Source organism: Argopecten irradians, chromosome 12, assembly GCF_041381155.1.
Source record: "Argopecten irradians isolate NY chromosome 12, Ai_NY, whole genome shotgun sequence".
NCBI classification, from domain to species: Eukaryota; Metazoa; Mollusca; class Bivalvia; order Pectinida; family Pectinidae; genus Argopecten; species Argopecten irradians.
Window position 1 is genome coordinate 36,606,219 of NC_091145.1, and position 144,085 is coordinate 36,750,303.

General features: G+C 35.4%; 8 protein-coding genes across 10 annotated transcripts; 5 read left to right on the top strand and 3 right to left on the bottom strand.

Annotated features, from left to right (window-relative positions):
* Nucleotides 1-6,334: 6,334 nt before the first annotated feature.
* LOC138304846 (isoleucine--tRNA ligase, cytoplasmic-like) lies at nucleotides 6,335-48,522 on the bottom strand. The gene is given in 32 exon segments (XM_069245173.1): nucleotides 6,335-7,399; nucleotides 7,720-7,983; nucleotides 10,725-10,967; nucleotides 15,083-15,250; nucleotides 16,545-16,640; nucleotides 22,517-22,807; nucleotides 23,410-23,493; nucleotides 24,009-24,111; nucleotides 24,941-25,062; nucleotides 26,386-26,463; nucleotides 26,971-27,062; nucleotides 27,351-27,471; nucleotides 28,842-28,986; nucleotides 29,934-30,017; nucleotides 30,367-30,453; nucleotides 30,936-31,130; nucleotides 33,040-33,113; nucleotides 33,302-33,428; nucleotides 39,129-39,227; nucleotides 39,645-39,736; nucleotides 40,468-40,590; nucleotides 41,223-41,321; nucleotides 41,771-41,831; nucleotides 42,059-42,146; nucleotides 42,456-42,584; nucleotides 42,913-42,997; nucleotides 43,689-43,823; nucleotides 44,272-44,391; nucleotides 44,938-45,054; nucleotides 45,056-45,095; nucleotides 45,834-46,031; nucleotides 48,368-48,522. Coding segments are annotated over 31 exon segments (3,831 nt in total). The 5' UTR covers nucleotides 45,965-46,031; nucleotides 48,368-48,522; the 3' UTR covers nucleotides 6,335-7,261.
* A 19,124-nt stretch (nucleotides 48,523-67,646) lies between these two features.
* On the top strand, nucleotides 67,647-71,149 carry LOC138304848 (protein kish-B-like). Its single transcript, XM_069245176.1, has 3 exons — nucleotides 67,647-67,707; nucleotides 68,924-69,055; nucleotides 69,394-71,149. The coding sequence occupies exons 1-3, from the start codon at nucleotides 67,698-67,700 to the stop codon at nucleotides 69,474-69,476; spliced, it is 225 nt and encodes a 74-aa protein (XP_069101277.1). The 5' UTR covers nucleotides 67,647-67,697; the 3' UTR covers nucleotides 69,477-71,149.
* Nucleotides 71,150-75,854: 4,705 nt separating this feature from the next.
* Nucleotides 75,855-95,444, bottom strand: LOC138304849 (MAP kinase-activated protein kinase 2-like). Its single transcript, XM_069245177.1, has 10 exons — nucleotides 95,205-95,444; nucleotides 93,367-93,506; nucleotides 86,840-86,904; nucleotides 86,243-86,322; nucleotides 84,581-84,710; nucleotides 83,640-83,715; nucleotides 82,579-82,703; nucleotides 81,594-81,679; nucleotides 81,395-81,475; nucleotides 75,855-80,697 (listed from the first exon to the last, which is right to left on the bottom strand). The coding sequence occupies exons 1-10, from the start codon at nucleotides 95,355-95,357 to the stop codon at nucleotides 80,557-80,559; spliced, it is 1,077 nt and encodes a 358-aa protein (XP_069101278.1). The 5' UTR covers nucleotides 95,358-95,444; the 3' UTR covers nucleotides 75,855-80,556.
* Nucleotides 95,445-96,066: 622 nt separating this feature from the next.
* On the top strand, nucleotides 96,067-101,071 carry LOC138304850 (RNA-binding protein spenito-like). Its single transcript, XM_069245178.1, has 2 exons — nucleotides 96,067-99,608; nucleotides 99,889-101,071. Exon 1 carries the CDS (start codon nucleotides 96,159-96,161, stop codon nucleotides 98,427-98,429), a length of 2,271 nt encoding a protein of 756 aa, XP_069101279.1. The 5' UTR covers nucleotides 96,067-96,158; the 3' UTR covers nucleotides 98,430-99,608; nucleotides 99,889-101,071.
* Nucleotides 101,072-111,099: 10,028 nt separating this feature from the next.
* On the top strand, nucleotides 111,100-116,310 carry LOC138304851 (F-box only protein 25-like). Its single transcript, XM_069245179.1, has 8 exons — nucleotides 111,100-111,428; nucleotides 112,409-112,517; nucleotides 112,907-112,999; nucleotides 113,762-113,855; nucleotides 114,139-114,302; nucleotides 114,831-115,087; nucleotides 115,456-115,534; nucleotides 115,996-116,310. The coding sequence occupies exons 1-8, from the start codon at nucleotides 111,268-111,270 to the stop codon at nucleotides 116,083-116,085; spliced, it is 1,047 nt and encodes a 348-aa protein (XP_069101280.1). The 5' UTR covers nucleotides 111,100-111,267; the 3' UTR covers nucleotides 116,086-116,310.
* Nucleotides 116,311-116,452: 142 nt separating this feature from the next.
* Nucleotides 116,453-123,852, bottom strand: LOC138304852 (uncharacterized). Its single transcript, XM_069245180.1, has 2 exons — nucleotides 123,110-123,852; nucleotides 116,453-117,477 (listed from the first exon to the last, which is right to left on the bottom strand). The coding sequence occupies exons 1-2, from the start codon at nucleotides 123,669-123,671 to the stop codon at nucleotides 117,245-117,247; spliced, it is 795 nt and encodes a 264-aa protein (XP_069101281.1). The 5' UTR covers nucleotides 123,672-123,852; the 3' UTR covers nucleotides 116,453-117,244.
* Nucleotides 123,853-127,831: 3,979 nt separating this feature from the next.
* LOC138304853 (universal stress protein Slr1101-like) lies at nucleotides 127,832-131,534 on the top strand. The gene is made up of 4 exons (XM_069245181.1): nucleotides 127,832-127,990; nucleotides 128,592-128,672; nucleotides 130,045-130,151; nucleotides 130,542-131,534. The coding sequence occupies exons 1-4, from the start codon at nucleotides 127,858-127,860 to the stop codon at nucleotides 130,767-130,769; spliced, it is 549 nt and encodes a 182-aa protein (XP_069101282.1). The 5' UTR covers nucleotides 127,832-127,857; the 3' UTR covers nucleotides 130,770-131,534.
* Nucleotides 131,535-131,625: 91 nt separating this feature from the next.
* Nucleotides 131,626-139,464, top strand: LOC138304855 (putative universal stress protein SH1215). 3 transcript variants are annotated; one of them, XR_011205644.1, is made up of 5 exons: nucleotides 131,626-133,666; nucleotides 134,208-134,288; nucleotides 135,705-135,811; nucleotides 137,658-137,970; nucleotides 138,852-139,464. XR_011205644.1 is itself a non-coding variant. In XM_069245182.1 (4 exons), the coding sequence occupies exons 1-4, from the start codon at nucleotides 133,600-133,602 to the stop codon at nucleotides 137,910-137,912; spliced, it is 510 nt and encodes a 169-aa protein (XP_069101283.1). In that variant the 5' UTR covers nucleotides 131,626-133,599; the 3' UTR covers nucleotides 137,913-138,115. The 3 variants fall into 3 exon arrangements, 2 of the variants coding, with proteins under 2 accessions (XP_069101283.1, XP_069101284.1); XM_069245182.1 differs by lacking the exon at nucleotides 138,852-139,464 and having other exon boundaries at nucleotides 137,658-138,115; XM_069245183.1 differs by lacking the exons at nucleotides 134,208-134,288; nucleotides 138,852-139,464 and having other exon boundaries at nucleotides 137,658-138,115.
* Nucleotides 139,465-144,085: the final 4,621 nt, after the last annotated feature.

The window sequence follows — 144,085 nt, forward strand, 5'->3', positions numbered from 1 at the left end:
TCGTGGTACATCTGTTTTTCAATTCCGTCAGAGTGGTACAACGATATTTCAATTCCGTCAGAGCAAAATATTGGCTACAAATTCCGTCAGAGGAAAAAAGTTACACATTGACACTTTGAAACAGAAAAAAAGAAAGTATATGTGATTGAAATCATCTTTTTACTTGCGTAATATGGATATAGATACATTTTTAATTTGTAGCTAAGGTAATACATATCTATTGATAGTTTTTATTGAATTATATCACGATTTCCTTGACAGTTGGTAAAAATGGCTTTCTATGTGTTTTTAAATGTAATTGGTATTTTCAATAGATCATAGCTAGAGTAATTATCAAGATAATTACTATATTTGTGTAATAAGTGACCTTTTGGTAAGCAAAATCATGGTTTGTATATTTTTTTACTGTACATAAAATTCAATGATACAGTTTCCGTCTAGTTAAAAATATAGGATGATACAAATTCCGTTGAAGTATGATACAAATTCCGTTCAGGTCTTTAGATATCCCATTTACATCAATGAAGACATTTGTAGCGTATATATCCGTATTTCTTATTCTAATCGTTTTATTTTGTTGTAACAAAACTTATTATATTTGTTAAGTTCATTAGACGACCATTTCAGGTTCAGGTTTCTTATTTGGAAGGGAATAAAGACGAAATTCAAAACAACCAAGATAATTAACCATTGCATTACAGTAGTGTTGTGGTTGTCTTGATTGTAATAAGCCTTTTTCATTAATACACGTATACTCCTCTAAAACACCGCGACATAGCGCCGATATTGTAAATAGCCTTTGACTTATCAGAATGCGGTATTTACTGTGAAAATATTCAGAATTTGTATATCAAAGAATTAGACCATAGAAGACAGGCATTGATTGTTTGTGTGCGAAAATTATGTTACTTCCCAATCACTATCAGTTATTTTTCGGTCTCGCAATATTACAAACATAAGACGTACTAACCGGTACTTACCCGCAAGGTAGGGATCGTAAGTAACTCTGGTAGATTGAGAGTTTTTATTGACGGAACCGGTGAAAGGAAGCAAGCAAAATGTTATTAATAGTAAATTGAATAAAATACGTTTTCTGCAACTCCACCTTACAGGATGAATCATCACTATCTTTCACCAAGAGACACGGAATAACCCCGTATATTGGAATGCTTTAAATTCACAATGACCGGTAACATCGTGCTGTAATTAAAACTAGAATACAAATAAGGTTCATACTTTATTGGAATATTCCTTATTTTTCCCATAATAAAATACGATAACAATATTACCTAAGTACATAATCCTGTCATCAGGTGGATCCTCCTTCCGCGATTGTTTCAGCACTGTCCACTACGATCTTCAGAGGTACGGCGACTGGAATGATCAAGTCCCAGTCCGGGAGCACTCTGCTATCCGCCAATCTAGAATGGTTGCAATCAGTCGGTATGTTCCCGATAAATGATCTTACAAAATGTCTTACATGTGTAGGATTTCCACAGCTTCTCTCGTTTCCTCCACAGCCACAATGAAGCCATTTCTATCTCCCCGCACACACATCCTGCCAACTTTTCCCTCTCTGCTCAGGTGGCACCAATAATTCGCAGGGCCTTTGTAGACTGTCCTAAAACAAACCGGTATCCCACCTCCACTGGAAGGTATCATACCTTCCATTGTCCCTGCTGACAGTCTGCTACTAGATCCTGGTATTTGGCCCGCTTCCTTTCATACGCGGGTTTCCCACGGTACGGTCAATTCCACTACCTGTTTGGTAGACAAAGACCATATAACAATACCTGGTCTTTGATTTGTAGTTGTTATCTCTGGTGGAAATTGCATTCGCATTCCAGATTTGCTCGCAACTGCCAATCCGCAGCCGTACCAACTTCCTTGCATACCACCTTTCGTAATCTGCTGGACAAATGTGACAAATTTCATACCCTTTAGTCCTTACTTGGCTTTTTCCTGTTCTTCTCTAATTCATCTTCAATGACAGGTACATTATTGTGACGCCATATGTATCCGCCAACGCAACTGAGCATGAAGTCAGGATGTGCTCTACATTTGCTGGTTTGCCACAGGGCTTGTAATTGGGTTCCTCTAATATCCAATGTTACGAAGTTTGTTAGTGATACTAGTACTAGTGATAGTTAGTATACTGACTTCAGCTGGAAATGCAGTTTCTGTGCGTCCATAGACCAGATATCGCTCCATGTCAACTTCTTTGGACGAGTACTTTCCCAATTTAACCAACTGCCCTGCTTCTTCATGCTTGTTGCCCGAACCGTTCTTGTCTGTCTCTTCTCATCCGTAGCTGTTTCCCATCTTGTTCTAGTTACACCGAGTCTTTGTCTGTCCACTGCCATACTTCACGCGATGTCACCATGCCTCAAACATGACTCTACTTCATTCGCTGTCCTCTTTGCAAACCATTTTCGTCCAGTTGTAATGTCCACCTTCGCTCCTCTCACCTTAGCATATTTGCTGCCCCTTAACATCAGTAGCTGTCTAACTCTGAGTGACCTTGTACTCCTTTGTTAGTGATATCAGGGGAAGTTGTAACTTTTTCTCTGAACTGTAAGCCATCTTCTCAGCAATCGACTGTTGCCATTGGCATTCATACACTAGTAGAAGCCAAATGATTCGACGTAGCACACCGTGTTGATAAATCTAGGCCTTGTATTTCCCAGGTAGACCGCTTCTATCTATGGATGTCCATCAACTTCTCCAGCTTTTGTTGCATTTCACTCACATTCTGGTGTCACTCAATGAGTCGTTTTAGTATTTATTTACCAAGGCATTTCACTGGTTTCTTGGACACGGTTGGAATCTTGTCTTCTCCTAATCTCAAATGTATGTTGGTAACCTTCCCTTTCTTCAATACCGAGCTCCTGGACTTCGTGGGTTTGATCTTCATTCGAGTCCAGCTGATTATATTCTCAATCTCCCTTAGATTCCACCTAGCTTCGACTACCGTCTTTGTGCTTACTGTCAACTCGTCCATGAAAGCTCTAACTGAAGGCTGTCGAATACCTGTTTTCATCCATGGCACTCTACTAATTTTTTCCACATATTTAACCAGCAGATTCATAGCCGCAGAAAATAAGACCACTGATACAGTGCATCCGGTAACTATTCCAACTTCTAGACGCTGCCAGGTGGTTGTGTAATCCTGCACTGTAAACTTCATCAAAGTCTGTCAAAGTAATCCTTTAGTAGATGACTTATCTTCCCAGGCACATGGTACTTCTACAGCGTGAACCATACGCATTTGCCAGGTTCAACCATATAACAGTTAGATCCTCTTTTCTTTCCTTGGCCTCTCTGATGATCTGGTACCCCTCCTTCCTGCACAGCAATGTCTATTATACTCATTGGTCAGCATATATTTATACATTCCAGTAACTTTTAATTGAAAAGCTATTGGACGATTTTAGTGCATTTTTCGTAGTAAAATATAAGGTGAACATAAAAACGGTATACTTCACTCCAGTGAAAATATCAATTGTTATGTTATCACTCGCTTTTGACCAATAAGATTGCAGCGTTGACAGTGGAAATGTCATTTTGATTGCTACGTCAATAGTTTATAGTTTGTGCCGTAACTGAACGGAAATTTTGGCACGTTCATTTTTCTTCATTAATGTATTGAAAACCATAAGGTTTGATGAATTAAGCCGTGAAAATCATTCCCATGGCTTCAGATGCCTTATAAACGTTAGTTACAACACAGATATTATGTACTGTAACATTGTTGTTTTCTATGCCTTATGCATGTTCAGATGGAAACTTTCCTGTAGAATTCACTTTACCATTACTAACAACACTGTAAAAATGTGAAATGAAATTGTAGACCACATTTTGGCTTTATTGCTTGACCGCAGGTACTCATTTCACTTCACTATAGATGTAAATATGATTTGTATTAGTAAAATTAAAACCATTGCATTCAAAGTACTGTAATTTTCAAAATGTTAGCAACTTTTGGTGATTAATAAAATATTAAAGTCTTATCGTGATTCGTGAGTATGAAAAATATAGCACATATAACTTTAATAATCGAAAAGGCTAATAATTTTTAAAATACAATGACGGAATAACCTTTGACGGAACTATTAGTGATGGTCTTCTGTAGTTGAGAGCGAGAAAAAAATGCAATAAATAGAATATTTATTGTTTCTTGATGAATACCAGTAATATTTCATCTAGTGAGGTGGAAACTTAGATGTTTTTTTTTCACTTGTTGTGCTTCGCACTCGTACATAGTTTATATACATTTTTTTCGATTACAACAGTAATAAAACGCTTTTCTTGAACTTTAAACTTTTTATTTCTTAATGGAAGATGAACGGAAATTGTATCATGTCTCAATCAGTAGGTAACGGAAATTGTATCAGTAGTGAACGGAAAATGTATCGTTGTTCCAAATACTTTATTTCGATCAAAGCAAACTGCCATAAAATTGTCTTTTTCGCCGACTTTGATCTGTTATTATGATCAATGAAATATATCCTTATATTGTTTTGTTAACAAAATATTTTTCTGAACACTTTTATGTATCCAAAACTGAATTTAAATTAATTGACATATTTCCTATACAAATATGCATTTATCTGGAGTTATATATTCACACTCGCCAAAAATAAAATAATAAAATGTTCGAAATAGTGATGTTGTGAGATACCTCAAGAATCGAAGCATATTACACAATAGTAACCTTTCTATATGGAATTAAAGTCGCTTATCTCTCACATTTCCCTCTGACGGAATGTGTAGCCAACATTTTGCTCTGGCGGAATTGAAATACCGTTGTACCACTCTGACGGAATTGAAAAAAAACGATGTACCACGATTACCCCCGTGATGATACTCTGTCACTGCGCTAAAGTACATCTCCCTTGACACCGCCTCACTTTTGGCGCTTGCCCCTGTGAGGTCGGCTCTGAGGTCTGTCCCCTGGTCGAGACACAATAAAGTCTGTAAGTGTTAGTTTCTGCTCCTGCTGAGCGTTCAGCAAACAGGGAGCAGGACGACTGGTTCGCCCGTTGTCAGTATAATATGACCGGGTGGGATCACAGGGATCTGAGAATTAGTTACAGATTATATAGTCATGGACCCATCAGAGTGCCTTAAGACCAATTTTAGACGTTTTAGAGGTCTAGATCAAAAAACGATAAAAATCATATTCTACATGGTACTATATACGAGAAGGGTGGAAAGCCTTAGACTCCGAATTTCTAACTCGTCCACCTTTAGCGGCTATAAAAACACATTTCTAGTATATCGCCATAAAAAGTGTTACTACCGTTGGAAAGAGCTATAATTTTCCTTTCAAAATCATCCTAAACATCTATACAAAGTGCCGTCATTAAGATGACATAAGCCCCATTATGACAAACATCTTGAACAAGATTCATACTGGTGGTGTGGCAGATATAATATGCATGAGTGAGGCTTTGGCTGCAATCTCACTGGCCGGCTATACAAAGTCCACAGTTGTAAATGTTTGAATAGTAACGGCGAAATCCGTATATTAGATGTACAACGTTCCGAAAAGATAAGACTTTTCATAGCTGGCCAATACATATATTGTACCATGTAGAATATGATTTTTATCGTTTTTTTTATCTAGACGTCTAAAACTTCTTAAGATGGTCTTGGGGCATTGTGGTGGGTCCGTGATTATATAATCTGTTACTAATTCTCAGATCCCTGTGGGTGGGGTGTGTTGCTTGATGTCTTTGGCGATATGCTTCCGTGATATAGCACTATAAAAAGGGCAAGAGTTCCACTATACAAGAAGACAAAACAGGAGCATACCGCAGTCTCCCAAAACACGCACCTCACACTTCACACACGCTACACACTGCGTACATGGGAGCCTGTCCTTACAAATTCACCACCCTCAGAAACCCAGTGTCTAAACTCTACTTACGCTCCGTAGGCTGATTAACATGGGTAACCAACAACAGTGCTTCATACTTTGCCCTCTTCTCGGGTACTTCAGCTTTTTTAACCAGGACAATACACATGTTGTTTTTCCACCTTTTCAAGGCCTAACAAAACCTAATTCCATTGCTTCCCAGCTTCTTATTTCCTTCTGTAACATAGTTCACCTTTCTGCTTCATCATTAGATATTACTGCCTCCCTACTGCGGTTGTCCCAACATTTCCATAGCTATAAAGAAATACTGGCATAAGTCGGAAACAGATTTCTTTCACTGCCTTATTTACTGTATGATCACATCCTGTCCATACACACTAGCCTGCTAGCCACACTTTGTCATCCTTTTTGACTATGTTAAGGTCATTAAGAGACATGAAACTGATGGGTGTATTAATAACAACTAAAATTATGTTAATGAGTCCAAACATTTAATTGGAAAATATTTGTATTTGTAACATGATATAAACATTCTGCTTTCACATTATATACAATATTTTGCACCAGTGTTGTTAATAAATAAGAAGATGTGAAAGTAATATAAATAAATTATTATGAATGTTTCAAAGTCGTCCTTGCAAATCTGTTGATTGGTTTTATTTTAATACATCTTCAAAATACATATTCTTTAGAGAAGTACATAATATCATGTTATGAGTCACTTTTCAAATGTGTACTTTTTTATTTGATTGTATGATGTCATAGAATGTAACTTTCCAGACAAATGTTTAAACTTGTGTAACTGCACAAGTGTTATGTGTCTTTAAGCAACATTCATATTTAGAATCTAGATTTGTTTTGTTAGCACTGATTCCATTGAATAAATGACAGTTATCTCACTGTGTTTATATTGAATGTTAAATTATTTTTTCCGGTTGATTGAAAAGAATAACTTTAAAACTTTATCATAATTAGTATCATTTAGATTCTATTAAATGGAAATTTCATGATTGGCTAAAATACTTTCAACAACCTTGTTAATAATCATTTTATGTAATCTAGAGTTACATTCATGGTATGTGTAATGAAAACAATTAAATGTCAATCACTATATTCATATGCTATTGTCATCATTTGGTTATGTATTTTCATTATTTTCATTAAATCTTGAAATCTAGAAATAATTTTAAATTCATAATCACACTCTGATTCAATTATTATTCAGTACATTTTATAATTATTTCACAGTAATACATGTAATCAGTCTTAATATGGGAAAGCACTTTCAGCAAACACAGTCATCATCATTTTCAATAAAGCAGTAAGAAATGTTCCAAAACTTCCACCGAAATTTTAACCTATATCACACGATGAAGAGCCTCATAATTTGACAGCGTACACTGTACTCGAGTGTAGTGACAGAGAGTCCTTACAATTTTCATTCGTTAACTTTTTCTTTCCGTCTTTTGTTGAGGACAGTTCAATTTTCTGACCGTCAAGGCCAAACACAGCTGATACCTAAAACAAAGAAAGTACTGTATATTAGAGGTTTATCATTCAAGCATAACAAGATCCAGTACTTAAAGGGTCATCAATTGAAGCTACAGTTACTAAACAATATTCCTAAATTTTGATACATTTAAATTTGAGTACTGTATACAGTAAAACAATAACTTCATGGTTATAACATAGAACTTTTAATTCCCCATCAAGGTTCCTGTAAATTTTGTAATATATGTATAATGAATTATGCTTATAACAATGTGATTTCTTTGGTCCCCAGTACTAGTGTTGCCAATATGCACAGACAGAATTGTGAATTTCACTGTTTTATTTACCTGAGATCTTAACTGATCCACTGACAATGTGACTCCCTTAGGATTCTCTAGAAGCAGGGTCCCCTTCACACCATTCATTTCCACATTAGCGAAATGGCACATTGGTGATGATGCTGGCGCGGAGCCTGTCTGACACTTAGCTGCTACATACAGAGTTTTACCGGCCAGTGACGTGACGTTAACGTTGGCAGGCAGAACCTCTGACATATTACTGTCCTTGTAAACTTCTAACTTAATACCACGCACACCAAACACAGACTTCACCTAGAGAAAAAAAGAATTACAGAATAATATTAAAAGTCTTTTGATTGTTACAAAAGAACTATGTTAATCCAAATAGCTGTTATATTTAGAATGTGTTTATAAGATATTTTTAACATCTGAACCAGACCAAAGCATTTCCTTTCACTTATTAGATCATTCACTGTGACAATTATATTTGATATCAATAAAAATTCAGTAAAACCCCCATAATTTGAACAGCAGGGGACCAGATCAATAGTTAGAGGAATACAGCTGGAGTAATTCGACTCATCTGAGGTTGGTCAATATCTTCTGGTCTCAAACCATGACAAACAATGCGTATCAAAGACATTTCAATAAGGGCTGTTCCAGCAAAACATATATGGCACCCAGGGAAGGCACTTTAAAAAATAGTATGTGCCATGGTGGGTTCAAAATAAAATCACTTCTGTGCCAGGGTGGCGTTTCAATAAAATCCCTTCTGTGGGTGGGCCTATCTGAAGCATTTGTAACCTTTTGAAATAAAATGCAAGTTTTATGTTTTATAATGTTGCTCAGTCATCCTGACTACAAAAATACAAAAAAATAAATATTGAAAAAAATGTTAATTTCTGACAATATTTAATGTGTAGTTCATCTTCAATAAAAAACAATTATTTTATTTTCTGAGTATTTTGATATAATAATGATAGACTATTTATCTAAAACATATTATATTCATTCAAACTTGGCAATGGTACAAAGAAACAATAGATTAGTTTTGGCAAAATAACAGATCTTTATTTAAATTCAATGGTATTAAGTCGAGGAGAAAGTTGCAGTTCACAAGCTTAAGTGTGAATGTTCAGATGTCTACTCTTGCATTATGCTTGCGAAACACTTCAGTATGTTTAGAAGATTTTACACTGGTTCTACAAGGATTGTACCCTTATACAAATTTAGTAGTAGATGCAACATATCAAACAAAAGTTCACTGCACCATATACAGTGCAATTTTGTCCTAGGACTCTTTGGTGATGCTAGAAATCAAAATAATCAAGAGTGTAAATCCAAATACAAATCAGAGTGAAATAAAAAATCAAATCGCTTCTATACCATGGTCTTGTTCACAAAAAAATAGATATGTTTGTGGGTCAACAAAATTGAAAATCACTTCCATCGGTGGGTCTCCCAATTTCAAAGTGCCTTCCCCCCCTACCATATATGTTTTACTGGAACAGCCCTAACCTTGATTTTGAGATTTTGAATTTTTATGAAAGTGGTTATTGATAGCAATATCAAGTTGAAACAAGAGATCCCAGAGGGATCTTGGCGCCCACCAAAGAATGATCTATGTATGACAACAGAAAGAGGGATCTTTTCCCTGCTTTTCAAACTTTTACTACATACTATATATATATGAAACTTGAGAAAGATCCTTTCAGTACTTTCTGAGATATGTAGCAGTAACAAACTTCAATTATCAAAATCCGAGATGGCTACCTGTCGATCATCTTGCTGACCAATAAGTCGGAAAATGCACTAGACCCCTTCAGGAACCTGCACATGAAATTTGAGAAAGATCCCTTCAGTACTTTCTGAGAAATAGCAGTAACAAACTTTAACTATCAAAATCCAAGATGGCCGCCGTTCGGCCATCTTGTTGACCAACCTGTCCCAAAATGCAATATGCACAACTAGGGTCCTAGGGGAACCTACATATGAAATTTGAGAAAGATTCCTTCAGTACTTTCTGTGAAATAGCGGTAACAAACTTTAACTATCAAAATCCAAGATGGCCTCTTGTTGACTGATTGGTCCCAAAATGCAATATGCACAACTAGGGCCCTAGGGGAACCTACATATGAAATTTGAGAAAGATCCCTTCAGTACTTTCTGAGAAATAGCAGTAACAAACTTTAACTATCAAAATCCAAGATGGCCGCCAGTCGGCCATCTTGTAGACTGATCTGTCCCAAAATGCAATATGCACAACTAGGGTCCTAGGGGAACCTACATATGAAATTTGAGAAAGATTCCTGCAGCACTTTCTGAGAAATAGCGGTAACGAACTTTAAATATCAAAATCCAAGATGGCCGCCAGTCAGCCATCTTGTTTACCGATCGGTCCCAAAATGCAATATGCACAACTAGGGCCCTAGGGGAACCTACATATGAAATTTGAGAAAGATCCCTTCAGTACTTTCTGATAAATAGCGGGTAACAAGAATTGTTGACGGACGGACGGACGGACGGAAAGACGATGGACCACGGACGAAAGGCGATTTGAATAGCCCACCATCTGATGATGGTGGGCTAAAAATATGCATTACATAAAGATGTGCGTTTAAAAATTTCTGAAGAGCTGAACACATGGTTTAATACTATGTATTTGAGGAAACGGGAATATATAGCTGATCGAGGAATAAGGGGTATTAGACGAAGAGCTGTTCGAACTAACCAGGGTTTTGTTACACGGCATATATAGGGATATGTTCGGGACCATGCGACCAGTTCGACGAATGGGTGGTATTTGAAGAATCCAGGCTCAAGTTAGAGGGGTTATATTGTATATCAGGAAGGTAGAATTTGACTCAATGATGTTGAAGAATAATAGATACTTTATTTAATTTGAAACGGCTCTTCTCTCCACAAAGCTAGTCGCTGTCAGTGATTAGGAGAATGGACATCTCTGACTCTAATCTTGTCAACCTAATATTTCTCAAGCTGTATCAACACCATTGTAAGTGTAACAAAAGTTATTTAGCTGTATCTGTACAAACCTGGTCGACCAGGACTTGTCTGCTACCCATGGCTTTGCCCTTTGGGTTTTCCAGTAGGACTGTAGCATGGTTTCCTGACACGCCCTCCTGGGGGGCTAGGCCACACAGCTGTACATTGATGTAACTACATGTGGGCGTGACCCCCTTTACTACCGCTGCTGGCTGTACTGTCGGCACGGCCATGCTCTTAGGACGGTCTCCTGATCTGGACACGATGGTCAGCATCAACTCGTCTTTCTTCACCTGTGGTAAATACATATCATTATTAGTTACTAGTTTATCGTCTACATGACATAGGCTTTGTCTCACCGACTAATGTTTGTTTGTTTGTTTGAGTTTTACGGCCCATCGACAACTAAGGTCATTTAGGGCCAAACTACAAGTCAGGCATTAATATCAGGATAAAAGATCAGGGTAAGAAAAGGCAAGTAAGGATTAAAACACAGATTGTAAACGTTTATTTGATAAAAAAGGTTTGCATGTGATAAAATAGTTTTGGCTAAAACACACGAGAAAACTCATGCAAAATGTTGATGAAACGATGAAATGTTGAGTTGATACGATGATATGATGAGAAAAACGTTCATATTTTATCTAAAATACCAATTTCTTCGAGATAATTAAAAATACTATTATGTCTCACGGCATGAAACAAAGTGTACATGTCGGAGACATCGTAGTGCTTATCTCGTATGTGCTTAAAATCAATACAGTGCACTAAGATATGCTCCACTGTGAGAGGAGAATCACATGCATGACATGTTGGAGGATCCTCCCCTCTCAATAGATAGGAATGTGTAAAATATGTGTGTCCAGTTCGGAGCCGAGAGAGAACAACTTCCTCTCTGCGGTCTCTCCGACTGGACAGTTTAGGATTAAGTGTAGGTTGAATTTTAAACAGTTTATTGTTTGCTTCGGTAGACCACCTTTGTTGCCAATGGTGTTTGATGGCTGACTGAATTGAAGGTTTGATGTCGGTGTATGGTAGTTTCAAATCTGTTTGTGCTAGGCGAAGAGCAGTCTTAGCTGCTTTATCAGCCTGTTCATTCCCCTTTATACGGTAGATACGCAGAAGCATTTCACGGTCTGCACCCCAATCAGAATGGGACAGAACACGTAGAATGTTCAACGCCTTCGAGCACTTATCCTTCAGATGTTTGATATGTGGAACAAAGGACAGTTTCGAATCAAATATTAGTCCAAGAAATTTAGTTTGTTCAACTACTGGAATTTTAATTCCATTGAGTGTGAGGTCAGGATCATTGTGTGGTTTTCGTTTTTGACAGAAGTGCATACAGACAGTTTTTGATCTTGAAAATCTAAAGCCATTTTCGTCAGCCCAATTTTGTAATTTGCCTAAACATTGTTGTAGTTGTCGTTCTATAGTGTGCATGTTTTTTTGATCTGTAACAGATCAAGAAATCATCCACAAATAGAGACCCTTCCGTAGATTGGCCAAGACATTTAGTTATGCTGTTAATTTTTAGTCCAAAAAGTGTGACGGACAGGATACCACCCTGAGGGACGCCCATCTCCTGTGTTTCTGTTTCTGAATAAGTTGAACCCGTTCGAACTTTGAAATGCCTGTCAGATATAAAATTTGATATAAACTTTGGCAAATTACCACGTATACCGATGTCATGGAGATCGTTCATGATTCCATATTGCCAAGTGGTGTCGTATGCCTTTTCAAGGTCAAAGAATACGGCGACAAGATGTTCTTTCTTGGCAAATGCTTCTCGTATAAATGTTTCTAGTCTAACTAAGTGGTCTACCGTTCCCCTGCGGTTTCTAAAGCCGCTTTGCAAAGGACTTAAAATATTGTTTGATTCCAGGAACCAAACTAATCTAGTATTTATCATACGTTCTAGAGTTTTACAAATACAACTCGTCAATGAAATAGGACGATAGTTATTGGCATCAGTAGCATCTTTCCCGGGCTTCGGAAGGGGTATAATAGTAGATTCCTTCCAAGACTCGGGAATTTTGCCAGAAGAGTAAACTTGATTAAATATAGTTAAAAGACATTTTAGTGAAGATTCTGGTAATTGTTTTAAAAACATATATGGAATTTCGTCTGGTCCAGCTGCCGAGTCCTTTGATTTCTCAAGGGACTCGAGCAATTCTGGTATCTCGAAAGGCCTATTGTAACTTTCACTATTGGAGGATTTAAAATTAAGACGTCTCTTTTCCTTTTCCTTTTTAAATTTTTGAAATTTTTTGGAATGATTTTTGATGGATGAATTTTTAGCAAAATTTTTGGCAAAGGCGTCAGCTATTTCGGATTTTGAAGAAAATATTTTATTGTTGTTAATGAGGTGGGAGGATGGTGTTGCTTTTCTTTTCCCACTGATTTTACCAATCATTTCCCAAACTTTCTTCGAAGATGTATTGGAATTAATTTTTGAGACGTACTCTTTCCAAGTACTTTTCTTGTCGGATTTGATAGACCTTCGAGCTTTTGCCTCTCCAAATTTTAAAATTGTTATAGTTTGAGACGGTTGGCGAAGCCAAGTACCGCCTCAGAGCGGAATTTCTACCAGATCTATTGATAAATGAATCATTTGAGAGACGAAACTTTGTAGGTTTTGGCACGGATTTTGGTATGGTTTTTGTAGCGATAGAAGTGAGTGCTTCTGTGAAAATTTTAATGGGGTCATCGAGGTTCAAAAATTTATCCTCAATGAGCTCCTCTGCGCACAAATTTTTAAATTGAACCCAGTCCGCCTTATGTAGATTCCAACGAGGAATAGGCTCCTCAAGTTTTGGTGACCCTATGTTTTTAAGTATAATTGGAAAGTGATCGCTCCCACAGAGATCACCGTTGACCATCCAATCATAATCCAGAAGAATTGATGGATGGCACAACGATAGATCAATGTGGGTAAGCGAGCCAGAGGCAGGGTGTAAATACGTTGGGGCATTGGTGTTATAAAGACATAAGCTGTTTTTATTAATAAAATCTTCGATACGTCTACCTCTATCGTCAGTGCCAGGGGAGCCCCAGAGGCTATTATGTTAAAGTCACCCATGATAATATATGGCACTGGTAGTTGTGATACGATGTTACTCAGTTCATCACAACTAAATGGAGTATTTGGAGGTAAATATATAGAACAGACTGTTATTTTTCGGTGAAGAGTTGCGCTTATAGCAACAGCTTGCAAGGTGGTATCTAGCTGAAATGTGTCTGTGAGGAACGTTTTTATGCACCGCCACCCGCCACACCACCTGATGGGCGGCGCCACCTGTTGTTGGAGTTTTGGTGTATAGTGTAAATTGTCGGAGATTGATGGTGTCTTTCAGCATTATTTCTTGAAGGCAGAATATGGATGGGTTTTTTGTTTGTATAAGATGTTTTAATTCTTCTATGTTCGCTTTAAATCCGCGTATGTTCCATTGTATGATAGTGTTTGTCTCTATATTGATCCTTGAGGATAGTTTGTCGGACCGACAGGACTACTTGAAGCAGGTTGTTTGGTGGCGATAAATGTGTTGTCACCAAACTCGCTGTCGTCCGATAGAACATCATAGATGTTCCGTCCAAGGATAGGGTCATCTGATCCCTTACTGGGTTTGTTGTTTAGTGCAGGGAGCCTCGCCAGCTTTACCTTGGTGGTTTTGGTCTGGCGTTGCTCCTGCGGTGGTGTATTTGCTGGACGCTTTGCTTTATCGGGAAGTTTTTTAACGTCAATAGACGGTGAAGATGTAGCACGTCTATGACGAGCGGCGGTAACTTTTTTCCTGATGTTCGGTGTTTGAATTTGGTGTTGTGTAAGTCCTGGAGACGCCGGTGGGATTGGCGTTTTAGCTCCAGGTGGCCCAGCAGGTGGTTTTTGTTGTGGTTTGTTTTGTGGTTTACATGGACCTGACTTGAACCTGTTCGGGTCCCCCATGATGACTTTGCAGGCCTTAGCATCAGCCATATCTGGGACATCATTGTCCCAGTTAGGCTTGTCAACCAAGGCCTGGACCGACGCATGTTTGACGGTGACACTGTCAACGGGCGTCTTTGCGCGGGTGATCTGGGCATAGGTTGCCACATTCAGGTCTGAACACTCGACTATCCTCCTAGCTTCAGGGAAGGAGACACCTCGGGTATATTTGACCCGTAATATCTCCTCTCTCACCGACTAATGTAAAGGTATGTAATTTAACAATTGACAAAATAAAACATACTCAAAATTTAAAGGTTATCAGACTCCATAACAAAACACAAGTATCACAGGTATTACAATATCACCAGAAACATGTACAGGTATCATTCTATCACTAAATAAAGAGCAATAGGTGAGAAGCATAAGAACAATGTGTTATATAAACAATAGGCAAGAGAAATGATATTTAAGTCTGCTCACCGATGTGCTCTCTTCAACGACAACCTTTGACCCTGCTGGTACGGGGTAGGGACAGACTGGTTGTTTGATGGTACTAAAGATGAAGTCGGAGAAGTTGTTGATGATGGCGGTGAGACTGTCACTTGCCTGGTAGTAAACTGTGATGTCATCAGAAGGCACTATTCCACCCTGTGAATATTAATTATCCTCATGAAAATACTAAACAATATACATGTATATGCATGTTATAGTTTTAAAATAGGGCACTTTTTATTGCCCAGGTACTTAGGTAAATGATGCTTAAATAGTGTACTACACCAGAAAAGCAACAAGAGGCCCAGAGGGCCTGTATCTCTCACCTCATCTCTCTCAAGTAATTATCACAAACACTCTTACAATTAGAAAAATTAGCAAAATTGACTCTAAAATCTGTTCAATTTTGAATCACAACCTTATATTGATGCTATAGATACCATACAAATATGCTTTCTAATACATAGGTTCAGAGAGAAAGTAATTTATATGAAAATAGTAGCCTAATTGACCTTTTTAGCCCCGCATCTAAGGCCTCAGGGGGTCAGCCCTATCATTTGTACAATTTCAAATCCCCACCTTATAAGGATGCTACCACTGTATTATGGGTGTTATCCCATGCTTAGTTTCAGTGAAGAAGATATTTATATGGAAATAGCCAAATTGAATCCTTTTGACCCCGCCCCTTAGGCCCCTGGGGGGTCAGCCTCATCATTTGAACAATTTTGAATCCCTATCCTATAAGGATGCTACCATTGCATTATGGGTGCTATCCTATGCTTAGTTTCAGAGGAGAATTCATATCTTATTTTTAGTTTCAGAGAAGTTGCTTATATGGAAAAAGCCAAATTGACCCCTTTTGACCACGCCCCTTAGGACCTCAGGGGGTCAGCCCATCATTTGTACAATTTTGAATCCCAACCCTATAAGGATGCTTCCATTGCATTATGAGTGCTATCCCATGCTTAGTTTCAAAGAAACAGTTGTTTATATGGAAATAGCCAAAATGACCCCTTTTGGCCCCGCCCCTCAGCTCCATTATTTGTACAATTTTTTAAGTTAGTAGCCCATAAGAATGCTACCAGTCAAATTTTGTTGAAATCCGAGCAGCGGTTATGGAGAAGAAGTCGATTGTTGACGGACGACGCACGCCGCGGTATCCCATAAGCTCACCTCGGTCCTTTGTTGTTTAGTGTTTCAACCCACAGACCACCAAATCTATTTGACATAGATTCCACCAACTGAGGTTTCTAATTGATGTGATAGACCTGGTGTAGGTTCCATACACTTCTGTACACTGAGGTGCTTTATCCTTAAACTCTGATATAAACTACAGTCACAGACCTTTCTATAACGACTGCTGAATGGAGGCAATCACTATAGACAGGTTGCCTTTATAGACATTCATTTGGTAGTTGGAAGGTTTTAATCACAATACATGACTACTTACCTTTTTACGAAGCCTCTGCATCCTGTTGATGACCTCGCGAGCGATGCCTTCGTCCAGCATACTCTGGTCTGGAGTCACATCCAGTAACACCAACACCTGTAATTAACAACAGGTAATCAATGAAATAACCTCACTAATGGTCTCAACACCTGTAATTAACAACAGGTAAACAATGAAATAACCTCACTAATGGTCTCAACACCTGTAATTAACAACAGGTAAACAATGAAATAACCTCACTAATGGTCTCAGCACCTTAAATTAACAACAGGTAAACAATGAAATAACCTTACTAATGGTCTCAGCACCTTAAATTAACAACAGGTAAACAATGAAATAACCTTACTAATGGTCTTAGCACCTTAAATTAACAACAGGTAAACAATGAAATAACCTCACTTATGGTCTCAACACCTGTAATTAACAACAAGTAAACAATGAAATAACCTTACTTATGGTCTCAACACCTGTAATTAACAACAGGTAAACAATGAAATAACCTTACTAATGGTCTAAACACCTGTAATTAACAACAGGTAAACAATGAAATAACCTCACTTATGGTCTCAACACCTGTAATTAACAACAGGTAAACAATGAAATAACCTTACTTATGGTCTCAACACCTGTAATTAACAACAGGTAAACAATGAAATAACCTTACTAATGGTCTCAGCACCTTAAATTAACAACAGGTAAACTATGAAATAACCTTACTTATGGTCTCAACACCTGTAATTAACAACAGGTAAACAATGAAATAACCTCACTTATGGTCTCAACACCTGTAATTAACAACAGGTAAACAATGAAATAACCTTACTAATGGTCTCAACACCTGTAATTAACAACAGGTAAACAATGAAATAACCTTACTTATGGTCTCAACACCTGTAATTAACAACAGGTAAACAATGAAATAACCTTACTTATGGTCTCAACACCTGTAATTAACAACAGGTAAACAATGAAATAACCTTACTAATGGTCTCAACACCTTAAATTAACAACAGGTGAACTATGAAATAACCTCACTTATGGTCTCAACACCTGTAATTAACAACAGGTAAACAATGAAATAACCTTACTAATGGTCTCAACACCTGTAATTAACAACAGGTAAACAATGAAATAACCTTACTAATGGTCTCAACACCTGTAATTAACAACAGGTAAACAATGAAATAACCTCACTTATGGTCTCAACACCTGTAAATTAAACAACAGGTAAACAATGAAATAACCTTACTAATGGTCTCAGCACCTTAAATTAACAACAGGTAAACTATGAAATAACCTTACTTATGGTCTCAACACCTGTAATTAACAACAGGTAAACAATGAAATAACCTTACTAATGGTCTCAGCACCTTAAATTAACAACAGGTAAACTATGAAATAACCTCACTTATGGTCTCAACACCTGTAATTAACAACAGGTAAACAATGAAATAACCTTACTAATGGTCTCAACACCTGTAATTAACAACAGGTAAACAATGAAATAACCTCACTAATGGTCTCAACACCTGTAATTAACAACAGGTAAACAATGAAATAACCTCACTTATGGTCTCAACACCTGTAATTAACAACAGGTAAACAATGAAATAACCTCACTAATGGTCTCAACACCTGTAATTAACAACAGGTAAACAATGAAATAACCTCACTAATGGTCTCAACACCTGTAATTAACAACAGGTAAACAATGAAATAACCTCACTAATGGTCTCAACACCTTAAATTAACAACAGGTAAACTATGAAATAACCTTACTTATGGTCTCAACACCTGTAATTAACAACAGGTAAACAATGAAATAACCTTACTTATGATCTCAACACCTGTAATTAACAACAGGTAAACAATGAAATAACCTTACTAATGGTCTCAACACCTGTAATTAACAACAGGTAAACAATGAAATAACCTCACTTATGGTCTCAACACCTGTAATTAACAACAGGTAAACAATGAAATAACCTTACTTATGGTCTCAACACCTGTAATTAACAACAGGTAAACAATGAAATAACCTTACTAATGGTCTCAGCACCTTAAATTAACAACAGGTAAACTATGAAATAACCTCACTTATGGTCTCAACACCTTTAAATTAACAACAGGTAAACAATGAAATAACCTCACTAATGGTCTCAACACCTGTAATTAACAACAGGTAAACAATGAAATAACCTCACTTATGGTCTCAACACCTGTAATTAACAACAGGTAAACAATGAAATAACCTCACTTATGGTCTCAACACCTGTAATTAACAACAGGTAAACAATGAAATAACCTTACTTATGGTCTCAGCACCTTAAATTAACAACAGGTAAACAATGAAATAACCTTACTAATGGTCTCAGCACCTTAAATTAACAACAGGTAAACTATGAAATAACCTTACTTATGGTCTCAACACCTGTAATTAACAACAGGTAAACAATGAAATAACCTTACTAATTGTCTCAGCACCTTAAATTAACAACAGGTAAACTATGAAATAACCTTACTTATGGTCTCAACACCTGTAATTAACAACAGGTAAACAATGAAAATGACCTTACTAATGGTCTCAACACCTGTAATTAACAACAGGTAAACTATGAAATAACCTTACTATTGGTCTCAGCACCTTAAATTAACAACAGGTAAACTATGAAATAACCTCACTTATGGTCTCAACACCTGTAATTAACAACAGGTAAACAATGAAATAACCTTACTAATGGTCTAAACACCTGTAATTAACAACAGGTAAACAATGAAATAACCTTACTAATGGTCTAAACACCTGTAATTAACAACAGGTAAACAATGAAATAACCTCACTTATGATCTCAACACCTGTAATTAACAACAGGTTAACAATGAAATAACCTTAGTAATGGTCTCAACACCTGTAATTAACAACAGGTAAACAATGAAATAACCTTACTAATGGTATCAGCACCTTAAATTAACAACAGGTGAACTATGAAATAACCCCACTTATGGTCTCAACACCTGTAAATTAACAACAGGTAAACAATGAAATAACCTTACTAATGGTCTCAGCACCTTAAATTAACAACAGGTAAACTATGAAATAACCTCACTTATGGTCTCAACACCTGTAATTAACAACAGGTAAACAATGAAATAACCTTACTATGGTCTCAACACCTGTAATTAACAACAGGTAAACAATGAAATAACCTCACTAATGGTCCAAACACCTGTAATTAACAACAGGTAAACAATGAAATAACCTCAATTATGCACTCAACAACTGTAATTAACAACAGGTAAACAATGAAATAACCTCACTAATGGTCTCAACACCTGTAATTAACAACAGGTAAACAATGAAATAACCTCACTAATGGTCTCAATACCTGTAATTAACAAAAGGTAAACAATGAAATAACCTCACTTATGGTCTCCATACCTGTAATTAACAACAGGTAAACAATGAAATAACCTCACTAATGGTCCAAACACCTGTAATTAACAACAGGTAAACAATGAAATAACCTCACTAATGGTCTAAACACCTGTAATTAGCAACAGGTAAACAATGAAATAACCTCACTTATGGTCTCAACACCTGTAATTAACAACAGGTAAACAATGAAATAACCTCACTTATGGTCTCAACACCTGTAATTAACAACAGGTAAACAATGAATTAACCTCACTAATGGTCTCAACACCTTAAATTAACAACAGGTAAACAATGAAATAACCTCACTTATGGTCTCAACACCTGTAATTAACAACAGGTAAACAATGAAATAACCTTACTTATGGTCTCAACACCTGTAATTAACAACAGGTAAACAATGAAATAACCTCACTAATGGTCCAAACACCTGTAATTAACAACAGGTAAACAATGAAATAACCTCAATTATGCACTCAACAACTGTAATTAACAACAGGTAAACAATGAAATAACCTCACTAATGGTCTCAACACCTGTAATTAACAACAGGTAAACAATGAAATAACCTCACTAATGGTCTCAATACCTGTAATTAACAACAGGTAAACAATGAAATAACCTCACTTATGGTCTCCACACCTGTAATTAACAACAGGTAAACAATGAAATAACCTCACTAATGGTCCAAACACCTGTAATTAACAACAGGTAAACAATGAAATAACCTCAATTATGCACTCAACAACTGTAATTAACAACAGGTAAACAATGAAATAACCTCACTAATGGTCTCAACACCTGTAATTAACAACAGGTAAACAATGAAATAACCTCACTAATGGTCTCAATACCTGTAATTAACAACAGGTAAACAATGAAATAACCTCACTTATGGTCTCCACACCTGTAATTAACAACAGGTAAACAATGAAATAACCTCACTAATGGTCCAAACACCTGTAATTAACAACAGGTAAACAATGAAATAACCTCACTAATGGTCTAAACACCTGTAATTAACAACAGGTAAACAATGAAATAACCTCACTTATGGTCCAAACACCTGTAATTAACAACAGGTAAACAATGAAATAACCTCACTTATGGTCTCAACACCTGTAATTAACAACAGGTAAACAATGAAATAACCTCACTTATGGTCTCAACACCTGTAATTAACAACAGGTAAACAATGAAATAACCTCACTTATGGTCTCAACACCTGTAATTAACAACAGGTAAACAATGAAATAACCTCACTTATGGTCTCAACACCTGTAATTAACAACAGGTAAACAATGAAATAACCTCACTTATGGTCTCAACACCTGTAATTATTACTCATATCTATGAATTAATTAAACAAACTGTTTACTGTCGTGTCTGTCTAACCGTTGACGATGACAGTGATGTACTCGCCGCGCAACTTGCACAATACTATTGCATACTGGGTTACAATATAATGCTAAACGCGAGTTGATTGGTTGGTGGGTGTGGCTTATATCGTGTGATATGTGTGACCCTCGTGTGATAGATCTATCCTGAACTCATCGGGTATTACCGTACTCATAAGAACTAGATCTATCCTGAACTCATTGGGTATAACCGTATCCAAAAGAACTGCAGGATGTGTCCATACATTCTATTAGGCCTACCCGCAGTTTTTACACCAGACGTTTCTTCAAAGAAAGCTCTGGCATTAAATGCGATAAAGCGGTTTTCAAGAGCTGCTGTCCGTGTTTCAGCCGGGATAGACTGGATAACTTTTTGCGTCATCGCTAGCATAATTCACGGTAGGGAATGTGCGTCACAAACGTTAGCTAACCTGTTAGGCTACTTCGAGAACAACGTAATGGCTGCCGTGAGGCCCGCCTCGCGGTAAGTTTACCTCTGTTTGTTTCTTTATTAATCAACTTCTTAAATATCAAAGTACTTTTAATTCACTACGGATTTTATTTATTCTATAAACTTAAAGACTTCATTGGTAATTTTGCTTGGGTTCCGATAAACAGGTAGCTGGGTTAAATGTCCCGCGTGCAGTCACATTCTTTATAATCTTGTGACAACCTCCTCTCGTAACATCAGTTGTTGGTTTTTTTTTTACTAATCTCATGAAAAAGATAATCCTTTAGTTTATAATGAAGATCCAGTAATTCACTACGAAGTTTACCGTCCGTCAGTACCCCGATAGCATAAGATCTTCCACACACGTTTTTTTATCAGGCGCAGTCATATTGCCTTTCAAAGTCTAGAACATTGTCAGATAAACTCCGCCCACTCGCTCTATCGCCTGACGTCGGGTAGGCTATCTAAACTCCGCCCATCCAGACAATTGTCAGAACCACTCGACCAGTTGATAATACTGTCGCTCAACATACCGAGGTATTACATCATTTATTTTGTCAACGGTTAGACAGACACGACAGTAAATGTGCCTTATATTTCATGGCATGGTCATAACATGGTAAAATATCCTAAACTATTCATCAGATACATTTAGCATGATTCCATAAAACTGTACTTAAAATGATCTTACATCTTTGTTTCCGTGAGCGTCATAGCAGTTCGGAGTTGAGCTATCCTTTGCATCAAATTTATATCGGAGTCGCATATCTCCCTCCTCCAGTACATTGCCTTCCACTGTGATCTGACCGGTCTCCTGGAAGTTCTCTAGTTGAGCATTTCTAAGTGATTTGATTGCACCATAGATTTTTTTGACATCCCCTTTGAGTTTTCCTGCGAGAGATTTGAAGTCAGGTTCTGCTACTAGCTGTGCTCCGTATTTATTCTTGTTACTGGTGGTCGTGATATTTTTTACATTTAACTCCTGGAAAAGAAATAGATAATTTGTTCTAAATACAGTAAGATCAACAGAACTTTTATCATAAATTCTCATATTGCTAAATTTATAGTTTAAAGTGAACAGTCGGGCAAGGATGGCTAAAGTCGGTAAAAATGGTGTGAATGTATCCAGTATTATTTCTTATGGAATAGAAAAATAAAATTTCTTGTCAAAATCTGTCTGCATACGTTGAAATTAATCTAAAGTATAGGAATCCTAAAACGTCCTCTCGGCTGACTATGTCCGTGGTTACATTTCCACGCAGCCTCGCTTTCAATACTTTCAACTTTTCTTTATTTCAATGGTCAGAACTGGGAAACGTAAGCAGAACTTGACCATCGTATTAATATGTGAGAACTTTTGGGAGGCCAATGAACGCATATAGACTGGTTTTCTTTGCCCAACTATTCACTTTAAACTATTAACTTATAAACTGATTATTAAGGATCAATACAAGAATCTTCCTAATATATAAAATTGCATTTTTTATATTTTTTTGTGACATTCAAGCAAATTTACATTTTGCTTAATGAGATATAATTCCTAAATACATTAATTTTAATCATGACTAGAGATGGAAAGCGTACCTCCTTGATGTATTCACTGAGGAATGAGATGTCGTGGAGAGCCTCCTCATCACCGTTAATGGCCACCACTTCCTTCAGGGGGTACTGTAACAGAATATATAATAGTAATATAAGTCAGTACATTCAATATTTTTCTCTATCACATACAGGATCAGCCAATTAATGTTTCCTCACTTACAAAGGTTACTTACTTTACATCACATTACCACCATTGAATAGTTTGAGCTTCTTATTTTACTTTAAGATGAAAATATTGAATAAAATTAATTGCTTCCTGAAAAAATTCTGTGGCATTATGAACCATATGGAATGAAATACTGCTAATAAGTCCACCAAAAGCAAAACAAGTTATTTTACATTATTTTTTGTGTTAAACAGACATACATTTACATGATTATACAAAAATTGTAGTTCGAAGAATTACTATCATCTTTAATCAATATAATATTCATATTCTTAAAGGTTATTCTATGATTAATTGAAGTATGCAAAATTAAATTTTCCTCTGCAATTAGATTAATTCATTGTGAGAGATTCAAGCTCCAGATACTGTTGTGTCAGGCCTTTACCCAATCATGGTAATAATTAAATCAGCATACCTTCATTGGGAGAGTATTCCTATCACGGATCAGACGGCCAATCTCTATAACTGACTGCATGCGGGACACTGCTGTCTCCATCTGGGTGTCTATTAGATCCTCTCTGTAACATACATCATAGGTATATTAGGTTAGACTCACTCACACTTTCTATACAAAGATAGATGACAGAGTGCACCACTAGTTTTTTTTCCTTTGCAGATAATTAATCCTGTTTTTGAAGATACTTATCCATCAAGTTTAATCTTGTAAACTACACAAAAAATATTTTCTTTGAAATTTACATTAATTGACTATTTTCTACTTGAAGTAAAAAAAGTAGTAACTTTTTAAAGAAAAATAATATCGTCTGCTCCTGTTTTTGATAGTGAAAAACTTCTCAAAGTTTTTTAAGTTGTAACAAAAACAATCTCTGTAAGCATTGTAAAAATCGAAGATGCCAATAGACCAACTTTATGCTACCTTATTTGGTTGATTTAAACTTTATTTATTTTACAACGATTGAGAAACAAGTTATACAACTTATGTAATTCACTCTCGATGACCCGGATGTAAGCACGCGAGAGGTCTTAGTGTGGGAGGAAACAGGAGTGCCCAAAGAAAACCCAAGTGATCGGGCAGGTGACTCCTGACCTTTTCACATCCGTGCCGGTGATCGAACCCCGGCCTGCTAGGTGAAAGGCGAGAGGCTTAACCACTACACCACACGATCACCCTGAATTGATTGATTTAACGCCATTCTAATCATCACAAATACAAAGTACAGTCAAACATATGGTTATAACAAACATCTTGTGTTCGACAAAATCACTTTGTTATAAGCATATTTCACCATGAATTCATTGTAAGCGTGTTTGTTATGAAAATGATTTTTTACTGTTTTCTGTTAACATTTCAATACTGGTCTATATATTTAAACAATAGTTTTATACCTTGGGTCAGGGATCATGAGGAAGTGGACACTACGGATGTCCAGTTTGTCTGTGTAGGCTGGGTCCAGTAAGTGTTGTAGGTTCTGGTACATGTGTTCAGTGATGAACGGGATCAGAGGAGACTGGAACACAAACAAGACATACTAGGTTATGTATATCACTTCTAAAGTATCAGATTGCAAAATTTATGTATTCAATTTCTTCAAAAGTAAGTGAATGACCTTTCTAATTAAGTAACTGTTTTGTTTTTATTTTACATCCTATTAACAGTCAGGGTCATTTTGTGGGATTCAAACTGAAAACCCAGAGGTGAATGGCTAGTGGTAATATATCACAACACAGTAACCACTTCACCATCAATGTACAGCCTGTTTAGCAATGATACAAACTTGTTGATTAAAAGCAAGTTTCACACATTAATACAGTACCTCAGAAGCTTAAATGCAATCATCCCAGAAAAGTCCATATGGACTGGTCTAGCTAACTGGCTTTGATTAAGAAGAGCCTACTGGTCTAGGCTAACTGACTTTGATTTAGAAGAGCACTGGTCTAGGCTAACTGACTTTGATTTAGAAGAGCACTGGTCTAGGCTAACTGACTTTGATTTAGAAGAGCACTGGTCTAGGCTAACTGACTTTGATTTAGAAGAGCACTGGTCTAGGCTAACTGACTTTGATTTAGAAGAGTACTGGTCTAGGCTAACTGACTTTGATTTAGAAGAGTCTACTGGTCTAGGCTAACTGACTTTGATTTAGAAGAGCACTGGTCTAGGCTAACTGACTTTGATTTAGAAGAGCACTGGTCTAGGCTGACTTTGATTTAGAAGAGCACTGGTCTAGGCTAACTGACTTTGATTTAGAAGAGCACTGGTCTAGGCTAACTGACTTTGATTTAGAAGAGCACTGGTCTAGGCTAACTGACTTTGATTTAGAAGAGCACTGGTCTAGGCTGACTTTGATTTAGAAGAGCACTGGTCTAGGCTAACTGACTTTGATTTAGAAGAGCACTGGTCTAGGCTAACTGACTTTGATTTAGAAGAGCACTGGTCTAGGCTAACTGACTTTGATTTAGAAGAGCACTGGTCTAGGCTAACTGACTTTGATTTAGAAGAGCCTACTGGACTAGGCTAACTGACTTTGATTTAGAGGAGCACTGGTCTAGGCTAACTGACTTTGATTTAGAAGAGCACTGGTCTAGGCTTACTGACTTTGATTTAGAAGAGCACTGGTCTAGGCTAACTGACTTTGATTTAGAAGAGCACTGGTCTAGGCTAACTGACTTTGATTTAGAAGAGCACTGGTCTAGGCTAACTGACTTTGATTTAGAAGAGCACTGGTCTAGGCTAACTGACTTTGATTTAGAAGAGCCTACTGGACTAGGCTAACTGACTTTGATTTAGAGGAGCCTAATTGTTCAGGGGTGAATGAGTCAAGTTTAAGCCTTACCATGACTCGGATCATGGAGTGTAGAACACCAAACAGTGTCTCCAAGGCCATCCGACAATCTGCTGCTCCTCCGTCTCCCTGTAACAACAAACATAGAATTATATAATCTATCTTAAACCAATAAATTCTGTAAAATCGGTCAAGGCTTTACTAACCTTTCACAGACAACAGGTGGCGCTACAGTAAACCAACTTTTTTTCGTAGCTATTTTCTTGCTTTACATGTCAAAAAAAATTAGCAAAAATTAATGTTCCCAGGCTTGGATGAACTGAATTTAAGAATTAAACCTATAAATAAGGTATGTCTATACCCGTATACTAATTCTTAACTATTCTATTCTTAATTTTTTTCTATATAATTTGGACCGGACAATGTGAAAATTATATGTTTTTCTGTACTTGTATATATATACATTCTCAGAGATAAACTTTCGGAACTTTACTTTGATCTCAAAAACTTATATGAAAATAAGTTGCATGCAAAATTAATTTCTAAATGACACGCATTTCTATAACCTGAAAACAAACAGAAAAGGAAGACACATTATAGTAACTTGCTTGTTACTTATGATAAAAAGACTCTAACCTTTAGCCTCTTCCTGTTCATCCTCACATACCAGTTGGTCAGCTGACCAACAAACTTCACCATCACTGGCATCACAGTGTACAGGTGGTACTCTGAAAATCCATTTTTCATGATCAATTTACAAATCAATATGCAATGCATAAAATATTGGAATGTTTCACAAGAATAGCATTACATGATGATGTTTTTTTATTTGTTTTTAATTTCCATATTCTTCAAAATTTTATTGAGGCAACTTACAAGAGTGTTTGTATTTGAAGAATTCCTTTAACAACTATGGCTATTTACTGACAATCATAAATGTATGTATTTTGGAAAGGAGGTACATTTGTAAGCTTGAATGAGTGTAATTACGATGTGTTACATTCTTCAGAACATACCTGACATTTCCTTTTTGACAAATTTGAGTAGAGACTGTGTTGAGGACAACATCCAGCGGTCCATGTAGTTTGTGGGACGGGTTATATTGTTAGGGTTATACAAAAACACACCTCCCTCTTCCTGTAAAATAATAATTCAAAGTGAGGGGATGGTCACCAAATCATCTTATGACTGATAACTATTATGTTCATATTAGTACATCATGTGGCAAGAATACTGGATTCTGATTGGCTACAAACATTGCATCCTCGGTCCCAGGTGTTCGTCGCTCTGTCGCTTACTAACCCCTGGGAACATATGCTGCATTTGCCGTTTTATAATGAATAATTCATTACCTAAATCCTGGTCATTTAATTGGGACCAATTGCACCAAGCAGATGCAATCAAATTTCGTGTCTCAAAACATACTTAAGGTATAATTGGGTACACTTGGTTATATCTTTCAGGACGTAATGATATATACAAAAAATGTACGTTCTTGATATTTTGTAATGCATTTAATTCTACTCGCAACTTCTACATAACTTTAAATGTGTGATTTCTTTTACTTTTGTTATTGAATTATGTCCATTGCTTAAGTTTGTTTATTATACATGTTTGATATGATATACTTGTTGCTAAGCTCAAAATAGTCATCTGCTACAGGAACCGCACTGTCTCTATGCATGTGAATGCTGACTTACCTGTGTCATGCTTGAGTGCATATACAGACCGATATCATATGGTTTTTCATTTGATACACAGGTTTTTGACTATTGATATACTGATGACCTCTTTATGTGTATCCAGTATTACACATTCATGTATAGAGGTGTCCATATATCTATAGAGCCAAAAGCCTGTGTATAAATAGTGACAGGGCATGGCCAGTAACAATTACTTATATATCTTATGTATTTCTAAAGGTGAAATGGATTATAATTATCAGAGACGTAGATAATTTTAATTGCTATCTAAACATCTGTAATTATATTAATGTTTATTATTCAAAGAATAAATTAACTTAATCATTTAATGGCTTACCCTGAATTAAAAGAAATAATTGAACACATAACATCTGCTTTTCGAATAGTAAATACATAGTGAAGGAGATCATGTGACCACATCTCATTTAGTCAATAGGATGAGTTTCACAATGCATTATTGGTAAGTAGATAGTGTTCATTTCCTTATATAGTGATCAACTCGACTTGCAAAAGGGTGTCATTAACTTGAACATGTTTGTTCATTGGTGGGCAGTTTTATGAATATTTATCAGAACCACGGCAAATGCGGCCCATGGTCCTAGGGATAAGTAAGCGATAGTGCCACAAACACCTGGGACCAAGGATGCAAACAAGGGTACTAATTGCAATATGAAAATGTGCAAGACAGAACATGAATCTATTGTGACATTACCATTACACGATGTCATTATAACATCATGTTTCTACCAGAGGGTCAAGATGGCAGACATTTGTATCATCTCCTTTGATTAAGTTAAATCTTACCCTCTCGTATCTTTCTGCATTCTGCATGAAAAATCTGTAGGCATTGTACCATGGCAAGAAAACATCTTTGAGGACTCGTTCTACCCCTTCTTCTCGGAAACACAAGTTCTCAGCCCGTACAGCAGGTGAGTTACACAGGTACAACCTAAAGAACAGTCACTTCAGAGTTACACAGGTACAACCTAAAGAACAATCACTTCAGAGTTACACAGGTACAACCTAAAGAACAATCACTTCAGAGTTACACAGGTACAACCTAAAGAACAGTCACTTCAGAGTTACACAGGTACAACCTAAAGAACAATCACTTCAGAGTTACACAGGTACAACCAAAAGAACAATCACTTCAGAGTTACACAGGTACAACCTAAAGAACAATCACTTCAGAGTTACACAGGTACAACCTAAAGAACAATCACTTCAGAGTTACACAGGTACAACTAAAGAACAGTCCTCAAGTTACATAGGTACAACCTAAAGAACAATCACTTCAGAGTAACACAGGTACAACCTAAAGAACAATCACTTCAGAGTTACACAGGTACAACCTAAAGAACAATCACTTCAGAGTTACACAGGTACAAGTTACACAGGTACAACCTAAAGAACAATCACTTCAGAGTTACACAGGTACAAGTTACACAGGTACAACCTAAAGAACAATCATTTCAGAGTTACACAGGTACAACCTAAAGAACAATCACTTCAGAGTTACACAGGTACAACCTAAAGAACAATCACTTCAGAGTTACACAGGTACAAGTTACATAGGTACAACCTAAAGAACAATCACTATAAATGCAGTTCATAACAATTCAAATAGAAATTCATTCAAATGTAATTCACCAGAGGATTAAGCATTGTTTCAAAAACTATTGTTACCTGTGTCATATCTACAGAAGTGTCTAAAGACTTTAGGAGAGAAATGCTTCCCTTGTTTTATGTAAAGCCCCAAAACCAAATTAGAAATGGATATGATAAAATAAATCGAGAGCATACAAAATGATGTGCGACAGGAACATTTTATGAATATCAGTATTCCAATAGTGACGATACTAACAGATACAGAAAGATGTACCAGGGTAAACCTACCTGAGGGCATCAGCACCGTATTTGTTGACAACTTCTATAGGATCGGGGTAGTTCTTCTTCCTCTTACTCATCTTCTGTTTGTCTCTGTAAAATTAGTCATATATAAAAATATGTACTTGTATTTTTACTGTAAACCACTTTATTTCCACGAGATACAAATTTTTAAGCACCTGTGCGAGAAAGCTCAAACAAGAATTCAAATGTTTTGTCACATAATTGCAAAAATGTATGTTACATATAAATGCATGATTGTCAGTAAGAAATTTTGACTGCAAGTTTTAGTATTTGTGAATTTTGATAATGCAAAATAACTTTTACACCAAAATAAAGTGGTTTATAGAGGTGTGATATCATATTGTTTGTTAAAATTGGAAAAAAATTCTTATTTCTAAAACTAAGTAAAATTGAGGTGATGATCTAAATGTATACTTACGCTGCCAAAACTAGGCCATTCACGATCAGATTCTTGAATGGAGGCTTATCAAACAGGAGAGTGGAGAGGACAAGGAGAGTGTAGAACCTGTAATGATGTAAAGGTCAGATATAAAACCATACATTGTGATTATTATGATATTTGAAAATCTAAGATCTAAATTTAGTCAAACTTGATTTATTCCTACCATCTACTCTTCTGAACATATTTTTGTTGGTCAGCTAGCCCTCAACATCTCTCGAGTTTAGAAGCTCTAGAATTTAAGCTATAGATCAGTGTTTAATCTACTTAATCTCTGACTCCATGTCACCAGTAAAACTTGCCAAACCTTAAATGACCATATACAGTCAAACATCTTTACAACAAACATGCTTACTTTGAAAATTCATTGTTATATTGTATTAAATTTTGTTCCCTGCCATTGTTACTATAATATATTTGTAATATGTTTATAACGAACTATGCTTATAATGAAGGGATTTTGTTAATCCCAAGAGGTTCTTTATATGCGTTTTACTGTATACTGTTATGAAAACATAAAAACACGGCGATGACATTACAATACCTACCAACCCCTCGTCTGGTCCACACCTTCTGCTATAAAATCTGCTGGGAAATTATCATCAAAGTCTTTTTTCCTCTCAAACGGGTAGTGAACCTGTGCGTAGGGCATGCTGCCACTCTCAAACCAACAGTCAAACACCTCTGGGGTCCTCTTTAGTTGTCCCTTCCCAAACTTAGATGGAATGGTGATTTTATCTACCCTGGAAACAAAATTGTTATGTTACGCTTGAGCATATGGATTCATACTGGAGAAGAGATCACTCCTATTATCAACTGATTTATTATTGTATCATTAAAGATGCTCCACCATGGACAGAGCATAAATGATATTCATAATTTGAAATACAGTTAGCGTTTAATCGTGTATATATATGTCTAATTAACCCAAAAAATAATATAAAATAATTCGTTTTGCCTTTGGTGCATGCGCAATCATTACTTCATTCCATATAGGATATTGTGCCAGGGAATTTTTTCGGGATGCAATTAATTATTTCTTATATTTTAAACTTTAAGTAAAATTAGAAGTTCAATCTTTTCAATGGTGGTAATGAAGTAAAGTAAGTAACTTTTGTAACTGAAGAAAAATTCCTAATCGTCTGCTCCTGTTTTTGATAGTGAAAAAATACCATTTGTCAGCGGTGGAGCATCTTTCACTAGTAAAGAAATTCCAAGGATTACTATTACTATAATTGTCGTTATCCAGGGGTGGATATAACGATAGTGATAGTAACCATTGGAATATCGAGGATGGTCTGTGATATGATAAATAAAAGTGAATCAACATGGTCACAAGTAAATTATCAGCCTTCATATATGCTACAAAGTGACAATTAGGAGCTGCAGTTTCCTATTTTATTCTTTGCTATAGTGTTTTACTTTGACCTTATTGCGAAGATAAATCATCCAGTACAAGTTGCTCTGTCATTTCTTTCAGGTGGTAACAAGTGCATAATTCAGTGAAAACACAACCTTTCAAAAATTTACTTTCTACTTGTTAAAAAAATTTCTTTTTTAATTTGATATAACCTTTATATACAAATGTTTTACAGTGTAACTTCCCGAAACCGAACCTTCTCAAAACCGATCACCTCTAGAAACCAAACATGGATGTCATGTACGGAATGAATTCCTCTTTATTAATAGTAAATAAAACTTCCCAAAACCGATCCCTTCCAATACCGGACTGATTTTGAGATCGGAATAGTCAAATGTAACTAAAATACACTTCTGAAAACCGGCCTTACCTGAGCGACACCAATAGCTTGCATTGAGGTCTGATCAACCGACTGTGAAATACACACGTACCTGTATCCATAGTTGTCGCATGCCATGTCCTGGGGCATGTATACAGGTGTGAAAGCTTTAGGTATATGTACACAGTAATTATACCAGTGATGGTGGTGTAATTATTTAATTATGTAAATTGTTTAGATACTTAACCAAGGTCTATCACGTGCATTGGCGGTTTGTTTACTGTAGGAAAACAAGCAGAGCTAGTAATAAAGAGAAAGTTTCGTATTCAATCTTGAGAGTCTCACGGGTTAGCCTATTTATTTACATATGAGGTTGTCAGATAACGTAAATAATCTGTATGAAGAAGTCGAAGCCATGCATTGATTTAGAAGATGGCCATGTCATATAGTGACCGGCATCGACTGATCATCGTGTAATTAGACCATATTTAATTAATTTGACTCTTGACGTAACCGGAAGCGATCGGCCGTATGTAGGTTAGTTCAGACGAGAACATCCCCAAGAACATTCACGCATTTTGAACGTATGATTCTCTCTTTTGTGATAACATTCACATTAACAAACAATATCGGACGATTTTAATGAAAACTAGGCATACAGGCAGTACAGTATAGTGTAGAAAACGACTTCCGATCAATTAAATCCGGATCGTAATGAACGATTTTCGGTTCACTTCTCCAAACCGAACCCTCTCTAAACCGGCCAAAATTCTATGCACCGACCATGATCGGTTTCGGGAGGTTCCACTGTATAGACTAAAGCTATAGTATATGCTTATCTGAAAAAGAAGACAAACAAATCATAATATTTTACTTTCTGTGAAAAAAAAAGAAGATATAAATATATACTTACGTTTCTCTGTGCAGATCGTCCACTTTTACCCCACTGAGTTGATGAAGCTCCTCTATAGACCCAACACAGACAACCTAATAATGATACAAATCAGCCATTTTAAAGTCCCAATATCTGTATCTGTATGACTTATAGTGTGGCTTTAAAAGCATTTTTAGCCTCATATAAAACATAAAATCATTGAAATTCATATGAATGATTGCCATTTTTTCATACACAATGGTCTGGTAAAATCTATAAAGTTAACTAAGCTGACTCCTACCTCCTCTCCGTCGTCACTGATCCACAATGGTATAGGGGTCCCCCAGTAACGATTCCTAGAGATGGCCCAATCTCGGGCATCTCTCAGCCAGTTGGCAAATCTCTTCTCTTTAACAAAGTCTGGCACCCTGGTCAACAGAACACAAATTGTAATTAGCATAAAAAATATAATTAATAGGTGACAAAGAGAAGGCTTTTATGACATTTGTAAGGAACATAAATCATCATCCTGGCTTGTTACTTCTTCACAATCGTCAATATTTAAAGCTATAAAACTTCCAATAGCTGAATCTAGATCTTAGTTATTAGTTTACCGCCTACATGACTCCGTCTATCACTAGGCTTTGTCTCACCGCCTTATAAATCTAGATCTTAGTTAGTTACTGGTTTATCGCCTACAAAACTCCGCCTATCACTAGGCTTTGTCTCACCGCCTTATAAATCTAGATCTTAGTTAGTTACTGGTTTATTGCCTACAAAACTCCGCCTATCACTAGGCTTTGTCTCACCGCCTTATAAATCTAGATCTTAGTTAGTTACTGGTTTATTTGCCTACAAAACTCCGCCTATCACTAGGCTTTGTCTCACAGCCTTATAAATCTAGATCTTAGTTAGTTACTGGTTTATTGCCTACAAAACTCCGCCTATCACAAGGCTTTGTCTCACCACCTTATAAATCTAGATCTTAGTTAGTTACTGGTTTATTGCCTACATGACTCCGCCTATCACTAGGCTTTGTCTCACCACCTTATAAATCTAGATCTTAGTTAGTTACTGGTTTATTGCCTACATGACTCCGCCTATCACTAGGCTTTGTCTCACCGCCTTATAAATCTAGATCTTAGTTAGTTACTGGTTTATTGCCTACATAACTCCGCCTATCACTAGGCTTTGTCTCACCGCCTTATAAATCTAGATCTTAGTTAGTTACTGGTTTATTGCCTACATAACTCCGCCTATCACTAGGCTTTGTCTCACTGCCTTATAAATCTAGATCTTATTAGTTACTGGTTTATCGCCTACATGACTCCGCCTATCACTAGGCTTTGTCTCACCGCCTTATAAATCTAGATCTTAGTTACTGGTTTACCGCCTACATAACTCCGCCTATCACTAGGCTTTGTCTCATCGCCTTATAAATCTAGATCTTAGTTACTGGTTTATTGCCTACATGACTCTGCCTATCACTAGGCTTTGTCTCACCGCCTTATAAATCTAGATCTTAGTTACTGGTTTATCGCCTACATAACTCTGCCTATCACTAGGCTTTGTCTCACCACCTTATAAATCTAGATCTTAGTTAGTTACTGGTTTACCACCTACATAACTCCACCTATCACTAGGCTTTGTCTCACCGCCTTATAAATCTAGATCTTAGTTACTGGTTTACTGCCTACATAACTCCGCCTATCACTAGGCTTTGTCTCACAGCCTTATAAATCTAGATCTTAGTTAGTTACTGGTTTACTGCCTACATGACTTCGCCTATCACTAGGCTTTGTCTCACCGCCTTATAAATCTAGATCTTAGTTAGTTACTGGTTTATTGCCTACATAACTCCGCCTATCACTAGGCTTTGTCTCACAGCCTTATAAATCTAGATCTTAGTTAGTTACTGGTTTATTGCCTACAAAACTCCGCCTATCACAAGGCTTTGTCTCACCACCTTATAAATCTAGATCTTAGTTAGTTACTGGTTTATTGCCTACATGACTCCGCCTATCACAAGGCTTTGTCTCACCGCCTTATAAATCTAGATCTTAGTTAGTTACTGGTTTATTGCCTACATGACTCCGCCTATCACTAGGCTTTGTCTCACTGCCTTATAAATCTAGATCTTAGTTACTGGTTTATTGCCTACATGACTCCGCCTATCACTAGGCTTTGTCTCACCGCCTTATAAATCTAGATCTAAGTTACTGGTTTATCGCCTACATAACTCAGCCTATCACTAGGCTTTGTCTCACCACCTTATAAATCTAGATCTTAGTTAGTTACTGGTTTACCGCCTACATAACTCCACCTATCACTAGGCTTTGTCTCACCGCCTTATAAATCTAGATCTTAGTTAGTTACTGGTTTATCGCCTACATAACTCCGCCTATCACTAGGCTTTGTCTCACCGCCTTATAAATCTAGATCTTAGTTAGTTACTGGTTTATTGCCTACATGACTCTGCCTATCACTAGGCTTTGTCTCACCGCCTTATAAATCTAGATCTTAGTTAGTTACTGGTTTATTGCCTACATGACTCCGCCTATCACTAGGCTTTGTCTCACCGCCTTATAAATCTAGATCTTAGTTAGTTACTGGTTTATTGCCTACATGACTCTGCCTATCACTAGGCTTTGTCTCACCGCCTTATAAATCTAGATCTTAGTTAGTTACTGGTTTATTGCCTACATGACTCCGCCTATCACTAGGCTTTGTCTCACCGCCTTATAAATCTAGATCTTAGTTACTGGTTTACTGCCTACAAAACTCCGCCTATCACTAGGCTTTTGTCCTCTATCACACCACCTTATAAATCTAGATCTTAGTTAGTTACTGGTTTACCTGCCTACATAACTCCACCTATCACTAGGCTTTGTCTCACCGCCTTATAAATCTAGATCTTAGTTAGTTACTGGTTTACCGCCTACATAACTCCGCCTATCACTAGGCTTTGTCTCACCGCCTTATAAATCTAGATCTTAGTTAGTTACTGGTTTATTGCCTACATGACTCCGCCTATCACTAGGCTTTGTCTCACCGCCTTATAAATCTAGATCTTAGTTAGTTACTGGTTTATTGCCTACATGACTTCGCCTATCACTAGGCTTTGTCTCACCACCTTATAAATCTAGATTCTTAGTTAGTTACTGGTTTACTGCCTACATGACTTCGCCTATCACTAGGCTTTGTCTCACCGCCTTATAAATCTAGATCTTAGTTAGTTACTGGTTTACTGCCTACATGACTCTGCCTATCACTAGGCTTTGTCTCACAGCCTTATAAATCTAGATCTTAGTTAGTTACTGGTTTATTGCCTACAAAACTCCGCCTATCACTAGGCTTTGTCTCACCGCCTTATAAATCTAGATCTTAGTTACTGGTTTATCGCCTACATGACTCCGCCTATCACTAGGCTTTGTCTCACCGCCTTATAAATCTAGATCTTAGTTACTGGTTTATCGCCTACATAACTCTGCCTATCACTAGGCTTTGTCTCACCACCTTATAAATCTAGATCTTAGTTAGTTACTGGTTTACCGCCTACATAACTCCACCTATCACTAGGCTTTGTCTCACCGCCTTATATATCTAGATCTTAGTTACTGGTTTATCGCCTACATGACTCCGCCTATCACTAGGCTTTGTCTCACCGCCTTATAAATCTAGATCTTAGTTAGTTACTGGTTTATCGCCTACATGACTCCGCCTATCACTAGGCTTTGTCTCACCGCCTTATAAATCTAGATCTTAGTTAGTTACTGGTTTATCGCCTACATGACTCGCCTATCACTAGGCTTTGTCTCACCGCCTTATAAATCTAGATCTTAGTTAGTTACTGGTTTATGCCTACATACTTTAAATAGACTAGAGTTACTGTCATAACTTCGCCTATCACTAGGCTTTGTCTCACCGCCTTATAAATCTAGATCTTAGTTAGTTACTGGTTTACTGCCTACATGACTCTGCCTATCACTAGGCTTTGTCTCACCGCCTTATAAATCTAGATCTTAGTTAGTTACTGGTTTACTGCCTACATGACTCCGCCTATCACTAGGCTTTGTCTCACCGCCTTATAAATCTAGATCTTAGTTAGTTACTGGTTTACTGCCTACATGACTTCGCCTATCACTAGGCTTTGTCTCATCGCCTTATAAATCTAGATCTTAGTTAGTTACTGGTTTACTGCCTACATGACTTCGCCTATCACAAGGCTTTGTCTCATCGCCTTATAAATCTAGATCTTAGTTAGTTACTGGTTTATTGCCTACATAATTCCGCCTATCACAAGGCTTTGTCTCATCGCCTTATAAATCTAGATCTTAGTTAGTTACTGGTTTATGCCTACATAACTCTGCCTATCACTAGGCTTTGTCTCATTGCTTTATAAATCTAGATCTTAGTTAGTTACTGGTTTTTATCGCCTACATAACTCTGCCTATCACTAGGCTTTGTCTCACCGCCTTATAAATCTAGATCTTAGTTAGTTACTGGTTTACTGCCTACATGACTCAGCCTATCACTAGGCTTTGTCTCACTGCTTTATAAATCTAGATCTTAGTTAGTTACTGGTTTATTGCCTACATAACTCCGCCTATCACTAGGCTTTGTCTCACCGCCTTATAAATCTAGATCTTAGTTAGTTACTGGTTTACTGCCTACATGACTCTGCCTATCACTAGGCTTTGTCTCACCGCCTTATAAATCTAGATCTTAGTTAGTTACTGGTTTATTGCCTACATGACTCCGCCTATCACTAGGCTTTGTCTCACCACCTTATAAATCTAGATCTTAGTTAGTTACTGGTTTATTGCCTACATAACTCTGCCTATCACTAGGCTTTGTCTCACTGCCTTATAAATCTAGATCTTAGTTAGTTACTGGTTTATCGCCTACATAACTCTGCCTATCACTAGGCTTTGTCTCACCGCCTTATAAATCTAGATCTTAGTTAGTTACTGGTTTATCGCCTACATGACTTCGCCTATCACTAGGCTTTGTCTCACCGCCTTATAAATCTAGATCTTAGTTAGTTACTGGTTTACTGCCTACATGACTCCGCCTATCACTAGGCTTTGTCTCACTCCTTTATAAATCTAGATCTTTGTTAGTTACTGGTTTACTGCCTACATGACTCTGCCTATCACTAGGCTTTGTCTCACCGCCTTATAAATCTAGATCTTAGTTAGTTACTGGTTTATTGCCTACATAACTCTGCCTATCACTAGGCTTTGTCTCACCACCTTATAAATCTAGATCTTAGTTAGTTACTGGTTTACTGCCTACATGACTTCGCCTATCACTAGGCTTTGTCTCACCGCCTTATAAATCTAGATCTTAGTTAGTTACTGGTTTACTGCCTACATGACTCCGCCTATCACTAGGCTTTGTCTCACCGCCTTATAAATCTAGATCTTAGTTAGTTACTGGTTTACCGCCTACATGACTCCGTCTATCACTAGGCTTTGTCTCACCGCCTTATAAATCTAGTTCTTAGTTACTGGTTTACTGCCTACATGACTTCGCCTATCACTAGGCTTTGTCCCACCGTCTTATAAATCTAGATCTTAGTTAATAACTGGTTTACTGCCTACATGACTCCGCCTATCACTAGGCTTTGTCTCACCGCCTTATAAATCTAGATCTTAGTTAGTTACTGGTTTACTGCCTACATGACTCCGCCTATCACTAGGCTTTGTCTCACCGCCTTATAAATCTAGATCTTAGTTACTGGTTTACTGCCTACATGACTCCGCCTATCACTAGGCTTTGTCTCACAGCCTTATAAATCTAGATCTTAGTTAGTTACTGGTTTACTGCCTACATGACTTCGCCTATCACTAGGCTTTGTCTCACCGCCTTATAAATCTAGATCTTAGTTAGTTACTGGTTTATCGCCTACATGACTTCGCCTATCACTAGGCTTTGTCTCACCGCCTTATAAATCTAGATCTGACAACCTGTGCGTTATAACAGCTTGTCAAGTCACATTAGAAATGTCTTGTGATGTTATTGCTGTTTTCTAGGTGCAATAAAGGCTATGTATGCACTTCAAGTGGTTTTTTCCTGCTTAATTTTCTTTTGTTTAAAACTCTAATTAAACTATCTCCACATACCAGTACGTTTTTGAGTTGTTGTTTAACAATCTCTGTGTTGCCTGTTCAACGCGGACAAACCAGCTAGGAACAGCTTTATAGATCAGGGGTGTCTCAGATCTGTGAAAAACAAAACAAATTAACAATTATTTTCAGGCATTTAAAACAAGTTTTTCAATGTTGACTTATTATCTGAAATTACTGAATAATTTATTTGATCTAGAACTGATATAGCTACAACTGCTACTTGTTACTGTAAATCCCTTTTCTTTCACGTGTGATATACATTATACGATCAAGTTCATTTAAGGTTTATCTCCGCAAATCTGCATCTTCATGGTTTATATTGAAAGGAATTTAATATCTAAATCCGCAAAAGATAAACCTCTTAGACTTGTTTTGAAATGAAGATTGCAAATCTAGTAGGCATGAAAGACAGTTGTTTTACAGTATCTAAAATTATTGCTCAATCTATTAAATCTTCATTTCCCTCGGATAAATATGGAGAGTTATCTCCCTTAGACTATCTATATTTACCTCCAACAAAAGGGGTAGCTATGGGTGATGGTCCCTTGGTGTACCAGGCGCTTGTTGGCCTTCAATGTCTTCATGATGTGCTTATCAGCGTCCTGTGGTAAAATTAATTTAGTATTAATCGCATTGTAAAACAAAACCCGTTCTTGCACTAACATACAACAATGCAAGAGATTCGAATACTTTACACGGAATATATTATAATCAATAATTTGGTTTTTCATCTTATTTGGGGGAAAAATTACTCTATATAAAAAAATTATTAGGGGTTACCCGATCGCCCCTAATTTTTTTTCCCCAAACCTAATTTTTTTCCCCACATTTCTACGAGAAATAAAATCAAAAGTCAGGATTTCGATCTCAGATTTCCGTTCCGAACATAATTTTAGAGTGAAAGACACTTTAAAAAAATCCTCCCAACCTACCAACTCTTATTTTTGCCAATGTAACCCTAAACAGACATATTTTTTTTGGCCTAATATTGGGAATCAATCTAGATAACAAATCTCTGATATGTTCCACATGCAGTAAAACATGTATAAAACGAATACGCTTAAAACAACGAATTCATGCTTACATCAAAGCAAATTTTGTTGGTCTGCAGAGGGTTTTTATAACCATGTTTTACTGATCAATCCATTAGATGTGCGAGTTGTGAGATCTTGATAAGGGAATTAACAAAACTTCATATTCAAGATTTGATAAAGTAGATAACGCAGTCTAATAATAATTCATATATTTGCACCTTAGGATATTAAATACATACATACCTACAATCAATTATCATTTGTGAAATCATAAACAACAACCTAAATTTTTTGTTTACCTTGACATGCATTCCTTTGAAATCAACGACTTCGTCTGTGAACCTCCCACTTGCGTCGACAGGACAGATCATGGCGCTGTCTTTACTGATTATTCCATTAGCTAAACACACTCGGTAATCATCCTGTTTTAACAGACAGTAACATAATGTATTTTCAAAACACAAAAAATGCACAAGAGGGGGTAACCTTTTTAAAACTGTCTCCATCTTTTTGTTCGAGCTATCCATGCCCAGCTTACCCAAAGATTTATTTGAGCATTCCAAGTTAAACATCTACCTCACTATAGAGCTTTGTTTCAAGGTCTAAACATCTACCACATCCAAGGACTCTAGGTTTACCCACAAATTTAATTGGCAACCAAAACTATAAGCCAATCGCTCACTAATACCCCCACTCCACTACCCCTTAGCAATGACCATGGCAACCAAATGTTCCTCAATTGTTTCCATGGTAACTGCTAGTGGTGAAGCAAGTATAAATGTAAACTTATAGATACCTATATATTTTTAATCCAACATTTGACGAAAAAACATAACTGATCCAAAAACTACTGAAATAATTATTGACCATCTTACAAAACTTAATAGAGAAGTAAGTGAAACGTTAGAGCTTAACTTAAAAAGAAGTGACTTATTTTGGTTAAGCTGTAATGCTAACAGCAAATGTCAGTCAAGTGTTTGCATAATAGCAGAATGAGTAATTAGAATGAAGTATCAAAAGTTATGTAAATTTCAATCTTGTGTGAGAATGTTACCTCTCCGAAGTATGGAGCCTGGTGTACGATTCCTGTACCACTTTCAGCACTGACATAATCATCACAAAGGATTCGGAATGCACCTTTCTCCTTCCCCATCTACAAGTCACACATCATTCCTGATCAAACCTCAAAACTACTACTGTTTGCGCCTCATACAAACATCAATAACTTCTCAATATTTTAGTCTAATAAGAAAGGAGTTAAAATTCTTTTATACACTATATACAAATAATCATGGATTAATAAAATATTTATCACACACAATCTATATACATTTTGTATTAGCACATTCCACTGCCAAAAACTACAAATTATATCAATGCACATGTATGTGGAACCAGCAGCTATTATGTTTAAACACTTGCAGGCTTTCAATGTTCTGGTCAGGATTTCTACACTGATAGAATGATTCATATAAAATTGTACAAAAATATGAAGTTGAAATAATTGATAATCGAAAGTACTTGCACCTTGTTTCACCTTATTTTTTATGCCTGTCAGAAGAAAATATGAAATCAATATGTTAGAATTAACTGTAAACTTACATATTCGAAGTAATTAAACAAGGGCTGGTATTTCTTTCCTACTATTGCTTTGCCTTTGAATCTGAAGAAGAAATTTATAAAATGAAACGTTTAAGACAAACATGGCCGATAAATAATATTGATCTAATAATGAGATTAGTCCCATTTCCTATACAAGTGTGACTTGTCTAACCATGTAACCACCATATTTAGTCAGGTTTCCAGATTATACAGGTTTTTATTATTATAAAATTAAGAAACAATATTTTCTTGTTATTAAATTACCTGTAAGAAATCAGTAAAACTTACTTTTCCAGCACAGTATACTCCTCTTCTGATTTGTACAACGCCTGAAGTCGAGCCTCCATTAAAATGTAAATATTGTTTGTGGCACTGTCTGTAAGTAATTTAATTAATTTTTAGTTTTTAATATCGAAGAAAAGATAAATAAACTATAAGTGGATAAATTCTCTGAGGCATAAAATTGTTACATAATTAAAATAAAAAATGTCTCATTTTTAACTTTTACTTGGCATATCTGAATGGTAACTTTACAATATATAAGCATTTTGTCATATATATCTGGGAAATTCAAAATTAAAGACCTGGCTCTGGGATTATGACCTGGCGCTAGGGTCATTACCATGGTGCTTAAAGTTAAGATTGTTTCAAACAGTTTCATGACCTTTGGGCCTTGTGCTAATACCTTTGACCTTGATGTAGTCCATGTTAGCATTGACACAGAGAGAAATGTTGCTGGGTAGTGTCCATGGTGTGGTGGTCCATGCTAGGACATTCACTTCAGGGGACTCAACCAGAGGGAAACTCACAATCACTGTCACAAACAATTATAGAAATCTTCAATTGCAAAACCCTTAAAGTACACCTGAAATCTAAAACTATAAGGCACCATACTGAATTGAAAATAATCACATTTTTACCGAATCGTTGATTATCCCAATTGACGCTTCACATTTATAGCTTATGTATGAATTTAAAATGATTACATACAAATGTATTTAACTATTTACGTATTCCTAATTCAAAAGCCCTCAAGACTTTTTGCTTTTCAAACCAATCCCAAAAAAAGACTTCACAAAAAATTAAATCATAAAGCTTTTCTTATATGATATATAAATGCTAAAACAAGGGAGATAACCCACCAGCAGGATCTATGACATCCTTGTAGTTCTGTCCACTTTCAAAGTTACTGAGTGGAGTGTTACACATGGTGGAATAGGGCATCACCTGTCAAATAGGTCATATCTATAACATTACAAAAGTAGGGGCTTTTATTTTTGTACAAATCTAGATAATTTGCTGAATTATAATCCACCATACAGTATTAACACCGTATTAATATCGGTAAACCAACTTATTTTTGTATTGACTAAATTTCGCATATTCATGTCTAATATTTTCACAGGGATTTAATTTGGTGATTTAAAGTCACATGGTTCTACTTAACCTGTGCTAAGATTTTCGCGGCTATTAATTTTCATAATGCAGGTCAATGACCAATTCTGGTCACTGTGACCTAGTTTTGGTCCTGCTACACCATTTCATTTAAGGGAAGCCATCACCTTTACATGAAGTTTCAGTAAAAAAATTATAGTTTTTTCTTTGATCAGTATTAGTAATATTGGAACTGGTGCATTAAGAGAAGACGAGAAGTGGAATAGGGAATATTGAATCATAAGTGTTATTTCATTTTGGACAAAAATAAATGAATGGATAACTACATGTATTTACAAAATTTCCTAATTAATACATACTATTGTTATCAACAAAAGTGTATATTCTCCAGTTATGTTTTACTCTGTTTTACTCTGCATAAATAAAATGCACATACATACTAAAATGTTAATTTTAAGAAGCTAACACATTCACATTATATGACAAATGTTGTTGAAACAGATCAACCCCAGCCTAGACAAACCTTTGCTCCCTTGTAAACAAAGCCTTTCTTGTAGAGTTCCTTGAACACAAACCAGATGGACTCCATAAACCAAGGGTACATAGTTTTGTAGTCATTCTCAAAGTCTATCCACCGTCCTAGTCTGGTCACAATGTCCTAAAAACAATGTAAGACAGGGCTAAAACACTCAAAATTACAGGGGTTGTGATAAAGCAATCCCTATAGAACACCCAGCACAAAGCCTGTATTATAGCAAATATTTTTGGTTTGAAAATGACCTATTTTTCCAAATATTCCGGGCTTTAAAATCAACTTAAGAACATTTGAGTACCTATGTAGGTTATAGTCAGAATTTTACCCTCTCTCTTACCCGTTGACAACTATAGTTGACAGGTAGATACTGACATTACTTCTTTGCAATGAATCTTGTATTATATTTATGTTCAATTTGTCAATGCAGTGATATATCAAATGTGATTTTTAAGTTCAAAACAAGCATTCTGGGTGATAGATAAATATTTATTTGGATGTTTTTAGTTTTTTTTTTGTTAATCTGTGAAACAAAGGGAAGTTACTCTTATAGACGATAATAAGCACTGCTCACCTGCCAGTCCTGGGAGTACCTCATGACAATCTTACGACACTCAGCGTTGTACTTTTCTATTCCCATCTTCATGACATCCTCCGGACCAGTGATACCCAGTGTCTTGTCTATCTCATACTCCTATAATAGTAAAGCACCTACAGTTTACACATCACTCATGACCATTTATTAGCCAATATATTAAGATAACATAACATGATTGAATAACACCATGAAGTCCATTAGATAAAATTCTGAATCATTTTGTTATTTTTGCTATAGACTAATTAAAAACAAAATTCAAAACACATCATTCATGAACAAACATTTTTAAACCTTAAAACTGAAATAAAAAAACATGAAATACAGAAAAACAATCAAGTTCCCTGACCAGGAATTCAACTCAGTCTCCAGGCTGGATCATGACACAATCTAAGACTGAAGTTTAGAATAGACCAATTAAATATGATATAACATTTTGTAACATTGTTTTTGATTGGCTAGGTCTAAATTTATGACTGGTTTAGACTTCAGACTAAATTGTGAACTTTGGGCCTGGTTTGCAACTTGATAAACTATCAGTTTTTCAAACGGAGCTTAAGAAGCTTGTACCATTAGGTGAGCTACACAGAGGCTACATATTAGGGCTGAAACGATAAGTTCCTTGTGACTGATGTAACAACCTACCACAGGAAGACCATGACAATCCCAGCCAAATCTCCTCTCTACATGGTAGCCTGTCTGGTGGGCATAACGTGTCACCACATCCTTGATAGTACCGGCCAGAATGTGACCATAATGGGGGAAGGCCTGTCGCAAATGGTGGACCATCATAGAAGGTGTACCTGGAGAAAAAAAAAGACAGATCATCATAGAATGTATACCTGGAGAAAAAAAGATGGATCATCATAGAATGTATACGTGGAGAAAAAAAAACCCGATCATCATAGAACGTATACTTGGAGAAAAAATGACGGATCATCTTTGAACGTATACCTGGAGAAAAAAAGACGGATCATCATAGAAGGTGTACCTGGAGAAAAAAAAAGACGGATCATCATAGAAGGTGTACCTGGAGAAAAAAAACCCAGATCATCATAGAATGTATACGTGGAGAAAAAAAAGAATATGTACACCATAGATCTAATTTGATCTACCGGTATGTCATCTGGTAGATGGGCATATATTACACATTACAATTGATGATAGGGTCAAAGATGTAATATCAACAGCATTTTCCAGATGACACAGGATCCCATCAGTCTGTAGGATATGAATTACTTCAAATGGTAAATCATTACATTTGACATTTTCTTGTCCACACAGTTGGAATTAATTCGTTGTCCCACAATTAATGAAATTAGATATACTCAGATTTCATTTTATTAATTTTGATAAGCAAAACCAGATATTTTTGGTTTTGTTTTCAATCAACAGACTTGTGATGTTTATAATTATGATATAAATATGATTTGTCTATCCTCAATATTCCAGGGGTTACTATCTATCTCTGGACTATGTCATAGAAAAAATGATGGCTCTGTACATAAGCTGAACAGAAGATCTAGATGAGACATACAGACCTTGGTTTTTTGGCTGACTGTTTCAGTGATGTTTTGAAAGCATCTATGTCTTTCCAATGCTTAAGCACAGATTCCTCCATCTTGGGGAAATTGATGTGCTCAGCCACCGGCTGACATTTGGACATCGACATGACGACGGCCGTCTACTGGTCACTTCAGTTTGATGACACCTAGGTCTGTTGTTGTCTATGTATATCTCTGTAAGACAATAAATAACATTAAAGAGCTGATAAATGAACAAATAATCTCTATCATACCAGTTTAATACCGCAGTTGCTTAAACAGTATTAGTTCAAGGGGAAATATTGCAAACAGTATTATCATTTATAATCATAATATATAATATAATCTAATCCAAATATTACCAAAAAACAAATATTTTGAGGTCATAAAACAATATTAACATCTTGACATACTGCACATGTAATATATAAAGCAAACATTTAATGAAATAATTTTAGAAAATGACAGGACACATTAGTCTAATTATTACTCAATTATGTACAAGCATATACACAAGTAAGGTGAGTCTAGTCTATTCCTGCCTACGCATATGCATATTTTAGCAATCCCCACTGTCAAGGTGTCATATACTGTATAGAATTAAGAATTCTTACACAAATCACCTCCATGTAAATAGAAAAGAGATCCTCTATTTTCTGAGCCAATCCCCCCAGTACATAAGGAGGAGTATAGTAATTTTTTTATAATAAATTTCATAATGGTCCATATTAATGGATCTTTTTTTCTTCTTAATTTTTCCATTGAAAAACAGTTCATAAAATCGGAACACCATAAATGTATAAACTAACTTACGATAAGTCAAAATTCAATAAGGCTGTACATAATCAGTCTTTTTGTGCTTAACCAGATTGGGACCAAGACTCTAATTATAAAATTCTAGAAGAGGTATCTAATATGATACTATAGGATGGGTCACCTCATGACCTTGTTAATTTAAGATTTTGTTTGAAATTCAATACAGTAACATCCAAGATTTGCTGAGAATTGTGAACTCCACACTGGACTGGCTGGCGAAGGTGAAGGTCGTATGTAGTAAAACATTTAGCCAATCAGGGTGGAGTTTATAACTCTCAGCAAAGTGTTAAACATGGCAAACTATGTACGAAAATCAGTGATACATAAAAAATACCGGCGAGGGGCGAGTGACAGGATAGTTTTACAGTGTGGACAGAGTTACAAGTAAGTTTGTTTTTAGTCCAAGATGCATGCAAGGACTGGCGTTGACATGCACTCTAAGTTAAGTTTTCCTCTTGAGTCATGTCGTGTTGTTAGCCAGACAGAGGAGTGTCCGAATAACTGAAATGTGACAATTTCCCGATGTTTCATCTAGTATAACAACACTTCTACATTATGGTCTATGGTGAACTGTATACCAAATAAAAGATTTATCTGTCTTTCAATCGAGACTTCTGACTAATGCCAGCCGCATAACTTTAACGTTTCTTTCATAAAAATGTTTTCCTTGAAATTGGGTCATTTTATCAGGCCAATCGAGTAACTAACCTTGATTATATATTGACATATATTGTCAGACGAGTTTAATACCTATGCTCTATGTTAGACCATGTCTATTTTAAGGATGTCTCCCTTATGATATGGATCCCATACTTCCCAAGCATATTCCAATGAATGTTGCACTTGAGATTTATAAGCTTTTTAGTTTATCAGTTTATCAAATCGATTATAAGTTTCTCCAAAAGAAGTGAAAATCCATAATCTTAATTATTTCTTATCTTCCTAACTGACAAATACTAGCCAGATACTCTACCAAAATGGCAATTGAGCCACCTGTTTGCATATGACTGGGGGGCAGCAAAGACATAGCTGAGAAGGATTTGTCACTTGGGGTTTTGGACGAATCTGGTGCGAGAGCTTTGGTGTTTGTGCACTGACGTTGGGCGACAACTGATTTTCCTTTGATATCCACTGGCGGAACCTTTGATGTAGCTTGTGGGTGCCTGGGCCTACCGTATTACTTTCTGAAGAGGGTCATCATTTCATGAGCTGCAGTCAGATTTTCTTAATGAAAATTTCAGACACTTCTTCCAAATCTTCTGTCTAAAGCTTAAACCAATGACTAGACATTGTGAAATTTATTAAAACTTTATATTGGTGTTTCTTTTGACTCGATAAGACAAGTATTTTTGAGAAAAATGTTGGGTTTTTTTCACGGTTCATATGTGTCACGCATGGTGTTTAGTATTGTAAAGAGACAGTGACTGACAAATCCCTTATAAATCCTTGGGTGTGGGGGAGGGGGAGCAGCGACGGGGATATTTGCCAAATTGGCAATATCTTCCAACACAATGTAAAACCCATGTTCCGCTATTCAACTGTACTCCAAAAATAAAAGGGAATAAAAAAATCGTCTAATGAACGAGTTTGTTTACGAATTAAAAGATCGGGATCCCTGTAAGTGGATTCGCTGTAAGTACAGACTACACTACAGTAGCCTAATGTCAGCAACAGAACAGTGCATATTATCACATTATTGTGACGTGTATACTCACATTTTAAAAGAAGCGTTGAGTTCACTATAGAGAATGTAGAGACTGTTACGACGATCCTTGATCTACAATACTCTTATATGGTAGGAATTAACTGTTTTTATGTGAATGTTGCATCATTTCGGCCCGGTTTGCATGTGGACCGGAAAGCGAGACTAGTTTTGTGAGCATGCGCAAGATAGCATTGAATACAAAAATAAAACAAAACGCGTTTGGTATTTCCGGACAAGTGCATGTGTGTTTCATATTAAACAATTATAAATTTGAATTTTCATCCTTTGACCTTTGATCCCAGAAAAATTGGATTCTAACCCTAATGTATCTTCATGCAATCGAAAAATGTAGTAAAAGCACATTGATTGTTGATTTGAAGGTTAATATACCCACTCAAACCAAGGATTTATAAGTGAGACTCTTTATATATATACGTCCTTGCTCAAACAGACGATTTGTGTCCTTTAAGTACAAATTATCAAAGTTTGCAAGATATGGTAAACATATGTAAAAATTATAGTCGGAAGTGGCTGTTTACGTTCTAATAAACGCACAAAGTACAATGTATCTATCATTTTACTTTGAATTGCGTTCTACCAGTAGTGGACTTGCAACATACATAGTTTTGATTAACATTTAATCATAAAATGTTTGCAAATTGTGGAAAATATTAATAACGAAGAATAAGGTGCAGTTTATTCCAACTTATCAACACCCGGTATACAGTACAGTACTGATATAAATTAATATTTACAAAAAATATATGGCAGTACAATATATATATATATATGAGTATCGGTTATAAATATGTGCTAGTCCAGGGGTGTAGAGATCATAAGTGATCGGAACCCCTTGAGTATGGAGGATAGGCCAAAGGAGGGGTATCACATTGGGTCGTTTTACGGCCATTCAGTGATAAGCAAATTATTTTGCATAAAGATACATTAGGGTTAGAATCCAATTTTTCTGAGATCAAAGGTCAAAGCAAGGTTTATAAGTGAGAAGGATTCGTGTCTGGGACCTTATGATCGGATAAAAATTCAAATTTTTAAAATTGTTTAAGTCTTAATTAACTAAATATTAGAATAGAGATAATGGGAAATTCAAATTTAATTGTTTTTTAATGGTTTTTTGCATGTAAATATTGGGTTTGTGAAGTTCAGTTCAGAAAACTGATGAAAAACCCCAAAAGTAGGTCACAGCGACTAAATTTGGAATCTTAATTTTGTGGTTATTTAATTAGATGAAAATGCTTTGATTATGCATATATCTTCGTGATACCATAGGTATTTAGCAAGCTGGTAAGTCAAAGACCCACTATAGACTAATATATAGAGAGTCTTCGACTTAACAGCGTGCTAAATACACTAATTATGATATGGTGATACTATATAATCAGAGAATATTACGAACTCGAGGTATTTATCATATAAAAGTGCATGTGTCTGTGATCCCGACCGTCACATTATACTGACAAGGAGCAGACTATATAGTTGTCCCACTCATCCACTTTATGCTGAAAACTAAGCAATAACAGAATATTTGCCAGGGGACAGAACCCAAAACCTTCCTCAAAGGCGTTCACAGCGTGGGACGGTTTCAATGGAGTTTTTAAGAACAAGAAAGCCAGTTACGAAGAAAAGAAAAAAAAAATAATTTCCCAAGTTTATGTCCATCATGCAATTAGGGCAGCAGGTACAACTCTGACATCTCCAAGCAGGGAACTATAATTGGACTGAATATTTTATTATAAGGTCAAAAATAATATGTCTGTTTATGGTAACAAATAAATAAATAAATAAATAAATAAATAAATAAATAAATAAATAAATAAAAAAGTCGGGATTTCGATCTCGGACTCCGGTTCCGGCCATTACCTTAGAGTGAAAGACACTAATATATACATGTATATATATATATATCGCGACCTACCTACTCTATTTTTTTTTTGCCAATGTAACTCTAAACAGGTATATTTTTCTTGGCCTAATACTATAACGGCTTCATATTTCTTTAGTTCCTATTTTCTTTGATTTTTTTTGTGTACATGTATATCAATATACATTTTAATCTATGCTGTAGTGGAGCAGATTTATTCTGATTTCTTATCTATGGATTAATGCTTCTCCGATTACTTGTTGATGTCTGTGCTTGTATCAGACTCACACTTACTGTAGTACAGTATTCTCGCCAACCTCTTTATATGAGTGCTTAAAACGTTAACATGGCTCCCCATGCAAGTCTACTCATACACATACTTTGCGCTCAAATTCTCTTCTCGGAATACGTAAAAACCTATTTTTACTCAATTCCCAAATTTACCAACTTTGTGTTAATACAGAATTTACGAAGTAATTCGAAATGTAAGTAATTTAAGTATATATAATTTCTTTGATTTATCGCAGGATTGCCGCTACTGTCGCTCTTGGCTTGACGCATTGTCTTGATTTCGCTCTTTGCATGGCTCATTGCCTTCTTCCCTTGGCGCATTGCAATTGTCGCACTGTGACTCTTCGCATGGCCCTTCCCCAAAGGATGTTTCTGGCCAAATTTCATTTGGTAAGAATCCATGCAGAACTCTGACAAGTAGTGATTTAAAGGATTTACCTCTATTTCCCCTAATGGGCCCCGTCCCTCCTGCCAGAGCCAAAATTTATACCAACTCTGTTCCTCTTCTCCCAAGGGGCGTATGTTCAGCGAATATCAGTCAATTTTGTGCGCAATGTATTCGCATATCTTCCTAAACGCCAGTAGGACCAGGCCTTTAGCAAAGATCCCTGCTTCGCCAGGTTTGCATAATATAACGCCTTGCATGAGAATTCAAATAATTCCCCGAAATTAAGTTTTCTGAGATTCCATCAATCTTTATACCGAAATCTTACTTTTTTTGGCAGTTGCTATTGAGAAAGACGTAAGTCGAAGGAAATTTGTACGGTGGCTGATTTATGCCATTTCGTCTTTTCGTCTTTTCGCCCCGAAAAGACGAAAATTAAATAACATATCTCTGATATATGTTTCTAAATTACGGTTTAAGTGTAGATTTATTAAATTCATTATTTCAAAATTATACTAAAATTCTTTAAATAGTATATTCATTGTCGATCCATTTGTATATCATACCGAGATTTAATAGTATGATTATATGAACATTTATCGTATAATCCAAAAAGTAACCACATATAGTGATCAAATGAATTTTGAAATTACTTGTATATATAGGCATTATAAATAGATATAATATCTAGTATATATCTAATTAAATAGTATATTTAAATCTCTGGTGATATTTAAATAAGTATATTTAGTGAGGTAATGTTGTAACCCTTTCGAAACCTTAGGAAATACGGAATATTTCATTGCTATATGCCACGATTCCGTAATAACAGCACTAGACTGGAATAATTTTTAAGGTTAAACCTTTCGTTGAAATAGCTCTTACAGAGATTTAAATAGTATAATTATATGTAAATCTCTGGCTCTTAGAACCATTTTTGTTTCTGAATAAGTTAACTTCCATTATTGTTTTACCTGTGTACGACATATATATATATATATATAAATGTAATATATATTCCTAGGTATGATCAGGGATACAATAAAAAACCTAGAACATAGATGTACGGGGTTTCAATAATTCAAATTTCGGGGCGAAAAGACGAAAAAACGAAAATTAAGGTTTGTTAATTTTCGTTTTTTCGGGGCGAAAAGACGAAAAGACGAAATTTAAGGTTTGTTAATTTTCGTCTTTTCGGGGCGAAAAGACGAAAAGACGAAAAGATGAGATTTTTGAAGGCGAAAAGACGAGAATTAAAGTCGCTTATTAGCGTGTATCACTTTCGTCTTTTCGTGTTTGAGTTTTCGTCTTTTCGTCTTTTCGCCGCGAAAAGACGAAATTTAAATTTGTTAAATTTCGTCTTTTCGGGGCGAAAAGACGAAAAGACGAAATTTAAGATTTCTTAATTCTCGTCTTTTCGCCCGAAAAGACGAAATGGCACAAATCAGCCACCGTAAATTTGGCTTCTGCGCACTAGAGTTATTTGTTAAGCGCATGCAAAACTTTCTCGCAAGTCAACAATCAAAATAGTTTCTGAGAATCTGTATACATGTTTTTGTAACGGTTTTCAAACAATTTATCGTAAAAATAGCCGAAATACTTAATTAATCTTATTAACATTAATATAGAATCGTATAATCCAAATTAAAAAAAAAATGATAAAAAAATCCAATGAGTATCGAACTGGCGTTGCTGCGTCCTCCGTGAGGAGTCATCTAAATTGCTTTAGTCTCAATAGATAAACACAACCCGCCGTGGCTCATTGCCTACGATAAGTGTCTCAACATATATAAACCTACCATAGTCGTGGTGGTGTAATATCCGCTATACTACGAGTAATTACACATATCAATCTGTGTTTAAATCTCGTTTTCCATTCATAAAAGTTATTTATTACATATGTCACTGTAACAGAGCAAACGACTTCGTTTTGTACATAGTTCGATATAGATTTTATTATTGATTTGTTTGTTCACCGGAAGTTGCACAATCACACACCTGATATACAAATGTTTCTCCTGGTGTGTATTCGGGGGTGAGCCGTAGCGTAGTGGAACATTATATAATTACTGACCTTATATATCTACTGAGACTAAAGTATTAGATCTACTCCTGTCGGGAGAGTTCCTCGGGGCCCAAACGGCAGGGGTACCTTTATGATTTTTTATTCAGAACTTTTTCACAATATATGTTGTGTTTTTGATATACTTGATAATACATACATGTACCAACTGAAAAAGTAAATGTCGATACAAATTCACTTCAAAACAGGTCGCATTTTTTAAGAATTTTCGAAGATAGGCACAATCGCTGTAAAATTAAGTATCTTGTTAAAATTAAAATGGAAAATGACTTTGAAAAAACAATAGGCTGATAATGATTAGATTTTTCCTACTGGCAAAAACTTTCTTTACAAAAATAATTCTTACTAAGTTGGAAACAGAACAGCCAGAATGTTTTTTTTCCCAGTTCCTTATGTATTTACTATAGACATGGTATATTATTGCGTCAATAAATAATAATCTCGCAAAATTAAAATGACCACATACGTATAAGAATGTTTATACTTTTTCTATTCAAATCCACTTTTATAAGTCAGCTGATGAAACATGAAGATGTGTTAAAATTGACATGTACAAAATTATATCCAGACAAATGAGGCCTTACATGTAAGTCGTAAATTGATAATTGTTATTTTGGAGCATTTATCGTAAAAGATACGTTTGATGTATTCCACTAGTTTGAATAATTGGTTTAGGTAGTATGTTAATAATTATCACTTTTTCGTGATTTTAGATTATGAAATAAAAATCAAAATAAAAATGACAAAAAAATCCAGTGAGTATCGAACTGGCGCTACTGCAGCCTCCATGCAGTAACTATATAATCATAGTTTTAGTGTAATTGACAATGATATTGTAATGAGAGTGAATGATATTACACACTCAAATACAATGAATGAAATATTACAATGACAAGTGATGTCTATCGAGTGTACAGTAAATTGATAATTGTTATTTTTGGAGCATTTATCGTATAAGATACGTTTGATGTATTCCTAGTTTGAATAATTGGTTTTGGAAGTACATTATGTATGTCAATAATTATCATTTTTTCATGATTTTAGATTGTGAAATGAAGATTTAAACAAAAATGATAAAAAGATCCAGTGAGTATCGAACTGGCGCTGCTGCGTCTTCCGTGCGGTAACTATATAGAATGGGACATTAATTTATCCTACATTTTTTAGTGTAAATGACAATGACATTACACACTCAAATACAATAAATGAAATAATACAATGACAAGTGATGGGTAATGAGTGTACATGTGTGTAAGTGATGATGAACGATAGTTGTAAATCTATATTACTTACAGGTTTTCTTGAGTATAAGTAATGCTGAATGATAACCTACATGTACCTGTGGTACTAGGTTGTTAATATGAAATGCAAGCTATATTATTGTACGTGTGGGAATGTGTGTAGTTAGTGTGATTATGTACACATGTATTAAAATATTTGAAAAAATTAAACAATTATATTTTTTCTGTTTTGCCTGTTAAAAGAATGTAAATGGTATATCAAATCGTCGGGTTAGATTAATGACGCCTTAAACAGCTAAGGTCACTTAATTAAAGGGACAATTCAATAAGGCTAACTCTGTTATGTAACCACGAAGCAAAATATGACTTAAATGTATTGTTCTACATTCCTTATAAAACATTTCACAAGAAATATTGCCAAATTCCACGGCATTGTTAAGTATTTTGATGGATACCATATCGTTGATCAATACGATTAAGCAGGTATACAAGTATGTTGTACCCATACCCGAGTCAAATTCATGTACGTTAAACAAATATAATACATAGCCACTGATGAGTGAATCATATTTAGACAAAAACATGCACCCTAATAACGTAAACAACACTACTGATTTGAGTTGTTCTAGACAAAATTTTCTTTGCTACACTGGCAAGGACCAGGGTTCGGCAACTTCGGCTTAAAAGAAGTCCGATCACAATGTGTAATGGCCAAGAGCAAGCAACTACAATGGGATTTTCTGGCATATCATAGTAAAACTAACTAATCTTATTTCCATTAAAACTGGTTGTTTCTGATACATATATGAAAATTTTAATGTACTTTTCGACTCAATTGTCCCTTCTAAAGGCAACAAACAAAATTATAACTTTTTACTATTATTATGTCGCTAGCATTGATATTCGAGAGAAAACGAAAAGGAAGTTTTATCTTTTTATCATCAGCATACGAGTCAACATACATCCGTTACACACGAAAATGTATACATCTTTGGATGGTTAGTTACTTGGTTAAATTAACGTCATATAAATAAACAGGGTCATTTAAGGACGGTTTTCTGTATGTATACACATCGACAGCTGCGTGGGTGAAGTGCGTTTTTGGTGGTGCAATATCCGCTATACTATGTATACTATTCATATATCACTCTGTGTTTAAATTATGTTTTCCATTCATAAAAGATATTTATTACATATGTCACTGTAACGGAGCAAACGACTTCGTTTTGTACATATTTCGATATAGATTTTATTATTGATTTATTTGTTTACCGGAAGTTGCTCAATCACACACCTGATGTATATACAAATGTTTCTCCTGGTGTATATTCGGGGTGAGCCGTAGCGTAGTGGAATAATATACTGACCTTATATCTACTGAGACTAAAGCATTAGATCTACTCCTGTCGAGAGGGTCCCTCGGGGCCCAAACGGCAGGGGTACCACTACGCCAACTCGTTACTCACTCTTTTGGGATTTTTATTCCGAACCTTTTCACAATAGATATATACATGTAGCTATTCTGTATAGAGTGCAATCTTAAATATATATGTGAGTTTCGTGATACAGTTAATACAAACCAAATGTAAAAGGAAGTGTCGATACAAGGCCACTGAAGAATAAATGTTTTAAGAATTTTCGATGAATTTTGTGAAACAATGAAATAAAAATGAAATCCATCACATACTGTAGTATATACATAACTCTACTACAATTAGAAAAAAATCCTTTTTACAAAAATATTTTTAATGGAAACAGAAAAAACCTAGTTTTTCTCTAGAAGTTCAAAAAATAGATGAAAAAACATATATTTTATGATATCTTATTATATATAAATTATATTCTATGATATTTTATTTTATCATTTTCATATATAAAAATTATGCATTTAGTATAGACATTGTATATATAATTGGTTTCACCATTTTCTAAATGTACGAAATTAATGGTTCAAGAACGAGAAATCAAGCCGCCAGCTTACTTGACTGGTGTTAACTAGCCTAATGTTTTGTCAGGCTTCAAATTTTAACAGCAGTTCATAAGTCCAATGCCATATAAGTAAAAGCTAAAAAGGTGTTGACGACATTATTTCCTATTTTAAAAAATATACGAGCCACCAAACAAAAACATTGGATAATAGTGTTGACGGTATCATTTTGATAAAACGTAGATATTATATCTTAATATCAGGATTATATACGCAATTAATTGATAAAACTAATAAATAAATAAAAAAAAGTGATTAATTACAATATGTGACATAATACAACAAAGTATTCAACATGCGACATCGGAAATATGCAGAAATTTGGATTGTTTACAAAATCACGCTTGATTGTGTTAACGATATCAGGCACTGTTTTAAAATTGTGTTGGAATGTTTGAAGAAAAGGAGATATTTATAACACAAATAACACTTGCTACAGTTACATGGAAATGTCCGGGGTACGGTGTACTCATTGTCTTATTGAGATTGTCGTTATTGGTGAAACAGCATAACATTTTCTACCTTGAAGCGAAGAATTTTCCGCCATTTAAATTGCAACGGCAACCATGTATGTGACGTAGTTTCTCCCCCGTCTATCATTGCGTAACAAGTAATCAGTGAATTATTAAAAAAATATACATTTGATATATAATTTGTATCTGAGTAATTATTACTTTTCATTAAATAAATTAAATATTTAAATAAAAACAAAAACAAAAATCATTGAAAAACAGTGAGATGTTACAGTAGCCTACGTGTCTAAACATATATATTACATAGCTGTGATGGTGCAATATATGATATATACTAATTCTACTTCTAGAATCATGCTATTGTTAAGTATCTTGTTCCGTCACTTCCATGTAAAGAAAATTCTTTGCTTTTTCGGATATCGTATTTTATAACCGATAACTGATAACGGCATGAGCCATAGTCGGTGTACCTCGATCTATCATTGTCGTTATATATCTACGACGATGAGTTTATAACCGGTAGAGGAAAAATCGATCTAGTTATGAACTTATTTGAGCAATACGTTTCTCTGTCAACTAAGAAATTCCTTTGGTTATATATTTCCTGACTATATAAAGATCATTTTTATTAATAGTCCTACGTATTAACATCAAAATGTTAAGGACGTCTCGAAAGAATATGAACGTTCAACCTCGCTTAAGCTACTGTTAAGGATTTTTGTGATATATATCATCATCATAAAAAAATGCATCGTCTTAACAGCAAGACGAGAATGATTTGTAATTTTTGACAGCATCCTCGTTGAAAAATGTTTCTCTTATGCTAATAGAGATATTGGTAATATTTTGCCTGTAGACAGCTATCGACTATTTCAGCTTGTTTACCCTTGTGAAACTAGAAATGAACTATAAGATAGATTGATCACTATGTACATTTAATATCATTTGTACAACGAAACCAGCAAGGGCAGCTTACTCTGGATACTAAATTCTAGGGTTCCACCGCAAAAGCGCATTATCATTTTCTTTATTGTCACAAGAGATACAGGTTCAAAAAGAATATTGAACCCATATATACAACGGTTTGCTCAAATAATTAATAAAAACGTCATACATACTGGGTTATTTATACGAAATGTAAGGTTATATAATATATTCAATTTTAAAACATGTCATATATAATTAAAATTAAATGAAGGAATTATATTGCTTTCTACAACCCAAGAAATGATATGACCATAATAGGACATTACTCGTTTATATATATATATTTATATATATTATAGCAAAACCATATAACAAACAGATTGTAAACATTGGGGATATACCTGTTTTGTGTTTTCGTTTTGTGCTAATGTCTTTTTTTCCAATATACTATAGAGACATAGGTACTCGCAACTCGCCATATTAGGAAACCATGTATAGTGTTACAACCATGTGGGTAACCACATTGCACGTTACATATAATCACTGTCGTTTTGGAAAATTATCTAAATATTGTATAATCATTATTGATTGTTTGATTGTATTGTTCCAATGTGTTAATAGCAATATTGATTTACGACTGTTTGCTTGTTCAGTATTATATATAATGTATACCAATCGTTCTCCATGAAGTGCAGTGACCAATGGTATTGAATGAACCAATCTGAATTGGACTTTACTAACATTACCAAGGTGTCGTGTTATACAAATTGTCGGCCTCTTGGCCATCCTCAGTCACACAGAAACATAAAACCAGCTGCATATATGTCCATCTTAAATTTTCAATATTTAGAAAACTGTTTAGTTATAATATAATCATTAATCCAATAGTTATTGAATGGTTTCATCAGTAATGTTAATATACGACTGTGTTCAAAGAAATATAACTCAATTTCTATGTTAATATATTTACAACCCGAGATATGAATTGGAAGTACAAGGTTTTTCCCATGTGCCCTAGGATGGCCAAGATGTTGATTATTTGTAACAGATTAGACATTTGTCTTTTTAGCCCACCATCAACAGATGGTGGGCTATTCAAATCGCTTTTTGTCCGTGGTCTGTCGTCCGTCCTTCCGTCCTTCCGTCCGTTAACAATTCTTGTTAAAGCTATTTCTTAGAATGTATTGAAGGGATCTTTCTCAAATTTCACATGTAAGTTCCCCTAGGGGCTTAGTTGTGCATATTGCATTTTGGGACCAATCGGTTAACAAGATGGCCGACAGGCCGCCATCTTGGATTTTAATAGTTTAAAGTTTGTTACCGCTATTTCTCAGAAAGTACAGAAAGAATTCTTCTCAAATTTCATGTACAGGTTTGCCTAGGGCCCTAGTTGTGCATATTGCATTTTGCGACCAATTGATAAACAAGATGGCCGACAGGCCGCCATCTTTGATTTTGACAATTGAAGTTTGTTACAGCTTTTTCTCAGAAAGCACTGAAGGGATCCGTCTCAAAATGCATGTGCAGGTTCCCCTAGGGGCCTAGTTGTGCATATTGCATTTTGGAACCGATTGATGAACAAGATGAATGACAGACGGCCATCTTGGATTTTGATAGTTAAAGCTTGTTACCACTATTTCTCAGAAAGTACTCAAGGGATCTGTATCGAATTGCATGTGCAGGTTTCCCTAGGGGTCTAGTTGTGCATATTGCATTTTCGGACCGATCGGTGAATAAGATGGCTGACAGGATGCCATATTTGATTTTAATAGTTGAAGCTAGTTACCACTATTTCTTAGAAAGTACTGAAGGAATCTGTCTCAAATTCCATGTTTTAAATTTTGTTTTCCACTCATAAAAGTTATTTATTTTATATGTCACTGTAACGGAGCAAACGACTTCGTTTTGTACATATTTCGATATAGATTTTATTATTGATTTATTTGTTTACCGGAAGTTGCACAAAGTTATACAAATGTTTCTCCTGATGTGTATTCGGGGTGAGCCGTAGCGTAGTGGAACAATACTGACCTTATATCTACTGAGACTAAAGCATTAGATCTACTCCTGTCGGAAGGGTCCCTCGGGGCCCAAACGGCAGGGGTACCACTACGCCAACTCGTTACTCACCCCCTTTTGGAATTTTTATTTCGAACTTTTTCACAATATATGTACATTATATGTATATCATTAAATTGAGTTCAATCTTAAATATAAACTTGAATTTCGTGATATAGTTGATAAAACACCCCTACTGAAATAGTAAATGTCGATACAAATTCACTTTAAAATGTATCTTGTTAAAACTAAAACGAAAAATGAATTTAAAAAAAAATACACTACAATAATTAGATTTTACGTGCTGGAGGAAAATTCTTTATAAAAATAGGTTGGAAACAGAGCAGCCAGAATATTTTTCTGAGAGTTCAAATCTAAATCTTTATGTATTCATTGTAGATATTGTATATTATTCCGCCATTCAATCAAAGTCTCGAATAATGATAATGACCGCAAACGTATATATATGGTTTTTTTCTGTTGAAATCCACGAGTATTTCATCAGGTGATGAAAGTACACAAAGATTATAGCCAGACTAAGTGTGAGGCGTTACAATTAAGCAGTAGATTGTTAATTGTTATTTTGAAGCATATATCGTAAAAGATACGTTAAATATATTCCTAGTATAAGTTGTTTTGGTTCTATGTCAGTAATCATAACCTTTTCTTTATTTTAGATTATAAACAAAAAGTAAAATTAATTTTAAAAAATCCAGTGAGTATCGAACTGGCGCTGCTGCGGCCTCCGTGAGGAGTCATCTAAATTGCTTTAGTCTCAATAGATAAACACAACCCGCCGTGGCTCACTGCCTACTGTACGTGTCTAAACATATATAAACCTACCATAGTCGTGGTGGTGTAATATCCGCTTTATGCTTTGTATACTATTCATAATAATACACGAATAATTACAAATATCATTATGTGTTTAAATCTCGTTTTCCATTAATGCAATTATATATGTCAATGTAGTGAAGCACACAATTTCATGTTGTCCATATTAATTTTAAATACATCTTATTATAATATTGATTTATTTGTTTATCGGAAATTGCACCATCACACACCTGATGTATATATAAATGTTTCTCCTGGTGTGTATTCGGGGTGAGCCGTAGCGTAGTGGAACAATACTGACCTTATATCTACTGAGACTAAAGCATTAGATCTACTCCTGTCGGGAGGATCCCTCGGGGCCCAAACGGCAGGGGTACCACTACGCCAACTCGTTACTCACTCTTTTGGGATTTTTATTTTTTGGATGTTCATTGTAGAAGATTTAGTATCTTTTTAAAGCTATAAAATGAAAACTGAAAAGCTGATTTTTTCCCTAGCTGTTACAAATTTATGTATTTATTATAAACATTGCATGTTATTGCGTAACTGAATCATATTTTCGAATAATTATAATGACTACATGCGTATTTACCTACATATATTCTGTTAAAATCCACTTTTATTGCAAAGCAAACCACAAGGGGCTAACTCAATGAAAATGGATGTTGTCATACATGGGTTTTTTTGTATTTGGTGGATGGACTGATGAGTATATATGACATTCATGTACTCATCAGTCCACCCACCAAATACAAAAAAATGTATGACAACATCAATTTTCATTGAGTAAGCCCCTTGTGGCTTGCTTTGCAAATATTTCCCTTTTTGTTGGGCAGTGAATATGCTGACTCTTATACTAGTGTAAGATTTTTCACTGTGTGGCGTAATTCTGATAAATCCCCACAATATGGAAAATACTTTGTAATGTTTCGTTTTTAGCTTTATTGTTCTCTATTTGAAAAGAGAACAGGTATGCTTATTAGAATGGTCATTTTAGATACTTCAATTACAATGTATGTGTTGATTGAATATGGAGTACTAATTATTATGATGTCCTGACCATTCCATTATTTTGTATGTATTAATTCGATACCTTTCTTCTTATTTTTATATTTAATATGGTTTAGTTTTAATATACCGTCATCTTATATAAGATGTTATCATCTTTATAAGATGGCCATTTTCAATTCACACATTTGTGTTGAGTTTTAAAATTATATTGGTGATCGGGTATTTTTTTAAAATGACAAAAGAGAGGGAAAAAGTTTAAAAAAAAAATGGTGAGTATCGAACTGGCGCTGTTGTGACACCAACACAATTAAGAACTGTACGATGCGTCATATGTAAACATATGCCGGCTTACACTAAGTAGTTCCACAAGTCGCCATGGCTCACCGCCAGAAGTTCATGTTTAAACATATCCATTTAAACCTACCATTGCGGTGGTGCAATATCCGCTATATATACTGTTCATAATCAACACGATTTACGGTTTTAATAAAAAGAACCCATATTGATATATGTTTGGGGTTAATTAAATGAACCCCCATAGATACAAATATATAAAAAGGTAGATTACATCGCTTAGATCAATACATTAACATTTGGAATATTTTGAAGATTTTCGATTTATACATCTACAATTTAATATATAAACTGACTGGAATTGTTAAAGGTACACATGGAATTGTAGAAGATACTACGAGAACTATGAATAAATTATAAGTTGACTGATGTAAATAAAATATCTATCGATACATACAAGCATATTTTCTTCTCTGTCACAATGGATAGTTAAATAGTCAGTGATATCAAAAGGAGAGCGATGGCCATTTTGATATATCTAAGTCATTCTTAATAAACATATGTGTGTTATCCAGCGAGCCACGACGGGTTGTATTGATTGTGTTGAGCGCCAGTGTTATGCTCACTGAAGGTTTTTGCCAATCTCTTTTGTCATCTAGAACAAATACCGAATCAACAAATAAGTCTAAACATATTTGAAAGCATTTAAGCTTAAATGCGGTACAAATAAAAGGGCGTGTTCATCTCCCTCTTCCATAACTATTGTACAGTATTTTTTTTTATTAAACGACAGAATTAATTAAAATGTATATAACTAACATTACTCTATTTTGGCAAATATAGCTAAAACTACCATTACTATATTCTTGGCAAACAACACAAACTAATGTTACTGTATTCTGGCAAATATAACAAAAACTAAAATTACTGTATTTAAGCAAATATAACAAAAACTAACATTACTGTATTCTGGCAAAACTATAACAAAAACTAACATTACTGTATTCTTGGCAAACATCACAAACTTACGTTACTATATTCTGGCAAATATAACAAAAACTAACATTACTGTATTCTTGGTAAACATCACAAACGTACGTTACTATATTCTGGCAAAAATGTAACAAAAACTAACATTACTGTATTCTTGGCAAACATCACAAACTTACGTTACTGTATTCTGGCAAAAATGTAACAAAAACTAATATAACTGTATTTTTAGTAAACATTACAAACGTACGTTACTATATTCTGGCAAAAATGTAACAAAAACTAACATTACTGTATTCTTGGCAAACATCACAAACTTACGTTACTGTATTCTGGCAAATATAACAAAAACTAACATTACTGTATTCTTGGTAAATATCACAAACGTACGTTACTATATTTGGCAAAATTAAAAAACACATATGTATTCTTGGCACTCAAATTATACGTATTCTGGCAAAATGTTACATACGTTTACAATATTCTGTAACAAAAGCTAACATAGTGTATTCTTGGCATACATTACAAACTTAAGTTACAGTATTCTGGCAAAAATGTAACAAAAACTAACATTACTGTATTCTTGGCAAAACATCACAAACTTACGTTACTATATTCTGGCAAAATATTAAAAAACTAACATTACTGTATTCTTGGCAAACATCACAAACTTACGTTACTGTATTCTGGCTAATATAACAAAAAAAACTAAAATTACTCTATTCTTGGCAAACATCACAACTACTAACGTTACTGTATTTCTTGCAAATATAACAAAAACTAACATTACTGTATTCTTGGCAAACATCACAAACTTACGTTACTATATTTTGGCAAATATAACAAAAACTAACATTACTGTATTCTTAGTAAACATCACAAAAACGTACGTTACTATATTCTGGCAAAAATGTAACAGAAACTAACATTATTGTATTCTTTGCAAACATTACAAAAAATAACATTACTGCATTCTTTTCAAACATAACAAAATCTAACTTAGCTATATTCTTGGCAAACAAAAAAAAATAACATTACATATGGTGGGACAAAACATATAATTAAAACAATACAAATTTCTCTTCTTTTACAGCCTCTCAGTCATCATTATGCACATGGAAACTTGACAAATGACATTGTTTAGATCACTGCATACATTTCTTTGTTGACAGAGAATAATATTGCTCAATTGAGCTACAGCCCAATGCATACACGCGGTTAAGGGTTGTATAATACCCGGTAAAGCAAATCCTAAGTATGAGTTTATAGGGACCTAGATAGTCTTTGATTAACAAAGGAAAATATAGACATAGACATATATAATAAACGTATATAAACATCAATAGTTTTCACATTTAAATTTTAATATAACAATATCTGATACTGCCAATGTCATGTATTATAACATAAACGACAGAATAACAAACTAAAAACCTGATCAATACTTTTATGTAGAATTACTCTAAAGCGTATATTACACCACCACGACTATGGTAGGTTTGTATATGTTTAGACACGTACAGTAGGCAGTGAGCCACGGCGGGTTGTGTTTATCTATTGAGACTAAAGCAATTTAGATGACTCCTCACGGAGGCCGCAGCAGCGCCAGTTCGATACTCACTGGATTTTTTTTTATCATCTTTTTTTATTATTATTTTACTTTTTATTTAATAATCAAAAATCAAGAAAAAAATATGATCACTGACATACAACTAAAACAAATCATACTAGGATTATATTAACGTATCTTTCCTCCTACATGGAAAATCTAATAATTGTAGTGTATTTACCTAATTCATGTTTTTCGTCTTAGTTTTAACAAGATACTTAAAAATGAGTATGCCTATCTTCGAAAATTCTTCAAAAGAATACATATTTTAAAGTGAATTTGTATCGACATTTACTATTGTAGTTGGTGTGTTTTATCAACTATATCACGAAATTCAAATTCATATTTAAGATTGAACTCTATTTAATGATATACATATATTGTGAAAAAGTTCAGAACAAAAATCATAAAAGAGTGAGTAACGAGTTGGCGTAGTGGTACCCCTGCCGTTTGGGCCCCGAGGGACCCTCCCGACAGGAGTAGATCTAATGCTTTAGTCTCAGTAGATATAAGGTCAGTATATTATTACACTACGTTACGGCTCACCCCGAATACACACCAGGAGAAACATTTGTATATACATCAGGTGTGTGATTGTGCAACTTCCGGTGAACAAACAAATCAACAATAAAATCTATATCGAAATATGTACAAAACGAAGTCGTTTGCTCCGTTACAGTGACATATGTAATAAATAACTTTTATGAATGGAAAACGATATTTAAACACAGATTGATATGTGTAATTACTCGTAGTATAGAGGATATTGCACCACCACGACTATGGTAGGTTTATATATGTTAAGACACTTATAGTATGCAGTGAGCCACGGCGGGTTGTGTTTATCTATTGAGACTAAAGCAATTTAGATGACTCCTCACGGAGGCCGCAGCAGCGCCAGTTCGATACTCACTGGATTTTTTATCATTTTTTTAAACTTGGATTATACGATATATATAAATGTTTATAAACTAATAAAATCGGATAATTTACGATAAATTGTTTGAAAACCGTTACAAATACATGTATACAAATTTTCAGAAACTATTTTGATTGTTGACGTGCGAGAAAGTTTTGCATGCGTTCTGGTGCGCAGAAGACAAATTTCCTTCGACTTACGTCTTTCTCTATAGCAACTGCCAAAAACAATTGAGATTGCGGTATAAAGATTGATGGAATCTCAGAAAACTTGATTTTCGGGGAAGTATTTGAATTCTCAAGGCGTTATGTTATGCAAACCTGGCGCAGGGATCTTTGCTGTGGAGGATCTCCGCCCTCTGAAGCTTCTGCTGTCGATGAGGTCGTTTCTGGTTTTAGTGATGCCGGCGATGAAATGGAGATGATTTCTGCTATCGGCAAGGGGATGGGAAAATGCAAGGAGAGCAAAGTACCAACAATACATCTATAGTGAGGAAATCGATTAAAATAAATTTCCTTCAGAGGATGCAGTGACTGTGTTTGAGTGACTGAAGGAAAATGGCGTATGGTGGAGAAGGTGTCACCGTCTGTTCAAGAACACGAACGGGAAGAAAGCCATTTGGAAAGAGAAAGTGTGGAGCTGGTAGTGGAGGCTTCCTCTATAAATCTAGCGGAAAGGCAGATGAAGGGTATCCATACCTGGTATGTGAAGCCGCACAAGGTCTGGGCAGGCTGCGAAGAACCTAGTCCGATAAACCTGCCTATATTATTAGGCGTTTTTATTTATTTATTTATTTTTATTTTTTTGCCTTATATATAGTCTATATATATTAGGCATTTTTTAAAGACCTAATAATATAGGCAGGTTTAACGGACTACGATCGAAGAACCTCACAACCAGTCATTTCTTTCTTCAAATTCATTTAAACTGCAAGATGCCGCCTTCCTTTTGTAGTTAGACAAGTCACCTGATCATCAAGGCACTTCTTCACGATGGTCTCACATACTTCTCTGACAAATAAGCTGCGTGGCGTCCTCCATGTTAGTTGAACGTCCTTGTGAAGTTTTGAAAGGCAAGTGAATTTTCCCAGGTGCAAATACATGGTCTGAAACATACAGCTCTTTGTGTTCTTCCCTGTCCTTGGAACAATTGCTTGACTTGAATTGGTAGGTTGCTGATAAGTGTTCGGGACATTATTACTAGAATTGTACATCTGTACTTCTCCACGGGCTGGAAATGACTGACAGATGTGTCGATTTTTGTCCGCATCAGTAGGCCTTCTTACACAGTGGTTTGGGTTGATGCGAAGAGTTTTTCGTGCATTTGCAAATCAAATGCAGTTACTGACGATATAAACGCTTTGCCCAGTATGCATTCGATAACTTTCGTGATTATCTTCACTAGCCAAAATAGTGTATTTCAACAGCCAAGATAGTGTACTTCACTAGCCAAAATAGTGTATTTCAACAGCCAAGATAGTGTACTTCAACAGCCAAGATAGTGTACTTCAACAGCCAAGATAGTGCACTTCAACAGCCAAGATAGTGTACTTCAACAGCCAAGATAGTGTACTTCAACAGCCAAGATAGTGCACTTCAACAGCCAAGATAGTGCACTTCAACAGCCAAGATAGTGTACTTCAACAGCCAAGATAGTGTACTTCAACAGCCAAGATAGTGCACTTCAACAGCCAATATAGTGTACTTCAACAGCCAAGATAGTGTACTTCAACAGCCAAGATAGTGCACTTCAACAGCCAAGATAGTGTACTTCAACAATGTCAGAATAATAGCACAACATAGCACAACGAGACACTTTTGAAACATTACGTCGTGTGAAGAGTCAGCAAAATAACGTTTGATAAGAAAACGGCTGACCAGTCGGCTCTCGTGTTATTGGAGTTGTATAGCCAAGGGTATTGTGTTTGAAATACTCTCCCTAAAACCACTATCTATGTCTCTACTAAAACCAATTTCGGGTATCGTACTAAATATGAATACTCTTGGCTAGCGAAGTTGCAGTAACATCTACGTGTGTACATGTACATATGTATTAATTATAATTTATAAATCGTAGATGGCTTATATAAATCCTTGATTCAAACTATGTATGCCTAAACGTATATTTTTTTACTTCTTGTTTTTGAACCACCAGGGTTTTTTTCTTAAAAATATATATTTCTAAAATAGAATGTGCACAAAGATGTTATGCATTGAATATTTTTTTAACGGAATATAATACCATGCATAAAAAGATTACCGTCTCTATCAAAGATAATTGTGTCCGGAATTTCCGATCGGGACCTATTTTAATTTTACAATATTGTGTTACTCTTCCGGGTGACACGAACAGCAAAATGACGAATGGTAAGAGAACTGATATTTCTACCATTATTGCTTTAATTTGATGGCGTGGCTTTGCAGTACATAAGCATAAGATTGTCATTAAAATATGGACAGAGACTGACAATGATCTGCCAACAACCAGTTGTGCAAACTGGTGCACAGTGTACATGTCTGTCTGCTGTTGCCAACTGAAGACAGTTGATACAAACAGACAAATACGTATAACTTACTGTAGTTAATGTACGTAAGCTTACAGGGTCCTTGAAAATCAAGACCTCTGAAAGCTATGATCATCATATTACCAGAGATTAAGATAATACACTTTCTTTCTCTCTGATATATTACGCTTCAAAAAAGATCAGTCACCGAGTCAGTAGTTTTAATGTTTGTTTACAGTTGTGCTGTAATGTACAGTACGTCAATTATGAATACAGTATACTTTTAGTCAGAACTTCAAGCCCACTGGTTGAAAATAACTTGGTCTATTTTGCTGCTTTCTTTGAGGCCGTAATAAGATGATGTTTTGTGGACAACAGAGAGTGACTTGATACTTAGGTTAATTAACAGCAATATGGTAATTACATTGTATAACAAGAGTTCGAAGAATGGTTAAGAAATTAATTATAGGTCACTGAAATTAATTTACCATAAGCCTTTTAAGCTTACTGTAACAATGGTAGAGGTTTAGCACAATGAGACAGTTTAGAAACAAACGTAAATTTCTCAACATTATTCATTTAATATTATTATTTTGAGTTAGCCTTGCTTCAATAACACGAGAGTGGACTGGTCAGCCTTTTTCTTACCAGAAGTTATTTGTTATACATGACTTGTTTCAAAAGTGTCTTGTGCTGTACATCTAACATTGTTGGGGTACCTAATACAGTACTAGTCAGAACAGCAGAAACGTATAGATAGGCCTAAAGGTCGTGTACATGTACATATTATTTTCGTATCATGAATGTCATTTATGTGACTTACATATGTTTCCTTGCATTATTCCAATTGGTTTTATTTTCAAATATCCTGATTGAAAAGAAAAACCAAAAACTGTAAACTTTTGAATAATTATTTAAAATTTACAGAGGCTAATACATTGTAAGCCTTGAAAGGTTGTCATCCATATTGTAACATAATACATTAACAAGTCTTAAGGTTGTATACAATGTATCACAAGTGTTTGTACATAACAGGATATTGAACTGTACATGTCTTATGTTGATTAATTTCGTTACAGCTTATTCATTTGAGGGGATCATTATCTTCGGACTGCTGGTGGTGTGTACATGTGCCTACATGAGACGGGTGCCTCGACTTAAGCAATGGTTTCTGTCAGAAAAGAAAGGCCTAATGGGAGTATTTTACAAAGGTATATTAATATAGCATGATAGGCTTCATGATATCTGGTTTCCTGCATTGAAAATTAAAAACACATCATTTGAAACATGTTGTGTACGTGGTACAGTCAGCAAAATAGCATCTGATGGCTGACCAGTGGCCTCTCCTAATGTTATTGGAATAATGTAAAACACACATTATATAATAATGTCTCTTTTGTATATTATCATTTTAATAAATACCTATTTTTGAGTGGTTCATTATGACTTGAAATTGTAATACCAAATGCAGTTTGTGAGAAATAACTCCATTTCATGTTGAGAATTTAAATATTATATTTGTATTATATGAGTATTGTTTATTTTTCAGCATCCGTGATAGGGACTCGCCTTCATATTCCCGTAGCTATAGTATGTACTTTGATGGCTGTGTATGTTCTCATACTGAGGTGATAGATCAATGGTGATGATAGAAATTATTTATTTATTACTGTATACAGATGGAAAACAGACCACAAAAGTGCTAACAGCAACATGTCCTGACAACTTGGGTTGGAATACTGAAGACTGTGATCAAGAGAGATAATTAAGATTATCTCTCTAGGCTTGTGAGAAAACTTGAATAAGCTGTGTATTAGACGTAAAAAATAATTCAACTAAGATAAATGTGCAAACTGAAAGTAAGGTCCTAACACTAATATAAAAAGCTGGCTGTAGGATGTGAACTTAGTGATTATTTGAAAAACTGATAAATATCTTCATAGTATTCAAGGTGTTGATAAATGGTTACATGTAGTAAACCTGCCTATATCATTAGGCCTTTTTAATTAATTATTTTTTGCCTAATATCTATATATATAATATATATTAGGCAAAAAAAAAATTTAATTAGAAAAGCCTAATAATATAGGCAGGTTTAGCGGACTTGATTACATGTACCACTAAGAGACAAGACTCATTGTGTTTTTTAAATATTATGTTATTGACCTAGAGATTTCTGTTTATTATTTTCCTTTATTAAGGGTTTATATTGATATGTCATACTTGGATCTTGTATGTTCATTGCTAAATTTTCCTTATTTCACCTTAATCCCATTTGATCTACCAGAGTTGCTTCCCTTGGTTTCACTCCATCAGTACTGACAGAGGTTATTGTTCAGTGGTCAGACTGCTCTGGTTACTGTTCAGTGGTCAGACTGCTCTGGTTACTGTTCAGTGGTCAAATAGCTCAGAATGGGGAGTAACTCTTGGGGTAATACCATATTCCATGCTGTCACAATTCTACACTTTCATTTTCTCATCAGAGTAAATTCATGTGTACTCTGGTAATGATATGCAATACTGTTATTGTTTATGCTTTTTTCATGATGTAAATTTTGATCAAGATGTTACCAGTATTCAGTTGTGTATATAAAATATACCAGTAGAAGTAGGATATTACTAAATGGCAAGAAATTTCTGTTTAACTTCAGATTTCATTTACTGGGGTATATTAATTATAAAAGAATTAAGTACAAGAATTCAATTCATTTACATATTTGGAATCTGGAATTTCCTGTAGGCAGACCAGAATGATGTGTATTATTACACATTATTTATACAGGGTTACTTCCCCTACATGGACATTTGACTGGCATACCCTGATGGTAATACCAAGTCATATTTATCATTTCAATGGTTGTATATTTTGTGTATTGATTCACATTTTCTGAATTAAGAAACAACATAACTGGTGTTACTCTCTAGAATGTTAAAGAGGCTACATTCGCTGTATTAGACAGGAAAAGATGTATGTTAATGATGGCAACAAAATAGGTGAGAAGTCATTAAGTCTACATTGAACCTATACATAAAATGAAAAAAGATTCATTGTTTATTAATATACTGCAGATTAATGGGAAAGCCATATAAGGTGTACTAGAGATAATTAAGGTGCATTTACCATTTTATCAATATGGGGTTTACTAATTAAGGGCTACAATATGTCATTAGTGTATAAATGCTATGAAAGTGTGTGAATATGTAATACTATTAAGACTATTTGTGTACAAAACCACCTATTCTAAGATCATTTGGAAATCATAATATATGAATGTGAAATAAAAGGATATTTGTAAGAAAACAAATGTGTTTTTTCATAATATTTAGCCCATCATCATCAGATGGTACCGGGCTATTCAAATCGCCTTTCGTACATGGTCTGTCGTCAGTCAGTCCTTCCTTCCGTTAACAATTCTTGTTAACGTTATTTCTCAGAAAGTACCAAAGGGATCAGTCTGAAATTTCACATGCAGGTTCCCCTGGTTCCCCAGTTGTGCATATTTTATTTTCGGATTGATCGGTGAACAAGATGGCCCCAATCTTGGATTTAGATAGTTGAAGTTTGTTACAGTTATTTCTCAGAAAGTACTGAAGGGATCTGTCTGAAATTTCATGTGCAGATTCCGCTAGGAGTCTAGCTGTGCATATTGCATTTTCAGATTGATCGGTTGACAAGATGGCTGCCAGACCGTATCTTGGATTTTGATAGTTGAAGTTTTGTTACCAATATTTCTCAGAAAGTACTGAAGGGATCTGTCTCAAATATCATGTGCAGGTTCCCCTAAGGCCCTAGTTGTACATGTTGCATTTTCAGACCGATCGGTGAACAAGATGGCCGACAGGACGCCATCTTGGATTTTGACATTAATGTTTGTCACTGTTATTTCTCAGAAAGTACTGAAGGGATCTGTCTCAAATTTCATGTGCAGGTTCCCCTAGGGCCTTAGTGGTGCATATTGCATTTTCAGAATGATCGGTGAACAGGATGGCCGACAGGCTGCCATCTTTGATTTTGATAGTTGAAGTTTGTTAATGCTATTTCTCAGAAAGTACTGAAGCAATCTGTCTCAAATTGTATATGTAGGTTCCCCTTGGGCCTTGTTGTGCACATTGCATTTTCTGATCGATCGGTGAACAAGATGGCCGACAGGACACCATCTTGGATTTTGACAATTGATGTTTGTTACCAATATTTCTCAGAAAGTACTGAAGGGATCTGTCTCAAATTTCGTGTGCAGGTTCCCCTAGGTACCTAGTTGTGCATATTGCATTTTCGGACCGATCTGTGAACAAGATGGCCACCAGGCCACCATCTTGCATTTGGTAGTTGAAGTGTGTTACCGCTATTTCTCAGAAAGTACTGAAGGGATCTTTCTTAAATTGTATGTGCTTGTTACCCTAGGGGTTATTTGTGCATTTTCGGACCGATCGGTCAGCAAGATGATCAACAGGTATCCATCTTGGATTTTGATAATTGATGTTTGTTACTGCTATACATCTCAGAAAGTACTGAAAGGATCTTTCTCAAATTTCATATATAGTGTGTAGTTAAAGTTTGAAAAGCAGAGAAAAGATCCCTCTTTCTGTTGTCAGACATAGATCATTCTTTGGTGGGTGCCAAGATCCCTCTGGGATCTCTTGTGTAGTTATTAACAAGCAACAATGAAGTGCCCTATGTGGTATTGATTGTTTGTTTGTGTGATTAATTAATGTCCTATTAAAAGACAAGGTCATGTAAGGATGTATGATGTATGAAGTGTGAGGTGTGTATTTTGGGAGACTGCAGTATGCTCGTGTTGTGTCTTGTATAGTTGAACTGCCCAGAGGTTACTGTTATGGGGTTAGACTGCTCAGGGGTTACTGTTTAGCTGTTTAGTGGTCAGACTGCCCAGGGGTTACTGTTTAGTGGGCAGACTGCCCAAAGGTTACTGTTCAGTGGTTGCTGTTCAGGGGTCAGACTGCTTAGGGGTTACTGTTAAGTGGTCAGACTGCTCAGGGGTTAATGTTCAGTAGCCAGACTGCTTAACATTTACTGTTTAGTGATCAGACTGCTAAAAGGTTGCTGTTCAGGGGTCAGATTGTTCAGGGGTTAATATTCAGTGGTCAGAAAATTCAGTAGTTCATGTTCAGGGGTTAATATTCAGTGGTCAGACTGCTCAAAAGTTACCGTTTCGTAATCAGACTACTAAAAAGTTTTTGTTTAGGGGTCAGACTGTTCAGTAGTTAATGTTCAGGGGGTAATGTTCAGTGGCCAGACTGCTCAAAGGTTACTGTTTCGTAATCAGACTGCTAAAAGGTTGCTGTTCAGGGGTTAATGTTCAGTGGTCAGACTGTTCAGTAGTTTATGTTCAGTGGTCAGACTGCTCAAAGGTTGCTGTTCAGGGGTCAGATTGTTAAGTGGTCTGACTGCTCAGAGGTTACTGTTAGGTTATCAGACTGCTCAAAGATTGCTGTTCAGGGGTTAATGTTCAGTGGTCAGACTGCTCAAAGGTTACCGTTTCGTAATTAGACTGCTTAAAGGTTTCTGTTCAGGGGCAGATTGTTCAGGGGTTGTTGTTCAGGTGTTAATATTCAGTAGTCAGACTACTCAAGTTAAGGTTACTGTTTAGTAATCAGACTGCTTAAAGGTTGCTGTTCAGGGGCAGATTGTTCAGGGGTTAATATTCAGTGGTCAGAAAGTTCAAAGGTTACCGTTTCGTAATCAGACTACTAAAAAGTTGTTGTTTAGGGGTCAGACTGTTCATTAGTTAATGTTCAGGGGGTAATGTTCAGTGGCCAGACTGTTCGGTTGTTAATGTTCAGGGGTTAATGTTCAGTGGTCAGACTGCTCAAAGGTTGCTGTTCAGGGGTCAGATTGTTAAGTGGTCTGACTGCTCAGAGGTTACTGTTAGGTTATCAGACTGCTCAAAGGTTGCTGTTCAGGGGTTAATGTTCAGTAGTCAGACTGTTCAGTAGTTAATGTTCAGGGGTTAATGTTCAGTGGTCAGACTGCTCAAAGGTTACCGTTTCGTAATTATACTGCTTAAAGATTTCTGTTAAGGGGCAGATTGTTCAAGGGTTGTTGTTCAGGGGTTAATATTCAGTGGTCAGACTGCTCAAAGGTTGCTGTTCATGGGTCATATTGTTTAGGGGTTAATGATCAGTGGTCAAACTGCTCAAAGGTTACTGTTCAGTGGTCAGACTGCCCACTGCCCAGAGGTTACTGTTAGACTGAGTGGTGCAAAGGGGTTTAGACTGCCCAGAGGTTAGAGTGGGTTACTGTTGAGTGGGTCAAAGGTTACTGTTTAGTTAGTTCACTACTCAAGGTTACTGTTGAGTGGTCAGACTGCTCAAGAGGTTACTGTTTAGTGGGTCAGCGTGGGTCAGATTGTTAAGTGGTCTGACTGCTCAGAGGTTACTGTTAGGTTATCAGACTGCTCAAAGGTTGCTGTTCAGGGGTTGATGTTCAGTAGTCAGACTGTTCAGTAGTTAATGTTCAGGGGTTAATGTTCAGTGGTCAGACTGCTCAAAGGTTACCGTTTCGTAATTATACTGCTTAAAGATTTCTGTTAAGGGGCAGATTGTTCAAGGGTTGTTGTTCAGGGGTTAATATTCAGTGGTCAGACTGCTCAAAGGTTGCTGTTCAGGGGTCATATTGTTTAGGGGTTAATGATCAGTGGTCAAACTGCTCAAAGGTTACTGTTCAGTGGTCAGACTGCCCAGAGGTTACTGTTGAGTGGTTATAGACTGCCCAGAGGTTACTGTTGAGTGGTTAGACTACTCAAGGGTTACTGTTAAGTGGTCAGACTGCCCAGAGGTTACTGTTTAGTGGTTAGACTGCCCAGATGTTACTGTTCAGGGGTTACTGTTTAGTGGCCAGACTGCCCAGAGGTTACTGTTGAGTGGTTAGACTACTCAGGGGTTACTGTTTAGTGGTCAGACTGCTCATAGGTTGCTGTTCAGGGGTTACTGTTTAGTGATCAAACTGCCCAAAGGTTACTGTTGAGTGGTCAGACTGCCCAGAGGTTACTGTTTAGTGGTCAAACAATTCAAAAGTTGCTGTTGAGTGGTCAGACTGCTCAAAGGTTACTGTTTAGTATTCAGGCTGCCCAGGGGTTACTGTTTAGTGGTCAGACTGCCCCAAGGTAACTGTTGAGTGGTCAGACTGCCAAGAGGTAACTGTTTAGTGGTCAGACTGCCCAGAGGTTACTGTTATGGGGTTAGACTGCTCAGGGGTTACTGTTTAGCTGTTTAGTGGTCAGACTGCCCAGGGGTTACTGTTTAGTGGGCAGACTGCCCAAAGGTTACTGTTCAGTGGTTACTGTTCAGTGGCCAGACTGTACAGGGGTTACTGTTTAGTTGCCAGACTGCTCAGAGGTTACTGTTTAGTGGTCAGACTGTCCAGGGGTTACTGTTTAGTGGACAGACTGCCCAAAGGTTACTGTTCAGTGGTTACTGCTCAGTGGTTACTGCTCAGTGGCCAGACTGTACAGGGGTGTCTGTTTAATGGTCAGATTGCCCAGAGGTTACTGTATAATGGTCAGACTGTTCAGAGGTTACTATTCAGTGATCAGACTATTTAGTGGTCAGACTGGATGCTGTTCAGAAGTCAGACTGCTCACAAGTTACTGTTCAGACTTAAAAAATCATTTTTAATGACCATTGAACACATGTATCTAAAAGTATAAAACTTCAAATACACAATTACATTAAAAATCTATTTGATTGTTACAGAATGATTCTGCTTAATAAGAAATTTAACAATAGACCTTGAAAATATTGGGTATTGGTATACAAGACTTAAGCCACGATTTATTAAAAGTAAAATCTCTGAGCAGGTCTTATCCCCTTAGATTGTAATATAACAAAGTTATATGTATTAGGATATTGACCAAATTCTTTATCTTAATTTCTGATTATCTCCCCTGAATAACCATTCCAATTATCATCTAGATAAAGAAAAGGTACTGACTTCATTTCTTACACCAGCAACTCTTTTCATAAACATTTCTAGCAGATACAATAAAACTATTATTGAATGTAAGTTGTAGTTTAATATCCTAGTAATTTATACCATCACTAGGTAACATACAGTATCCACTAATATCTATTAACTAAAGCTATGTACAACCTCTAAGTGCACTTATTGTCCTCACCTTGGTAATTCACCTAGGTAACTATCACCATGGTGTAACCATCACCTAGGTAACTATCACCATGGTAACTATCACCATGGTAGCTATCACCATGGTAACTATCACCATGGTAGCTATCACCTCGGTAACTACGTGTATTACCATGGTAACTATCACTTTGGTAACTTTACCTTGCATGGTAAGTATCATCTAGGCCATTTTCGTTTATATGATTGACCTAGTTACTCGTTTGTGAATACAATTTATTTAAATGAGCATTGACAAAGTCTTCACATATATAGGTCTGAATCAAAATCTGCATGTCCGTCATGATTTATACCTGTAATAATTACTTTTACAAATGGTTGAACTTGTTGTTCCACATAAACGAAAATGCCTGTAGGTAACTATTACCTTGCATTGTAACGATCACCTAGGTAACATTTACACTATTGCTTTTACTCAAGGATGTGAAAAATACATTTACATTTTATATGATAATCATATACAATGTAGTATAACTGATGTGATAATACATCTACAAGCAAACCTCCAAATAAACAGGCCTTGTATCCATGGTAACATAGTATTGGTCGTTAATAACAATGTTATAGTATGAAGCACTGATATGGTACAATGTCACTATCTATATTATACATGCACTCTATTTGAATCGGTATGTGCTGAAGCCATTCAATAAATAGTAAGGAAAATTATAAGGGCCTTATCATTATGGAGATTTATTTCCTATTATATATCAGCAGCTAGAAGAGCTGTTGTTTTATGCAAGTGTAAACAATCTGGTTTGTAGCCAGTAGATTCTAGAGCACTCAATAGTTAACTAAAAAAAACATTTCAAAAAATTAATGGTAAAAATATAGCATGGCATTAACAAACCTTTCTTGTTTTGCATATATTTTTTGTTTGATATTCAACGAAATGCTATGGCGAGTACTGCTGATATAATGTTAAATATTTTGATTCATCAGAAATAAAGGGTCTAAAGATATATATGTGATGTGTATAGGCTATGGGTTGAGAATTCTAGCCATGTCTGGGGTACAAATGATCACAGAGAATTGAGACTTTGGACCTATCCTTGCCATTGAAGCACACTATCAGGACTAGGATTCTGAATACATACACTCTTAAAACATTTCCTGTGTCCCTACATATATACAGATATAGGACGAGTTATGTATACCAATGATGTTATGAAACACAAAATACAGATATGAAGGATCTTACAAGAGTGGCTATGTAGTAAGTAATTTCTTTCACGAGTTCAAGAATTTTGATACGTCATGAGCCTTAAGAAGAGTGGCATATCAAATTATTTAACGAATTTAATAAATTTCTTGTTACACAGCCACAAATGTAAGATTCTATTTATCACATAACTAGTATTCATGAAAATATAGACAAAAGTTTCCATTTCCTTTCTATATAAGAGTGGCGAGGTTTGAATATGACGTTACCTTCTACGGATACAATGATGTCAAATTTTGATTATGGCGACATTATAACCGTGATGTTACAAGTGTTATCATGATATTTATGACATGGCTGAACAGGAATACATGTATAGGATGATCGAATTATATATACCAATGATTTCATGAAACACAGCAAAATATAGATGTAATAAATCACCGGTATTAGTGGCACATCACACACTTTTAATCTAAAATAATGATAAAATTCTGCAAATCGTCCAACTCAATGATGCTAACAAACACTTTAAACGAGTTGTGTTGTATCTCTAAGAAAGATTTCTCAGATTGATAGTTATTACAGTAGCCATTCATTACTGGGTAAAAAAATTATGAAAAAAAAAAATGATGGCTAAAAGTAAGTTAGAAATGAGGAATATATTATTTCTTACGTCGTTGGATGTGAACAAAAATTTCATTTGGAATTTGTCATTTTCCAGTAAGAACTATACTATCTAATGGTACAAGTCATACCTTAACCTATGTTAAGCTACTTCAGTTGATTTAAATTAAACGAATACCGGAATAATTTTTACAAAATGATAAGACAAAATAATCTTTTTTATTAATTTTTTTATTGAACTTCTAAACTGCGTAGCACATGTATGTAATAATACATAAACATGTCTATTACACTCTATGTTAAACGTGGATGTGCTACACATAATAAAAACAATCAGATAGCCCCGCTCATGTAGTTATATAATGTCATATCCGGCACTGTTTTCACCTAAGAAGAGGTGAACAGAAACAAGCCTTAGCTAAAGTGCGAGTAGATTCACCCGACAGATGCTTTTGTTTTGAGTATTACGGTAACTTTTTCACTTTTTACGATTTCCCTTGTTAAATATGTTTTGGTAAAGGGGCATTTTATTGGTCTATACTTCAAGAATTATCCCCCTTGACATCTACTCGCCCATTTAAGGCTATATACCATTTAGTGCATTTTACTACAAAAGTATTTGCATAAGACTTAATAAAGAGGTATTCATGGATCTTCAATCAGATGGCTTATCTTATATTTACCTATTTTCTAAATTTGAAAATGATGTCAGAAATCAACCAAATCAATCATACAATATATATTAATAATAAAATTATTTTTACAAAAAATGTAAATATTTCCTTGAAGTTCAAGCATCAGTTCAGACATGTTACTAACAACTCTGTTCTATACCTTACAAAGTGATCTCCACTATAATGTTTTATCAATAATATTAAGGTACATAAAATGCGAGATTGTGGCACATGAATTCTTAACGAGCAAATGTTTGTAACCAAATGTATGTAAACAAATAAAACACTTGTTCAATAACAACAAAAAGGTTATGTGTCTTGTAAACAACCTTGACCCCACTACCTATTCTAGGTTATTAATCCGTGTATTATAATCTACTGTAAGACAACTGAAATGATTTCTTGAAAGCAGCAATTGAATTCATGTCTTCAAATATAAATCAAAACAATTGGCCTTGATATGGAAGACTTTCCATAACAAAGCCATACAGTATAAGGTCCATAATATCAGAATTATTGTTATAAACTTTTGATATCACAGTTAAAAAGTATCCACTGAAATAATTTGATTCCAGTTTTAATTTTGGAATAATAAATTATAATCAGACCATATCTGAAAGAATCATTATACAATCTGATGAAAACAAACATTATTTCATTTTCTTGGCTACTATAAACATTGGATTGACTTGTGAATTAATACCATCTGATATCAAACTTTTAATATGTCTATTGAAACACGAATATAGAAATATGTGTAAGTAATTATAGTAAAGATATACTGCTAACTGTATTTAAACAAATTGGTAAAAACCAATGATAATAAAAACCAAGAGACAATACATTTTCATTGTTTTTGTAATGACAACTCCTGATACTGTATTTTCCCTAATGAGGGCGCCGGGCGCGGGTAAATGGCCAAGAGGGGCGCCGTTATTTGAGACCATTTTTAGATGGTTTTTTTTTTTTCTGAAACAGACTATAGTCATCTTGCTTTAGTTTTGTATTTTTCTGAAACTTACTATAACCAACTTACGTTTTGAAGTCAAGTAAGTATTGAAATTACATAATTATGAAATGTATGCACCAGAAGTATTAAACATTTGTTAAATATGTCTGTTTCACGGAATTTTGGCATTTCATGCTAGCCTGTTTGTTTACCATGCGTACACAAAATGGCGAACAGTGCTGCCGATCGCTACTTTCGTTTTGTGGCAGATGGGAAATGCTGACAAGAGCACACAATAAAATGCTTAGAAATGATAACATTCCTGTTATTTAGGAACCTTTATCATAGATATACAGTAAGTATTCATAAAACCTGTATAGACATCGCTAAAATGTTGTTGCCAGTTGGTCTTCATCCATACACCTGTATGGGCATTCAAGTGACACATTTTGTTATGAACATGGCGTTCTTGATGTTTCTATGTGTAAACTCTTGGAAAAGATGTCCTAAGTTGTCCAATGCAATAAATCTAGTGCTTAAGCATCAGATTGATGTGAAACAGTATTTTATTAGCGTCTGCGAAGACAAATCGTCACAATATGACACAAATATTGTATGAAAATAGCAAAAAACGTGGGGGCGCCCTTATCACAGGAGGTGCTCTTAATAGGGAAAATACGGTATATTGAAATGACAATAGATTTTTAAAACATCTGTTTTTTTGTAAATAGAATATAACACAGTAAATATCAATAAAATTTTCATGAAAATAATATGTATGTTCCACATGCATATTTTCTGTACAGTGTAAAAATATTGAACAATGACAAGTTATCACTCCCTCTCTCTTAAACTGCTTTATAAAATAAAAATTTAAAACATACAACTTCAAAATAATATTAATTAGAACTTAAAGGATTATTTAAAACTTCATGTAGCATTTTCACTACTGTATTATTCTGTTTTTAATTGTACAAAATATGTATTAAAGTCACTTTTCAGTGTCCCTTGAATATTCCGCAGATATTTCTTAGGTGGAATATCTACATAATTGTCTTAACCACCTGCATCAGCATGTATTTTTATATAAACACACAGGTAAATTTGGTAACAGAGCTCCTGTGAGTGATAGTTTTACACTATGACTGGGTATACATGGGTTCTGCAGTACTTCTCTTCTTGCGTTTCTTTAAAATTGGGTTATCTGTTTCGTCCAAGTCTTTAATCTGGCACATTTCGTAGTCCACTCTCATTGTGGCCAGAGCATTGGTCATTTCCTCCTGAAATAGTGGAACAAACACAGTAATAATGATCATGACTTGTGCTTTTCTCTGGCAAAATATCATGGAGTTATCACATCCTAAAAATCTATTAAACACAAAATTAGAAATATCTCAAAAGAAATATATGTTTCCATCTTCATATGGAAAGGACTAGTGTATATGCCTAGCCTGTTGTTTGTCTAATCCATTAGTAGGTAACTGCTTATTTCTGTATAACTGAACGTAACTATAACATGTTTATTGATAAAACAATATTTTGAAATGAAAAATATGACACCAGCCTGTAAAAATTCTTGGACCATGGACAAAACATGATTTCAACTAAACTAAGAGAAAGAAATAGATGTCATTTTGCTTTATTCACAAAACAAATTTTCTCTATTTTTTATGAACTATGAATTTTTGTTTACAATGAATATTGTAATGTAATTAGTTCTCATAGTGGGGACATCAAATATACAATAATTTTGAATTTTTCAAAGTGATAAAACTTTAATAATATTACAAAACCAAAAATTGTGGTACAACTAAAATTTTGTTTCACAAATTATCAAGTAAATTGTAGTGAAGTAAAATAGAAAATGATTTTTTCGTTTAATACTACTCTGTATATACACCGAATTACTGTTTGTAAACCTGTTACAATCAACATAAATGTATATACACATTGAATATTTATAATGGTCCTATTTACCTGTACTTCTGCCCACATTTCCGAGTCCTCTTTAAGGATCATCGCTGAACAGAGTGGGGTCTGTGGCACCGTAATGTGGTCCTGTGGACGATACACATTGAAAAGTTATGTAAAAATTTATATGCTCTTCAAACAAAAAAGAAATGTTATAACATAAAATCTAATTTGATAGTGTTAGTTTGTATAGAAACGTGCTTACCGATATCCATTTGTTCCTCATTACTTGTTCTATTGTCAGTCTATCCTCTGGCACAGTTTTTAATAATCCCTGAATTAATTCTTTTGCTAAAATACAACACAAACAGAACATTTAATTATACATCAACTTGATACATATACATTTTTGAACGGGCCCAAACATCGATTTTCTCATTTTGTGCCACTTTTTATTTGGGATTTTACAAAACAGATATTATGGCTTGTTCAAAATCTTCACGAAAGGCTCTGTCCTTACAGATACATGTATAGATTGTATATACAATTTATTAAATAAATGTTTCATATTCATTTTTTCTGATTTGATTGAAATGAAAAATATAAATATACTGTACATATTCCTTAAATATTAATTATGTTACTATTTATTTATTCCAAAATGAACCAAATGAAAAGAAAATGAGACAAATACATGTATTTGTGTATGGAAAGATTGCTTAGGTTGAACCGCTCATAATTTGACATAACTTGTCAAAACACTGACCTCTATATAAAGGACACCTCTCTATAAAGGACACTTTAGCCTTGTCCCCTGGGTGTCATTTATACACAGGTTTGACTGTATCTACTTTAAACCTTTGTTTGAGTGAATCATTAATACATTAGAAGAAGTTGTTTTAATGAAAAGTTTACGCACTGGGGACAATGCAAGGCGGATGGCGCCGGACGGAGCATGATGACTATAATAGGTCATCCTGCATAATCTGGAATCCTGACTATACCAACCATATATGCTGGTCCAAGTGATGTCCAGTTTAGACAAATTACACTGAACTATGGACAATGTCCTTCCATTACATCAAGTTACATCACTAACAAGCCATCACAGGTTTGGTATGACACGGTATTGGTTCCGTGCTATATTTTCAGCCTTAAAAGAAGTCCACATTGATATTTTATTATTTCAAATTAGGTGGAAATATATGTCCATGGTGATAAATAATGAAATATTGGTTTCAATAACATACCATCTTTTGACACATTTTTCCATTCGGAGGCTGGGAACTCGTACTGTCCATTTCTGATCCTCTTCTTCATACCAGGTGAAATAGCTGCTCCGTGATTACTGTAGAATGGTGGATAACCACACAATCTGCAATCACATCAATTTAGTTATTAATGTCTGTACCAATAGGTTTTTTACATAATTAGATGTTTATCATTATCATTACATAGAGCCTTATATTCCAGAAGACAATGTAAACATTAGCAAATCATTCCAGGGAATCTCCTAATAAATATTTCATGTATTACATGGAGTCATGTCTTGCAGCTACAGACACAGATCTATTTTTGAAAAAAATTCTATTGTATTGCCAGGTTCACACTTCAGCAACAAGAGGAAGCAATTAAATATGAGATGTATGTGTATTGCAGGGTATTCTGTAACCTGAACTATTTTAATCAAATAACAAATATATCACCTGATGATACATAAAAAATAAGCATTTTAAGAGTATTGACCTTTGTAGTTGACTTTTTAATGCAAAATCTTTGTCTGGGAACTGTTGTCCGAACAGTCAGACAGAATTACTACTGATTCTACCCACAGAGGACTCAAATAATAATCATTACCTGCAGAGGACTAAAATAATAATCATACGCAAGACTTATATATAAATATATACATTTATACGCATGATACTTACAAAATATATATACATTTATACACATATATGTACTTACAAAATATATATACATTTATACCCATATACTTACAAAATATATATACATTTATACGTAAAAAATAAAAGTCAACGACTTTCCTCTTGTACATTCACCATTTCATGATAGCTCTTCAGGAATATGTTTATTTTTCAAAGAACAAATTAATGACGTCACAAATAGCATGACGTCACAAGGTACACACGTTTACATAACAATAATATGAAGTTGCGCCATTTTCTATTATGGCCTATTGAGGGTTGGTTTTAATATTTTTTTAAGCTGATTCTCTTTGTTTTCCAACAAAACAGTGTCTGAAGAATGAAATTGATATAAAGGTATACATTTATACACATATACTTACAAAATATACATGATAACACCTAGAGACCACATATCACAGGATTTGTCATACTTTTCTGGACCAAGTACTTCTGGGGCTGAAAAAGGGACAACATTGATAATCATTTCATATCGTAACTGACAGCTAATGCCAAATCTATTATAATCTTATATCCTTATAATCTAGATGGATAATCTACAATTTAGTCATAAAATGGCATGTAAGTTCAAACTTAATTTATGCACAGTATCAGAGTATAGTGTTGTTTGTAACCTCAGCATTACCAAAACTGACACTGATTTATCTTCAACTTTCATGTACATATGCTGCCTGGTCATTAGTCTGATGAAAGTAACAGGGTATTCATTGTACTTAAGAATGTCACATAAAAACATTCACTGACAGTGTAACAAATATCCTTAGATAACTCATGTTACCAGGTTTAATTACAAGAGGCCCAGAGGGCCTGTATCGCTCACCTGTTTTTTAAGTAATTATCACAAAGACTCTGACAATTTGAAAACTTAGCAAAATTGACTCCAAAAGTTTAATTTTGAATTACAACCATACAATGATGCTATTGATAGCTACCAGTCAAATTTTGTTGAAATCCGACCAGCGGTTATGGAGAAGAAGTCGATTGTTGACGGACGCCGGACAACGGACGCTGCGGTATCCCATAAGCTCACCTCGGTCTTTCGGACCAGGTGAGCTAATAAAATGAAGTAAAGCCTAGCTCAGTGCCTACATACTGATTGAACTGAATGATGGGGCTTAACCTCCCTGATTCAGTTATAAGTGAGCCTAAGACACATCTAATGGGTTATCTGAAAACCTTGCCACTTTCAGATGATAACAAGATGCATTTTCCTGTTTACAGTGAGTGTGAAAGGTTCCTAATTTTTCTCAGGGCCTCTAAACTTTGATGCATTTTACCTGTTTTGCCACCACAGTTAACTCACCAACATAATAGGGTGTGTAGCAGGGAGTTTGTAACATCTTGAAATCTGTTGTGATCGCTTTGGCAAAGCCAAAATCTGTTAACTTCAGTGTTCCATTTGTAGTTTTGTCTGAGTATAGTAAGTTTTCAGGCTGTAAAATAAATCTTATAATTAGGTACTAGGTACATATATATCAATCGAAATCTTACAAAAAAATAATTGGAATCCTCTTATGGGAAATTCCAAATAGTGATCACTTCAGTAACAGTAAGTTCAATACAACTGCGAAATAAATGAAGAACTTGACACAGCATATTATTGTAGTAAATCTTTATATAATAAAGTATCATGCTATAGTACTTCATTGCATCACTTGTCTTTCCTAGCTATACATATGATATCCATATAGTTACCATGGAGTACATCTACTATTGTCTAGCTCATAATGGAAACAAGAGGCCCAGAGGGCCTGTATCGCACACCTGGTTTGTAATGCCAAGTAATGTTCTGAATACAGGTTCATTGTTTCTTTTCTGAAGGAATTTTAATATTAACCTCTAAATCCCCTATTGGGCCCCACCCCTCCCGCCCCCAGGGGGTCAGAGACAAAATTTATACAAGTTCTGTTCCCCTTCCCCCAAGGATGTTTATGGCCAAATTTGGTCACAATCCAAGCAAAACTCTAGGACAAGAAGTGATTTATAGGATTTACCTCTATTTCCCCTATTGGGCCCCACCCGTCCTGCCGGGGGGGGGGGGGGGGGGGGGGGGGGGGGGGGGGGGGGGGGGGGGCCAGAGTCAAAATTTATACAAGTTCTGTTCCCCTTCCCCCAAGGATGTTTGTTGTCAAATTTGGTTACAATCCATGCAGAACTCTATGACTAGTAGCGATTTAAAGGATTTACCTCTATTTCCCCTATTGGGCCCCGCCCCCCTGCACCCAGGGGTCAGAGCCAAAATTTATACAAGTTCTGTTCCCCTTCCCCAAAGGATGTTTGTGGCCAAATTTGGGTTACATTCCATTCAGAACTCTATGACTAGTAGCGATTTAAAGGATTTACCTCTATTCCCTTTGGGCCCCCCCCCTTCCTGCCTCTGGGTGATCAGAGCCAAAATTTATACAAGTTCCCTTCCCCAAGGATGTTTGTGGCCAAATTTGGTTACAATTCATGTAGAGCTCTAGGACAAGTAGAGATTTAAAGGATTTACCTCTATTTCCCCTATTCGGCCCCGCCCCTCCTGCCCCGGGGGACCAGAGTCAAAATTTACACAAGTTCTGTTCCCCTTCCCCCAAGGATGTTTGTGGCCGAATTTGGTTACAATTTATGTAGAACTCTATTACAAGTAGCGATATAAAGGATTTACCTCTATTTCCCCTATTGGGCCCTGCCCCTCCTGCCCCCGGGGGACCAGAGCCAAAATTTAAACAAGTTCTGTTCCCCTTCCCAAAAGGATGTTTGTGGCCAAATTTGGTTACATTCCAGTCAGAGCTCTATGACGAGAAGCGATTTAAAGGATTTACCTTTTTTACCCCTATTGGGCCCCGCCCCTCCTGCCCCCGGGAGGTCAGAGCCAAAGTTTATACAAGTTCTGTTCCCCTTCCCCCAAGGATGATTGTGGCCAAATTTAGTTACATGGTTTTGGTGGAGAGATAACATTGCGTCCACTGTTTGTGTGGATTACCTTTAAATCTCTATGTGCTATTTCCATGGAATGTAGGTAGTGGATGGCTTTGGCAATATCACGAATGATAGCAGCTGCCTCTGTTGATATCAAAAGAGAATACATCAGATTTCAATCACTGATAACAGAATGATACAGGTGAATTAAAATAAAGATAAGGCTATCTGTCACAAAACTATTAGTATCAATCAGTATATAGAAAATGTAATATTATAACACAATCAGTATATAGAAAATGTAATATTATAACACAATCAGTATATAGAAAATGTAATATTATAACACAATCAGTTTATAGAAAATGTAATATTATAACACAATCAGTATATAGAAAATGTAATATTATAACACAATCAGTATATAGAAAATGTAATATTATAACACAATCAGTATATAGAAAATGTAATATTATAACACAATCAGTATATAGAAAATGTAATATTATAACACAATCAGTATATAGAAAATGTAATATTATAACACAATCAGTATATAGAAAATGTAATATTATAACAAACGATCCAGGTGTATCAAAATTACTGAAGTATTAATAAATTTCAAAATCACATTTTTTTGTAATTTCATTGAAGTTCCTACCTCTTTCTGTGAATGCTGAATCAGCTCTCTCTTGTATTTTGTTGAAGAGTTCACCACCTTCCATACTACAAAGCAAAGAATTGGATATACATTTCAGTTTATTATCATTAAGTTCACCAACTTCCATACAACAAAGCAAAGAAATTGGATATACATTTCAGTTTATTATCATTAAGTTTTGCAAAATAAATAAACAAATAAAGTTTCTGTTGCTTTTCAGCTTTTGTATTGCACCATTATCACAGAAACATCGTTAAGCATCAAAATTGTTGACGTCATTGACAATGCACACCGCAGTTACATAGCATGTTTTGATGACTAAAGTATTCATGATCCTGGATGGCCCCATAAAAGGAAGGAACATTATAAGCTGGATTTAACCCAACTTACAACTACACCATTCAAGGTCTCTATCACATGGCACTTTCTTTTTTTACCATGTGCATGCTCATGACCAATATTGATATATATATTGATATATGCGGGTATAACAGAATGATAGCGACTGTCTTTCAGGGTACACATTATAGCAATACATTGTATAGTTTTACTCATACACTAAATTCTCTCCCTTTTTTCTAAACTTGATGTAATCTTTATAATAGGAAAGCTTGCACTGCATTCATGTTTAGCAATATTCAGACCTTCAAACTGCAATTAAACTTATACATATTAAAAATTAGCCAATTTGTCCAATAGTTGAACATTTTCCAATTAAACATCAAGGGTTTCATTATCTGGTGGTACCTGGAAGTACTTTTTGCTGGTTAAACTTAGCTGTGGTATCACCTGATTTAGGCTAAATTACATTAGATACCATACAGATAGTATAGAAAAGTACGGTAACCCCCTGAAATTACAATTGAACCGCCTTTCCTGAAAGATAATGAAACCCCGGAAACATTTATCCTAATTGAAATATACACTACAATGTTGTCATGTAATTATCTAGTGTTTTAAGTTTGAGCTGTTTTACATCCCCGTGTAAGGTAGTTGTCTTTTGCCTATCCCTGTGTAAGGTAGTTGTCTTTTGCCTATCCCTGTGTAAGGTAGTTGTCTTTTGCCTATCCCTGTGTAAGGTAGTTGTCCCTATCCCTGTGTAAGGTAGTTGTCTTTTCCCTATCCCTGTGTAAGGTAGTTGTCTTTTCCCTATCCCTGTGTAAGGTAGTTGTCTTTTGCCTATCCCTGTGTAAGGTAGTTGTCTTTTGCCTATCCCTGTGTAAGGTAGTTGTCTTTTCCCTATCCCTGTGTAAGGTAGTTGTCTTTTCCCTATCCCTGTGTAAGGTAGTTGTCTTTTCCCTATCCCTGTGTAAGGTAGTTGTCTTTTCCCTATCCCTGTGTAAGGTAGTTGTCTTTTCTATCCCTGTGTAAGGTAGTTGTCTTTTCCCTATCCCTGTGTAAGGTAGTTGTCTTTTCCCTATCCCTGTGTAAGGTAGTTGTCTTTTCCCTATCCCTGTGTAAGGTAGTTGTCTTTTCCCTATCCCCTGTGTAAGGTAGTTGTCTTTTCCCTATCCCTGTGTAAGGTAGTTGTCTTTTCCCTATCCCCTGTAAGGTAGTTGTCTTTTCCCTATCCCTGTGTAAGGTAGTTGTCTTTTCCCTATCCCTGTGTAAGGTAGTTGTCTTTTCCCTATCCCTGTGTAAGGTAGTTGTCTTTTCCCCATCCCTGTGTAAGGTAGTTGTCTTTTCCCTATCCCTGTGTAAGGTAGTTGTCTTTTCCCTATCCCTGTGTAGGTAGTTGTCTTTTCCTATCCCTGTGTAAGGTAGTTGTCTTTTTTCCCTATCCCCTGTGTAAGGTAGTTGTCTTTTCCCTATCCCTGTGTAAGGTAGTTGTCTTTCCTTCCGTGTAGGTAGTTGTCTTTTCCTATCCCTGTGTAAGGTAGTTGTCTTTTCCCTATCCCTGTGTAAGGTAGTTGTCTTTTCCCTATCCCTGTGTAAGGGTAGTTGTCTTTTCCCTATCCCTGTGTAAGGTAGTTGTCTTTTCCCTATCCCTGTGTAAGGTAGTTGTCTTTTCCCTATCCCTGTGTAAGGTAGTTGTCTTTTCCCTATCCCCTCGTAAGGTAGTTGTCTTTTCCCTATCCCTGTGTAAGGTAGTTGTCTTTTCCTATCCCTGTGTAAGGTAGTTGTCTTTTGCCTATCCCTGTGTAAGGTAGTTGTCTTTTGCCTATCCCCTGTGTAAGGTAGTTGTCTTTTGCCTATCCCTGTGTAAGGTAGTTGTCTTTTCCCTATCCCTGTGTAAGGTAGTTGTCTTTTCCTTCCCTGTGTAAGGTAGTTGTCTTTTCCTATCCCTGTGTAAGGTAGTTGTCTTTTCCTATCCCTGTGTAAGGTAGTTGTCTTTTCCCTATCCCTGTGTAAGGTAGTTGTCTTTTCCCTATCCCTGTGTAAGGTAGTTGTCTTTTCCCTATCCCTGTGTAAGGTAGTTGTCTTTTCCCTATCCCTGTGTAAGGTAGTTGTCTTTTCCCTATCCCTGTGTAAGGTAGTTGTCTTTTCCCTATCCCCGTGTAAGGTAGTTGTCTTTTCCCTATCCCTGTGTAAGGTAGTTGTCTTTTCCCTATCCCTGTGTAAGGTAGTTGTCTTTTCCCTATCCCTGTGTAAGGTAGTTGTCTTTTCCCTATCCCTGTGTAAGGTAGTTGTCTTTTCCCTATCCCTGTGTAAGGTAGTTGTCTTTTCCCTATCCCTGTGTAAGGTAGTTGTCTTTTCCCTATCCCTGTGTAAGGTAGTTGTCTTTTCCCTATCCCTGTGTAAGGTAGTTGTCTTTTCCCTATCCCCGTGTAAGGTAGTTGTCTTTTCCCTATCCCTGTGTAAGGTAGTTGTCTTTTCCCTATCCCTGTGTAAGGTAGTTGTCTTTTCCCTATCCCTGTGTAAGGTAGTTGTCTTTTCCCTATCCCTGTGTAAGGTAGTTGTCTTTTCCCTATCCCTGTGTAAGGTAGTATTGTGAGTTGTCTTTTCCCTATCCCTGTGTAAGGTAGTTGTCTTTTCCTATCCCTGTGTAAGGTAGTTGTCTTTTCCCTATCCCTGTGTAAGGTAGTTGTCTTTTCCCTATCCCTGTGTAAGGTAGTTGTCTTTTCCCTATCCCTGTGTAAGGTAGTTGTCTTTTCCCTATCCCTGTGTAAGGTAGTTGTCTTTTCCCTATCCCTGTGTAGGTAGTTGTCTTTTCCCTATCCCTGTGTAAGGTAGTTGTCTTTTGCCTATCCCTGTGTAAGGTAGTTGTCTTTTCCCTATCCCTGTGTAAGGTAGTTGTCTTTTCCCTATCCCCTCGTAAGGTAGTTGTCTTTTCCCTATCCCTGTGTAAGGTAGTTGTCTTTTCCCTATCCCCGTGTAAGGTAGTTGTCTTTTCCCTATCCCTGTGTAAGGTAGTTGTCTTTTCCCTATCCCCTGTGTAAGGTAGTTGTCTTTTGCCTATCCCTGTGTAAGGTAGTTGTCTTTTCCCTATCCCTGTGTAAGGTAGTTGTCTTTTCCCTATCCCTGTGTAAGGTAGTTGTCTTTTGCCTATCCCTGTGTAAGGTAGTTGGCCTATCCCTGTGTAAGGTAGTTGTCTTTCCTATCCCTGTGTAAGGTAGTTGTCTTTTCCCTATCCCTGTGTAAGGTAGTTGTCTTTTCCCTATCCCTGTGTAAGGTAGTTGTCTTTTCCCTATCCCTGTGTAAGGTAGTTGTCTTTTCCCTATCCCCGTGTAAGGTAGTTGTCTTTTCCCTATCCCTGTGTAAGGTAGTTGTCTTTTCCCTATCCCTGTGTAAGGTAGTTGTCTTTTCCCTATCCCTGTGTAAGGTAGTTGTCTTTTCCCTATCCCTGTGTAAGGTAGTTGTCTTTTCCCTATCCCTGTGTAAGGTAGTTGTCTTTTCCCTATCCCTGTGTAAGGTAGTTGTCTTTTCCCTATCCCTGTGTAAGGTAGTTGTCTTTCCCTATCCCCGTGTAAGGTAGTTGTCTTTTCCCTATCCCTGTGTAAGGTAGTTGTCTTTTCCCTATCCCTGTGTAAGGTAGTTGTCTTTTTCCCTATCCCATGTGTAAGGTAGTTGTCTTTTCCCTATCCCTGTGTAAGGTAGTTGTCTTTTCCCTATCCCTGTGTAAGGTAGTTGTCTTTTCCCTATCCCTGTGTAAGGTAGTTGTCTTTTCCCTATCCCTGTGTAAGGTAGTTGTCTTTTCCCTATCCCTGTGTAAGGTAGTTGTCTTTTCCCTATCCCCTTGTAAGGTAGTTGTCTTTTCCCTATCCCTGTGTAAGGTAGTTGTCTTTTCCCTATCCCTGTGTAAGGTAGTTGTCTTTTCCCTATCCCTGTGTAAGGTAGTTGTCTTTTCCCTATCCCTGTGTAAGGTAGTTGTCTTTTCCCTATCCCTGTGTAAGGTAGTTGTCTTTTCCCTATCCCTGTGTAAGGTAGTTGTCTTTTCCCTATCCCTGTGTAAGGTAGTTGTCTTTTCCCTATCCCTGTGTAAGGTAGTTGTCTTTTCCCTATCCCTGTGTAAGGTAGTTGTCTTTTCCCTATCCCTGTGTAAGGTAGTTGTCTTTTCCCTATCCCTGTGTAAGGTAGTTGTCTTTTCCCTATCCCCTCGTAAGGTAGTTGTCTTTTCCCTATCCCTGTGTAAGGTAGTTGTCTTTTCCCTATCCCTGTGTAAGGTAGTTGTCTTTTCCCTATCCCTGTGTAAGGTAGTTGTCTTTTCCCTATCCCTGTGTAAGGTAGTTGTCTTTTCCCTATCCCTGTGTAAGGTAGTTGTCTTTTCCCTATCCCTGTGTAAGGTAGTTGTCTTTTCCCTATCCCTGTGTAAGGTAGTTGTCTTTTGCCTATCCCTGTGTAAGGTAGTTGTCTTTTCCCTATCCCTGTGTAAGGTAGTTGTCTTTTGCCTATCCCTGTGTAAGGTAGTTGTCTTTTGCCTATCCCTGTGTAAGGTAGTTGTCTTTTGCCTATCCCTGTGTAAGGTAGTTGTCTTTTGCCTATCCCTGTGTAAGGTAGTTGTCTTTTGCCTATCCCTGTGTAAGGTAGTTGTCTTTTCCCTATCCCTGTGTAAGGTAGTTGTCTTTTCCCTATCCCTGTGTAAGGTAGTTGTCTTTTCCCTATCCCCGTGTAAGGTAGTTGTCTTTTCCCTATCCCTGTGTAAGGTAGTTGTCTTTTCCCTATCCCTGTGTAAGGTAGTTGTCTTTTCCCTATCCCTGTGTAAGGTAGTTGTCTTTTCCCTATCCCTGTGTAAGGTAGTTGTCTTTTGCCTATCCCTGTGTAAGGTAGTTGTCTTTTCCCTATCCCTGTGTAAGGTAGTTGTCTTTTGCCTATCCCTGTGTAAGGTAGTTGTCTTTTGCCTATCCCTGTGTAAGGTAGTTGTCTTTTGCCTATCCCTGTGTAAGGTAGTTGTCTTTTGCCTATCCCTGTGTAAGGTAGTTGTCTTTTGCCTATCCCGTGTAAGGTAGTTGTCTTTTCCCTATCCCTGTGTAAGGTAGTTGTCTTTTCCTATCCCTGTGTAAGGTAGTTGTCTTTTCCCTATCCCTGTGTAAGGTAGTTGTCTTTTCCCTATCCCTGTGTAAGGTAGTTGTCTTTTCCCTATCCCTGTGTAAGGTAGTTGTCTTTTCCCTATCCCCTGTGTAAGGTAGTTGTCTTTTCCCTATCCCTGTGTAAGGTAGTTGTCTTTTCCCTATCCCTGTGTAAGGTAGTTGTCTTTTCCCTATCCCTGTGTAAGGTAGTTGTCTTTTCCCTATCCCTGTGTAAGGTAGTTGTCTTTTCCCTATCCCGTGTAAGGTAGTTGTCTTTTCCCTATCCCTGTGTAAGGTAGTTGTCTTTTCCCTATCCCTGTGTAAGGTAGTTGTCTTTTCCCTATCCCTGTGTAAGGTAGTTGTCTTTTCCCTATCCCTGTGTAAGGTAGTTGTCTTTTCCTATCCCGTGTAAGGTAGTTGTCTTTCCTATCCCTGTGTAAGGTAGTTGTCTTTTCCCTATCCCTGTGTAAGGTAGTTGTCTTTTGCCTATCCCTGTGTAAGGTAGTTGTCTTTTCCCTATCCCTGTGTAAGGTAGTTGTCTTTTCCCTATCCCCGTGTAAGGTAGTTGTCTTTTCCCTATCCCTGTGTAAGGTAGTTGTCTTTTCCCTATCCCCGTGTAAGGTAGTTGTCTTTTCCCTATCCCTGTGTAAGGTAGTTGTCTTTTGCCTATCCCTGTGTAAGGTAGTTGTCTTTTGCCTATCCCTGTGTAAGGTAGTTGTCTTTTCCCTATCCCTGTGTAAGGTAGTTGTCTTTTCCCTATCCCTGTGTAAGGTAGTTGTCTTTTGCCTATCCCTGTGTAAGGTAGTTGTCTTTTCCCTATCCCTGTGTAAGGTAGTTGTCTTTTCCCTATCCCTGTGTAAGGTAGTTGTCTTTTCCCTATCCCATGTAAGGTAGTTGTCTTTTCCCTATCCCTGTGTAAGGTAGTTGTCTTTTGTCTATCCCTGTGTAAGGTAGTTGTCTTTTGTCTATCCCTGTGTAAGGTAGTTGTCTTTTCTCTATCCCTGTGAAGTATGTGAAAAAATATGAGTCACATTATTGTTATTATCTTCTATGATCCCAAAGATATCTATGAAAACCTACCATTCCATTACTACTAGAAGACACTTCTGTCCACTATAGGCGTTTTCATACACGTCTATAATGGCTACTATGTGTTTACATCCAGATGCTCTCCAGTGGAGATCCACCTCCCTTCTAGCCTTGGGCACATCCCGTAACACCTACAAAACAAACACAAATATTTCTAAATAAGGTACTTTGCCATCAGTGAATAACAAAACTACCAGATGCGATTTTTCGGGTTGTTGTTTTAATTCACGATCACGAAAATTTGATCCGAAAAAAATAATAATAAGTGGTCGAATCATATATACTCTTATAGCCAGATCGTGGAAATTTAAAAAGTTAAACCCCTTAAATTAATTTTTCTTGTTTTCAGATCAGATTGTGAAGATTTTGACCCATAAAAATAAAAAAAATTTACAGAACAGTATATGGATCTTTGGCAGTGTTTATTTACATTGATCACCTCTGTTAATTATATAATACAGACTGAAACTATAGTGCAGGTTTCTCTGATTTGTAAACTGATTACATGTAATACCATGGCTTACTCCATATTATAATGTTGTGAAATGTTAGCCCAAAAGTAGTCCAATAATATTAATTATGTAAGCATGATGCTGCATCCTTAAATTTTTCATTATTATCCACCCTGGGAACTTATAATTATCAGGTTGGATACGGAATTATCAGAATTTGATATTCAGTATTTTATGGTTATCGTATATGTATAATGTCATTTATGCTTTTTTGCACTTCACACAGTAACATATAGATTTTTTATCTTTTGTTTTCATGAACTTTTGGTATTTATTAAAGATATTTCCTTTCAGAGGTATCAATATGAAGCGGTACCCAGTATTTTTTGCCAGTTTAACCTAGCTGTGGTACCGCTTGATTTGGTCAAAATTACATTTGATAGCAACAGATCTAGATGGTATAGAAAAGTATCCTGTGAAATTGCAGTTGTACCTCTTCTCCTTTGTAATTGATAAATATTGATGTACTAGCTGCCTCTCAGTTTTTAAAATGATGTTTTTATTCTTAATCATGATCGATTGAAGAAGAATTATGGATAAACTCTTTCAGTACTATGATTCCGGGCTGGGTTCCGGACCGAAAGTCATTATTAGTCTCGAGCTCCTCCCCAGACATTCTGTGTGGAAATTCTTGTGCATTTGGATGAAGTTGAAATTATGCTGGGATTTGAACCTGGGACCCTCCGAACGCTAGCCGAGTGCTCTACCAACTGAGCTATCTGGTCACCGATGGTTGACCCAGTCCAATCCCGCTACATTCAATGAAGGTTCTTTTCAAGTAACGGTTCTAGATCAGGTCAGTCGTCAGCGACTAGATAGCTCATGATCATGTATAGTGGATTTAAAGTGAATGTTCAGGGTTTCATATAGTCTTAATCGTTTATCTCTTCCATGCTGTACATTTTCCCATTCCGAGCACATTTTTTTGTTACAATAGACAAAGCTTAATTGAATCTACATTGTACGTTCTGTCATCATTTAGGAATTTGAACAAGTACATATATATATATTCTTATAGAACTGCATATACTGATCTAAAATTTAAGTTAAACAGTCAATGTTTATATAATACATCTTTGAAGACACATTCAGCTTTGAATATGTACAATATAATCAACTGAAAAAGAAAATTTTAGAAAAATAAACCAAGAAAAACCTGTGGGCGTGACTTTGAATCACTTCCTGAAACATTATACAATCTGATCATTATTTATTAAAATCCCACCAAGACATATATCTCTTTTTAACGACTTGAAACCACGTTATCCGGAAACCATTTGAACTTCATATTTACATCCTGTTTTGCGACTACCCTACCTTCAGTGCACATTTCTGATTCGTTTTTTTGGAAAAACACTCGACAACTTTTCCATTTATACCAAGTCCCAAAACAGCCCCTGTTATTCTGTAATCGTCACTTATGGGGTACTTTTTGGGCTTTAAATTCCTAGCTTCGTTGTCTCCCATCATCGTTTTTTATGAATAATTTCACTATTACACTATACAACGTGATTCTCCCGAAACGAAGGAGAAACTACAAATTGTCTGTCTGTGCGTCGTCGGATGTGACGTTTTGTGCTAAAAATAGCACACAACTACAAATACTGTGTTATTTCGTAATTTCCGTATGATTGGGTGAAATCATGTAATTTATGATTGCATGTTTAAACTATACATAACATTCATTAAGCTAAATTAATTCGTTTGCATTATTTATTTGTTATATAGTCAGAATCTTATAATAATAATTTGTAACACACCGTTGTATCTGACTTCCGGCTTAAAAATATAAGCCCGCAGAAAATAGATCGGGAGGGCAAGCTAACAAATTATTTTTTGAAAAACTACTGTTTGCGTCTAGAATCTTTGAACGATCGACAAAAGTATAAAAATAAAAGGGCAGTTGAAATATTGACTTTATAAACCACATATAATTAATATGAATTAGACGTCTACGAAGGGAGGCAACCAACTATTAAATTAAATCCAAGCACCTGTTAGAAAGTAGTTCTACATTCTTTAACATTTTTATTGAATAATGAGCTTATTCTTTAAGATTTGATATAAGTTACACATTAAATAGTGCATAATTATATTGTTTTGATATTAATCGTAGTAATTTTTTGTTGTTTGGCGTAAATATGTTTATTGTATGTGACGCGTATTAATACATAAAGGAGTAATTATATAAAAATGGCGACGGCAACGCTGTAAGGAATGCTGTGTGTGTATTCAAGAGAATAAGCCAGTTTAATATATATATATTTCATCATGAAACGTATGCAAGATCGCGAAAGTTCACCTAGAAGCAAGAGATCACGCTCTGGTTATCCTGGGATCGATCATGAATCATCTAGAGACAGAATGTCTCCGGACATGGACAGACGCGATAGCCGGGGACGCGAGCCGAAACCAAAACCTTACCGGGATTTCGATCATGATCTTGGACCAATGCCCAGGGGTAACAAATATCACGATAGAATGGGGGACGGATTCGGACCCGCAAGGTCGGAAGTAAGAGGACCAGAATACAGGTCTTTGTGCTTAAGTAACATTTCTAGTAAAATACCTGACACTGTTTTGAAAGATAATTTATACCACGAATTCAAGAAATTTGGAGAATTCAATGTAAACGTGACATTTACCGGAGATCAGAGGGTTGCATACATAAATTTTCGCTACCCTGAAGACGCTAGAGCAGCAAAGCATGCTAAATCAAAACTGATGGTTTTTGACAGACCAGTACGTGTTGATCCAGTGTTTCATAGGCGTCGCAGCAGTAGCCCAAACACTGACATTGGTCGGGATTATGGTCCCAGTAAAGGGTATGGACACAACTCTCCTCCTATGCAGTATGGAGGAATGCGTGGAGATGGTATGGGAAGAGGAGGTGGTAACAGACGTCAAAGTATGGGACGTGGATCATATTTTGGAAATCAGGATGATATGCCTCCACCAATGAGATCAATGGATAGGGATAATTATCAGCCGCATTTTCAAAAAGAGGGTGGAGCACGAAAAGCACCAAATGAAAAGTTCCCATACCATTTGGATCACATTAATCCAGAAGATGACATAAAGGCAACTAGAACGTTATTTGTTGGCAATCTGGACTACAACATTGATTTGATGGAGCTGCGACAAATTTTCGAGCGGTACGGTGTAATTGAAGACATTGATGTGAAGCGACCACAAAGAGGGCAGGGAAATGCCTATGCATTTCTGAAATACATGAACTTAGATTGTGCACATCGAGCAAAAGTGGAGATGTCGGGACAGTACATCGGAAGATTTCAGTGCAAGATAGGTTATGGGAAAGTGACTCCAACAACATGTTTGTGGGTAGGAGGCTTAGGACCCTGGGTGACCCATCAGGCATTGGAACGTGAGTTTGACCGATTTGGAGTAATTGACAGGATTGAATGGCCACATGGAAAGAATTATGCTTACGTTTTGTATGACAACATTGATGCTGCTACAGCTGCCTGTCAAGAAATGAGAGGATTTCCTCTCGGTGATTCGAACAGAAGACTTAGAGTTGATTTTGCTGATGTAAGTCATATCCAAAGTTCACCTAGACCAAATGATCCTCCGTCACCAGATGGCAGGGATATTGGAAGAAATCCACCATGGCGACCACCGTATGACGGTCCAGGTGAACCACATAGAGATGACTGGGGAATGGATGATCGAGGTCAGCGTGGTCTTGATCCCAGAGACAACAATTCAGGACATAGAGGAAGAGACATTTGGGAAGGAGGTGACAGAAATAGACGTCCAAGATCACCAGATGATTTCATGGATCGACAGCATAGACGCTCTAAAAGCCAAGAGAACAAGTTTGACCAAAAGGACCGAGATATGGGACGAAGCAGAGATAACGGGCGTCGTCCAATGCATTCACAGGAACGAGATTTTAATGACAGTGACAGAGGTGATTTAAGACGTTCAGATGACCGAAGAATATCTCAAGGGGACAAAGAAACTGAAAAGGCATTAGAGATGGTAGAAAACATAGCAGAAATGTCTAAGTGTTTACCAGCTGCATGGAATGGTGCTTTAATATTGAAGAGTAGTGCTTTTCCAGCTAGGATGCATGTTGTGGGTGGTAATGTCACTTTGGTTGATAATATGATGAGGGACCCTTCGACAACTGAAACGCCCGTCCTCAAAGTAAAGCAGAGACTTCGTCTTGATCAACCAAAATTGGAAGATGTTGGTCGCAGAGTAACAGGAGCTGGACCTCGTGGTCACTGCATTCTACTGGCACTTAGTGGTTCTCTACAAAACTATGAAGACACATCTGTTCAGCAAAGACCTCTGAAAAATCTAGTAACATACCTGAGACAGAAAGACGCAGCTGGTGTTATTTCACTTCCCAATTACGACTCGAAAGATAAAGATAATGTTGGTGTGTTGTATGCGTTTCCACCTTGTCAGTTTGGATATGACTATCTTATGACCAAAGCACCAAGACTTCCCCCAGAGCCTGCAGTTCAAGATGACTACATGGTCATAGTGGTCATTCGAGGAGCAGCTTAGGTTGCAATCATTTGTCGTCTCCATTTTATTGTCTCATTATTATTACAATGTAAACATTTCAGGCCATGATCAATCAATTTTTTTCATTCAATGTTGAATTAGTTATGTACATCAATTTCCCTGTACCTGTATTTTTTACAAGTATCAAATTGTTATATGTTTCAACTCATTTTTTTTACCAATATTAAACTGTTTTTTATTTGACATTTTTATCTATACCCAAACCACATGAATGTAATAAAGGCAAGATTAATTTGATAACCAGGATGTCGATGTATATATAATATATATGCATAAGGCTATGTGGAATTTTTTTAAGAAACGTTGTTGAAAAGAACTGATGGTTAAGATTTGTTATTGATGAAATGTTTCAAATTATTTCTTAGATTGTCCATGATCATGAGTTTTACGATGTGCAGCTATTTGAATTATTCGACAATTAATATTTAAGGCTTTGTATAGACTAGTTAAATTAATCAATTGATAGCGCTTGGTACATACATGTACACTTGAAACTACTAATGATTTACTGTGCTTAATTGTTTTTGGTAGTCTCTACATTTATACTGTTTCAAACCACATTACATTTCCACTTTCCAGATACTTCGTATAGTCTAATTTCAATAATTTCATGACTATTTGTATTTGTTCTAACTTTAAAAAAAAATTCAATCTCTACAATTTGATTAACAAAAACTCTTTTTTCTTAATTCTTGCATTAAAATTAAGCAAGACCGACTGATATCTGGCAAATCATGAAACAAACATGAAACTTCAATTATAATCTAATTCATTCTTTTTATGAATAATTTTTTCTTTTATTTTTTTTTTATGTTAAATTAAAACTTTGTCAATAGTTCAGTACCTGATTGTTAAAATGAAATTTAAAAAAAAAACATGTAAAAGTGTCTGTAATTTTTCATGAAGCCATAAAATTGCTTTTGTTCGGGATCTTGCTGTGTAAATTTTATGCTATATATATCAATTAATTACAAACTTTGATGCATATTAATGTTTCTAAAAGCTTTGAACTAGTATCAATTTGTAGAAGTATGTTGTTTGGTTGTCTCTCTGCTTTATAAGTAGCTCAACTATCATCAATCGATGGCCACACATAGCTGTCCGTCAGGAAGATGAGGGAATTTCCTAGTTTGGCCTAGCTCATCTGTCAACTGTTGTGTAAGTTACATGTCAAAGAACAACTCTAAGTACAATATTATTTAGAATATGTGTTACAATACATATATACTTTTATACATTGTGCTAGCTATAGTGGCTAATTAAATATGATGTATCAGGTAAACATTCATAAATTACTTCTGTGTATAAGGTTGTATATTTTCCTCTAGTCTTGATTTTATTCATTTAAAATGAAATTTGATCATTACTTGTTCAACTTTACTCTTTTATGTTGACCATGGTAAAAACTTGATGTCTGACATTTTTTTTGTCTTTGCAGAGTATCAGCCGTGGAATGATCCCATTGGTAGACAAGTGGTTAACAAGAAGTTGAAGAAGATATGGGTGCAACTGCGGCTATTATGATGTTGTGAATTCATGATCAGTGGTCTTTCATCAAGTGCTGTGCTACGAAAAATCATGTGTTGTGCTTTTGTGTACAACAGTACAAGAACTTTCCTGTTCTTAATAAGAGCTCTTTGGACTCATGGTCAATATTATTACAACTGAAAACGGCGATAATCCTCAGATTTAGACTTTATAATGTGCAAGTCGGAATGTGTGTGACACTGGTATAAAAATGAGGACAATCATCAGATGTTTCTGAGAATTAAATACCAGCATTCTGATGAAGAATTTTCTGTTTAAGTTATTGTGATAAATACATTTGTGTTATGAAGATCAAGTGTGTCCAATTCAACATATTGTGTTGAAGTCTCCTCAAGATGATCTATGATATATATGTTGTGCCCCATGCGTGTGCCAAGAATTATGTTCGTCGATTCCCTGCTTGTGTTTTATAGTTCTTATGGAAGGAAATTGTGTAGAGTAGTAAAATGTGGGCTGTTGAAAAGTAATTCTCAACTTTAAGGGAGTTCATTTTAAAATTCAACCATTTTTAGTGCAAGATTCGGAAGTGCACCTTCAGGTTTTCGGCAACATTTTGGAAATAAGAAATATCTTCCAAATTCCAAGGTGGATTTCTCAAATTTTCCTTCTAATTTTGGAGAAATTTCTCATCATTTTAAGATTTTAAATAAGGTGTGAAAATATTTTAAGTGAAAACGGAAGTGATTCTTGTGTCCAGACTCCAATATTTGTGGTGTCGTTAAAAAAAATTTATTTTTATTCCAAACTTGAATATGTGTAAGTAATTTTACATTTCTCTTTGGTGAGAAAGGAACCAAATGCCTGCTGTGTTGAATTGAGGAATTCCATTGAAATCCTTGGAGATTTTGTGTTTGTGCATACAAATTCATGTATAGAATTCAATGTGTACAGAGTTTGTGAAAAGTGTATATAGAAAACAGCCGAACATCATGTGCATTTCACATAAGTTCAGTTATGTATTACGGAGGAAGGTCTTGGCGCAGTGAGAGTTATTCAGCTTGGTGTCAATGTCTGTGTAATAATGGCATGTATTGTACAATTTTAGGATAGAATAAACATCAATTACTCTAAAGTCAAGTTATCCTGATTCATTTTCAAGTGTCAATCATTATTGAATGATGCTATGGTATCTCAGCATCGTGTCTGAAGTGTCAACATAAAAGTGAATGTTGTGAACTTCATCGAGAAAAAATGTGTATTTTCTATTCATCCTGAATGCAAGTCCTTGTGTTTGGAAGTATAGAATTCTACACCGATTCTGGTAATTGTGTCAAATCTAATGTGCCATTGAAGTTCAAGGATAGGATTGCCAAGCAAATTCTTGAGGAGCATTTTGTGTTTCTGTGTTATGCAGTTTAAGCTGCTGAAAGAGCCTCAACATTTGGCCAATACAATGCATTTTATTTCTTGTCTTCAGGAACAGCTGTTCAAAATTCTGCAAAGTTTTGCTGAATGATTCTGTTTGCATTGTTTGCACTACTACTCATGGATGCGAGCTAGAAGTGGCCCTGTTTTTTGTCGACAAAACTTCCACAACACAACATCAAAGCTTCACCAACTGGCTTCTCTGATGATAAGGAGTTCTGGATGTCGGCCAAATCCTTGTCGAGAAAATATACTGATCATTTCCAGGAATCACAGATTTAAAATCGATGAAATGGTTACTAAAATCAGATTGACAAGGAAAATATTTAGTGGTGTGGGGATAAAACTGTAACCTGACATGATTATACATGTATAATTAGATATATATTAGAGGTAATAATTTAAAAAACATGGTAAGGCCAGTCCTAATAAATTGTTCGTTTCCCCTTTACTGATCCATACCAGACGGGGTTGGGTAGGTAGGTCAAAATTGTTATTTTCTTTTCCAAACTGAATTCATAAAAAAAAAGTATTTTGAAAGTATTATAAAATATTTTTGATAAGGGAAATGCCAATAAAATATTTTGGGTGGGTAGGTCGGAAAGCGGAAACAAACACTATTTTATTTGAAGCCTAATTTATAATGTACATTAGATATATATTAGGTATGTATTCCATTTCTTAAACATGCAAATTTATCAGTTGTAATGCTGGTGAGATTAGTTATGCCAGAGTCAGTTTAGTGATTGCTATATTACAGCAGCTTTAGTCTAGATCGATGTCGATCAGTAGCCCTCAAGGTTGTGAGTTTGAAAATGATACAGGTACCAGTGCTCACTGTTTGTCCTTTTTATAGTGCTATGAAGCATGCCCCACCAGGTCACATTATACTCAACATGGTGATTGTTGAGGCATATAATATTTTTGTTGTTCAAGATAATATCATACAAGAATGTAACAGTTAGCGTTCTAGTACAACATTGTACTGATTCATATAATTAACAATCACTTTTGATCACATAAGAGGATGCAAGTGTACTGAAATCAGGGTTAACTGGTGATAAATCCAAAACTTTATGTAGTAGCTATAGGACTATACTATAAAGTTTTCTCGTGACTTTTCTGCATGTTCATCACAGTACAAAGTCTTGTCAACCAAGAAATGAAACAACCTGACTTTTATTTCTGGTAAAGTATCATTGTAAAGGTCATGATCAAGTTCTTAACTCATCGCTGTTAAGTGTTTTTTAACTGAAGGCATTTACTAAACGTCAGATTTAATTAGGGCTTGTCAATTCCCCAAACGTGACTAGTTCATTTCTTTTTTTTAAAATGAAGGTCCATACAACAATCTTTTTTGTCTAGTAGATTATCCTGACAGAGGAATGTTTACGAACTGAAAAGTTAGATAAGGATTTTTACTATAATTTGTAACAAGCTGATTTAAGAGGATTGCAGGAATACGGACACTTTTTATCATAAAAAACCAGTTCAGAATTCAACTTAGAAGATCTTATAATAATATTGTTTGGACCCATATGTATTTCATACATTCGAACAATGCTTGCAACCAATTCAATCAAACAATAGCAAGGTTTGGAGAGTAATAATGCAACTGTACTATGTATAAATCAAAAAGTTAATTAAATTGTTCTAAGTTTTACAATGAAACACACTTTTCCTATAACTAGAGACAATTATGTTACATTGTCTACAGCAAAATTCATTACTGAACTGATGACCAAGAAGTTGGGTTTTTCGACAAAATATTACTCGCATTTTCGTTTTAAAGGAAAGAAAGTAAGTATTTAAAAATAATAATACTGTATAAGCACTATAACTTTTCTAAGTATCGGATATACACACTGTAATAGGTTTTGTGTGGATTTTTGATTTTTTTTTTGAAAGGGATGCCCTATTGTTTTGCAGTAATATCTATAGTATCATAAATAACAGACAGATATATATATATGCTACATCATTATAGAATTTTTACCAAATCATTAAAAATTACGATGGTGGATAAAAAAATTTAAGAAGCAAAAACGAAATGAGCAATTTTCTGGGTCAAACCAAACCACCATAAAAAAAAACAACCTGTCGTTGATTTTTTTTTAAACCTTTCGGCTTTTATGATTTCTTTTTATTATTTTATACGTTTTTCTAAAGTAGCCAATGTCCATTTTAGTGTTACATAAAAGCACTGCGTTGTATTTGACTATTGCAATTATCAAAAAAACACTGTCTTTAGAAGTTGTTAAAATTCTCAAGAAGTCTATATATTTTCGAAACAAGTTGCTATAGATTGCTTTGGATAACATTAAAACTCTGAGGAATAGATAGGGTAAGGATATATAGTCTCCTGTAATATAATGTAAGAAGTCAAGAGTGATTATTTGAAGAAGGATCAAGGTTCGTTTCCCAGTTTGATTTCCATCACCGCTATAAAAGAAGTGAAGCTGGAGTATGCACTGTGCATAATATAATGTAAGAAGTCAAGAGTGATTATTTGAAGAAGGAGCAAGGTTCGTTTCCCAGTTTGATTCCCATCGCCGCTATAAAAGAAGTGAAGCCCTTGTACTGTTCCAGAAAGGTAGGTTTGCCGAGTCAACCGATGGATTGATATTGTGTTAAAAAGTTTTTCACAAATAAAAAAAAAATATGGCTAACCACTTTACAATCAGTTCTAGAAAAGCCAAGATGAATTATTAATGCTAATATTTTAATGTGATGAAATAAATGGTCACTTTTTACACGTGCACTTCATGGATAAAATTCAAGTACCAAGGGAGATAACTCGTGTTTAAGGTTGGGCCTCTGATGAGCGGCAGACCTTGGCTTGTCACACTGGTTCTGCTAATTAACAACAGAGTGCGAGTAGCACGCCGCTGCATGTCATCTTGTAGAAATATTATCGATATAACTAGGCCTACTTGATACATGCTGTGTCAGGCCGATCCTCGGGTCTTCATGTGTTACTAGTAGTTGTGAAAGCCTAAATATGCCCGAAACACGTGAAGCACGTGTCAGGTCTCGCGCCTTGGCAACAGAACTTGTTTTGATGACGATGACACCAATACCATGGTAAGTAATACATTGGTAAGTAATAGCAATTTTCATAAAAATACGCATGTTTCTACGTCTATAGCATTGTCTGATGCTCGCGATAAAGCTTCAGAGTAACAATGAGTATTCTAACTGAACATCTCGGCGCTGTCAACTTTTGTCATCATTGATATCGACAGTTACCTTTGTCATATAGTATGACCCAAGACCTATCTTTAAATATCGAACGACATTTGGACTTTGGTTTCGGTATTAATCGCTAAGTTTTATTTTTCTGCAGTCATTGAAAACACTGGAATGTTTTAAGATGTTCATATGTGGATATGAAGGACAGGTTTCTATCCGAGGGTCAAAAAAAAAAAAAAAAAAAAAAACGAGGTTTGCCGAACATGTTACAAACCTTTTGTGATCCCGAGGGTAGAATACCACTATCCTTCATATCTACATATGAAAGGATATTTTTCTTTCATACCTTGACGTTTTATTGCTACTATGATTTTCCGCCGTTTTGAAATAACTTCGAAAAAACTGCGCCTGCGAGTCAATTGTTCATACATGAACATTGCGTGATATTTTCAACGCAAATCCCTTTGTTTTTATCTTTTAAAGTAAACACGGCCTAGTTTCTGAAAAAAAAATGTATGGGGGGGATAGTAATTTTGTTGACGCTATGACGTCACGAGGCTTTATATTGCATGGGTAGCCATGCCGTATAACCTCAGGCGACGTGAGTGTAATGACCAGCCAGTATTACAGGCGCATGCATTTTTATTTTGATAAAGATTCTATTAAAGATGTCTTGGTAATATTTTTTTTTAAGTTTGCAAATTCCCGTGGCCAGTATTACACTGCTAAGTACACTGATAGAAAAATAGTTACTTACCTTTCTGTCCCACACTCGCTCACAAAGCTTTACCACTAGGCGTATTATAATTTAGCAAACGTCTAAATCCAGTGAAATATGTTAAAATATATATATATATATAAACAACAACAACGTTATCCTTCAACAGCTTGTAATCGGTCTTAAGAAAAGTGGCTGAAGAAGTAGCATTTTCTTAAGTTTTGAATTTGACAATATTTTCATGGATTACTCCGTGTAGATAAAAAGGGAAGTAACGAGTTATACGAAAGATGAAAGATAAATATTTCCCGAATAAAGTCGTATAGTTTGTAAAAAGTTATTTTGAATAGATGAAGTTTTTAAGCGATTGAAATGGGGTGTGTTCATATACTATAGCGTTGCCAAAACATGTACTCCATTGTCATGATATTCCAGATTGCTCAGATTTTTTTATCCTCAACTGCTTTCAGTTTTTCCATGAGTTAGTCCAAGGGTGGATAGAGAGACATTGGAAGTAACCCCTGGTATATCGAGGATGCCAATAAATTTATTCCGTTATACTATAGAAACACTTCATATTATATATAAGCACCGGTGTTCTTTTTATGACGTAACTTGGGAAGCTGGATAGAGTTTTCCAAATATAAGTTACTACATATAACAGTCACTGACCAGAATAATAAGTTACTACATATAACAGTCACTGACCAGAATAATAAGTTACTACATATAACAGTCACTGACCAGAATAATAAGTTACTACATATAACAGTCACTGACCAGAATAATAAGTTACTACATATAACAGTCACTGACCAGAATAATAAGTTACTACATATAACAGTCACTGACCAGAATAATAAGTTACTACATATAACAGTCACTGACCAGAATAATAAGTTACTACATATAACAGTCACTGACCAGAATAATAAGTTACTACATATAACAGTCACTGACCAGAATAATAAGTTACTACATATAACAGTCACTGACCAGAATAATAAGTTACTACATATAACAGTCACTGACCAGAATAATAAGTTACTACATATAACAGTCACTGACCAGAATAATAAGTTACTACATATAACAGTCACTGACCAGAATAATAAGTTACTACATATAACAGTCACTGACCAGAATATCAAAGGACGACATTAAGACATATTGTTGGTGCAACTATTTTGATTAATGTAAATATGATTAAGTAAATTATGAAGGAACTTAACAGCATATGTTATTCATGATCACTTATGATACGAGAAATTCTTTAATATGTCCTTGCAACCTCGATGATATGAATTTAACAGCTGAACTTTATTTATACGACTGGAAATCCTTACCTTCGGAAGATTCAAGACCCTCTTAAACACGTATTGGAAGAACCCTAGATGCATAGAAGGTATAGAACTGGAAGTGCTCAAGATTTCATTAGTTCAAGTTTTTGAGTTTTACGAAATTATAATTATAATTATGTACAAACTACAAATTTAAGTGGTCAAGAAGCTTTGCTTAATATAGACCGAAATCGGGTATTTATCGGGTATATATCTCTATTATTTAATGAACCAATAGTCCTATTATTCCCCAATCACATTTTAACATTAAAACCCTATTACATTATTACATGGTTGTCACTATTGTAACGAACTAAATAGATTTAATGAAGTCAGTTGTATAATAATTGAAACTGTTAGATGGTAGAGAGATGCACTATGTAATATGATGTTATGCTTACTGTTAAGATATTGTATTGGAAAATTGTACATAACCAGATTGCCCGGCTTGACTAGAATATGTTTTGCCTGATGCTTAATCCATTTGCTTTTTACACTACAATTTATCATATGGAATTGATACTCCGTCGTTATGAAAGGGTTCATCGTTCTGACACGATGTTTGTTACTTTAGGGTTACTGACTTTATCCTATATCTAATTATTATTTGTTCACATACATGCTATTTTGATAACAGTTACGGATCATTCATTTCCCGTTGCCTCAATTTTTAGAACCCCTCTAAAATATGAAAATACTAAGACATTATTGTTAGTACAAATTAGACTGATAATTAGATGTGTTGCATTGTGTTACATTATACGTATACGTATGAAGTAAATTTGAAGTATTACTAATAGTCAGTGTACCCGTCTTTGAAATACTGGGGATTTGAAATCAGCAGTAGAGTAAACATTAGTCTAGTGCACATAAACTTAAACAACAGTTTATTACAGAAAAAATAACCATGAAAGATCAACGGACCTTACATAACATTGGCCTCTGTGCTCTTTTTAGTTACAGAAACTGTGTAACTATGCAGTTTATGCCAAATTTTATCAAAGTGTCTTTTCTTGTTATATTACGTATTCAAAGATGACACATTCCCATAATAAAAAGATGTCAACCTTTTATGTAGAATGATTACATTGATGATGAATTATGTATGTTTTTGAATGGGATTTATTTCCATGAAACATATTTTATAGGATTTTGAGGATAGGAAAAAACATATTTATCAACTATATTGCTTCTAAACTGCCTGAATGCCAACAAATAGTAATATGAAGTAATAAAGAAGTTAGGTTTTCCCTATCAGTTTCCATTGTTGAAGAGTACAAGTAATCTAGTACAGCAACCCCTTTATCAAGAAGGATAATTTATGGGTGTATTTTTTCCAACTCAGTAAAATTCATCAATAACTTCATCGTCTAATTTCAAAGTAAATTATATTATACATGTTGTCATGTACAGTCGGCGTAGGAAGATAAATTAACATGTGTAATGTGAGGGCGGGGGAAACGTATGGAGCGCAAAGGTCCTCAATATTTTGTAAACCCCCCCCCCCCCCCCCCCCCCCCCCCCCCCGCCGAACCTACAGGAGGAGATTAATTCAACACACAACCTTTATAACTTTTTCATATATTCTTATATACTTTAAAGAAATATACTTTTTTCATATATTCATTAATATAATCCTTGTACAACAGGTTCGGGGTTTCTCGAAATAAAAATTACGATTTTAGAATGGCTGAGATGAGTTTTACGATGTATTTTAATGATTTTAAAGCGTTCTTACCATGGTATTTTTTCGATTTAAAGTAACCTGCATTTAGAAATGATAATTGTGATAATTGTGTCGTCATATCATTGTGCAGCCCTGCTCGATCTGAACATACCGGCTTCACACCATCAGCACATTGTTTTGTAACTCAAAATAATAATGAATTAATTGTCTTGCTAAGACATATAAACAAAGTAATCTTTTAAGAGACATTTTTTGAAATACAAATGCAGTACGTAGAATCCCTTAATGGACATATTTGTGTAGTTCATGTGTATTGAATTATTACTATTAAAGGTTTGAACATTATGTGCTTGAACGTTTTAGGAAATGCGCCGCGCAGCGGAAATTTTTTTAGAATGAAGTACAAAAATTGTGCAGGAGGACCTTTTTTCTTTCAAATATGCATTTTTAGAACATTTCAGTTGCCCCCCCTCCCCCTCCCCCCGCTTCCTACGCCCCTGATGTATATACCGTATTCGACCCAGTAAGCGCCCCATCCGTATTAGCGCCCGTCTTTTTCGACCTTTATTTCTCTAGAACCTATTGAAACAAATGCATACTGATGATATGAAGAATGTGTAGGCTTCTTTGTTGTATTCCGAAACGGCTTTTAATTTTTAAAATGAGAATGCAAAACGAGATAGATAATTTTGTAGAGTCGCAAAAATTTTAACTTACCGTTAAAACTTCACTCATCATTATGTCCTGAAAAATTTAATTGAAATAAATAAAGTGGTTGATTTTCATAACGCAGGTCGTCTTATGTTTCCCGCCGTCGTCCTAAATACCGCGCGGTAGTTGTATACTACTGCGCCAGCCGGCAAAACATCGAAATAATCTCCACAGTTCTCGTTAATAACGCAGGAAATCTTGAATATGTTTAGTGTTGTAACCTTATCTTAGGCCATCGATATGTATTTTCTTATGTTATTAATGTTTTTAAGACACCTATAACATTTGCTCCAGAAAGGTAATGGGCCTTTAATGTCTTATTATGTGCAATAATTTTATGAAAGACTTGTCTAAATTGGGTTCTAGTCATCCTCAATACTCCATCACATATAAGTAAATTAATGGATATTTCAGTATTCATGATTAAAATCAATTGCTATAATGTTTTAGTTTAATTCTAATCGGCCTTTACAAAAGCAATGTATTAATTAGCAGATACGATCCTAATGATCTAAAAAATAAATTTTAGTTGAAATATTCAGCATTTTAGCATTTTCCATTTCTGCAAGCTGTGTCGTCCACATAATGGGCTTGCCATATAGAAGTGTTCTACTTTCTTGTGTGCACAGCCGATATACTTACAATTTTCAGTGTGAATGGAAAAAAAAGAGGAAAGAGGCGTGCACTTTTAAGTAAAAATAATGCATGTCTATTATACATATGAATATTCAAGTTAGCATTAGAATCTTACTAATATATGTGTAACACTACAAGTAAATTAATGATTAAGGTGTGCGTCATTATTGCCTGCCATGAATAAGATAACAACGCCATTTACAAGACATAGCACAGTTACATGTATAATGTAAAAAGAGATCGATAATTTTGTAGAGTCGCAAAAGTTATTAACTTACCGTTAATAATACATATATCATCACCTTCTGAACAATTTAATCAAAATAAATAAAATGTTAATTTTCATAACGCGGGTCGTTTTATGTTTCCCGCCGTCGTCCTAAATGCCGCGCGGTAGTTGACTATCACTGCGCCAGACGGCAAAACAGCGAAATGAATCTCCGCTTTTATCGTACATTAGACAGGAAATCTTGCATATGTTTGGTGTTGTAACCTCATCTTAAGCCATCGATATATATTTTCTTTTGTTATTAATGTTTTAAAGAAACCTTTAAATTTTGCTCCGGAAAGGTAGTGGGCCTTTAAAGATGCGCCACCGCCGAGAGAGCATTAACGATACCTATCATTTGAACAATAACTGATATTGAATCATTTATATATGTATCTAATTAACACAAAAATACATACATGCGCGATCAGTACTTAATTCCATAGAGGGAATTGTGCCATGGATTGTTTTCAGGATGCCATTAATTATTTTTGATATTGTTTTATAAAATAAGAAGTCCAAACTTTTCAATAGTGGTAATGGTGTAAAGTTTCTTATTTGTTTGCTCTCGTTTTTGATAGAGAAAAATACCATGCGTCTGCGGGGAAGCATATGTAATCTTGGAAGTTTGTGTATGAAGTGAATCAAAGACGTAGTAGACGGATGATGTAGTTATACTTATCTCTATCTGGTGGCATTTCTTTAGATAATAAGCTGAGTTCAGCTCTGGTTAGGCCACGAACTCTCTGATGCTAAATCATGCTCGGTATGAGTGATCGTATCTTTTAATATCTTTCTTTCACAATATACTTTTGTGATTGAGCTTCTCAACTTTAACTTTGTCAAAGATAAAACAAAGATATTCATGTTCTATGGAAATATTCTAGCTTGAGGCGAACTGTCAAATGGCTAAATATAATTACACGTGACTCACTTTAGGGTTTTTCTCAATGCAACACGCACACACACGTTCATTGCACTAAACAGTAACACGTAAGCTATATATAAATGTAGGTTATAGACTAGAGTTGTGTTAAATTTAGCTATGACTTCTATGTAGCTCTGTCTACCGCTACTGGCTTTATATGGATATAGCCGTGTTCCTTTTATGGTTATGAGGAGGTTATTACACCAATCAGAAAGGCAGATTGATTTACCGCGGCTTTAAAGCAAGTTCCGGTTACCAAATATGGTAGTGACCCCAGGTAATTTGTAAACATTATAGCTGCTCTATCGGGAGTTTAAAGCTAAGGTGTAAAAACCTAGCTAGCGCTGCGAGCGAGTGGTTGGGTATATGGCAGGCGGGTAGCCGACACCAGATCTATACGTGGTCTAGACACGGGTACATAAGGATGTTTCCGAGCGGAGACAGCAACTGGAGGCAGACTGAGGACGGATGGAGGCTGTTACCCGGGGTGTACATAGGTAATGACGCGACGCCTACTTTCGATTTGGAAAGTGTACGGAGAAGTAAATCATCGAAAACGGAAATTAACAGAAACGTCTGTATTGTGTAAGTATTGCAATGTATATTCCTTTGAAGTAGACTATTAGAAAATATTCATATATAACTTATATTTATATAACTTTATTTCACTTTTCGTTAACCACAATTTCTAGATACTTGTAATGTCTTATTTATAATTTATACTTTGTTAGAGACTGTTTTATGTGTTAACTAATTTCACTTTTATTTGTAATTACTAATTTCCGTTATGCTCACGTACTCAGCCTACACTGTGCACTGTGACTATATTGATAAACAGAGCGTAGTGGAGTTTAGACACGGAGTTTCCGAGGGTGATCTTTTGCCTGATAGTCTTAATATATATCAAAGCTCATGTGCGCACAATTCTCCGTTTAAATTTAGTAACATGTCTTGTCAGTATTTCTGTAATATTTTGATATTAATTCCGTCATGGTCCTAGCTAATACCTGCATGGTATTTTGTTTGCCTTAGTACGTCAATGATGTGTAGCGACTTTTCTGTTGTGTTGTAAATTTCCCAACAAAGCGTTTTATAGTTAAAACGACTAAACTGCAATCATTCGTACAACATGATGGAATACACAGTGGAAATAAAGATATGTAGTTTGATCAAATTGGGCGTTGGAAGCAACTTCGCTAGCCAAGGGTATATTCAGGGTATATTCAGTACGATACTGTCTCAGTGAGAGTATCATACTGAATACACTTGGCTAGCAAAGTTGCTATGGAAACGACATCATATCAATTTACAAATAACATCAGTGACTACTAGAAAGATAAATATACATTTGATATGATAAATGACAAAGTACATTGTTTTATAAATCATAATGAGAAGAAGTATGAAGTATTGATATATAGTTATATACCTAAGACCTTGGTTGTTGTCTTTGTTAATGTTGTCAACGGTCTCTATGTAAACTCATGTTGTTGTTTTTTGTGGGGTTTTTTTTGTTATCTGAATCATGTCAATATTTTTAATGACGTGATCCTCTTGTTCTTTAGAATACCTGGTGCTAGCCGACCGCATGATGGCACCAGTCAGGAAAGATGTGACGCTATCGCACTACCACGACAGCCTCATCTGCCCGGGGTCAAGGGCATAGGCATGGAGGTAGGTTCCTATTACTAGTATGATATAGCTAAGAAATAAGATTTTCCTTATTTGCTCAGTGAGAGAGAGAGAGAGAGAGAGAGAGAGAGAGAGAGAGAGAAATAAAAATAGATAAAACAAGAAAAAAACGGGGGGAAATCCATTTTGAAACATTTCAATTACCACTACTGCAATATGTTCCTGAGTGTGTTTGCACCTTGAACGAGGCTAATGAGCGAGGCTAAATCATTTCCAATAAAATTGTTTTCATAGAGACTAAGGGGTCTTTGTTTTTTGTTAAACTATACAGATAAAATCTACGTTAGCTCGTACAACTTATAAGTCATTAAAGGTAATAAATGTCATTGTGACAAATGACGATTCACAGGTACGAAATGTTTTATTTGTAGAGAAGAATATTTTGTGGTTTATCGTCAGCCATTGAACAGCTAGACATCAACAATGTTCTGATGGAGACAAGTGGGACACGGTATTGCTGTGAGGTAGGGCAATCAGACGTAACCAAATAGTCCTAATGCATGACACTATTTCCCCAGTTCGAGTTCTAATGCATGGCACTATTTCCCCAGTTCAAGTCCTAATGCACGGCACTATTTCCCCAGTTCAAGTTCTAATGCATGGCACTATTTCCCCAGTTCGAGTTCTAATGCATGACACTATTTCCCCAGTTCGAGTTCTAATGCATGGCACTATTTCCCCAGTTCAAGTCCTAATGCACGGCACTATTTCCCCAGTTCGAGTTCTAATGCATGACACTATTTCCCCAGTTCGAGTTCTAATGCATGGCACTATTTCCCCAGTTCGAGTTCTAATGCATGACACTATTTCCCCGGTTCTAGTCCTAATGCATGACACTATTTCCCCAGTTCGAGTTCTAATGCATGACACTATTTCCCCAGTTCGAGTTCTAATGCATGACACTATTTCCCCAGTTCGAGTTCAAATGCATGGCACTATGCCCCCAGTTCGAGTTATAATGCATGGCACTATGCCCCCACTACGAGGGCATATTCATGCCTCTGTTGGTAACTTCCGATGTCTACTTGAAGGCTTTATTTTTATTCTGATTCAAAAAATTTAGAAGGAAACATGTTAAATGGCATTTTTCTTGGTTGTATGAAAATATAACATTTTCTTTGTTAAACAAATATCATTAAAGATACGAATTGTAAACAGTTCACACACATTGAAGAATTGAAGAAAACAAATAGTCTTGATGATTGTTTTTTGTTTGCTTTTTTTAGATGTTTATTATTTTATTGAAAGAGAACATTCAGAAAGTGAGTGGGACAACACTGCGAGCAATATTTGGTGTCTTAGAGATGTTGGTTTCAGACGGTACGATTTCATAATCACATTTTGTACTAGGATAAAGTTAAATGCATTTGGCAGGATATAAAGCTAAAAAAAACCATGTAAATGCAATAAGTTATCTTTAATTTTTAGGCCTTCAGTATATATGTACCAAGATTCATGATTTAATTAATATATTACCCCAATATATTTGTCTCGCAAAAAGAGCCTCCTTCTGGAACATCATACTTGAGAATCAGATACCACATTAGCTATACGATAAGTGCTGTTTATAAAGATTAAAGATAATGATTTGTATCATTTATAGCTCTTAATAACGAGACGAATATAAAGATGATGGAAAGACTGTTGGCGACCGCTTCGGAGGCGTTGGCCACAAAGTCGCTGGTCGGAAGTAAGAGTCTTCTGAAACGTCACCGAGACGTCGTCAATAATCTCACAACTAAACTTCAAAACTTCCAGTATTCACAGGTATGTGAACTATTCATTTATTATTCTAAATACTACGTCATTGTCATACAGACTTTGAGCAGTACTTTGTTTTCGATGGGGCAAAAGACATTTTAAGGGTACGTTTAATCCCTGAACATTGGACTGAAGGATGTAGTTATATAGGTGTATAATATGATATGGTTGGGTGATCTCAGAAATAAACAGAAAATGCAAAATCAAATGTGGCGTTGCATGATATTATAAAAAAAAATCTTTCATTATCATTGAATTAACCCTAATTGACCATGGCTGTCGTTGGATGGCCCGTTAAATCAGAAACATATCCATACATACATACATAGTATTTAGGTTTCCGGTTATATAAAGACAAATAAACAAACCTCACTGTTAGTACAAAACTGTATCATATTTCAAAACGTTTGGTTTGTTTAATGTTAATTAGTAATAATAACTCTTGTACATACATGTTGTATTTGTAGTTATCCAGAAAAGGCGAATTATTACTTGTACAATTGTTAAACCTTTCATCCCATTTTATGTTTCCAGCGAGAGGATGATCACATGCCACAGCTACTAGACCTCCCTAAGGAGTGTCTATACAACATCCTGAGGCGAATCTCAGACCCCCGGGACCTGGCCAATGTAGGAGCCACCTGCTCGTACATGCATGACCTGGTAGAGGACCCGTTTATATGGCAATACATGTGTCTTTTCCACTTCACTGACAAACAGCTTTATCAATTCATCTGTGACGAGGAATACATGGGTGTCAACTGGCTTAAAACGTTTCAACTCTGCTTCAAGTTAGTATGATATGGGTATTTCAAAAATGATATTTTTTATTTCAAATAAGAAGGGAACAGAAGTTAATTAACAAAAGTCGACGATCATATGATCGATAATTTATCATACTGATGTTCTATATATAGTTCACCTTTCAATAATTCTAAATATGAAATGTTCGTATTGTTAAGAATCTTCATATTTTGAATGAAATAAATATAATGTATGTATGTATTGTATTTTTTAAGTTGTTCTGTCGATGTCGATGAACGATTAAAGGGAGATAAATCTATTACAATATAAGTATTATGTATAGATGGATACATCGCATTTACACGAATCTTATCTCTTCTTATGTTGACAAAAATGAATTTCAATTGATTTACAGACAAAAGAAACGTCTGCGGGTGAATTCCTACGCCAACGAGTTATATTTCTGCAACCTTTGTCGTGCCATTTACTGGAAGGTAAATATATTGAATCTCTTTACATCCATATCAGTGTAGGATAAAAGGCATTACCTATCTAAATCATTTTTAGCAAAAAAATTCCAGTGTCGAAAATTTACATTTATAGTATCATAAATCAACTTGCATTCACGTGCGCTTTACTTCACGAATTTGGCGGTCCATGTGAAAATTCACGAAAGTTTGTCTCCGCAAATTACCATCTACATCATATTATTAATAGGAATTTCCATTCCTTTTTTCACTCTGCGAATTTTAATCTTCACGAATTTGATTTGAAGTGAAAATCGCGAAATATAATAATCGCGAAAGAAAGTTGGTTTAGGATTAGGTTAATAGTCTTTATAGAGTTACCAAGGATATAGTGAGCTACATACTAGTATTATGCGTAATTACAATGAAAAGTGCTTATTTACGATGATACATTAAATACTAAGTAGTTTTATATTTTATTTTTACAGGACATAGGTCACCCCTGTCGGAATGCCGATCAAAGTCCTTGTTCGTCACCACTGTTACCCAAGGAGTTCATTGCCATGTTGTGTCTTTAAATTTATCTGTTTGTTTCATGAACTCCATTGTGTTATTGTTTGTTTAAGTGTATTCTTTCTCATGGGGATACGCATTTAATTTGTTTACATCAAAACACTACTTTACCATGCAATCATGACATAATATGTCACTTTTTTGGACGTTGTTTTTCAATCAAGGCGTTTTCCTTGATATTTAATGTTATATTGTGTTATTTTGAGATTAAATACTTTCACATCTTTTAATGATTCTTGCGTTATGTGTTCAAACCGGCATGAACAGTGATTGGGAAAATAACTTTGTACTTACATTAAGTGACTCTAAAGGAGTGACGTAGTCATGTAGGTGACGTTGGCACTGATACAAAAATGACACAAAACAAACATCTTTATCGGCCACATTTATTATGATATAATAAATAGTTAGGATTAAGTTATAAATATAATAACAATTAACAAAATATTGGTAGCACATATATAAGTACATCAAGCTATTCTGTTGATAGCATGTCCGAAGATAACATGAATTAAATTACTTACCATAAGTGGGTTTTTTAAAGGGAAAATGATAATCATAGATTTTTAAAATGACAAAATACAAATAAAATAATGTCTTCGCAGTTTGTTATTGGCTTATATTATGAAAGTTCGATGTTATGCTATCTAGATTATTATTCAATGTCGCATGCACGAAAACTTGATTTTGATTCATATCAACTTTTACATATGCTCGCGCTAATTGTTTATCTAAACATTAACAAGTCTATATAAATAATTTAAACACAAACTAAAATGTAGATAAAAATTAACTACTAATAGTAGTATTAATGATTTATCATACGATAGGAATCCAATGTTCCTTTCAAATGTTGACAGAACAGTTAAATGTTGACTATACTGTTGTGGAATATGGTTGTTATACATAATTAAATAAAAACAAACAAACAAAAACCCAATGATGATGTTATTCGAAAATACCTGTACACAAATCAGTACTGGGTAATTTCACATCCATGTACAAGGTGATTTGATGTTTGACTGTTTTGAGGAGCTGACAAACTAAGTAATACTAAAATCCTTTTGGATTACCAGAATACCGTAGTAATTTTAATTGAAGACTGTGGGAAAATCCACAAATAGCATGCATAATGCATGCATGATAATTTTGTCTCAATATCGTTTACGTGACGTGTATTTCTGTATACATAGCACTGTCATTGCCTTTTTCATCTCCAGTGTATTGATGCTCGTTGTATCTATCGTCGCCCCTCTCATCGCCGTTATGGGGATGTTCGTTGTATCTGTCATCGTATGATTCGTCTGTATCATCTGACGCACTTTCTAGATTGTGGTTTTCTTCTCCGATGATCCAGGGAGCGTCATTGAACTCTTTATTGGATAGACGACCATCACCTAAAAATGTTATATAAGGTTAAGCACGAAATCTCCCCAGCATACCTAAAATATCTCAGTTTTAACTAACCGCACTCAAAACTACAATGTTAGACACACAAATGCTATTCTTCCTATCTTGTCTAGAAAGTCTTTCTATCATGAATCATTCTTAAAAAAAAAAAAAAAAACAATCAGAGACTGGAATAACTTGCCTGAATCACTTATAAGCAGTTCCACACTTACATCTTTCTCTCGATGATTATCAAATTTATCAACCCCACAGTCTACCCCCTTATTTACATAGGGCACGGGAAAGGTAAAATAAATCATTCCAGAATTAAACGGACATGAACATAAATAAACCATGTAAATTTGAGTAAAATATATATTTAAGACGTGTCAGATACCCAACTAAGTAATATATTTATATCAGTTATTGTGCAAATGTGTCAAATAAAATAATTATAATGCAAATTCCATCTTTCTGTATTTTCAACCGGCCCGGTGGATTTTTTTAAAGGGACATGAACATAAATTCAGTCATTCTAATTCTGTTACATAACCACAAAGCAAAACATGGCATAAATATGTTGTTTTGCATTCTTTATGAAGCATATAATGTAAAATATTGAAAAATTCGTCATTGTAAAGTATTTTAATTGAATCGTTGAATAGCAATACAATTAAGAAGGTATAATGTGTACGCTGTACCAATATCCGAACCAAGATCACGTACATTAGGGTTCATGTAAAGGCTTTAAACAGTGATATTTTGCAAGCCTAAAACTCATTACTGTGCTGCAATTGAACAGAACTAATTTCATTAATTGTTGGTATATACCCTGGCTAACTGTCAGTCTTACTGTTGATATGTAATTTGTGAAGCTGCTTGTAAAATTCAGTAAAATATGAGAAAAATGTATATTTCTGGAGAAGACATAGAACTCGTGTGAATTGCATTGATGGAACCAAATAATCATGCCATCGTGTTCAGTTGTGAATATGCCAGGTACTCCAACAGTTTGTTTGGCAAAATCGGACCAGCAAATAGCGCAGGAGCCTATTGTAGTAAATGCAAATGGCTGCTATAAATGGCGGATCACAAATATCGCATATAAGAAGCCATCTCAATTGATACAAATGTTCTTATAGACACCATAAGGTACTCTGAACATGACAAGAAGACTCTTCACGAAAAAAATAGTTCAACCGATCTGTTTGGGGCGAAAAATGCAAATTTCCGGAAAGAGCCTCAAAGTCCATATTTTAACTATTTTTTTTCGTAAATAGTCTTCTTGTCATGTTTAGAGTACCTTATAGTTTATATAAGAGCATTTGTATCAATTAAAATGTCTTCTTATATACTATATTTGTGATCCGCCATTTAAAGCAGCCATTTGCATTTACAACAATAGGCTCCTGCGCTATTCGCTGGTCCGATTTTGCCAAACAAACTGTTGGAGTACCTGGCATAGTCACTACTGAACACGATAGCATGCTTATGTGGTGCCATCAATGCTATTCACACGAGTTCTATGTCTTCTCCAGAAATATACATTTTTCTCTTATTTTACTGAAATTTACAAGCAGCTTCACAAATAACACACCCACAGTATTATTTTACTGAAATTTACAAGCAGCTTCACAAATAAAACACCCACAGTAAGACTGACAGTAAGCCAGAGTACATACCAACAATTAATGAAGTTAGTTTTGTTCAATTGCAGCACAGTAAGGAGTTATATGCTTGCAAAATATCACTGGTTAAAGCCTTTACATGAACCTTAAACAAATGGAATACATCACCACTAATAAGGTAAACACACTACGATAAGAGCGATTTGAGTAGTTCTAGACAAAACTTACATTTCACCACCATGGGCTTTATGGCATATCTCAATGAAACAAACTAATCTAATTTCCACTGGAACAGGTTTGTTTACGATATATGTGCAAATTTTAATGTTCTCTTAAACTGAATTGTCCCTTTAATGTATTTTACAAGTATATCAATGCATATAGAATATCTAATATCTTTTAAGATATCAACGTTATCTTCACTAGTACGTTTATTTCAGGTCATTCATTTATAAAAATTAAACATAAAGAAAAGAAAACAAAAAGCACTTTAAATCAATTTTAAAGAAAGAAACCTCCAATGTCATGCTTTGCCTCAGCTCCGATTATCAGTTAGTGTAAACCTATCCTCAGCAGATCTAGTACTGAATCTCACGATATACACCATGATACAATTTTTACAGTGGTTACAAGACCCTCCATACACATTGTATCACCTGCACATGTTGGATGAAATAGAATTTGTAAAATCTGTTTTGATCTAGGGGATTTTATTGACAAGAATAAATGCATGATGCATCTTGTTAATTTTTAACTATAGGAGTGAAAATAAACAGATGTTGTTTAAACGCATCCGATACTTTATACAGACTGTTAATATTAGATACTGTGAGGGTTTTTTCGCGCATACACAGTATTTCGCATCTTCGTTAGTTCAAACATAGTCACGGATACAGAAATTTGCGATCAATGATCTTACTGCCAATTGTGGTGTGCGATCAATGGATCTTATAGACAGTCGTGGTTCGCGATCAATGGATCTTACCGCCAATCGTGGTGCGCGATCAATGGATGTTACTGACAGTCGTGGTGTGCGATCAATGGATCTTACTGACAGTCGTAGTGTGCGATCAATGGATCTTACTGACAGTCGTGGTGTGCGATCAATGGATCTTACTGCCAATCGTGGTTCGCGATCAATGGATCTTACTGCCAATCGTGGTGTGCGATCAATGGATCTTACTGACAGTCGTAGTGTGCGATCAATGGATCTTACTGACAGTCGTGTGTGCGATCAATGGATCTTACTCAATGGATCTTACTGCCAGTCGTGGTGTGCGATCAATGGATCTTACAGCCAATTGTGGTGTGCGATCAATGGATCTTACTGACAGTCGTGGTTCGCGATCAATGGATCTTACTGCCAATCGTGGTGTGCGATCAATGGATCTTACTGCCAATCGTGGTGTGCGATCAATGGATCTTACAGCCAATTGTGGTGTGCGATCAATGGATCTTACTGACAGTGGTTTGCGATCAATGGATCTTACTAACAGTCGTGGTGTGCGATCAATGGATCTTACTGACAGTCGTGGTTCGCGATTAATGGATCTTACTGACAGTCGTGGTGTGCGATCAATGGATCTTACTGACAGTCGTGGTTCGCAATCAATGAATCTTACAGCCAATTGTGGTGTGCGATCAATGGATCTTACTGACAGCCGTGGTTCGCGATCAATGGATCTTACTGACAGTCGTGGTTCGCGATCAATGGATCTTACTGCCAATCGTGGTGTGCGATCAATGGATCTTACTGACAGTCGTGGTTCGCGATCAATGGGTTTAACTGCCAATCGTGGTGTGCGATCAATGGATTTTACTGACATTCGTGGTGTGCAATCAATGGATCTTACTGCCAATCGTGGTTCGCGATCAATGGATCTTACTGACAGTCGTGGTTCGCGATCAATGGATCTTACTGCCAATCGTGGTGTGCGATCAATGGATCTTACAGCCAATCGTGGAGTGCGATCAATGGATCTTACTGACAGTCGTGGTGTGCGATCAATGGATCTTACTGACAGTCGTGGTGTGCGATCAATGGATCTTACTGACAGTCGTGGTGTGCGATCAATGGATCTTACTGACAGTCGTGGTTCGCGATCAATGGATCTTACTGCCAATCGTGGTGTGCGATCAACGGATCTTACTGGCAGTCGTGGTTCGCGATCAATGGATCTTACTGATAGTCGTGGTGTGCGATCAATGGATTTTACTGATAGTCGTGGTTCGCGATCAATGGATCTTACTGACAGTCGTGGTGTGCGATCAATGGGTCTTACTGACAGTCGTGGTTCGCGATCAATGGATCTTACTGCCAATCGTGGTGTGCGATCAATGGATCTTACTGACATTCGTGGTGTGCAATCAATGGATCTTACTGCCAATCGTGGTTCGCGATCAATGGATCTTACTGACAGTCGTGGTGTGTGATCAATGGATCTTTCTGACAGTCATGGTTCGCGATCAATGGATCTTACTGATAGTCGTGGTTCGCGATCAATGGATCTTACTGACAGGCGTGGTTCGCGATCAATGGATCTTACTGCCAATCGTGGTGTGCGATCAATGGGTCTTACTGACAGTCGTGGTTCGCGATCAAAGGATCTTACTGCCAATCGTGGTGTGCGATCAATGGATCTTACTGCCAATCGTGGTGTGCGATCAATGGATCTTACTGACAGTCGTGGTGTGCAATCAATGGATCTTTCTGACAGTCATGATTCGCGATCAATGGATCTTACTGATAGTCGTGGTTCGCGATCAATGGATTTTACTGACAGTCGTGGTTTGCGATCAATGGATCTTACTGACAGTCATGGTGTGCGATCAACGGATCTTACTGACAATCATGGTGTGCGATCAATGGATCTTACTGACAATCATGGATTTATATTATCATTTTATACAATTATTTGCTACAAACTGTAATTGGCATTCGTGCTCTCTCACGAAATAACGCGAAAATCTGATTTCCGTCTTTGCATATTACAGATTACCGTCATTTTCTCCGACAAGTATGACGTTACGCTCGCAAATACATGACGTCACAATCAATGCCTACGCACAAGTGCAGATAGCTCTGTAATATGCAAATTCGGAATATTGTGAAAACAAAGTGGCTTACAGTAATATACCTAATTTCGTAGATATCTAACATAACCTTCCATTGAATAGATTTTGAAGTACTGTTTTACTGTATTTAAAATCAGCATTTAAAAAACTTAAATCAGCCCACCAATTGATATCCTTTCTTATGACACATGTAATCAAACTCTCGCCAGGTGTACATTTTGTCTGCAGGGACATTATAGTTTCGAATTAACTACTGTGCAATGTCTACGGAGATGTTATCGTCATGGGCTTTTAACATGATAACTGATTAATCTTTTATCGGACGAACACTATATCATATAACATTCATCTGTTTATATCTCTGCGGGAAGCTGACATGTTGTGATATATTATCAATATAATTAAAGGTGCTTTATCATATTGTGTGCCTTCAACTCGAAACCGAGATTAGACATTATAACAGTTGAAGCTGAAAATTGTTTTAAGCTGGTGATTGTTTTTATGTAAGACAGAGCTGTCCCTGTTTCCATACAAATACTTATCCTAATCATGACGTTATGTAATAACCAGTGGTGTTTTATCATTGTTATCTGTTCCGGATAGTGATAGCTTCAGCTTTCAGATATGGCTGTGTGGATGTTTATTTAGTATAATCAGAGATTCAGAATGTATCTGGTCTAATGGGTATAAATTGAAATAAATAAATAAAAACGTGCTTACATTTTATTTCTCCATAACAACATCATTATGCTATCCTTTTATCCAATAAATATCAAGCTACGTTGTGGTAATTCAGGTTTTAGGTAAAGCTCATGCTATGGCACTAAGTACAAGTACCCTCGACTTAACACGTAAATCCAAATCACACCTATACATTTAACTTGGTTACATATATATCTAATGAAGCTTATCTAGACATGCCTACCAGACTACATACCGTCTATGTCTGAGGCATGTAGAGCCAATGCGGCGTTTTCCTGGGCCTGAGTGGCTACCATTAACTCCTCTAGGTCGATGTACCCATCCTTGTTGGTATCATACTGGCTAAAATTGGTCGGCATGGGCAGGGGTTCGAACTCCTCGACAACATACAGCCCCTCCTGTTCCAGGTTGTCCAGGTCAATAGGTCTGTTTTCACGTAATACCCCGTCAGATGCAGTATCCGATTGTGTGTACCGACTGGAATCTGTTTTGTCGAACTCATTGTGTTTGATATCATTCTGTTTAGGGTCTAAATAAAGATCCTCAGTGAATTTAAATTCGTTCTTCAAATCGACTTGGTTAAGGTTTAAGTATCTTGTCCTTGAAGGATCTATGTCGACAGTAAATTTGTCACTGTATGTATCAGACTCTGTCCCTGATTTCTCCCTCAAATCTTCTTCCTTCTGTGCCCTCAGTTCCACAAAGAGGGGCGGAGGAGCCGTAACCTGCTGCACTGTCACAGACAATCCTAGTACTATACACACGACAACACAGCTTGGTGTGTTAGTGGTGGCCATCCTGACTGTCGTTGTTGTAAATATCACAGAGACACCGAGTTAATACTCTATAGAAAATCCATCCTCTGTGAATGATTACATTGCATGATACAAACACCGATCCGTTTATTACGGATACACAACAACATTACGTAACATCCTAAAGGGAATCTCCAGCGGACCAATGTACGGCAGCGTGTACTGTATGGAAGCCTGACGTCTCTCGCGTGTTTGGCAGAACAGATTCCTTCATCTCACGTACATGCTACATCATACTCATGGTAGGTTGAGCAGTTGCCAACAACTGACATCCTCCAAAAACAACATAAGCTGGATACAAGGCATATCTACATATATATGTATATGTATACAAGTAAATTTAGTATAGACGTTCATATGTAGTAGTCAATAGCGATATTAAGTGGGCATATACATATAAAATATATAATTGATTTGTCGGCGTTTTGTATTTTTTTAGCAGTGTTAAATGTAGCATTCTGCGGGGGTTACTATCACTAACGTTATATCAGTTGATATAACGTCAGTGATAGTAACCCCCGGAGTATCGAAAATGACTGTATATGTGCTTTTGTTCGAGGGGGTTAACGTTTGCTGTATTGGTGGTCGTGTTTTGATAACCTATATACTTATTACTTATATATACCCCATAATGAAATGGAAAATATTACAATTAAAGTAACCTATATATTGTATTATTGGTATTAATTGACAAATGCGAAAAAGTATCAAATCGCGAAATGTTGTCCCCGCAAAACTTTATAACAGAGAACGACAGAATGATTGTACTTGATATGCAAATACATTCACCAAGTGATAAAATGTTCAGTTTGGGGTAATTTCCTGTTCCTTCCACCAAAATATTTTATTGTTAGTTGGTCGTGATGAGGTGAAATTGATGTCAGATTGTAGACCATTTTGATGTCAGTTAAGATGTTTTCCTGATCTTCATATATCCGAAAAATTTATTAATATCACTAACTGAAAAAAATACATGTATGCGAAAAGAAGGTTACAGCAACAGAATTCCTTATTAAGATATACCCTGATTTGTAGCATACACTATCTTTAAGAAATAATGCAAACATCCAACAATGTTTCTAGCAGAAGTGATTTGCAATATTTTAGAAAGAAAATATTTCGATTGAATTACAATTTGAGATTGTCGTATACTTTTTGATATTCTAAAATATAGAAATACGGAATTATGGGTCTGTTAAATATAAATATATGTCTATTAATTTACGATTAAAAGTTGCTATGATCTACTCTTTGACTATGGGTTTTGGTTTTCTATCTGTTTTTTCTCGTTCACAAGGAATGCAACGTTATGTATGAAATGCATCACTATATTAAATTTTAGCAACAAGTGTTAAAGTGAACAGTCGGGCAAGGATGGCTAAAGTCGGTGAAAATGGTGTGAATGTATCCAGTATAATTTCTTATGAAATGGAAAAATAAAATCTCTCGTCAAAATCTGTCTGCGTACGAAGAAATTAATTTAAAGTATGGAAATTCTAAAACGTCCTCCCGGCTCACTATGTCCGTGGTTACATTTTCACGCAGCCTCGCTTTCAATGCTTTCAACTTTTCTTTACTTTAATGGTCAGAACTGGGAAACTAAGCAGAACTTGACCGTCGTATTAATATGTGAAAACTTTTGGAAGGCCAAAGAACGCATTTAGACTGGTTTTCTTTGCCCGACTATTCACTTTAACACTATTATACAATTATTATTAATTCTTTTATTTCCTCCAATAATGAAGAGTTAACAGAAATAAAAATGATATTAATAAAGAAAGAAACTATGGTCACTCTCCTATTCATCACTTTCATACAGTGATACACTAAAGATTTAAGTGGATAATTATATCAGTAAAAAAGAAAATGTTTTCCGCAACATGTTCATCATTTGCTTATATTACAAACACACATACTGCATAATACATATACTATGTAGTTATACTCACATGTAAATATCGGTTATTAAAATTACTACATGTATCTTGTAACTTGTAATAACAGAAATATATATTTTTTAAATTAAATTTAATATATTGTAGTATAGCGTCACAACATAACAATGGTAATGTTTATTATATAACAAGGACAATGATGGAATACATTTGAATTATAAACATAGCACAACACAGAGTCTAGAAAGATTAACTCCATTTGTCACTAAGAAATAATAGGATATCATCAATATCCCTCGTCACTGCACACAAGGCTTATTGATGGCATGATATGGTCTGTTTTCAAGGACAATAACCCGATATAATGTTCCCATGAAAAACGATACTGTTTTACACTTTCTTACGACACTTTCTTGTCTATTTATGACTTACACCTTGCATGATGAATCTAAATTCACTTTGTCTTATTTCCATTTTATTCTTCGCATCATCCCCAACCTTCATTGTTTATATGTCTTGGCTGACCCGAATTTCTAGGGCTCCTATCGCTCTCGTGGCTTTGATGGGAGACGGCGACTGCTTATTATATATAAAAAGCTATCGACTTTCTGAACGATGGTAGCCATTTTAGTAGACCCATCAGAATTCTTATGGTCTATAAGCATAGTTGGGGTAGATTTGCCGTTGTTTCCTCCAGTTATATTATAGCATACAGAAGTATGTTTTAGTCTCTTTTTAACCTACAGTCATAAAACGCATAGTCTAAGCTTGGTCAACGGATTGTAGGATAGAACATAACTACACTGTTACTACTTGTCATGTATGTCTCTGTGGCTCGAGTTGGTTTTTATCGGTGGTTCTAAGGCAATGCTGTGACAAAAGTGAGTCAACAACACACAGTGTATATTTTCCTATATATGTATGTTCTATTGTTTTCACTTTTTTAAAATTACTGATTTTACATTATCTGAGATATGGATCGAACCTTCCCATTTGACGAACTCACTGATTACTCTTTTCACGCGTAATTTTGATATACTTTTCCTTTGTGTATTTTTTGGGGTAAATTGTGCGTGCTAGAAATTTTTAACATCTTTGTAGCAATAAAAAAGGAAATAACGTCACACGTTTTAATGATGCATAAAACAAATGATATTTTGTAAAATAAAATACAAATTATTATACCAGGGAAAATTAAACATTGTTGACTCATCTTTGACACGGTACTAGACAAAGATTGTATCTGTAGTCATTCTCGATATTACTATCACTGTCAATATAACCATCTCTGGGCTATGTCATAATACAACTGAAGGAATTTTAAAAAAAAGCACAGGTCTGCAGAGACTTCCTTAGAAGATCACACCTAGCGGCGCCCAACTTCTAAGTCTTGAATTCTCGAAACTACCTGCCTCGTCTGTTGCCGTACTTAGAGCCTTCAGTTTTGCTATGATATTATCTAGGTATTATATTGCGACAGTAATAGTAACCTGTAATATACAATAGAATGTAATATAATAGAATGGGTTAACCAATGTTTTAATATGTTTTATTAATGGATGTATTACTTTATCGATATTTATTATTTTTCAAGTCCATTATAATTCTCTTTGCATGGCCACCTAATACATAAACGGATTACATTCAGTAATTTCAAAAGAAATTGACTTATGAAAAAATACATAACTGGAATTAGACTTATGAAAAAATACACAATTGAAAAAAATACTTTCGACTTTCTCAATAATTGCTTTTACAACCATAACAATCGTGCTATTGGTATGGAAAAACCTAATAATTTCGTGCTGTCGAAAATGTTATGAGCATTATATTAAATCTTCATACATACTCGCGGTTAACGCTTTTCAATTATGTCGTTATATGTTATTCAATTACATTTCTTATGGAGATATATATGCATGTATGAATTAATGCAATTCGCCCTGATGTTAATATATTACAAATTACATATTCTATATAAATTCTTTGCAACGAAATTTTTGTGTAAATTACAACTATTTATGCAACTGGCTAGGCATTATTTGTTGAAACAAATTTATTTTTTACCTTCTGACATTCCATTTTTTCGTGTTTAAAACATGAAAAACAACATGTACAATATATACAATATTTTATATAAGTGTTTGCTTTACCTTGAGGTAGACGAGATATTGAACTCTTGAATGTGATTTGAATAGAGAGTCGTGATAACACATCCGTAATTTGTCAGTCCTGTCCGACTCTAACATTATACGGACGGGGGTGTGGCACACATGTACAGCTCTCCATTATCAGCTGACTACTACTACAGGCTAGACGCTTTAAACACAATGGCGGCCACAGAAGAAGAGAGAACCGTTCTGATCGCTCAGGATGGCAGCGATTACTCAAACTATGCATTTGATTGTAAGTATATGATTCCAGACTACATCTACTGCTGACTAGATTTTTATTATTCTTATTAAATTAAGGTTTACATGAATTGAGTAGTAGGCCTATAGGCAGGAGAGTACTGTGTAGAAGTACAGATCTAGCTCACTGTAAACATGCAGGCGTTTATCACCATATCAAGTGTTCATCGCGTCTCCTTATTTATGAACCTGTCGTGATGTTCACTACATATTCATTTAGAGTTACATGCGTTATTCTACTGACATTGAAGTTATATCATTTAATTAAGCGGTGCGTGATATGAATGGCTGATCTACACTTGTACGAAGTCCATATCAAGGGTTCGTTGACTTGCTGTGAACTCTGCTGACATCCTAAACCCAAGTATTTAATGTACACGATTTAGATATTTGTTTTACCACTTTACCACAAGGCATGAGTTGAAATAATATATGTATAATATAGGTGAAGGATTTGTGTTTCAGTTCGGTCATAATTAGTCCACCTTTTATATTCTTGTGTCGCATTATCGATTCTTAATGTCCTGCTTTTATTGTCAGAAGCATTGTTGTGATGCATCTCCATGCTAACACGTTTGCCTCTTTATATTTTCCAGGGTACATGGAAAATATCCACAAGAAAAATGACAAGGTTATTCTGCTGCACATACCCGAGTACCACAATGTTGTAGCATCACGTACGTATTAGTATGGTTAGCTTAACACAACCAATGATAATTTCTTCTTTCGTGTTATAGTTCATTGTACTACAACTCGCATGCTTATGGAATTTAGAATACGCTCTTTGTTAAAAATGATTAAAATATTAACTGTTAGTGGTAACGTTCCTTTTCAATGTCAGTAATGGTACATTTTTGAGGTATTCATTTTAAAGCTGACGTAATAGGCATCTACATTCAAGTCCTACAAACACATGTTACAGAATAAATGACTCGCCATCATTACATATGCTATTGATTCATGTAGGACGGTAGAGTGATGAGTAAGGGACGAGAAAGCTAGGATCATGACAAAGATCTAAACTAAATGGCAAAATATTCATATTCATAGATTCGACAGGTCCAAAGCTTTACATTAGTTATGGCAAAATGTATCTGACCTGAATAATATACATCAAAATGCCACTTCACAAGCTTAAAACATGATTATACATTAGATAAGCCAAATTATCAACTCTCATTCAATTATATACTTCGGACAACATAGTATTAACCACAGGAGGTTGACAATTGTTTGTAATATATGACATAGACATATAAAAATCCATCTTTTTATAGTATATAGGGTTACTTTTGTATGTACATGCTATATATCATTGACAGAACGTCAGATTCCAATGGTTAACCGTCAATACAAAACTTTAATGTTTAAATTGATATACAAATATTGTTATACTGAAGTTCTGTCTCTATGATTAATGGGTAGAAAAACAAAAACAAAACAAGTGCTCAAGAAGAAGACACGAATAAACTTAATCTAGGCCACGTTCTACTTATCAAATGAAAGTTAGAGTGGTAGCAACTGAAGCAGGAACCAATGAGTGTTCAGAAAACCTTAATGGAGCAGTAAAAACATACGATTCTTAACACCATGGTGTCGACTATAACATTATATCTTTTCATTCTTGGCCTGTATCTCTGGAATCATTTAGAAATTAATATCGCGGTCAGTAAGTCGTTGTATGTCATAAAACCTGTTACTAGTGTGCAATGATATTGTCTTTAATGTAATCTCAAGGACATTGAAAATCACAAGTGCCGAATTCATTGTAAATATCAAACCAAATTAAGAGTCCCATCACATTATTCTGAACACTAGTTATTGCAAAATCTGGTCATTGATTTTGATATAACTTCCCAATTTTATCTGCTCATACAAATTCCACACAAACGTACATGTATATGACAAACCAATTAATGCGCTGACAAATACACATGTATGTCCCTCACTCGATGAATTCTGCTTACTCAATAAAACAAACCCCATGTTGATACCCAGACATGCATCTCTCCACACGACTTACTTACATAGACCCATATCTATTCACAGCGATGGTGATGGCTGATGTGAGCGTACTAACAGACATGTGGAAGGAGGAGGAAAAACGAAACCACGAGTTTCTGGAAAAACTCGGTGAAAAGCTTAAGGCTAAAGGTGTACGTATCAGTGTTGTCTTGTATCTGATGATGAATACGGATTTATGTTTAATGTTCGATTATGCTTATGTTTGTGTCATTTTGCAGTATATTTCTTGACCGCTCACATCTGTAACTTATATAATATGTTCTTCCTTTAAATATTGCGACCTTGTGGCATTTATATACATATTTAGGATAAATTTGAGAGTTATGTCCTTTTCCATGAATATATATATATGGAAATGTCATTCCTAGACTTATATATGAGGAATAGGTACATTTATGTTATATTTTGAATATACTGGGTTTTTGCAACCAACGAAGGACGGACAAGTCAATCAATTTATGAAACAGAATAAGGAAGTAGACATTTGTCATGTATAACAAACGAACTATTTTTGTCTACAGATTGGTGGTAAAGTAAAAAGCGTTGGAGGACAGCCGGGAGAGGTGATCTGTAAAACAGCTAAGGAAGAAGGAGTGTCTCTGATTGTCACGGGCACCAGGGGCATGGGTACTATCAGACGGACATTCATTGGCAGCGTCAGTGATTACGTCATTCATCATGCGCATGTCCCCGTCCTGGTAGCTCGTCACAAAGACCACCATCACCATCACCATGGACACCATAATTAGTGGAGTGTGTAGAACAATGGAACGCGTCCCGTTATATATAGGGCAGTCATTTCAACTTTGTTATACACGTGCTTATGTAAATCAGGGAGGTCAAATGCCAGTAACTTTGCAGGTTATGTCGGGAAAATGTTAAGAATATTATTGTCTCGCTGTATGATATGATCATCAAATGATTATGTTTACATTCCTATTCAGATATCAATATTACATAGCAATCCTGAGAAGAAGCGAGACCAAATTGTTTTCTACATTTTTCATGAAGTAAGGAATAAATTAGATAACACTGAATGTCTTCACAATACTTTTACCTCTATAAAGAAGCAAAAGAAATCACCAGCATTTGTTCTTCTGTTTGTGGATATTGATCCCCCAATCACAAAGAGTTGCGTCATATGTGGATAATGAATCCCTTGAAACCAAAAAGTAGTAATTATGAAATTTCAATAAAGTTTATAAACGTTATATTATGTTGATATGTAATGTGTCCATTAGCGTTGTGAGTGTATTACTTATTTAACTGAGCTATCGATCATACACAATCGTGTGGATGAAACGTTTTTATTAGTATGTACCATACGTATCATCACTTTGATGTTTTAGTTGTATGTTGAAGTAAATATACACGGCTTTCCTGCTTTACATGTGTTCTGGCACCTGTATTGGATACTACCTTATGTAACACATAGGGACATTGTATCCTCTCAGGTCACTCCTACTTACCTTGTTAATCAGATTTTTTTACATTAAAAGTTATCACAGAAACCATTGCTGATTTTTTTATTTTTTTTTATAACATAGCTTATTTTTTCTTAAGATTCTCACGAAATAGTGCCGTCATTGCTTAATTAAATTCTGAAACAAAGAAGGCAATCTACTGTATATACACAATGTTATAGGCTTTATATCTTGGAAGATACGAGGGCATTGCGTTCTTTATTCTGCTTATGTTCTTACTTCGCTGTCATCAGTATAACAAACCAACGGCAGGTGTGTTTGTCATCTCGATCAGTGCTGCAGTGATACAGCAGAGTAGCAAACAGGTATGTACTGGGAGATGCATTAAAGTGACGTCACAATATAATTAAAATTAGAATTGCAAGTTTAATTTTAATCAGATTGGGTGACGTCATAGGACTTTGCCGACGATTAACTTCATTAATGTTGTGGCAAAATAATTCAGCAAAATAGTAAGTGGAAGAAATGCTTTTACTGAAGTTCATTTTACTTTCTCTCACTAAATTGTATAATCTTCTTAACTACTGGTGAAAACGTCTGCGAAAAAAGGCACAACACTGTAAATAGAAACATATTCGATTTTCTCGATTAAGGATTTAATCTTAGCGTTCGGATTATGACAAACTCTATTTAATGTATTTATTCATTTTTATCTCTACTGCAATCGAGAAAATCCAACCTAGCAATAAAGTCTATGACAAGATTTTTTTTCTTTTTAGATAACCCCAAAACTAAAAACAACCAAACAGCATACAATAAGAGGATAGATTACGTACCTTGTAGTGCTTGAAATTGCACTTCATACTTTTTACACAATTCAACAAAATTACTGTAAACATATTTATTTTAGCGCTGTCAATTTCGTGTGCAAATGTGAAAAAAAAACTGTGAAAGATTTATTAGCGCAGATATAAATTACGGTAATGCGTTATTCCTTACCGGAAATACTCTTTTAAAAATTCAGCGCTGTATATGTATTAGCGCTTCAAAGACAGCGGCAAAATAACACTACCGCTCTAAAAAGTACGTTTACAGTAAGGGACTTGAAACTACAGTAAAACGTGCAAAGCTTCCTTATTAAATATATTAAGGTACATTTTAGCAAGCTTACATCTATTGTTTTTAAAACGTTGCCCCAAACATACTCAGAGATGGTATCGACATTGGAGATTGTTATACTTTGATCTCGTACTTACATGTATCCATCCACCAGCCCGAAGGACTTTGAATTTTGAGAACGGTGAATAGATTTTTAAGTGCAACCCTATTACGTCGATTACTTGAAAACCACAGTGCTTTGACATTTTGTAAATAAAAATCGTTAAAGATAGTTAATGAAAAGTGATTTTTAATCTGGACGCCACATACTACTAATGGACGTAAACATGTCATTTAAATGCGAATAGAAATAAAAGATTGAAGATTGCTATCCAACAATAGGGAAAACATAGGCAGATTTTCACAATTCCATGAAAGTCATTTCCTTTCGATTTTCTATGAATACATTTCTATTACTGCGCACACAAGTCAAAATACAATGCAAACAAAGTAGTTTTTGTTAATGACTAGATTAATGTATTAACACTTTAAGCCTATATTGACTTTAAACGATTTATCCAATGATTGATGATCAATATTGTATGCATTAAAATAATTACACATTGCCCTTTTTCTCTGACATACGGCACAATTACTTACATTGATACATATGTCAAGGACACAGACTAAAAAGGTGTGCACAAAGCGGATTTTACCTTTTGTTTTTTCCAATCGGTTCCCTATTGTTGTTACTTTGTTATTGTATTTTTGTTTGGATATTTTTTTTAAAATAAAAAGTTGAATGTTTGTTTCTCTCTACTCCTTTAAAGTTGAATTACAACTTCATAACAGCAGAGCTATTTGATGGTTCGGAACTGTTATCGCGATGCCATTGACCTTGGTAAGTCTAGAACAGGTATCACGATATCATCCACCTGATATAGTTGTGATAGACTATCTATACAAGCCTACTGGCCTAGTAAGCACGAAAAGGTCGGGAGAGTGAGCAGGTCTCTGAGACAGGTCTAATATACAGTGGTCAAGACAGTGGTCAGCGATGTCCAAGCCCAGGAAAATACTGTTGGCCATGGATGGCAGCTACCACTCCGAGTTTGCATTCGAGTGTAAGTGATTTTATTTTTAAGGTAACTTGTTATCATATAAAGCTGGACACAAGTCTATCATGTATCTTACACGTGGTGGATTTATACAGCTGGATGTCTTCACACTCCATATTTAATAAATGATGACGATAAACATTAATAACGAAGTAAGAATTTGCTGCAAACAAACATTATAAAGGTGCCATGAAGTGGTGTTTTCAAAATTTGATTTCAACTTAAATTGTCTTAATTAATCATCTCTTAATGTACATGTATAATGGCTTAATTGGGTCAATTTGAAAATTGACTTAATATACAACGTTGACCAGAAAGATATATAAAACATTGCATTATTAGAGTAATGTAAATATGGACAAGGACGATAACAAAATCTGCTTCCTAATCCTTTCGAAAACTCAACATTTCAACACCCTTTTATTCTGTATACTTTTCTGCGATATCTCCAACAATTTTCAGTCATCAGCCTATCAATGCCCATTTCTTGCAAAGTAACAACAAGTATAACTAGGGCCATGATTATTGTTTATCTGGTAATTTCCAGGGTACGTAAACAACCTGATGAGATCAACTGATCAGCTCGTGATTGTCAGTGCACTAGAACGTCACAATGGCCTGAACAACGGTAAGCACATTTAGAATAAACACCTTTATTTAGAGATAATTCACTAAAGTCATTACAATACCATTTAATTTGTTTAGGCTTTTATCATATGAAATGATTAGTAACCTAAACAGTTACTAGAGTTTAGTTTATTTGGTTTTGTTCTATAATCACTGAGGGTTGTCTCCCTCTCATCTGGTACAAGACAGACGACGGTTCTCATGAATGGTATTATAAAATAGTATTCAGTGTGGATTGTCTCCCTTAGAACTAATTTAAGGTCTGAGTGATCATTCAAATGGACCAAATACCGTTCAACGTGATTTTCTTTAATTTTTGAAAGTAGTTTATCTCAGCATACATTTAGTATTACCCTTATGGTGTTATATTACAAGGTGACATTGTGACAAACGGTTAAAATCCGTACCCATGTAAACAAGACATTAAAATTAATGTGGAATTTATTGACACGGGGTAAATTGACTTTTATCACTAATCTTAATGCCAAACATAGACATATATCATTAGTAAGATTTACCGGAAGTGGGCTATGTGGACTTGCGCATCATATTGGTGATGCGGAACAGATGAATAGATCTGTTACCAAGTCACATTAACAATAAACGATTTTCTAGTGCTGCAGTACGGTTTAGGGATACGTTCGTAGTTACACTTTACATAGTGTTGATATTCAGACTTTATTGGTCTTACAGAGGGAATGACCAAAATATGAATCATGTTCATCCATGACGTACACAGGCAAAATGTCTTTATGTAATTACGTATCAAATTAAAAACTCAAATTGACACCAAATTGGCTTGAATTCCACACAAAGATGTCTTCAGGTCAAGTTTAAAGTGAATAGTCGGGCAAAGAAAACCAGTCTAAATGCGTTCATTGGCCTTCCAAAAGTTTCACATATTAATACGACGGCCAAGTTCTGCTTAGTTTCCCAGTTCTGACCATTAAAGTAAGAAAAGTTGAAAGCATTGAAAGCGAGGCTGCGTGGAAATGTAACCACGGACATAGTGAGCCGGGAGGACGTTTTAGAATTTCCATACTTTAAATTTATTTCTTCGTACGCAGACAGATTTTGACGAGAGATTTTATTTTTCCATTTCATAAGAAATTATACTGGATACATTCACACCATTTTTACCGACTTTAGCCTTCCTTGCCCGACTGTTCACTTTAAGTGAAATTAATTTGACATGGATTTCAGGTAACTTGATTTCACATGAAGGTTTTGTAGGCAAATCTTACCTGGAATTCACGAATTTGAAAGTAGATTTTCTGTTAATTTCACGCCAAGCTCACATCGGTGAAATTAACCTGACAACATTTAGTAGAATTAAGCTGAAGACATTTAGCATGTGTTTATCCTAAGCCTTTCTTGTGGTGGCTGTTGATTTTGTTATTCGTATTTTATACTGCAGCCCTCGGAAGTGCTGACATACAGTCTCTGTGTACTATACTGGATGAAGAAGCAGATGAACACAAGATATTGGTTGAAAACTTAACGAAAAAGCTGGAATCCACAGGGGTGTGTTATCATTACATACACATATGATAATATAAAAGCTAATTGTCAGTTGCCCCCTACACTTCCTTGAACCAAAAACAAAGTAGCGACAGAAAAAGTATCATGCAACTATACAAACCTGTTATCACGTCAGGTTACACCGATTAGTAATGACCATTAAGACGATACGTATAACCTACCTATTTTTATGATATTTAGCGTTATACCTCAAGTAAATATGTAAGATCAGTTATGAGAGGTTTTTAACATTGAACGAATCTGCCATCACAATTGACACATGATCAGTCAACATGAAAATGGGCATTAAGAATCCACACCTCTGAGGTTTCAGTCCCGTCGAAGTCTCGTTTTAACAAAGATAAAGGATGTTAGGAGTTTGTCAAATAAAGTTTATCAATATCTGTAGCAAGTTGTAAGTTGCAAATTTTGTCCAAAAAATACATTTCTTTTCTTAGAATATTTTTACGTGGATTTTAATAAATTACCCATTTGGCAACAATTTTGAAAATGTCTCTTTTTCACTTTGAGTAGAGTTTTTTTACCACATTATTATTTAAATCGCTTTTATTTTAATCATCCCTGCGCCAGCATTTTTAGCTGTATCGAGTTACTTTTTGCTGTTATAAATCTTTACTAGGTTCGTGGTCATTAAAATATTAAGCATTAATGTGTGAAATGATACACTTTTGTCAATTTATTTTTGCATTTAATGCTAATTTGAGCACTTTCTTTTTTTACTCTTAAGTATTTAACCATTTCCCTATTGATTTGCAAGAAACATATGTAATTCCAAAATATTTTTTCTATGAAGGGTTATTGAATCTTGTAAAAATGGCTGAAAATGCTCATTTTGTAGCTAAAAATTGAAGGGTATATTGCATATGTTGTTATTCCGAAAAAAAATCTTATTAATCATAGCTGCTATATTTTTAAAGAAGACCACAGGAAAATATTTACTGCAAGCATTCATACATATTGAACATCACATTAGGAAACTTTGACTGTAATTTATCGTGAATATGGCAAAACGGCAAAAATCCCATAAAATCCAATATTATATTTGAATGACAAAAGTTAAAAAAAAAGAGCACTGACATATGTATTTTCTTCCATTTTCTTCTATGGTATGAACTCCTATTTCCAAAAAAATATTTCTCAGAGGTGTACATCTTGGAGTTTATTTCTCATGATCAGTTTTAGTGTTTTATGAAAAGAAATGAGTGTTATCTTTGTTGTCTTTAGACTGATAAAAATAATATATATTTCCTGGAAACTTGATATTACTTTATGTCGTTTACAAATGGGAATTGTTAAAGATGCTCCACCGCTGACAAATGGTATTTTTTCACTATTAAAAACAGGAACAGACGATTTAGTATTTTTCTTCAGTTACAAAAGTTACTTACTTTACACCATTACCACCATTGAAAAGTTTGAGCTTCTAATTTTACTTCAAGTTAAAAATATGAAAAATAATTAATTGCATCCCGAAAAAATTCCGTACCACTATATCCTATATGCAATGAACTACTGAATGCGCATGTACCAAAGGCAAAATAAATTATTTAATATTATTTTTTGTGTTAATTAGACTATTACAAACACGATTCAATACCAATCATTGTTCAAACGCTGAATATCATTTTTGGTCTGTCGGCGGTGGAGCATCTTTAAAGAACTATTAAGATTTTTTAATTAAGATTTATAAAAGGATACCACTGTTACAACCCACTTTAAAAAAACTAACGCCATTGTTTTTTAAAAGTACTCAAACTGCGTTGACCATATTGAACACATTTTGATATACTTCGTCAAGAATTAGGATAGGTATACTTCTATGTTGCAGCTGAAAGGGATGGTGAGAACACAGCTCGGAAAGGCGGGAGAAATTGTAATGAAAATAGCTAACGAGGAGAATGTTGACCAAATCATTTGTGGGTCAAGAGGTCACAGTAAAATGAGAAGAACGCTTATGGGTAGCCATAGTGACTATATTTTACATCACGCGCATGTACCCGTGACTGTGTGCCGTCACCCGAAACATATACACGTAGAGACAGTGGCAGGATCAATCCACTCCTTAAACAGCAACGAAGGCTGATATAGGACCTAACCATGACAACAACCCGCGCGATATTGAACAATTCAGCTGTCTCTATGTAATGCTTTTATCAATAGATAGAAAATATCCATGACCAATTAGTACTACATCAATTGCTAACAAAAAAAATTTCAAAATTGTTTCAATATTTGGTAAATGAAAACATTTTATTACATTTGTTTGACAGAAAAAAATGGGCTTTGTAATTTCAAAATTGTTTCAATATTTGGTAAATGAAAACATTTTATTACATTTGTTTGACAGAAAAAAATGGGCTTTGTAATTTTACGACCTTGTTTTAGTGTGTACTTTTTGTGCGCCTCTTTCTTTCAATGCTTGCTATAAGTTTCGAACATTCCAGTATTATGTTCCATGCTTCAATTTCATGATAACTTAATGACGATGCATATCCGGTGACGTAGTAATGGCTACATAATATATTGTACTGACTACATATACAATTTGTTACAAAAACCTCTCTGTCGGTTACTGGTAAATTAAACATTGTGCTTATATCTCTTTATCGTCTTGAAAACACTATTTGGAAGCTTGAATATTTAACATGCTTAGCTTACTGAAAATATGTAATGCATTGTTGTTTTTTGCAACTACAAATATCATATAAACAATAAATATGTTATCATAACATTATAATATTACATTAATCGTATATACTAAATTCTCTAACTGTCTTGTTTTGTTTTAAAAAGTATTACCAAATGAACACAATATGAATACGTAAAAGTGATACCGAGACAGCATTCTGAGTGAGGTATATGAGAGTAATTATAAATCTGGGTTGATAATGACCTCTGATACGTTGTGAGAATTCTCGTTAAAAACATCATCTATTAATGCCCGTATAAATTAAAACACAAATATGGTTTTTATGACGTCATAATTAACATAATAATGCTTTTTTTTTGCATTCTGGAACAGTGTTTTGATTGGAGTCATAAACGATCTGCTGCTGGCAATCTCACAACACCGAAATTCCATACTAAGACGCTACTGAGACGCTAGCTAATCTGGAGCACTTGGATCTTCGTCTCTTTTATTCACATTCAGAAGGCTTCTAACTTATCTAAATAGTTTCATTGTTGTCAATTTTCAGTAATGGAGTTCGTTTTTATGATGTCTGTATTCGTTGTATTCCTCTTTGGGACTGTTGCCATCTCTGTCGAGGAATACAGAATGATATGAGAACATATGTCAACTATGCCCTAATATAAGGTATCAATATATCACAAAAAAGTGAGTATTAAATATATTTATCGCATAATCCGCCTGATATCAAGTGATTTCGCCCGTGTAATATTTTTGCACATGTCACTAGTGTAATATGACCTGGAGCGATTGACATTGGCTGGAAATTCATTGTGATATTAAACAGAAACATTAAAATGACGTCAGTAAAAATGACGTGACGTCATAATTACGATGACGGCGGGCAAAATGGCGGACTCTACTGGATTTTCGGAATACATTTTGACGTGAAATTCTTTGTTATGTAGGTATTTGTAGTTATGTGATAAAAAGTATCTTAAATTTGTGTTAATTTCATATGAGATTTTATGAAACTCGTCTCGAAGTTTAAATTTTTGCTCGCCAAGACTCGCTAAAATAAAAACTTCTTACACTTGAACACTCATGTAAAATCCTTTATATGTAATTGTTCTTCTGGTGTCTGAGTTAAACTTTCAGAGATTTCATACCTAAAGGTTATACCCCAATAAGTTACACACTAACAATATTTAATTGCATTGATAGTTCCGTTTGTTCCAACAAGCTGTTATGATTATAACCTCAGTGCTTTTACTCAATACTTCATCTCAACATAAAATGTTTATTACAAAATATTTATGTAGTCATAATTGAAACCCAGACTTTCATCTAAATAATTAGCAATAAAGATAGTATTACATACTATTATTATTCACACATATTAACATTATGCACATTCTTCAATTATAACAAATGTGATGAATTAAGAATAATTAGATATCTATTTAATTCTAACCATAACTGAGGTTGAGAGTGAATAACATGTTCTTGTTAATCAAAGATAAATAAACAACTGTTCAGTAAATTGGAAAGATATGCGACAAAGACCAAGTAGAACGAGACTCCGCCCTTTTTACACGGTAAACCCTTTGAATACATGTGTCTGAACAGTTGTTATCTTTAATCTGAATTAAAAATGTGCGTGCACGGTCCGAATAATAAGTTCAGTATTAGGTAACTCTTTGACACCAAATCGTCGACACATGGTTTGTGTGAACCGAAGTGACCCACCCCGCAATACCAGCAATCGTATTGTGGAATTGGAAGAAAGTTTAATATTATCCTGATACGCTGATCGACCGGAAGACTTTGAACAAGACTGGTTTATTAGCAATAGACCGCTACTTTCTAAGAAAACAATTAAGTATTAGGCTTTGCGGAACTATCGACTATCCCCAGGTTTCTGTGGTGGATTCACTCAGCCGTGAAGCGTCACAACCCATCAGCAGGTCTCTCGCAATCTCATGAATATTCATGAGTTTTTCTCCATCGCGATCCCTTTAGGAAGGCTGGTCACCGCCATATGGCAATATGTAATTTCATGCCTTGTTACGTTAAGTGCTAATATAACAAACCATGTAACGCTATAGTTGTTTTAATTAAAACACAAATATTCTCGAATCTGCAAATTTAATTTGATAAAAAAATCTTATTATTTGATTGCGTGATCTTCGCATGCTTTACATGTTAGGTTAACAATAGCGATGTAACAGGGTAGATTTAGCGATACGGATTTGTTACTTCACACTCCCGAACAGAGACTCCATACCAGTTAGGTTAGGGTTGGTATCCTGGCTAAGGAGCTTAACTCATTTCACGTATAGATGGATTTAAATTTCAACACACTTCTGTGCTTTCGTACAAATGAAAACCTGGAAATAATTGTGTTAAATTTCGTAATTTAACAAGCTTAATGAAATGAAATTATATTAATGTCACACATTATGGCTAAATCTGAACAGAGCAATTACGGTACATGGCGCCTTCTAATTTAATATTTGTAATGTCACATGCACTTTGATTCCTGTTGCAGAAGAATTTCTACAAAAATAAAAACAAAAGACTGTTTATCTAGACTAACAATTAACAAATCACTATTATCTGTAAATAATGTTGATATGAAAATTGATAGTTTTACAGTATTTTTCAGTTTCCACTGATTTATTCAATAATATTTCTAGTATGGTGTTATTACCTAGCGACTCTACAAACTAGAACAAATGTCATGGACCGGTTTACCAGAGGATCAAAATTAGATAAACACAGAAGTTCGTAAATTACTCGTTCATAATCAGTTTGTAAACAATTGTTAAGTGAGGTAAAATTAAACAGGTATTCGATATTCAATATAACGAACAATTTCTAACTTTACTATACACGGCTAAAAGTAAAGTTAAACAGCTAATTGTTCTATGATATAACGATTTTTGTAACTTTACTATACACAGCTAAAAGCAAACTCGTTACATAATTTGATATGCTACTCGCCTAAAGGCTTGTGACATATCAAATTATTGAACTGATTTATTAAATTTCTTATTCCAAAGCCGCTCATGTACGATCCTCTATTTAAAAGTAAACTATTTTACAAGCATTTTCATTACCTTAAACTTATACGTAAATACAGATACAACACAAATATCATTGTACTCCGATCACAGACTATTCCACGACTGTTTACAAAATGACGTGCGCGCGCTATAAATTCATTATATTGTAACAGGGGAGGAGAAAATGTAGCGGCCAGACCGGGATTCGAACCCAGGACCCTCAGAATACTAGCCGAGTGCTCTAACGACTGACGGTCAGACATAGGGGTATATATGATCCAACAATATCTAAATATATAGCGGATCAGCACAATCATAGCAAGATTTAGCAATTTTGAATTTTCGCAATCTTTTCAAGATATGCATGAATCAACCATATACAAATATTTATAACTAGATCACAGCGAGATCCCGCGAAATTGGGAAACTATCATCCCGGGGAAAATACCGGCTATACGGTATTCAAGTTCCTTCCAAAGTGACGTACATTTGGTTTTAAGAAAGACGAATATAGAAAACCACATCAATACGCTCTATCTTTGAACTTGTGTCAGCATTAAGTTTTATATCATAATTACATGGACTACATCAACGAAAATCACTACAAAATAATGATAATATTCTGCGTATATCATTTTACATGTCTTGTTAAAATGATAATTGTGTTATATTGTGAAATTTTCTTGATTTTAAAAAGACAGAAATAGACGGGAAGAATATCGGATATCCAAGTATCAAACGATAATGAGTTGTTTTTGTACTTTTGCTATTATATATTGATATTTTCGTTATTTTTTACTGTTTAATGAAATAATTCGCCATTAGATAGCCACAAATGTCTGAGAAACAGACATATAAATACATGTATGTCGATAATATGATTATTTAAGACCAACACATCAATAATGCTCCATTGAATTATCAAATATATAACAAAGTACAATTCCATTTTGATTAAACAGTTAATTAGTATATGAAGTTAAGGTCACGTGCGGGCTAGCCTACCCAAACAGGTCGGATGGTACCTACCTATCGATTGACAGCAGTAATTGAATAGCAGTAGATTATGGCAGATCACTTATAATCGACGATTAGTAGCCATTGTTTAACTTTATGATTATAAGACAAGTTATTGCCATAGCATGAGAACATCCACCAGATCTAACAATATCACATACATTAAAACTTGGAATCAGATATATTTATCATTGGAGGGCATTGCAGTGTTACACTAGGAGAATAATAAATGATGATCAGTTTTTTCGAGTGCAGTATTTTGCTTGGTCAGGTTGTCTTTTCAATTCGCTATGGACAAATAAGTTTCAAATGGCTCTTAAAGGTGACATTATATCGAGATTTTAAAAAGGTGACATTATATCGTGATTTTATAAAGGTGACATTATATCGTGATTTTATAAAGGTGACATTATATCGTGATTTTATAAAGGTGACATTATATCGTGATTTTATAAAGGTGACATTATATCGTGATTTTATAAAGGTGACATTATATCGTGATTTTATAAAGGTGACATTATATCGTGATTTTATAAAGGTGACATTATATCGTGATTTAAACGCTGCGATTGTATTAAAGCTTTAACATTTTTTCATCTAGTGAATTTTTGTTATAACAAATGAAATGAAGATAAAAGAAAACAAATCATGCAGAAGAAGTATATAAATAAATAAAACCAATATCTTCGTATATTTAATGGTGCATTCATTATATTACTGATTTTAAAGTTGTTTCTTGTAAATCCATAACGTCAAACCATTAAATTGAATAAATGAGATAGAAACCTTCCAAAGAAATGTCGTTCATCTTTAGAACTGTATACACAAATGAGTAATGTGCATTTGGATACCGACTACACAGGAAATGTCTCTAATTGGTGCTGAAACTTGAGTAGAGGTTTTCGCAGGTGTGCGTCTCATTAGAACACAACCTTTACCATAAAAAGAGAAGGATCGCTAACTGGAGAGACGGCTGATGCACAATGATTCATACTGTTTTATACGACAAAAACATTACCGCCACTCTAAAAACAGAACCGACTACTTACTACCATATATGGAGCGGGGTTCTTTTGTCGTTAACCTACAGTAGAACCGTCACATTAAAAAGCAAAGGTTGGCAACAAATTGGGATTAAATACTATTGTAAAATAACATGACCTTTCGCTAATTGGCCAGAGAGTGCTAGACAAATGTACAGTACTTCTCACTTAGCGTCCTAATAGGGGAGTCAGTAATCATATAATTACTGCTGATATATCAGTTTGACATTATCAACGTATCCTTAATTCATTCAAGATAGATGTAATCTATCAGTAAAATTACTTAGATGCAATCTATTGCATTCAAATTAGCAATTGTTCTCTGAAACAACGATAAGATGATAACTTGTGAAAATTAAAATAATACTGAAACACAAAGATGTAATCTATTACATTCATACAGATATTATGCTAACATTACCAAGTAAAGAAATAGAGGTTACACAATGAGTGGTTTTGAATATCGAATTGATTCCACACGAGTGAGTTATTTTTCATA

Excerpts from the sequence above, each read along its gene's own strand:
- LOC138304855 (XM_069245182.1), top strand. The coding sequence starts at position 133,600 with ATGTCCAAGCCCAGGAAAATACTGTTGGCCATGGATGGCAGCTACCAC. Across the intron at positions 133,667-134,207 it reads CTCCGAGTTTGCATTCGAGT|GGTACGTAAACAACCTGATG; the intron begins GTAAGTGATTTT and ends GGTAATTTCCAG. Across the intron at positions 135,812-137,657 it reads AAAAGCTGGAATCCACAGGG|CTGAAAGGGATGGTGAGAAC; the intron begins GTGTGTTATCAT and ends TCTATGTTGCAG.
- LOC138304850 (XM_069245178.1), top strand. The coding sequence starts at position 96,159 with ATGAAACGTATGCAAGATCGCGAAAGTTCACCTAGAAGCAAGAGATCA.
- LOC138304851 (XM_069245179.1), top strand. The coding sequence starts at position 111,268 with ATGTTTCCGAGCGGAGACAGCAACTGGAGGCAGACTGAGGACGGATGG. Across the intron at positions 112,518-112,906 it reads TCAAGGGCATAGGCATGGAG|AGAAGAATATTTTGTGGTTT; the intron begins GTAGGTTCCTAT and ends TTTTATTTGTAG. Across the intron at positions 115,535-115,995 it reads GTCGTGCCATTTACTGGAAG|GACATAGGTCACCCCTGTCG; the intron begins GTAAATATATTG and ends TTATTTTTACAG.
- LOC138304849 (XM_069245177.1), bottom strand. The coding sequence starts at position 95,357 with ATGATGGGAGACAACGAAGCTAGGAATTTAAAGCCCAAAAAGTACCCC. Across the intron at positions 93,507-95,204 it reads ATCAGAAATGTGCACTGAAG|GTGTTACGGGATGTGCCCAA; the intron begins GTAGGGTAGTCG and ends TTTGTTTTGTAG. Across the intron at positions 83,716-84,580 it reads CTACACACCCTATTATGTTG|CCCCAGAAGTACTTGGTCCA; the intron begins GTGAGTTAACTG and ends TCCCTTTTTCAG.
- LOC138304852 (XM_069245180.1), bottom strand. The coding sequence starts at position 123,671 with ATGGCCACCACTAACACACCAAGCTGTGTTGTCGTGTGTATAGTACTA. Across the intron at positions 117,478-123,109 it reads ACATGCCTCAGACATAGACG|GTGATGGTCGTCTATCCAAT; the intron begins GTATGTAGTCTG and ends TAACATTTTTAG.
- LOC138304853 (XM_069245181.1), top strand. The coding sequence starts at position 127,858 with ATGTACAGCTCTCCATTATCAGCTGACTACTACTACAGGCTAGACGCT. Across the intron at positions 127,991-128,591 it reads CTCAAACTATGCATTTGATT|GGTACATGGAAAATATCCAC; the intron begins GTAAGTATATGA and ends TATATTTTCCAG. Across the intron at positions 128,673-130,044 it reads CCACAATGTTGTAGCATCAC|CGATGGTGATGGCTGATGTG; the intron begins GTACGTATTAGT and ends ATCTATTCACAG.
- LOC138304848 (XM_069245176.1), top strand. Across the intron at positions 69,056-69,393 it reads AATGGGAGTATTTTACAAAG|CATCCGTGATAGGGACTCGC; the intron begins GTATATTAATAT and ends TTTATTTTTCAG.